Genomic DNA, 138752 nt, shown 5'->3' with positions numbered 1-138752 from the left:
GACAGACAGACAGACAGACAGACAGAGAGAGAGTCTATGAGCTTCAAAGAACGCCACAGATGGGACTGATTTCATGGTCTGAGCAATCTCATCAAGCACAGACCTCTCATGTTTTACACACACTGACACACACACATACACAAACACATTTAGTCTGTACCAGCTTTGAGTTGTGAATACAACCATTTTCGCAGCACTATTTTGGTTCAGAATGAAACTATCCAAATAGGAACACAGTGTGCGTGTCGCAACGGAGAAACCCCACGGCACATTCAAGCTCCATTAGAACGTTCCCATTGGTCCAATCAGATCCCTCTGCTACACAACAACAACACTCCCTCACTTTACTATAATCATGTGCCTTATACAACCAGTCAGTCTGCAGCAGCCACTTAACTAGTCCATTGCTCTACTCAGTTCATTTGTGATTATGTGTTTTGAAGATGGAGTCTTAAATGGGTTTTTGTTTAAAATAGAGCTGCACTTTAATGAGACAGACCACGCTCACACACACACACAGACACACCCCAGCGTTGACTGAACGTCTGAAACTTAATCAATGCAAGTCTTCCCTGCCAGACACACTAAGCTAAGCTAACACAATGCTAACATAGGAGTGACTGGGATATATAGAATATGCCCCCAACCATAGATGTAGCTAGTCCTGTCACTTGAAGACAGAGGTTAAGCTAAGCTCTGAAGCTGCTACAGCACTGGGACTGGGGACAGAGGCTAAGATAAGTCATGCTAATATCAATGAGGCTGAGGGTCAGAGGCTAAGGTAAGTCATGCTAATATCAATGAGGCTGAGGGTCAGAGGCTAAGTTTACTTATGATAATATATCAATGGGACTGGTTAAGCTCATTAGTTCTGACCTCTGCAGTTCTGTTTGAAAGAGTTCTGAGCTCTCTAATTCCATCGGTCTAGTGGAGGTCATGAGAAAAATGTGATCAGGACCTATAAGGGTTGATGTGGTTCTGAAAACTTGTGACAGAAAGGTTGTCTCCAGTTTACTAGAAAGAGTCAAATTGAGAACTCCTCCTCAGATAGCCTTTAATCTTTTGGGAATATACAATCCTGGCTATCCATCAAATAAAACAGACTAGGTTAAGTCTTGATGCTGATAGAGGGCTAGAGTGTCATACACAGGGGCACCCCGTTAGTGACATCTGTTTAAATGGTTAAACTATTAGAGTCAAATACTAAAACGTTCCCATAGATCTATTGAGTGTGTGTGTGTGTGTGTGTGTGTGTGTGTGTGTGTGTGTGTGTGTGTGTGTGTGTGTGTCTGTATATGCGTGTGTTCTTGTGTGTGTGTGTGTGTGTGTGTCTGTATATGCGTGTGTTCTTGTGTGTGTGTGTGTGTGTGTGTGTGTGTGTGTGTGTGTGTGTGTCTGTATATGCGTGTGTTCTTGTGTGTGTGTGTGTGTGTGTGCACGTGCGCGTGTTTAAGTGAACGTGTATCTAAATTGAATGTAGGAGTGGTTCATCTGTTTTTGCAGTCAGTGAGAGTGCCTTAACCTACTGGTCCTCTGAAACCACAACATTCAACATTACACCCTAGCCCCCAGTGTGTGTGTGTGTGTGTGTGCGTGCGTGCATGCGTGTGTGTGTGTTTTATAGGTGTAACAAGGGGCGGTAGAGAAAGGGGGACCTCTAGCTGTCTGTGGGGTATGGGGGGCAGTTGGAAAGGTAGAGGTGAGGAGGGAAGGAGGAACGGGGGAACGAGAGGGAATGAGGAAGAGGGGAAAGAGAGGGAAGAAGGAAGAGGGGAACGAGGCAGAGAGGAGGAAAGAGGACAGCAGTTAAAGCACTTGGCCTTTCAACCACAATCTGCAAGTCATCAAAGCTAAGGTGTGCTTTTAGCAGGCAGATCTAACCGCACACACACACACACACACACACAAACACACACACACACACACACACACACACACAAAAAAAGTACAGTCCAAACATCAGCTCAGCCTCAGGGACCCAAACTTCCAACAGAAGAATGCTGCTCTCATTCCAAAGTCCTGGATCTGTCCGTCTTACACTCCAGAGAAACCCAACCCCACTTCTACTGTAGGTGTATGTGTGCATACGTGCGTACCAGTGGAGGCTGCTGAGGGGAGGACGGCTCATAATAATGGCCGGAATGGAGCGAATGGAATGGCATCAAACACCTGGAAACCATGTGTTTGATACCATGCCGCTCCAGTCACTACCAAAAGCCTGTCCTCCCCAATGAAGGTGCCACCAACCTCCTATGGTGCGTGCCTATGTGTGTGTGTGAGTGAGTGAGTGAGTGAGTGAGTGAGTGAGTGAGTGAGTGAGTGAGTGAGTGAGTGTGTGTGTGTGTGTGTGTGAGTGTGTGAGTGCACGTTCCTCCCATAGGTACAGTTGTACATACACTTTAGCCAAATACATTTAAACTCAGTTTATCATAATTCCTGAATTTAATCCTAGTAAAATCCCTGTTTTAGGTCAGTTAGGATCACCACTTTGTTTCACCGGCTTTCTAGTCACCATCAATCCATGTTTCAGTTTAGTTTAGTTTTGTCTGTATTACATACACACCTTGTTTCAATTACATATCACGTTCCTTATTTAACCCTCTGGCATACATTTCTGTTCTGTCCGTGATTGTTGGTGTCATAAGTGCTTGTTGTATGTGCTAGTGTGTATGTATGTTCCTATTTGGAATTTTTGCTTGACTTTTTTGAGTAAACTCCGTTGTGTTGCTCAAACCTGTGTACTGCGCCTGACTCTACATCTCTGCACCCAATCGCTGACAGAATCACGGACCATTCAAATGGAGTCAGCAGGTGCAGCCAGCCCTTCTCTCACAGTAGAGGAGCGCGTTCAGCAGCACCCGACCATGTTACACAGTCTAGGGACAGCCATGGATCGCGTGCTGCAAACAATGGACAGATGGGAGAGAGGAGGCTTTCCTGTAAATACTACATCATCACCTCCGCCCGCACCTCAACCTACAACGATGTCCACTGCTCCGTCGTCAGGACCCAGTGGGATTCGGCTCCTGACAGAGCTGGTGTAATGGAGTCAGGTTTGTAGGCCTCCTTGCTCGCACATCCTTTTTCAGTTCTGTCCACAAATTCTCTATAGGTTTGATGTCAGAGCTTTGTGATGGCCACTCCAATACCTTGACTTTGTTGACCTTAAGCCCTTTTGCCACAACTTTGGAAGTATGCTTGGGGTCATTGTCCATTTGGAAGACCCATTTGCGACCAAGCTTTAACTTCCTGACTGATGTCTTGAGATGTTGCTTCACCTTATTTATATAATTTTCCTACCTCATGTGGCCATCTATTTTGTGAAGTGCACCAGTTCCTCCTGCAGAAAAGCACCCCCACAACATGACTCTGCCACCCCCGTGCTTCACGGTTGGGATGGTGTTCTTCGGCTTGCAAGCCTCCCCCTTTTTCCTCAAAACATAACGATGGTCATTATGGACAAACAGTTCTATTTTTGTTTCATCAGACCAGAGGACATCTCTCCAAAAAGTACGATCTTTGTCCCCATGTGCAGTTGTAAACCGTAGTCTGTCTTTTTTATGGCTGTATTGGAGCAGTGGCTTCTTCCTTGCTGAGTGGCCTTTCAGGTTATGTCGATATAGGATTTGTTTTACTGTGGATATAGATACTTTGTACCTGTTTCCTCCAGCATCTTCACAAGGTCCTTTGCTGTTGTTCTGGGATGGATTTGCACTTTTCGCACCAAAGTACGTTCATCTCTAGGAGACAGAACATGTCTCCTTCCTGAGCAGTATGACGGCTGCGTGTTCCCATGGTGTTTATACTTGCGTACTATTGTTGGTACAGATGAACGTGGTACCTTCAGGCGTTTGGAAATTGCTCCCAAGGATGAACCAGACTTGTGGAGGTCAACAATTTTTTCTGAGGTCTTTGCCGACTTCTTCTGATTTTTCAAGCAATGTCAAGCAAAGAGGCACTGAGTTTGAAGGCAGGCCTTGAAATACATCCACAGGTACACCTCCAATTGACTCAGTTGTCAATTAGCCTGTCAGAAGCTTCTAAAGCCATGACATTATTTTCTGGAATTTTCCAAGTTGTTTCAAGGCACAGTCAACTTAGTGTATGTAAACTCCTGACCCACTGGAATTGTGATACAGTGAATTATAAGTTAAATAATCTGTCTGTAAACAATTGTTGGAAAAATGACTTGTGTCATGCACACAGTAGATGTCCTAAACGACTTGCCAAAACTATAGTTCGTTAACAAGAAATATGTGGAGTGGTTGAAAAACAAGTTTTAATGATTCCAACCTAAGTGTGTGTATACTTCCGACTTCAACTGTACATGCATTGTGTTTGTACAGTGTGTGTGACTGAGTAACTCGATGTGGGGTGATTCTGTATAGGGACTGGCTTTGGTTCATAGCCTGGCACAGACTCAACACTTACACTCAGAGGCCAGAGAAATTGATCACAAGCCATGCAGTGCATGTGTGTGCATGTCTGTGTACGTGTGTGTGTGTTAGTGTGTGTGATGTTTTCATTGTAAAAGACCCAGATTTCCTGTTTGCAGAATGGAGAGATCAGAGCAGGTCTGTTGTTGTTACAGAAAGAAGAAAAGATGGAAAGAAAAAAGAAGTACAAAGACTGAACTATGCTGCCTTTAGAATGGCTACCTTTCAGCTTGGTCTATAGAGGTACAAAGACTGAACTATGCTGCCTTTAGAATGGCTACCTTTCAGCTTGGTCTATAGAGGTACAAAGACTGAACTATGCTGTCTTTAGAATGGCTACCTTTCAGCTTGGTCTATAGAAGTACAAAGACTGAACTATGCTGCCTTTAGAATGGCTACCTTTCAGCTTGGTCTATAGAGGTACAAAGACTGAACTATGCTGTCTTTAGAATGGCTACCTTTCAGCTTGGTCTATAGAAGTACAAAGACTGAACTATGCTGCCTTTAGAATGGCTACCTTTCAGCTTGGTCTATAGAGGTACAAAGACTGAACTATGCTGCCTTTAGAATGGCTACCTTTCAGCTTGGTCTATAGAGGTACAAAGACTGAACTATGCTGTCTTTAGAATGGCTACCTTTCAGCTTGGTCTATAGAAGTACAAAGACTGAACTATGCTGCCTTTAGAATGGCTACCTTTCAGCTTGGTCTATAGAGGTACAAAGACTGAACTATGCTGTCTTTAGAATGGCTACCTTTCAGCTTGGTCTATAGAAGTACAAAGACTGAACTATGCTGCCTTTAGAATGGCTACCTTTCAGCTTGGTCTATAGAGGTACAAAGACTGAACTATGCTGCCTTTAGAATGGCTACCTTTCAGCTTGGTCTATAGAGCTTGGTCTATAGAGGTACAAAGACTGAACTATGCTGTCTTTAGAATGGCTACCTTTCAGCTTGGTCTATAGAGGTACAAAGACTGAACAAAGAATGGAACTATGCTGCCTTTAGAATGGCTACCTTTCAGCTTGGTCTATAGAAGTACAAAGACTGAACTACACTGCTTTTAGAATGGCTCCAAATTGAGGGGAAAACAAGGGGGTTCAAAAGTTTAATTTCCAAACATGTGCAGTCTTAAATCACCTTTTAAGAACCCATGATTCCAAGTAGATGAATGTGTATACAAACACTCACACAGACATTCAGACTACCACTGACTGAACATGTAAATACAAACACTCTGAAGGATTTCCCTTCAGATTGCTGTAGTGTGGCATGTTCATCTGTACCATGACATCACAAAAGAGGAAGTCTCTCCAAAGTAATACTAGCCATATGAACATGTTCTTCTGAAGAATTGGAGGCTTGTGTCCGCTAGAGGCCTACAACGCTATGGTGAAATATCTGGCGAACAGACTAAACACTTTCAAATGGAAATTTAAAAACAATTATATTCATCATCTCCAGCACCATCCCAACATGAACATATGTAGAAATGGCACGTTTCTATGTTTTGTAGCAAAAAAATATAAGGAAAATAAGTGTTTCCAAAGACATCATCAAACAATAAGTAGACAATGCCTACTCATAATTGGTTAAAATCACATCATGCACACTGATGATGTTATTGGAAACACTTACAGTGGGGCAAAAAAGTATTTAGTCAGACACAAATTGTGCAAGTTCTCCCACTTAAAAAGATGAGAGAGGCCTGTAATTTTCATCATAGGTACACTTCAACTAAGACAGAAAACATGAGCATTGTTTTCTCCAGAAAATCACATTGTAGCATTTTTAATGAATTTATTTGCAAATTATGGTGGAAAATAAGTATTTGGTCAATAACAAAAGTATATCTCAATACTTTGTTATACACCCTTTGTTGGCAATGACAGAGGTCAAACGTTTTCTGTAAGTCTTCACAAGGTTTTCACACACTGTTGCTGGAAATTTGGCCCATTCCTCCATGCAGATCTCCTCTAGAGCAGTGATGTTTTGGGGCTGTTGCTGGGCAAAACAGACTTTCAACTCCCTCCAAAGATTTTCTATGGGGTTGAGATCTGGAGACTGGCTAGGCCACTCCAGGACCTTGAAATGCTTCTTACGAAGCCACTCCTTCGTTGCCCGGGCGGTGTGTTTGGGATCATTGTCATGCTGAAAGACCCAGCTACATTTAATCTTCAATGCCCTTGCTGATGGAAGGAGGTTTTCACTCAAAATCTCACGATACATGACCCCATTCATTCTTTCCTTTACACGGATCAGTCGTTCTGGTCCCTTTGCAGAAAAACAGCCCCAAAGCTTGATTTTTTTCCACCCCCATGCTTCACAGTAGGTATGATGTTATTTGGATGCAACTCAGCATTCTTTGTCCTCCAAACAGGACGAGTTGAGTTTTTACCAAAAAGTTATATTTTGGTTTCATATGACCATATGACATTCTCCCAATCTTCTTCTGGATCATCCAAATGCTCTTTAGCAAACTTCAGACGGGCCTGGACATGTATTGGCTTAAGCAGGGGGACACGTCTGGCACTGCAAGATTTGAGTCCCTGGCAGCGTAGTGTGTTACTGATGGTAGGCTTTGTTACTTTGGTCCCAGCTCTCTGCAGGTCATTCACTAGGTCCCCCCGTGTGGTTCTGGGATTTTTGCTCACCGTTCTTGTGATCATTTTGACTCCACGGGGTGAGATCTTGCGTGGAGCCCCAGATCGAGGGAGATTATCAGTGGTCTTGTATGTCTTCCATTTCCTAATAATTGCTCCCACAGTTGATTTCTTCAAACCAAGCTGCTTACCTATTGCATATTCAGTCTTCCCAGCCTGGTGCAGGTCTACAATTTTGTTTCTGGTGTCCTTTGACAGCTCTTTGGTCTTGGCCATAGTGGAGTTTGGAATGTGACTGTTTGAGGTTGTGGACAGGTGTCTTTTATACTGATAACAAGTTCAAACAGGTGCCATTAATACAGGTAACGAGTGGAGGACAGAGGAGCCTCAAAAAGAAGAAGTTACAGGTCTGTGAGAGCCAGAAATCTTGCTTGTTTGTAGGTGACCAAATACTTATTTTCCACCATAATTTGCAAATAAATTCATTAAAAATCCTACAATGTGATTTTCTGGAGAAAAAAAATATTCTCATTTTGTCTGTCATAGTTGAAGTGTACCTATGATGAAAATTACAGGCCTCTCTCATCTTTTTAAGTGGGAGAACTTGCACAATTGGTGGCTGACTAAATACTTTTTTGCCCCACTGTATCTCCCTCATATCTATTTTTCCACAAAACATGAAAACACCATTTTCACATACGTTGATGTTGGGGTGGTGCTGGAGATGATAAATATGAAGTTGAAACATTTTGACATTTCCTTAAGATGTTTTAGCGCACAGAGAACAGACTAATTGCGTGCCCCCCCCCCTCTCTTCCTGGGACAGGACAAGAAGTCATCAGAGAATCGTCGTGGCAACAGCTCTGTAACCCGACTACCCCTCCTGAGTAACGACTTCACCAGAAGAAGGGAGGAGAGAAGTGAAACGGAAAAAAGAGGAGAAAATAAGTAAGGTGCATGGGAGTGTACCAGGGTAATGGTTGTTGTCCAGGTCTCTGTCCCCCCTCAGTGTGAAGCCGTAGCCGGAGAGGCCACTACTGGAGTCCCAGGCTCCATAGAGCTCCTGGCTGAGGGTTAGGCCGCGGGCCGTCAGGTCTCTCTGGCCATTGTAGATCAACACCAGGCCACTCCGGTCCTCCCCTCCAAACGGACAACCCACTGCCACGTCTATGAGACAGAGAGAGAGAGAGAGGGGGGTGGGGGTATGACGGTAGGAAACACAGATAGAAACACAAAACCAACTCCAGTATGAGTTATAAGGCTGGTACAGTGATAAGTGATACAGCAGACCAGCAGGAGAGAGGGATGAGAGAAAAAGAACAAGAGAGAGGGATGGGAGGGATGGTTTAGACATCAAGTGAAAGCCCCTGAGGGAGAGGTAAAGAGACTACCTAGGACTACCCCTCTCGCTTTCCATTTCCTTCTCTCTCTCTCCAAATGTATATGTCAAACATGTAGAACTGTCTAAAAGGCAAAGGCAGGAGATTCCTGTGACAATAAGCAGCCAATGGCTACCCTTCACCAGCGATTACCAGGTGTTAACCCCACCCTACTGTCCCACCCCACACACACACTCACACAGCGCAACTCCCCACCTGCATCCTGCCTGCTGAAAAATGGAGCTGAAAACTACAAACAGTGTTGTCATGGTTACACTGCTCTGTGATGATGAGGGAGGTAATCAGAGACATATATACACACACACACACACATACACACACACACTGTAACGAGTGCGCTGAGAGTCGGGAAGCAAGTTCAGGGAGTGAGTGTTTTAATAAATAAAACAATGAAAACGAAACACAAACAACGCACCGACATGAAAACAGAGTCAATAACACCCGAGGAAAGAACCAAGGGGAGTGACAGATATAGGGAAAATAATCAAGCAGGTGATGGAGTCCAGGTGAGTGTCGAGAGGTGCAGGGGCGTGAGACGATGGTGACAAGTGTGCGGGATAATCAGCAGCCTGATGACCTAGAGGCCAGAGAGGGAGTATACGTGACACACACACACACACACACACACACACACACACAGAGCCGCCACCACTGTATGATAATGAGGGAGAACATCACAGCGTCTCAGACTCTAGTCTCCATTGTGGCTCAGACAGCTGGAGTATCTGGCTCCATTCAAGCTCCATTCTGGCTCCACTAGCACTGCAGTTTCCTGAGGCTAATATATTCTCTACTGATCTGTCTTGTGTGTGATCACCTCCACATTCCCAGTCTAACCCAGCTGATGCATCAACCTAAGAACAAAAGCCTCTGAGTTCACTCAATGCATGTGTGTGTGTCTGTCTGTGTGCAGACTTATCAAATCCAACTTTATTTGTCACATGTGCCAGCCTCACAGTGAAATGCTTACTTTACAAGCCCTTAACCAACTGTGCGGTTCAAAAATACTTACCAAATAAACAAAAGTAAAAAATTATAAAAAGTAACGCAATAACATAACAATAACGAGGCTATATACAGGGGGTGCCGGTACCAAGTCTGTGTGCGGAGGTACAGGTTAGTTGAGGTAATTTGTACATGTAGGTAGTGGTGAACTGACAATGCATAGATGATAAACAGCGAGTAGCAGCAGTGTACAAAACAAATGGGGAGGTCAATGTAAATAGTCAGGATGGTCGTGTGATTAGTTGTTCAGCAGTCTTATGGCTTGGGGGTGGAAGCTGTTAAGGAACCCTTTGGTCCTAGACTTGGCACTTCGGTACCGCTTGCAGTGCTGTAGCGAAGAAAACAGGTTATGACTTGGGTGACTGGAATCTCTGACAATTTTATGGGCTTTCTTCTGACACCGCCTATTATATACAGTTGAAGTCGGAATTTCACATACGCTTAGGTTGGAGTCATTAAAACTCGTTTTTCAACCACTCCACAAATTTCTTGTTAACAAACTGTAGTTTTGGCAAGTCGTTTAGGACATTGTCATGTTATTTTATCTTTGTTTTAGTATGGTCAGGGAGTGAGTTGGGTGGGCAGTCTATGTTTGTTTTTCCATGTTGGTTTTTGAGTTCGGCCTAGTATGGTTCTCAATCAGAGGCAGCTGTCAATTGTTGCACCTTATTGGGAATCATACTTAGGTAGCTTGGGTTTCAGTTGTGGGTGTTTGTCTTCCGTGTCAGTGTTTGTCGCCACACGGGACTGTTTCGTTCATTTCAGGTTTATTGTTTTGTATTTCGTAGTGTTCAGTTTATGTTTTAAAATAAACATTATGGACACTTACCACGCTGCGTTTTGGTCCTCCGATCCTTCTCGCTTCTCCTCCTCAGAAGATGAGGACGAGATCCCTTACAGAACCACCCACCAAAAAAGGACCAAGCAGCGTGGTATCGGGCAGCAGCAATCTCAGGACTCCTGGACATGGGTGGTCGTTTTGGACGGCAAGGGTTGCTACACATGGGAGAAGATCCTGGCTGGATGGGATCGCCTCCCATGGGAACAGGTGGAGACAGCCAGGAGAGCGGAGACAGCAGGTAATGGGAGCCAGCGCTTCGAGGGAACATGGCTGGCAAGGAAGCCTGAGAGGCAGCCCCAAAAATGTATTGGGGGGGGGCACACGGGGAGTGTGGCTAAGTCAGGTAAGAGACCTGAGCCAACTCCCCGTGCTTACCGGAGAGCGAGAGGGACCGGGCAGGCACCGTGTTATGCCGTGAGGCGCACGGTGTCCCCGGTGCATGTGCATTTCAGCGCCTCATATCAGCCGGGTTAGAGTGGGCATCGAGCCAGGTACCATAAAGCCGGCTCAGCACATCTGGTCTCCAGTGCGTCTCCTCTGGCCGGTGTACATGGCACCAGCCTTACGCATGGTGTCCCCGGTTCGCCAGCACAGCCCAGTGAGGGCTATTCCACCTCGCCGCACTGGCCTGGCTACAGGGAGCATTCAACCAGGTAAAGTTGGGCAGGCTTGGTGCTCAAGAGCTCCAGTGCGCCTTCACAGTCCGGTCTATCCGGAGCCACCTCCACGCACCAGCCCTCCGGTGGCAGCCCCCCGCACCAGGCTGTCTCTCCGTCTTCTTCCTACAGGTGCTCCCGCCTGTCCAGTGCTGCCAGAGCCTTCATCCTGCCCAGCGCTGCCAGAGTCTCCCATCTGTCCTGAGCTGCCAGAGTCTCCCGTCTGTCCTGAGCTGCCAGAGTCTCCCGTCTGTCCTGAGCTGCCAGAGTCTCCTGTCTGTCCCGTGCTGCCAGAGCCGCCAGTCTGTCCTGAGCTGCCAGAGCCACCAGTCTGTCCTGAACTGCCAGAGCCACCAGTCTGTCCTGAGTCGTCAGTCGGCCAGGAGCTGCCAGATCCGTCAGTCAGCCAGGAGCTGCCAGAACTGTCAGTCAGCCAGGAGCTGCCAGAGCCGTCAGTCAGCCAGGACCTGCCAGAACCATCAGTCAGCCAGGAGCTGCCAGAGCCGTCAGTGAGCCAGGAGATGCCAGAGCCGTCAGTCAGCCAGGAGCTGCCAGAGCTGCCTGTCACGCCGGCGATGCCAGAATCGCCCTTCACTCAGGAGCTGCCGGAGTCTCCTGCCTGTCCAGCGCTGCCAGAGTCTCCCGTCCATTCGGGACCCGTGGCGAGGGTCCCCAGTCCGAGGTCGGCAGCGAGGGTCGCCGCTCTTAAGAGGCCACGGAGGCGAATAGAGAGGCGAAGAAGGACTATGGTGGAGTGGGGTCCACGTCCCGCGCAAGAGCGGCCACCGCGGACAGACACCCACCCAGACCATCACCTATATGTTTAGGTTTTGCAGCCGGAGTCCGCACCTTTGGGGGGTGTACTGTCACGTTCTGACCATAGTTCTGTTATTTTATCTTTGTTTTAGTATGGTCAGGGCGTGAGTTGGATGGGCAGTCTATGTTTGTTTTTCTATGTTGGTTTTTGAGTTCGGCCTAGTATGGTTCTCAATCAGAGGCAGCTGTCAATTGTTGTCCCTGATTGAGGATCATACTTAGGTAGCCTGGGTTTCAGTTTTGGGTTGTGGGTGTTTGTCTTCCGTGTCAGTGTTTGTCGCCACACGGGACTGTTTCGTTCATTTCACGTTTATTGTTTTGTATTTCGTAGTGTTCAGTTATTTTTAAATAAACATTATGGACACTTACCACGCTGCGTTTTGGTCCTCCGATCCTTCTCGCTTCTCCTCCTCAGAAGAGGAGGACGAGATCCCTTACAGACATCTACTGTGTGTATGACACAAGTAATTTTTCCAACAATTGTTTACAGACAGATTATTTAATTATAATTCACTGTATCACAATTCCAGTGCGTCAGAAGTTTACATACACTAAGTTGACTGTGCCTTTAAACAGCTTGGAAAATACCAGAAAATTATGTCATGTCTTTAGAAGCTTCTGATAGGCTAATTGACATAATTTCAGTCAATTGAAGGTGTACCTGTGGATGTATTTCAAGGCCTACCTTCAAACTCAGTGCCTTATTGCTTGACATCGTGGGAAAATCAAAAAAAATCAGACAAGACCTCAGAAAAAAAAATGTAGACCTCCAAAAGTCTGGTTCATCCTTGGGAGCAATTTCCAAACGCCTGTTCATCTGTTCATCTGCACAAACAATAGTACGCAAGTATAAATACCATGGGACTGCGCAGCCGTCATACCACTCAGGAAGGAGACGCGTTCTGTCTCCTAGAGATGAACGTACTTTGGTGTGAAAAGTGCAAATCAATCCCAGAACAACAGCAAAGGACCTTGTGAAGATGCTGGAGGAAACAGGTACAAAAGTACCTATATCCACTGTACTATATCGACATAACCTGAAAGGCTGCTCAGCAAGGAAGAAGTCACTGCTCCAAAACCGCCATAAAAAAGACAGACTTCGGTTTGCAACTGCACATGGGGACAAAGTTCGTACTTTTTGGATAAATGTCCTCTGGTCTGATGAAACAAAAATAGAACTGTTTGGCCATAATGACCATTGTTATGTTCGGAGGAAAACGGGGGAGGCTTGAAAGCCAAAGAACACCATCCCAACCGTGAAGCACGGGGGTGGAGCATCATGTTGTGGAGGTGCTTTGCTGCAGGAGGGCCTGTGCACTTCACAAAATAGATGGCATCATGAGGAAGGAACATTATGTGGATATATTGAAGCAACATCTCAAGACATCAGTCAGGAAGTTAAAGCTTGTTTGCAAATGGGTCTTCCAAATGGACAATGACCCCAAGCATACTTCCAAAGTTGTGGCAAAATGGCTTAAAGACAACAAAGTCAAGGTATTGGAGTGGCCATCACAAAGCCCTGACCTCAATCCTATAGACAATGTGTGGGCAGAACTGAAAAAGCATGTGCGAGCAAGGAGGACTACAATCCTGACTCAGTTACACCAGCTCTGTCAGGAGGAATGGGCCAAATAAATAATTCTCTCTACTATTATTCTGACATTTCACATTCTTAAAATAAAGTGGTGATCCTAACTGACCTAAGACAGGGCATTTTTACTTGGATTAAATGTCAGGAATTGTGATAAACTGAGTTTAAATGTATTTGGCTAAGGTGTATGTAAACTTCCGACTTCAACTGTAGGTCCTGGATGGCAGGAAGCTTGGCCCCAGTGATGTACTGGGCTGTACGCACTACCCTCTGTAGCGCCTTACGGTCAGATGCCAAGCAGTTGTCATACCAGCAGGTGATGCAACCGGTCAGGATGCTCTCGATGGTGCAGCTGTAGAACTTTTTGAGGATCTGGGGACCCATGCCAAATATTTTCAGTCTCCGGAGGGGGAAAAGGTTTTGTCATGCCCTCTGCATGACTGTCTTGGGGTGTTTGGACCATGATAGTTTGTTGGTGATGTGGACACCAAGGAACTTGAAACTCTTGACCCACTCCACTACAGTCCCGTCAATGTTAATGGGGGCCTCTTCTGCCCGCTTTTTCCTATAGTCCACAATCAGCTCCTTTGTCTTGCTCACATTGAGGGAGAAGTTGTTGTCTTATACGTGCATTTGAGTGACTGATTGTTATGCCTCAACACTGATTGTCACGTTCTGACTATTTCCTTTGTTTTGTCATTATTTAGTATGGTCAGGCGTGAGTTGGGGTGGGCAGTCTATGTTTGTTTTTCTATGATTTGGGTATTTCTATGTTTCGGCCTAGTATGGTTCTCAATCAGAGGCAGGTGTCATTAGTTGTCTCTGATTGGGAATCATACTTAGGTAGCCTGGGTTTCACTGTGTGTTTGTGGGTGATTGTTCCTGTCTCTGTGTTTGCACCAGATAGGGCTGTTTTGGTTTTTTGACTTTTCTTGTTTTGTTAGTTTATTCATGTATAGTGTCTATATTAAAAAAACATGAATAACCACCACACTGCGTTTTGGCCCGCCTCTCCTTCACCTCAAGAAAACCGTTACACTGATAGACATTGATTCAGATTTATTGATTTAGTTCTGATGATGATGATGATGTGGAGGGAGAGTGGCTCTAAAACATTCATAAAAACATAAACACATACATAAATAACTACGTAGGATTGTCATCATATGTTCCACAGAGAAATATTCATTGGTCCCAGTTCAAGACCACATGCCTGAGGCTCTGAAAAGCATTTGTTATGATCCGTTCTCCCCTCAGCTGCCTCCACTGATGTGTGTGTGTGTTAATAAAACAAACACAACGTGAGGCAGAAACTTCCAGATGACCCTATCTTAGCGGACATCTGGAGATTAAAAATAACTCTCTCTCTCTCTCTCTCTCTGACATACACACGCGCACACACCATAACCCTGCTCATAATTACGGGAAGAGGGGGAAGAACTTCACAAGGAAACACTCTAACACCGCACTTCATGATTGGCTGAAGACCCTTCAGTTTCCCCCATCGGAGCATCTGATAGGATATCCGCTCTCCAAGACCAAAGAGCCAGAGATGAAGAGGGATTTTTTTCGAATTATTTAATTAACTAGGCAAGTCAGTTAAGAACAAATTATTATTTACAATGACGGCCTAGGAACAGTACCTTGTTAAGGGGCAGAACGACAGATTTTTACCTTGTCAGCTCTAGGATTTGATCTAGCAACATTTCGGTTACTGGCCCAACGCTCAAACCACTAGGCTACCTGCCTCCCCATATAAAAATATCTGCCTACCAATACACTGGGAGTGGACATTGAACGGGAAGAAAGAGGGGAAATACACACACACACACACACACAGCTTACCATTGTATCCGTCCTGGTTGAGGTCTCCTAGCGGGGCGATGGCAGTGCCAAAGCGTCCAAAGGTGTGTGTTCCCGTCAGAAGAAGGGGCTCGGAGAAGGTGAGCGGGGAGTGCTGGAGGTACAGGTAGACACGGCCCACCTCCTTGGGCTTACTCTCCCTCTCTCTCTCCATGTAGAGAGGGGCTCCTACCAGTACATCATCATACCTGGGGGAAAGATACACAGCTTTAGAATAGACACACACACACACACGTAGATGAGTGTGTTATACAGACATGTCAGAAAGGATGTGGTCTGGCTCCAGAAATAGAGTTCAGTCATCATAATCAGAGAACAAGCTACAGCTGGAACACATACTAACAATCCTCTCTCAATTCAATCTAGGACCCGCTTGCTTAGGGGACTCTTCTCCAGGTTCATCTCTCTGTAGGTGATGGCTTTGTTATGGAAGGTTTGGGAATCTTGGTTGTAGAATTGAATAATTGAATAATGGATTTTGATGATTAGAGGGTATTGGCCTAATTCTTCTCTGCATGCATTATTTGGTGTTTTACATTGTACACGGATTATGTTTTTGCAGAATTCTGCATGCAGTCTCAATTTGGTGTTTGTCCCATTTTGTGAATTCTTGGTTGGTGAGCGGACCCAAGACCTCAGAACCATAAAGGGCAATGGGTTCTATAACCGATTCAAGTTTTTTTAGCCAGATCCTAATTGGTATGTCAAATTTTATGTTCATTTTGATGGCCCTTCTTGAAGTTACCTGTGGCGCTGATGTTTAGGCCAAGGTACAGTATGTATAGTTTGTGTGCTCTATGGCAACGGTGTCTAGATGGAATTTATTTTTGTGGTCCTGGTGACTGGACCTTTTTTGGAACACCATTATTTTGGTCTTACTGAGATTTATTGTCATTGCCCAGGTCTGGCAGAATCTGTGCAGAAGATCTAGGTGTTGCTGTAGGCCCTCCTTGGTTGGTGACAGAAGCACCAGATCATCAGCAAACAGTAGACATTTGACTTCAGATTCTAGTAGGGTGAGGCCGGGTGCTGCAGACGTTTCTAGTGCCTGCGCCAATTCGTTGATATATATATTGAAGAGGGTGGGGTTTAAGCTGCATCCCTGTCTCACCCCATGGCTATTTTAACCTCACACTTGTTGTTTGTGTACATGGATTTTATAATGTTATATGTTTTTCCCCCAACACCACTTTCCATAAATTTGTATAGCGGACCTGTCATCGATTGGATGCAGAGTTATAGCGGAGTCAGGCGCAGGACACAGGTATTGAGTAACATAACGGAGTTTACTGAAAATATCAAGCAAAATCCCAAATAGGAACATACAAAAACAATAGCACATGACACAACCACTAACGACATAAACAATCACGGACAGAACAGGAATGTATGCCAGAGGGTTAAATAAGGAACCTGATATGTAATTGAAACCAGGTGTGTATGTAATACAGACAAAACAAAACAAAACTGAAACATGGATCGATGGTGACTAGAAAGCCGGTGACGTCGACCACCGAACACCACCCGAACAAGGAGAAGGGCCGACTTCGGCGGAAGTCGTGACAGAAGCTGGAATTATGGGAGTGGGATCCGTGGACCGCTCCTCTGTATCATACAGCCGGGACAGTGCGTCTGCCTTAACGTTCTGGGAACCTGGTTTGTAGGAAAGGGTGAAAACAAAACGGGTAAAGAACATGGCCCACCTTGCCTGGCGAGGGTTCAGTCTCCTCGCTGCTCGAATGTACTCCAGATTGCGGTGGTCAGTCCAAATGAGAAAAGGGTGTCTAGCCCCCACAAGCCAATGTCTCCATGCTTTCAGAGCCTTGACCACAGCCAACAACTCCCGGTCCCCCACATCATAGTTTCGCTCCGCCGGGCTGAGCTTCTTCGAAAAGAATGCACATGGGCGTAGCTTTAGTGTCGTACCCGAGCGCTGAGACAGCACAGCCCCTATCCCTGCCTCGGACGCGTCCACCTCCACTATGAACACTAAGGAGGGATCGGGATGAGCCAACACGGGAGCCGAGGTAAACAGAGCCTTCAGGTGACCAAAAGCCCTGTCCGCCCCAGCTGCCCACTGCAGTCGCACCGGTCCCCCCTTCAGCAGTGAGGTAATGGGAGCCGCTACCTGACCAAAACCCCGGATAAATCTCCGGTAGTAGTTGGCAAACCCTAAAAACCGCTGCACCTCCTTTACCGTGGTTGGAGACGGCCAATTATGCATGGCTGAAATGCGGTCATTCTCCATCTCTACCCCTGACGCTGAAAAGCTGTACCATAGGAAGGAGACGGACTGTTGGAAGAACAGACATTTCTCAGCCTTGACGTACAGGTCATGTTCCAACAGTCTAGCGTGTAGCGGAGTATATTAGAATGTCATCTATATACACCACTACACCCTGCCCGTGCAGGTCCCTGAAAATCTCATCTACAAAGGATTGGAAGGCTGATGGAGCATTCATTAACCCGTACGGCATGACGAGGTACTCATAATGCCCAGAAGTGGTGCTAAATGCTGTCCTCCACTCATCTCCCGCCCGGATACGCACCAGGTTGTAAGCGCTCCTGAGGTCCAATTTTGTGAAGAAGCGCGCCCCGTGTAGTGACTCGGTCATACTGGCTATGAGCGGTAGCGGGTAACTGTATTTTACCGTGATCTTATTTAAACCTCGATAATCAATACACGGGTGCAAACTTCTATCCTTCTTCTTCACAAAGAATAAACTGGAGGAGACAGGGGAGATGGAAGGCTGAATGTATCCCTGTCACAGAGATTCGGTGACATATGTCTCCATAGCTACCGTCTCCTCCTTTGATAGAGGATACACAAGACTCCTGGGAAGTGCAGCTTCTACCAAGAGGTCTATGGCACAATCCCCCTGTCGATGGGGTGGTAATTGAGTTGCCTTCTTTTTACAGAAGGTGAGTGCCAAATCGGCATATTCGGGGGGGAATGTGCATGGTGGAAACCTGTTTTGGACTTTCCACCATTGCGGCACCCAAGGAAACACCTACACACCTCCCTGAACACTGACAGGACCATCCCTTGAGAGCCCTCTGTTGCCACAAAATAATAAGATCATGAGAGGCCAACCAAGGAAGACCAAATACAACAGGAAACGCAGGAGAGTCGATCAGGAAGAGACTAATTCTCTCCTCGTGCTGCACCTGAAGAGGAGAGTCGATCAGGAAGAGACTAATTCTCTCCTCGTCCAGCTGCACCTGAATCTACTAGCGCCTTATGCTGGGAATGTGGGGAGAAATTCTATAGCTAACCACATGTGTGCAACAGGGGGCTCTGGGTGAGTTGTGTGCCTACTCACCTGGGATGACCCACCAGTGCTCCGCCTGCTACCTCGACCTCCTGGAGAACCACCCCAGCCCCGACCAGCAGTGTGCCCTCTGCGGCCACAGTTGGTGCAGGGAATGCTCCCCCCTCCGGTCCCCCTCATAGCAGCCCCTCCTAACTCCATCGGTGTGGGATCCAAGGTGCTGGGAAATGGAACGGGCGGACCCCGATCCAGACGTCCGCGGGAGGCCAACAGGTTATTCAGCCGGATAGACAAGTCCACCAGCTGGTCCAGGTTGAGAGTAGTGTCCCTGCAGGCTAGCTCCTTGCGAACGTCCTCTCGTAAACTACACCTGTAGTGGTCGATCAGGGCCTGCTCACTCCATCCCGCACCAGCTGCCAGAGTTCGGAAGTCCAGTGCGAACTCTTGAGCGCTCCTCATCTCCTGTCTCAGATGAAACAGTATCTCTCCAACGCCATCTGGGGAAGGGAAGGTCCGACTCTGGATGACTACGAGGACTTCTCCCGCCGCTTCCGGGTAGTTTTTGATCATCCACCTGAAGGGAGAGCGGCGGGAGAAGTCCTCGTAGTCATCCAGAGTCGGACCTTCCCTTCCCCAGATGGCGTTGGCCCACTCCAGGGCCAACGGAGGTGAAGAAGTAGGATTGACAGGAAAGCCTCCTCTCTCCCATCTGTCCATTGTTTGCAGCACGCGATCCATGGCTGTAAACTGAAACATGGATTGATGGTGACTAGAAAGCCGGTGACGTCAACCGCCGGACGGTCGACTTCGGCGGAAGTCGTGACAGGACCCTCATGCCAAATTGAGTCAAAGGCTTTTTTGAACTCAACAAAGCATGAGAAGACGTTGCCGTTGTTTTGGTTTGTTTGTTTGTCATTTAGGATGTGCAGTGTGAATACGTGATCTGTCGTATGATAATTTGGTAAAAAGCCAATTGACATTTGCTCAGTACATTGAGGAAATGTACCAGTCTGCTGTTAATGAAAATGCAGAGGATTTTCCCAAGGTTGCTGTTGACTTATGTCCCACGGTAGTTATTGGGGTCAAATTAGTCTCCACTTTTGTGGATTGAGGTGATCAGTCCTTGGTTCCAAATATTGGGGAAGATGCCAGAGCTAAGGATGATGTTAAAGAGTTTTAGTATAGCCAATTGGAATTTGTTGTCTGTATATTTGATCATTTCATTGAGGATATCATCAACACCACAGGCCTTTTTGGGTTGGAGGGTTTTTATTTTGTCCTGTAGTTCATTCAAGGTAATTGGAGAATCCAGCGGGTTCTGGTAGTCTTTAATAGTTTATTCTAAGATTTGTATTTGATCATGTATATGTTTTTGCTCTTTATTCTTTGTTATACAGCCAAAACGATTGGAGAAGTGGTTTACCCATACATCTCCATTTTGGATAGATAATTCTTCGTGTTGTTGTTTGTTTAGTGTTTTCCAATTTTCCCAGAAGTGGTTAGAGTCTATGGATTCTTCAATTACATTGCGCTGATTTCTGACGTGCTGTTCCTTCTTTTTCTGTAGTGTATTTCTGTATCGTTTTAGTGATTCACCATAGTGAAGGCGTAGACTCAGGTTTTCCGGGTCTCTATGTTTTTGCTTGGATAAGTTTCTCAATTTCTTTCTTAGAGTTTTGCATTCTTCATCAAACCATTTGTCATTGTTGTTCATTTTCTTCTGTATTCTATTTGAGATTTTTAGATTTGATAGGAAAGCTGAGAGGTCAAATATACTGTTAAGATTTTCTACTGCCAAGTTTACAGCTACACTATTACAGTGGAACGTTTCGTCCAGGAAGTTGTCTAAAAAGGATTGAATTTGTTGTTGCCTAATTGTTTTTTGGTAGGTTTCCAAACTACATTCCTTCCATCTATAGCATTTCTTAATATTACTCAGTTCCTTTGGCTTTGATGCCTCATAATTGAGTATTGCTCTGTTCAAGTAGAATGTGATTTTGCTGTGGTCTGATAGGGGTGTCAGTGGGCTGACTGTGAACACTTTGGGTTGAGGTCAGTGGTAAAATAGTCTACAGTACTACTGCCAAGAGATGAGCTATAGGTGTACCTACCATAGGAGTCCCCTCGAAGCCTACCATTGCCTATGTACATACCCAGCGTGCGACAGAGCTGCAGGAGTTGTGACCCGTTTTTGTTGGTTATGTTGTCATAGTTGTGCCTAGGGGGGCATATGGGGGAGGGAATGCTGTCACATCCAGGCAGGTGTTTGTCCCCCTGTGTGCTGAGGGTTTCAGGTTCTTGTCTGGTTCTGGCATTTAGGTCGCCACAGACTAGTATATGTCCCTGGGCCTGGAAATGATTGATTTCCCCCTCCAGGATGGAGAAGCTGTCTTCATTAAAGTATGGGGATATAGGTAGCACACAGGAGGACATTTTTATCTGTTAAGATCATTTCCTTTTGAATTTATAGCCAAATGTAAAATGTTCCTGTTTTGATTAATTTAATGGAGTGAGTTAGGTCTGCTCTATATCAAATTAGCATACCCCCTGAGTCCCTTCCCTGTTTCACACCTGGTAGTTTGATGGATGGGACTACCAGCTCTCTGTAACCTAGAGGGCAACCAGTGGGTTCGTCTCCTCTATACCAGGTTTCTTGTAGGATGACAATGTCTGTATTTCTGATTTCTTTGATGAAGTCCAGGTTCCTGCTCTTTAGGCCAAGTCAGATGACCTCAGGCCTTGGATATTAGAGGATGAGATAGTGAAGGCTTTGTGTTCCATAGTGTCCAATGTTGTTGGTCGTGTGGTTTGGCCTCAGGCCAGTAAGTGTGAGCAGATCCTGCTGAGAATCTGGTACAGTGAAGTGTTGGGGCTGCGTTTGAGAGCAATGTCCTTTTAGGGTCCTGGCGGAAATGGGCATTGCTGCCTTGTATAGGTGGTCCTGGTCATAGAGGCTGTTCAAGTCCAGGATGGAGTGGTGGGCAAGGAAAACCTTTGGTTTTGAGGCACAGTCACGGGAAATACTTGCGTTTACCCGCTGTATGGGGGGATGCTCAGAAGGGGTGAGATCCATTGGGCTTGGGGTTCTTAATTTGTATGTTCTGCTGTGATGTTGACGCTATGGTCAGGGTCTGGTGTGGACTGTTCTGCTGTGGTGTCGAGACTTTTGTCGGAAGCTGAGGTGGGCTGTTCTGCTGGCTTCTCTGCAGGGGTGGCCACCTCTCTAGTGGGTTGTTCTCTGTCACACGCCATCCCCCTCATCCTCTCCTCCAGCAGTCTGATCCTCTCCTCCAGCAGTCTGATCCTCTCCTCCAGCAGTCTGATCCTCTCCTCTAGTGTTCTGTTCTTCTCCTGCTCTTGCTTTATATATCGTTGAAGTTGTCTCACCACAGTCCAGAGTGAAGATATGTCTCTCTCCACCTTCAGGGTCTGGTTACGTTAAGGGGGTGTTGTTGTGCTGGACTGTTGTCTGGGTCTGTGCTGACTGGAGTGTAATCACCTGCTGACCCAGCTCCACCTGCCTTACCTCCAGCTGGGTAAATTGATCCTTCTTTTCAATGAGGGGGTAGTACTCGGTGCTGGGAGGTTGACTTTCCACTTGGGGTTGCTCGTCTGTAGGGTTATATAAAGAAGAGGTCTGGTCTGACCCGCTCGGGGTGGGGGTATTATTCTCAAGGGAGAGCTTGTCCAGCTGGGCAAATTCTTTGATTAGGTGAAAGTCCAGCTGAAACTCTTTGGGGTTGCCCTGTACCAATACTGTTCCAGACTTATAGAGATTTATATTACCTGACTCAGACTCCTCGTTGTCTAGTATCCTGAGTTTCCACCCCTCGTTAACTCCCCCCCCTCTTAACAGAGGGGTAGTGTGCTAATATAGCAATGTGCCATGCCAGGGGATGGTTTGTGTGGAAGATGAGGTTGCTGATGTTCCCATTATTATAATAGTCAGCAAAAAGTGTCTCTTGATTTTCCATATGAAGCTTCATTTTGTGATATTTTCTTGCCTCATCATTCTTTACATACACAGGGTACTGTATTTTAATTACCTCTGAACAGCAGGAGGCAGCTTCTAAGGCCTCTCCATTTGGTTGGAGTAGACTGCGACTATCCTGCCATTTTTGGGCTAAAGGTCTTTGACACCTCTCACTTGACACGTCAGTGCTAATTAGTGTTGTATCAAGCTTGGCAGCCTTAATTTAGCATTCAGCCCTTATAAAGTAATGTAACGTATTTTTCTTCTTGGATTTTGGAAATAAAATATAGCTTCAGACTAAACATTACTCACTCAGTTCCAGGTTGGATGGTGTTTTCAGGTTTCTGTTGTTTTCCAGAGCATTTGCTGTATAGCCAAAATCAGGTTGTAGGTTTTGAGTTTTGATTTGGAGTGAAGGTTATGTTGTAGAGGGTAGAATCCTGTATATGTTCCTGACAAGAAAATCCAAGTTTATCTAACTCTAAATCTATCTTTCTTCTTCAAAGAACATGCTGAAAAATGTTCTCCCTCCCTCCCTCTCTCCATTCTTGGCTCAGACTAAACAATTCTTTCACTACAAGAACCATGAAGATGTGTAGGGACAGGAAGAGAGGGAAAGAGTGACAAAGGTGCCGATAGACAAAGAGAGACAAAAGAGTCAAGAGAGACAGAAAAAAGTAAAACCCCTTAAATTGAAAATGTGAGAGAGAGATGAAAGATAGAGCGATAGAAAGATAGATAACTCACCCGTCTCCATTGAGGTCAGTAACAGCCACAGAATAGCCAAAGTAGGAAGCCATCTGACAAAACATTTCACAACATGACTCTACAGTCAGTGATGTACAGTGGTGCTATAAAGTAGTTGGGTAAAAGATTAATAGTCGTGTGTGTACGTGTGTGAGGTTACTGTGTGTTGCTGACCTGCTCTCCTGTGAAGTTCATGATGAATGTCAGATTAGTGGAGTTAATCACAGCTACCTGAAACAGAACACAAGAGTCACACACCTGATACAGGTACACACATGCATCATGCAAACGCATACACAGGATGTAATGAGCTGAAATAGAAACTCTTTCTTTCCCTCTGCCTGGTCCCCCTTCCCCCTATCTCCCTCCTTCACCCCCCATTGTCCCCACTGCCTCACCCCTCCCCCTCCTCTGTTCCATACCCTCCATTTCCATAACCCCAGTTGTGGGGGAGACAGGGGGGCTAAGAATTCCTTCAAAAGACCTACAATAACAACCACATGGAGACAGCCAGGGGCTACACATTCACACACTCAACCACACACATGTGCATGCACTCACAAAGTTAGAGAGACAAACACATACACAAAACACCAACAAATATAGAGAAACAGACAGGCAGACAGGCAGAGAAACGAACAGATGGACAGACATACACACAGACAGTTAGACTGTCGATCGGAATGACAGACAGAGGGGCAGACAGAAGGAAAGACATGTGCAGACACTTAACTCCCTGGCCCCTCCCTCCTCCTCTCTCTCAGGGGTGTCAGGCTGGTTGTCTCGCCAGGTCTGAGAGGCCTAACGTGGGCTGACAGCTACTCTAGTCTCATCAGGCCAAACAGGCCTAACCCTGACGCCGACTGACCACAAATGTGAGGGCTACCGGCCCCAGAGCCTGTTGACACAACCACACAGGCTTGTCTGCTCTGAATACATCTCTATCTAGATTTCAGTGTGTGTTAGAGGTGAGGGGGTCGTGTGTGTGTCAGGGAAAGGGGTCAGGCTGGGTCAGCTCTTATGGAGCGGAAGTCGTGTGTCATTAAGGAGACAAATGTCTTGGTGTGAGTTAGGACTGTGTTGTGGTCAGAGTGGGGGGATTTGTTGTTGCTAAGCGATATAAACTAGGAATGGAATTCTATTTTGGAAACATTTCCTCTCTGGACACGCAGGAATTGTATAATTCCATACTTACATATACTGTGTGTGTGTGTGCTGCTATGCATGTTTACATGCGTGTGTATGTGTGTGTGTGATTCTGTACTCACATATCCAAAGTTCTGTGCCCCTCTCGGAACCCCAGCTATCAGCTCTGGAAAGGAGAGAGGAACAAACATTATATAACACTGCCTGCCTGCTCTTCTGTCTGCCTGTCTGGATGCCTGCCTTTCAGTGTGTCTCTGTCTCTAGGCCACCCTGACTGAAGACACTAAAAGCTGACAACAGATTGACTGATGATGGAAGGGAAAGAGAAAGATAGAGAGAGACAGAGAGTGGTTTTGATCTGAGTACCTCCCCCAAACCCTGTTCCCGGTATAGACCAGACCACAAACCCAGCCCAGCAAGATCCAGCTTTAAGGAATTCAAAGATGAGAACACAACCAGCCTACAACCACAATACAACCCTTGTATAAAATCATTATACAACCATGTGTCAACCCTTGGTGCCATGTTTTAATTAAGAAGATGATGTAGGAGGCAGAAAATATGGTTTTGTAGCAAGTTACTTTTCTTGTTTAGTTTGCAGTGTAGTTACTAGTTACTTACTGTCCATCGGACTAGCCTCTGAAACACTGCAAGCACCAAACACACAGGGATGAAAGTGTTGTCTTTTACCTTGCTCTGAGTCTCCTGTGAATTCCCCCACTGCCACAGAGTAACCTGTAGACAAGAGAGATATTAGTTAGTGAGTGCTCGTGTGTGTGTGTGTGTGTGTGTGTGTGTGTGTGTGTGTGTGTGTGTGTGTGTGTGTGTGTGTGTGTGTGTGTGTGTGTGTGTGTGTGTGTGTGTGTGTGTGTGTGTGTGTGTGTGTGTGTGTGTGTGTGTTTGTGTGTGTAGATGAAACTGTGTGTGTGTGTTACCTAGGTAGCTGTCGTCATGGGTATCAGCTGCAGCGTGGGTCTGTTTCTCTCCATGGACTCTCCTGAGCACGGCTTTCAGAGAGTAACCATTCAATATCTCTGCTACGCCTGCAGTCATCACCTGACCTGGAGAGAGAGAGGTCAGAAACACACAATGGTCAGCAACGGACAGGCCAACCCCAGACCCAATGGGGAGCAATAACTTCTGCACTGTCATTCTGTCACACAAACATGCACGCCCCTACACACACTTTCCTGCCCTTTGTTTTGAAACTCACAGGTATGAGGAGCTCTTCCCTGAGGAACACTGAAACACCCCGTTACCAGGAGTTAGAATGAAACACACACACTGTGTTGCATATTAGTCACTGTCTAAAAGAGAGCTTATGCTCTCTATTTCTCTGCTATTGTAGCAAATGCCATGCTGTGGAGGGGGAGGTCAGACAAACATAGGCCTACTGCTTTATCTTCAGCTGCCCTCAACCTCACATCAATCCTCCTTAATGTGGTGGGTACTGACAGAGAGAAATTGCCCCTGTCTCAGACTCCCACTTTCCCTAACTCCCTTCACAGACATGGACGCTAACCCTAATTATAGATGCATACCTACAAAGACACTAACCCAAATCACAGACACACAAACACAGACCTTCTACTCAGACAAGACAGACCATCTTCACAGACCATAACCATAACCACAGACACAGAAACAGAGCCTCTCCAGACACACACACACCATAATAACAGACCCACTCCACAGACAGCTCCTAATCACAGAGACAGACCCCTAACCCTCTGCAGACTTCCTCATTACTGATAGTATAAGAGGTTCCTTCAGATCCTCTGATAATAAGCTGTATAAAAGGCTTCCCATAATAACTCAGCATAAACACCTGTGATAATAGCTGTATATTAGAGACCATAAACTCTCTGCTCTGAGAGCTTTTATAAACATCTAGAGGAAGTGTTTAAACACCAGGAAGCTGAGCCAAGCTGAGGGCAATTTCATGCCCACACACACACACACACACACACACACACACACACACACACACACACACACACACACACACACACACACACACACACACACACACACACACACACACACACACACACACACACACACAAACCAGGGGCATAGAGAGATCATAAACCACCTTCAACAAAGGATTAATACAACATAATATTAATTCATAAAAAGACTCACTGACTATCCATCTCTCTCTTACCCACTTCTGTCTATCTCTCAATTTTAAAGGCATATGGCAGACAGAGTAGGCAGTTCTTGTTGTAAAAGCACGTTCATATCCTCTTTCATTTTTAAATGAATTAAGTGACTGGAGCGATAGGGCACAGAGGTTAACATGATGGGAATGACCATGATCAAAGGAGGAGAGTTTACTACTCTGTATTAGTAACTGTCTCTCATTCACACACATAAATGCAGACTTGCATGCACACTCATTGTCACACACACACAGCTGTGTGCTAATTTCCATTCAATGAAGATAAGCGAGGAGACATCACACACATCCACCCACACACCTTCAAATGTCAAGGTCCACTGTCAGACTGAAGCAGGTGTCTGCCCTCCAACTCACACACCCATTACCATGGAGAGTGGGAGTTCCTCCACACCCCATTACCCTCTGATCAGCTCATTACAACTGAGCCTAGACTCACTCAAACACTTCCTGTCAGAGAGAGAGGAGGGAGGGTCTCTCACTCTACCTTGTCCTACTCTGGCTTCTCCTGGGATCAAACTGCACATCAGGAATGAGAGAAATTAACTGGAGCAGTGCTTCATCAAATACTATGTGAATCCAGGTCTGGTGCTGGAATGTTCCTTGATCGTGCTGCTAAACTCACCTCTTTCTCCCCCTCTCTTTGTCTCTCTGCCTTTTTGTTTGCAATTCTAGTGTTTCACATAGAGGGGGCTAATGTTACCTTGCCAGTAGAAGCTTCCAGGTCCGCCCACCACCAGTGTCCCCTCCTGAGGAAGAGAAAGTCAGGGTCAGTCTAGGGTTAGGACTAACTTCTTCAAGACTGGACAAAAGCTGAATTTACAGTGTATTCGGAAAATATTCAGACCCCTGGACTTTTTTCACATTTTGTTATGTTACAGCCTTATTCTAAAATGTATTAAATTGTTTTATTCCACCTCATCAATCTACACACAATACCCCATAATGACAAAGCAAAAACAGGTTTTTACATATTTTTGAAAACGTATAAAAAATTAATAAACAGAAATATTGCATTTACATAGGTATTCAGACCCTTTACTCAGTACTTTGTTGAAGCACCTTTGGAAGCAATTACAGACGTGAATCTTCTTGGGTATGACGCTACAAGCTTGGCACACCTGTATTTGTGCAGTTTCTCCCATTCTTCTCTGCAGATCCTTTCAAGCTCTGTCAGGTTGGATGGGGAACGTCGCTGCACAACTGTTTTCAGGTCTCTCTAGAGATGTCCGATCGGGTTCAAGTCTGGGCTCTGGCTGGGCCACTCAAGGACATTCAGAGACTTGTCCCGATGCCACTCCTGCATTGTCTTGGCTGTGTGCTTGGGGTTGTTGTCCTGTTGGAAGGTGAACCTTCGCCCCAGTCTGAGGTCCTGAGCGCTCTGGAGCAGGTTTTCATCAAGGGTCTCTCTGTACTTTACTTTGCATCTTTCCCTCAATCCTGACAGATCTCCCAGTCCCTGCCGCTGAAAAACATCCCCACCACCCTGCTTTATCGTAGGGATGGTGCCAGGTTTCCTCCAGATGTGACGCTTAGCATTTAGGCCAAGATGTTAAATCCTGGTTTCATCAGTCCAGACAATCTAGATCCGCATGGTCTGAGAGTCCTTTAGGTGCCTTTTGGCAAACTCCAAGCTGACTGTCAGGTTCCTTTTACTGAGGATTGGCTTCTGTCTGGCCACTCTACCATAAAGGCCTGATTGGTGGAGTGCTGCAGAGATGTTTGTTCTTCTGGAAGGTTCTCCCATCTCCACAGGGAAACTCTGGAGCTCTGTCAGAGTGACCATCGGGTTCTTGGTCACCTCCCTGACCAAGGCCCTTCTCCCCAGATTGCTCAGTTTGGCCGGTTGGCCAAGTCTAGGAGGAGTCTTGGTGGTTCCAAACTTCTCCCATTTAAGAATGAGGCCACTGTGTCGATGGAGATCTTCAATGCTGCAGAAATATTTTGGTACCCTGCCCCAGTTCTGTGCCTCCTGTCTTGGAGCTCTACGGACAATTCCTTCAACTTCATGGCTTGGTTTTTGCTCTGACATGCACTGTCAACAGGTGTTTGCCTTTCCAAATCATGTCCAATATATTGAATTTACCACAGGTGGCCTCCAATCAAGTTGTAGAAACATATTAAGGATGATCAGGATGGAATGGAGCTCAATTTCGAGCCTCACACATTTCTGTATTTTTTTAATTCTGAAAACCTGTTTTCACTATGTCATTATGGGGTACTGTGTGTAGATTGATGAGGATTTAAAAAACATATTTTTTTTAGAATAAGGCTGTAACGTAATAAAATGTGGAAAAGGGTCTGAATACTTTCCGAATGCACTGTATATACATCTGGGTCGGGACGAGAGCCCCTGATCGTGACCCCACAGGATCATATAAGCGACGATACTTCATCCGCCTGTGTTAAACAAAATTCAATGCACTTTAAAGGCCCAGTGCAGTCAGAAACATGATTTTCCTGTGTTTTATATATATTTCCACATTATTCTAATGCCCTTTTAGTGTAAGAGCTGTTTGAAAAGACCACCTGAAATGCCAGCCTATTTTGTTGGGTTGTAGTTTTGGCCTGACTGGTGTCATCACCAGGTAATAAATTAGTTAATAGACCAATAAGAAAGTCAGTTCCAAACCTCTCTGCAAATAACAGCTAATTTTCAGTTATCCCCTCCCCACTCACGGACAAAGTTTCATGCCTCCTAGCTCTCTCCCCTCTAACCCTTATTGTGTGTCTCTCTATTGTCTTGAGAGAGGACGGGTCAGATAAAGAGAAAGGGAGGATGAGGAGGAGGGAGGGTGTTATGACAAACATGTATTTTGTCATGACATGGACGGTGATGAGGATGTCATGACATGGACGGTGATGAGGATGTCATGTCATGGACGGTGATGAGGATGTCATGACATGGACGGTGATGAGGATGTCATGTCATGGACGGTGATGAGGATGTCATGACATGGACGGTGATGAGGATGTCATGACATGGACGGTGATGAGGATGTCATGACATGGACGGTGATGAGGACGTCACGTGGGTAGTGATGGTTGTTACCTTGGTGAAGTCCACACTGAACCCGGCCTGGCAGAAACCCTGTCCCTCCGGGTCTGGATCATCTGACAAACACAATCACACACCATATCAGAACAACGTTTCAATCCTCCTATGATGAATTGTTATTAGTTGAAGTGTTCCACAAAGTCTGACCCTGGCCCTCCATGTAGCTCGAACTTTACCTCTCCACTATTCCATATGTCCAAACTCTATGTGGAAGAAATCGGAGTGCATGGTGTGTGTGTATATAAACCTGGCTGATAATGAATCATTCCCCGTGTTCCAGAGGCACCCCGAGGAGAGGTGAAATGAGTCGTAACCACGCACACACGCACGCACACACGCACGCACGCACGCACACACACTCACACACACACACACACACACACACACACACACACACACATACTGACTGCTATGTGTGTAAGCTGGAGTGTGTAAGCTCAGAGGTCATAAATCCACATTAAAATCTAAACAAGGAGCTCCCAGAGAGAAAGGTTGAAACACACACACTGGGTTGGAAACATTACAGAGACTGAGTGTGTGTGTGTGCATACGTGTGTGTGTATATGTGTATGTGTGCGTGCGTGCGCGAATGCTAGTGTGCTAGGTTTGTACAGTAGCATTGTGCGTCCAACCCCCTTGGGACCATCACGTTGATCTCAATAAAAACTGTCCAGTAGAGTAGAATGTTTTATGTTTTTCTTTGTTTGATGTCGATGTTGTCAAATCTCACTGACAACATAAAACAAACCCTTAAATAACCTCCAGAATCACTAAAACACCAGATCTGTTTGTGTGTGTGTGTGTGTGTGTGTGTGTGTGTGTGTGTGTGTGTGTGTGTGTGTGTGTGTGTGTGTGTGTGTGTGTGTGTGTGTGTGTGCGTGCGTGCGTGTGTGTGTGTGTGAATGTGTAAATGTTTGTGTGTCAGGATGTTTTTGTTGAGAGTCAATGATTAGGTTGTACGGTATTCAGATTTTCATAATATCATACCTTCCTTCTCTCATACCGGGATTTACGGTATTACCGGCATAGCACACAAGGGGGGTCTACAAACACAAGAAAAGCCCACTGGGCCTCTATTACCAGAATGCTAATAAAGTTTGCACAAACTAATAGTGAAATTTACATAGCTAAATGCTAACGAGCGAAAACGACCAAAAACTAATTGCAGACAGGCAAATACAGCTCATGAAGGTAAACAAGCATAGCTAGTACCTACCACATGTCATTTTCGGTGAGTGTGGACGTTTCCAAGCAAAAGTGAACAAGAGATGTTGTGCAAATGAACAAAGTTGTGATGCGTGGTTTTCTAAAAGAAGAGCAGCATGTGTAGATGGGAGATGAACGGGGGAGAAAAAAAATATTGGTAGATGCACAGGGAAAAAATGGCAGCAATACAGATAACTCATCCAGAGCTCTTTGACTTCTGGCAGAAAGCCCTTATTTAGCATGTGCGCTGCACAACAGAGACTCGCAGAGAGATATAGAAAGCTATGGTCTCACCAGCTCGCTTTCTCCCATTGTGCTATTTACAAACAAACACGTGACTAGCTCAACTGTTCTGGGGAACTACTGTGAGCTTCATCTAAAATATTGTGGCAGGTTAAAATGAAGAACGCAATCTGCTTTATCTCCTAAGGTATTGCACAAGTTGACTGCAGGTAATAACTTCAAAAGTAGCTAGAAATATTCAAATGAATTGAAAAACTTTTGTTTTGACAGTATTGAAAAACCATCCAGTGGCTTTTTTCATATACCCCGCTATACGGTATATACGGTATACCGCCCAAGACTAGTTGTGTGTTCCAGTGGGTGTTTACAAATGGCCACCTGATAGTGACCTTAGCTTCTTATCCTGTTAATGGTTTTGACTGTAGCCTGTTAGTCTCCATCCCATAGACAGTATATCGGAGTACTGAGTATCTAGCCTCTGTTACTACAAGATGCTGTTGTCTTGCAATTTGTTGTGTGTGTATTAGGGCTGGAAATTGCCAGGGTTTCTCATGATTCTCACATATTCTATATGTTCTATACATATTGCAATTCGCTACTGCGATTTTATTGCAATTTTATGTTCGCTTTTATTGCAACTTGATTGCTCACTACTCTGCATGTCTGCTGCAGAGAGACAAGAGAGAGCATGAGAAAATGAGTTTTAATCAGCCATGGAAATAAAAATGCTGAAAACATGTTGGCTCACTATTTAAAAAGAAGATAAAAAATACCTGAGTTTTGGCGCAGGTTCAGCCGATTAGCTAATGCTACCTAGCATAAAAACATGTATAAATACATTTTACAAATCGATACTTGGAGTCAAAGTATCGATATAATATCATCGATTTTTTCCCCACCATCACAAGTGCGTATGCGTGTTCGTGTGTATGTGTTTGTACGTTGTGTGTGTGTGTGTGTGTGTGTGTGTGTGTGTGTGTGTGTGTGAACTCACTGGTCCTACAGGGTGAGTATTCTGCGTAGGCGCTGAAGTTCTGCACGGCAACATAGCAGGTTCCTACCGGGTCCTTCTCACTGTTCACCTTCACAGTACGCCAGTGGTAGAGAGGAGCACAGGCCTAGACACACAAACACACACACACACATGGCTGGTTCAAAGTGTATTAGTTAGTCATAGCACTGATGGTTTACATCTATGACGGATTAGGGTTAGACAGAATATCATTCCTCACCACCACTTTTCCTTTGTGAGTTCTAACTGAGGCTCCAAACCACTGGTGAGACTTGAACTCCAGAGGCTCCCTGGTGCCATTAACCTTAATCATCCTGTTATCTATAGAGAGAGATGGGTGAGGGAAAGAGGAAGAGAGTTTTATTATGGCATTAATCGACCTGCCCCAGACCTAATAGGTCTAGTCTCTGTACAACATGGGTCATGCCTGCCTATACACCATGGAAGGCCCAGATTTGGAAGCTAACTAAAGTAACACTAACTTTTTAAAATGTTTCTATTGAAATTTCTAGAAACACACCTTGATCTTTAATGTCCATTGTCATGCTGTAAATGTGTATGACTGTGTGTGTGTGTGTGTGTGTGTGTGTGTGTGTGTGTGTGTGTGTGTGTGTGTGTGTGTGTGTGTGTGTGTGTGTGTGTGTGTGTGTGTGTGTGTGTGTGTGTGTGTGTGTGTGTGTGTGTGCATGTGTGCGTGTGTGTGTGTGTGTGTGCGTGTGTGTGTGCGTGTGTGTGTGTGTGTGTGTGTGTGTCAGTGGATGTTAGCCTGCTTCATTGTAAATCCTTTCCTGTGTTATTGAAGGCCAGCTGGGCCTGTTTAGAGAGACGGAGTCTCTACGCCTCATAAAACACCAGCAACCTACACACACACTGAAGACCGCAGTTTCTCCTGGCCCATTCTAGATGACAAGGTAAGAAAGAGTTTAACTAATTATGAAATTTGAGTGAACAGTCCCCATACATCTTATGCCACGTTTTGTCATTAGAATGACCTCATGCGCACCTGCACTGTTCCTAACCCCTAACCCAGTAAGTGGCTTGGTCTCTTCACTTTGACTGCACCAGGCCAGGCGCACCACAGCCATGCCACTGATCACCATATTGCACCCTCTCTAGTCTTATTGCTTAATTCCTTCAAACTCTCTCTCCTTCCCCCTCCTCTCCCTGTCTTTCTCGCTGACTGAGGCCCTACCCAGTATGGCTCTGTGTGTGTGTGTGTGTGTGCGTGTGTGTGTGTGTGTGTGTGTGTGTGTGTGCGTGCTTGTGCGTGCGTGCGTGTGATGATTATATGTGTGGATGTGTGTCTCTCATGTCGCTAGTTTGTACCTGTATTAATGAGGCTACAGTAACTCTAGCCATCTCCACCAGATCCATGCACATCAATCACACACACACACACACACACACACACACACACACACACACACACACACACACACACACACACACACACACACACACACACACACACACACACACACACACACACACACACACAAGGATGAATTTGAAGATCTAATAAAAAGCAGACCTCCCCTCCCTCTTATCCCCTCCAGTCTCAAAGGGAAACTAAATTCCCATGTGCTCACAGTTTACCCCAGACTAGCCCCCTGACCGCTTCATACACACTCACACTTTACCCCTCCCCCAGGATAATTGAGAGAGTGATGGAGAGAGAGAGAAAGAGAGAGAGAGAAAGAGAGAGAGAGCGAGAGAGAGAGAGAGAGAGAGAGAGAGAGAGAGAGAGAGAGAGAGAGAGAGAGAGAGAGGGAGAGAGGGAGAGAGAGAGGGAGAGAGAGGGAGAGAGAGAGAGCGAGAGAGAGGAAGCGAGGCAGAGATTTAGGGAGAACGGGAGTAGAGGAGTTATTCATCTCTATGAAATTGATTGCCCATCCTATCAGAATAGATCGATTGGTGCAACAGGAAGTCGTTTTCAGTAAAGAACCAGGGGTGAATTCCAGAACACCAGACAGACAGATGCATTCATTCACCACCCACTAACATATCTTTCTCATATAAATTAATAGTAGTTATTTTTCTATGGCCCTCTGTATGTGTGTGTGTGTCTCACACACACACACACACACACACACACACACACACACACACACACACACACACACACGGAACATGCACACACTTACACACATTAGTGGTGAGGGCGCTCTCTTGTGTTCTGTTATTTGTCCGGATGAAGTGCATCGGGTGAAATTACACTTCTAACAGGAACACACACACACACACACACACACACACACACACACACACACACACACACACACACACACACACACACACACACACACACACACACACGTACGGCTCTTCTGTGCTCCTGAAACCTGAAGCCAACCACATGGGCAGGAGTTAACCCCTTCATACTCACTCATGAACTTTGTACGAGCAGAACTAGCACATACACACACACACACGCACACACACGTCACACACACACACACACACACACACACACACACACACACACACACAGGTACACAGCATGGTGTAACTCACTGGCGTTGTCGAAGGGTATCTGTGTGCAGCTGTAGGGTTGCTTGGTGGAGTCGGGGTTTGGGGGATAGGGACAGTAGTAGACAGCTCCTCCCTCTATGATGCCTGGCTGGGATGTGTTGGCCTTGGGCGCTCCCACCAACACACTCAACCTGCAGGGACACAGTCATGACAGAGATATAATGCCACTAACCGAATGTTCACACAAAACTTAAGAGAAATAAATGGTCTTTAGCACATAGAGACACACACACTGCTAGAGAGACAGATAATTACACATATTCATTGGGCAAGACACATTAATATTTTAGTCATTTAGCGGAAGCTCTTATCCAGTGCATACAACTAAGGAGCTGAAACAAGAAACATGATAGGAGCATCTTGGTAATAAAACAGTCGTCAGTTCCTCTACAAATGACAGAGTCAGCACAGAAAGCATAGGTACAGTTGGCTACTAGCACTATGAAATATTGGTGTGCTTGGAAAACGGTCCCAACTTAGTCTACTATTCTGTGACATTTGTAACTGTATTTGTGTTCACTTGCAAGACGAATTTCCTGTTGAATTAATGATATTCTATTCTACTATTTTATTAGGAGAGTGAACCCATCTCTCTGTTCGGACATGTTGTTTTTCTGGGAATCCAGACCTAATTCATATTAGCCCAACATGAACCAGCAGACCTTTGTAGGCTGTTCCAAATTTAAATTAACAACATAAAAAATTCAATGTTTTAAACTGATAGTTGTGGTCTCGGACTGTTGTCACTCACGTGCTGCTTTCGGGGGTCGGTCGGTAGAAGTCCACGGAGTAACCAAAGTAGCTCCCCTCTGGTCCTCGGTACACGGCCGGGCGCTCCGCATGCAGGTTGAACCCCGAGACCACCGAAAGGACCAGCCACAGCACCGACACCACGCGACACAACATCCCACCGAACGTGCACATCCTATAAGCACACATTAACACCTTCCCCGCAGCCAGAGCAGTAGTCTATCACGCCGCTTGAATCCGTTAGCAAGGAGAGAGATAGATGATAGAAGAGATGGAGCGAGAGAGGTGTTTCTGTCCTGCCGGGTGAGTTATCCAAAGTTGTGCACGTGCATTCCGCTCTCCCTTCTGTCTCCCACACAAGCTACACACACACTCTCCTCCGGGTCAGATCTATAGATGCTCTCACTCACACACACTCTGCAGCCTGTAGCCAGACTCCTGTCGCTGCCGCGGCGCGCTTGTATTCTGTGCGCGCCCCGGTTTCGCAACACTTCGACCCCCGCGCCCCCTTCAAGACCGCATCCAGACCACATTAGAACGCGCTCCAAGGGGCTGCTACATCAAGCTATCGTTTTATGGGGAAAAAAGCGATTTTCTCATTTCGTAGGTTTTGATCGTGAAGTAATAAATATTATAAACTGGATGTATTAATTATCTCTCTCTCTTTCTCGCTCGCTCGCTCGCACAATGCGCACGCACAATGGCCATATAATATGACATGACTTCAGTCAGTGTGGTGATACTGATATGTCTGATATTACAGATCTCGGGTTTCGCTGTGTTTTATTATTAAACCGTTTATTCTGACCGCACCGGTTTAATGAGGTGCGTTTCCTTCCATTAAAGAATAATCACCGGTAATTACCTCGCGTAATTATTACTGAGATCTAAAGTTAAACACGCCAGCCTGAGCACTAAAACTAAAGACGGGTTAGGCCTATCACGTTGTATGTGTGTGTCGAAATGTGTTTGTGTGTGTAGGCCTATGTGTGTGTGTGTGTGATGGGTTTTCACGGCACGCGTTACCAATCCCCTGTCCTGCGCGAGTCCTCTCCCAAAAGTTAAGCTATAAATAAACTGTAGCCTATTCTGATCCAGACACAATGTGTGGGTGTGCGTTTTTTTTTTAGCCATCTTGGCTGCATAGCCAACATCCTGTAGATATACAGTGTAATCTTATCAAAGCAGAAAAATCCACTATGCTCACATCACTCCTCCAGTGTGTGTGTGTGTGTCCTGTGTGTGTGTTTCTGCATTAACTCAGTCTGCTCCTAATCAGCATCAGGAGAGTTTTAATTTAATCTGAACTTTAGAATGTTTGTTGTCAAAAGACGGAAAGTCTCATATAGTCATAGTGAGCTGTAAAACTGTGACTGTGTGCTGGGGAGTACTGGTCTTTCTCAGCTGTTATGAGGAACATGTTTAGGAGATGCTTTATGTCCATTTGTGCTGGAGTAACATGACTTATGTGGACCACATTGTCCAAACATCTGTAATGACCTTAGTAACAATTTATTTAGCTATGGACCAAAATGAAGTACTTAGGCTGAAACGTGTGCATTTCTATGTCACTGTGTGCATGTGTAGAGTTAGGATGTTACTGTAAACCACTTCTTCATATTTTCAGACAAGTGATATGAACCAGGTGGGGTTGTGTATGTTGTGTGTGTCTGAGTGTGTGTGTTATAGAATCTGAGGCTGCATGGTGATGAGAGGGAGTCACAGTGAACAACCTTGACCTACCAGATGGAGAATTCAGACAAGTTTCCCCAACTCTCCTTAACCCCTCCCCTTCCCATGCCCTCTTCCTCCTTTACCCCTCCTTCTCTTTCCTTACGTCTCTCGGCACTCCTCTTGCTGTCCGTACCTCTCTCTCCATCTCAATCTACCCCTTGCCTCCCTCCCTGCTAATGTAAACTCAGCAAAAAAATAAATGTCCTCTCACTGTTATCTGCATTTATTTTCAGCAAACTTAACATGTGTAAATATTTGTATGAACATAACAAGATTCAACAACTGAGACATAAACTGAACGAGTTCCACAGACATGTGACTAACAGAAATTGAATAATGTGTCCCTGAACAAAGGGGGTTCAAAATCAAAAGTAACAGTCAGTATCTGGTGTGGCCACCAGCTGCATTAAGTACTGCAGTGCATCTCCTCCTCATGGACTGCACCAGATTTGCCAGTTCTTGCTGTGAGATGTTACCCCACTCTACCACCAAGGCACCTGCAAGTTCCCGGACATTTCTGGGGGGAATGGCCCTAGCCCTCACCCTCAGAAATAACAGGTCCCGACGTGCTCAATGGGATTGAGATCCGGGCTTTTCGCTGGCCATGGCAGAACACTGACATTCCTGTCTTGCAGGAAATCACGCACAGAACGAGCAGTATGGCTGGTGACATTGTCATGCTGGAGGGTCATGTCAGGATGAGCCTGCAGGAAGGGAACCACATGAGGGAGGAGGATGTCTTCCCTGTAACGCACAGCGTTGAGATTGCCTGCAATTACAACAAGCTCAGTCCGATGATGCTGTGACACACCGCCCAAGACCATGATGGACCCTCCACCTCCAAATCGATCCCGCTTGGTGAGACAAAACCACAACTCGTCAGTGAAGAGCACTTTTTGCCAGTCCTGTCTGGTCCAGTGACGGTGGGTTTGTGCCCATAGGCGACGTTGTTGTCGGTGATGTCTGGTGAGGTCCTGCCTTACAACAAGCCTACAAGCCCTCAGTCCAGCCTCTCTCAGCCTATTGTGGACAGTCTGAGCACTGATGGAGGGATTGTGCGTTCCCTGGTGTAACTCGGGCAGTTGTTGTCATCCTGTACCTTTCCCGCAGGTGTGATGTTCGGATGTACCGATCCTGTGCAGGTGTTGTTACACGTGGTCTGCCACTGCGAGGACGATCAGCTGTCCGTCCTGTCTCCCTGTAGCTCTGTCTTAGGCATCTCACAGTACGGACATTGCAATTTATTGCCCTGGCCACATCTGCAGTCCTCATGCCTCCTTGCAGCATGCTTAAGTCACGTTTACGCAGATGAGCAGGGATCCTGGGCATCTTTCTTTTGGTGTTTTTCAGAGTCAGTAGAAAGCCCTCTTTAGTGTCCTAAGATTTCATAACTGTGACCTTAATTGCCTACCGTTCCACAGGTGCATGTTCATTAATTGTTTATGGTTCATTGAACAAGCATGGGAAACAGTGTTTAAAACTTATTAGGGATAGGGAGCAGTATTTTCACATCCGGATGAAAAGCGTGCCCAAACTAAACTGCCTGTTACTCAGGCCCAGAAGCTAAGATATGCATAAAATTGGTAGATTTGGATAGTCTAAAGTTTAAAGTTCATTATTGAACAAAATTATGTTTCTGGGACATTTTGGAGTGCCGAAAGAAGATCTTCAAAGGTAAGGCATTTATTATATCGTTATTTCTGACTTTTGTGTCACCACCTGCCTGGTTGAAAATTATTTTCATGTGTTTGTATTCGGGGCGCTGTCCTCAGATAATCAAATGGTCTGCGTTCGTCGTAAAGCCTTTTTGAAATCTGACACTACAGCTGGATTAACAAGAAGTTAAGCTTTATTTTGATGTATTAGACTTATATTTTCAGTTATCTTGAATATTGATATTTCTGTAGTTTGTATTTGACGCTCTGCAATTTCACTGGATGTTGTCAAATCGATCCCTCTAAAGGGATTGGCGCGCGAAGGGATCACTAACAGGTTAAACCCTTTACAATGAAGATCTGTGAAGGTATTTGATTTTTGCAAATTATCTTTGAAATACAGGCACCTGAAAAAGGGATGTTCCTTTTTTTTTCCTGAGTTAATGTCAATGTTGAACTCCAGAGACAGATGGAACCATTGTGGCTCATTACATTACAGACGAGCATATGGTCTCACACATGCATATGGTGACCAACAACAGACAGACACAAACATAGAATGTACAGTGCCTGTATACCTGCCATTCTCATAGAGCACATATGCTGTGTGAGCGTGTTTCTTCTTGCTGTGTGCAGGCATCCAGAGGTGGACAGTTTAACCCAGTGTACACACACGTGAACAGCACTCTTAAAATTGCCCTTTTGAACAATGTTGATAGAGAGGTGGACTGTTCTTTCTCAACTGTTTCGTGTAAATCCAAGATGAACAGAATGAAAAGAGAGACTTCAGATATTCAACAGGATATCAGTTCTTAGAAACTTTTTACCTGGCGAGGATACACATGCGTGTGCGTGTACACACACACACACCGAGAGGACTAGAACAAGAGTAGTGCTCCTCTCTTTGGTGTGCCACATGCCTGTGTTATGATGGTCATTCACCAGGTAAAAGCATTCTAATTTGTATGAGTTTCAGTGTGCGCTCAATAGTTCAACCATCCGTTATTGTTCTCTCTATCTCCCAGACTCATCCAAAAAACACAGAGATATCCCCTTTCCAATAACACACATACACCACAGACTGAGACATGCAAGCACATACATACAGGCCATGTTCGAGAGCATTCTGTTGAAATCAATGATGAATTGTGGGTAAATTGTGACTGACTGATCTACAAACAATAATGAGTAGTTACTTATGATGCAAGTAGACAGATGGTTAGGTGAGACTACGATCAAGGTGATGTGTAGATTAGTCAGTCGGCAGTCGCCTGCAACATCGAACATGCCCACACACAAGTGAAGAAAAATGGGTTTATTAGTTTTTTGGGAGGGGGGGCAATAAATACATGAATACCATATCACTTCCTGTGTTGGTATGAAGAGAGAAGTCACTCGAAGTGTAAAACCAGCCAAAGGTTCTACTCCCAGGTCAAACCACTAAACAGGAGGAATTTCCTTATATCGCTGCTGTGATTGGTCCCTTTATGCTGTAAACACCAGGGTGTGTGTATGTGTGTGCGTTACCCTTTTACTCTAATCTCCTGTGAAAACCCTTGAGGCTAGCTTCCCAGCCCCAGATTGAGACTGCTCCTGGACTATTTCAATGGAGATAATGCAGTAAACCTAATCTGGGTCAGGGATACCCTGCCTCAGTACTAAGAGGTCAAACTAACTTAGCTGTAGTTAGAATAGGAGTGTGTGTGTGTGTGTGTGTGCACGCGCGTCTTGGAAAAAGCTTTGGTTGTTTCTCTTTAACAGTCAGACAGCTGGGTGGTACAGAAGCATTGATCCAGTCAGTCAGTTACAGGTTTACATTCCAACGAGGTCAGCTATCTCCTTTATATGTAGTTCTTATTAGGTGAATATATCCCAGAGTATAAAACAGAGTCATCTATAGAGTGATAAGTCATTCAGCTTTTTACAACAAACCAAAAACATCCTGTGACTTAATTTACAGTCATGTAAAACACAACAGAGTTAACAGTAAACAAGTGTGTCTGTATGTCAAGTGTGTGTAGTGGCGTTCTGTGTGTGTTTTTCTCCTGCCCAGGACAGTGAGCAAATTCCTGTGTGTGCAACAGTGTACATGCACTGTGTCTCTCAGTCTTTGTGGCCTTCTTTCCTTTAGAGATCAGTCAGTCCTCTACGACCCTAGCAGCGAGTTAGTTAAGTGAAGGGGAGCGGTCAGTATTCCACAGCAGTTCTATGTAGGGCCACTTGGTCTGGAGGCAGCGCTTCACCGGAGTGTCATCTGTCCTCACCATGGGGTCCTCAAAGCCCAGGACCAGGGCTGAACCCTGCACATACTCCACCTGACAAAGAGAAACACACACACAGTCAGTATGCACACACACATTACATTCTCATTCTTACCCCCCCTTTTGACCTCCCTTTCTGTAGCAACCAGTGATCTGGGTCAACAGCATCAATGTAACAGTATAGCTTCCGTCCCTCTTCGCCCCAACCTGGGCTCGAACCAGGGACCTCTGCACACATCAACAACAGCCACCCTCAAAGCATCGTTACCCATCGTTCCACAAAAGCCGCGGCCCTTGCAGAGCAAGGGGAACAACTACTTCAGGTCTCAGAGCGAGTGACGTCACCCGATTGAACCGGTTACATATATCTTACCCTCTCGTTGTGGTTGGACTGTTTCAGGCCATTGTAGTGGTAGACAGGGAAGGAGTCTGGGATTCCAGTATCCTGTAAACACAATATATAAACCAGTTAACAATCATCCCTGGGGTGTGTGTGTCGATAACTCTGCTCTGGAAGATGTGGGTATATCGGAACCCACAGTTTGACTAGAGAACATTCTCTAACCCACAGACAATTCAGCATACTTTAGCCTGAAACCCATAACCCACGTATGTGTGTGTGAATGCGTGTGTGTGTGTTTACGCATGTGAAACCCTAACCCCAATCCCACAGAACAGCCTATATTAGAAACCAGTCAATAACGACACAGGCCCAAACACTTTGTTGGGACGTTCCAGAATGCTAATAGACTGTGTGAGTGTGTTTATGTGAAACCATAACCTCAGTCTGTGTGTGTGTGTGTGTCTCCAGTTGGCTAATGGCAGTATAATTTCTTTGTGGCCGAGGGCCATTCCTCTGGTGAGTCCCCGAAGCCCTGATCACTTTAACACACTTCCCGCTCCTCTCTCTTTGTCCCCACCTCCCTTTCCCACCTCTTTCTCTTTGCCTCTCGCTCTCTCTCTCTTCAGCCATGGTTCCCTGCCACTGAGACCCTGTCTGAGCAGGGGTTTGTGTAAACATATATTTAAACATTTCGGTCACCATTGCATTGCTGTAAAAGATTTGATTCAAAAAATTCATATCCATCGTCAGCCACAAACCACTAACAAAACGGAAGCGCTCATGTACGTACATGCATACGCCAAAGATATTTCTTGTTTATCGGTCTTCGCAGTTTGTTTTATGGATATTGCTGCAGCTTTGAAGTATCTCAGCTCCTCTTCAGTTACCTGATCAGGGAAGAACTCCAGGAGGAACGGAGCCAGCAGCACGATCCCCAAGCCCTCTGGATCCAACTTACTCTTCATCAGACTCACACTGGAGACGGAGCGAGGGAGAGAAAGAGAGGAAAGAGTTACGTTTGTCAAACATTTCAACATGATCTTATAGTCTAAGCACAGCAATGAGACATACCTCCAATTCTTCAGAAAATCTTAAAAATTGTCCCTGTTTTAAAGCAATGATAAAACTTATGTCAGTTGGAGGGAGAGAAGGGGGAATTGAGAAGGGACATTGGGTGAGAGCTAGAGAAAGGGTGGAGGTGAGGAGGGAAGGGGTGAGGGAGGGCGATGGGGTGCAGGTGAGGACAAGGGGTGCAAGTGAGGAGAGGCCAAAGGGGTGGAGAAGGGAGGGGTAGAGGTGAGGAGGAAGGGTGGAGCTGAGGAAGGAGGGGGTGCTGGTAGTGAGAAGGGCTGTCTGAGGTATAAATGTGTCATGTTCTGTGTAAAAGATTTGGTGTAAGAAAGCAAACACTGGAGAAATGTACGGTAACCCCGTCTGATGAGGAGTTCTGGTGTGTGTGTGTGTGTGTGATACTAAATATACCACTAGACATTCCTGTGTGTTAGAGCAGGAATATTATTCTTATTCCACAGTGATAAAACAGAGAAACATTTCCCTTTTAAGGCAGAAAGAGTGTTACATGCCCAGACAGAGGCTGATAACCCAGTTAAGACTGTGTGTGTGGGTTTGTGTGTCATCTGATGTTGCAGTCAGAGAAATAATCCTCTGCATTGTCATTAACAGCAGACTCCTACATTTCCTCAGTGAAATCAACGTCCTGAGCAAATATCTAAATTGGCTTTTTACGAAGTTACCATACGACAGACAAGATACTCACCCTACACATCCTAATTGACAAACAAACAAAACAAAAGCAAAGTATTATTATGCTTTGTTGATTTCAAAAAAGCTTGACTAAATTTACCATGAGGGTCTGCTATAAACTGATAGAAAGCGGTGTTGGGATAAAAAAAATAAAAAAAAAATACATGTACAGTCGTGGCCAAAAGTTTTGAGAACGACAAATATTAATTTCCACAGTTTTCTGCTTCAGTGTCTATAGATATTTTTGTCAGCTGTTACTATGGAATACTGAAGTATAATTACAAGCATTTCATAAGTGTCAAAGGCTTTTATTGACAATTACATGAAGTTGATGCAAAGAGTCAATATTTGCAGTGTTGGTCCTTCTTTTTCAAGACCTCTGCAATCCACCCTGGCATGCTGGCAATTAACGTTTGGGCCACATCCTGACTGATGGCAGCCCATTCTTGCATAATCAATGCTTGGAGTTTGTCAGAATTTGTAGGTTTTTGTTTGTCCACCTGCCTCTTGAGGATTGACCACAAGTTCTCAAATGGGATTAAGGTCTGGGGAGTTTCCTGGTCATGGACCCAAAATATCAATGTTTGGTCCCCCGAGCCACTTAGTTATCACTTTTGCCTTATGGCAAGGTGCTCCATCATGCTGGAAAAGGCATTGTTCATCACCAAACTGTTCCTGGATGGTTGGGAGAAGTTGCTCTCAGAGGATGTGTTGGTACCACTCTTTATTCATGGCTATGTTCTTACGCAGAATTGTGAGTGAGCCTACTCCCTTGCTGAGAAGCAACCCCACACATGGTCTCAGGATGCTTTACTGTTGGCATGACACAGGACTGATGGTAGTGCTCACCTTGTCTTCTCCAGACAAGCTTTTTTCCGGATGCCCCAAACAATCGGAAAGGGGATTCGTCAGAGAAAATGACTTTACCCCAGTCCTCAGCAGTCCAATCCCTGTACCTTTTGCAGAACATCAGTCTGTCCCTGATGTTTTCCTGGAGAGAAGTGGCTTTTTTGCTGCCCTTCTTGACACCAGGCCATCCTCCAAAAGTCTTTGCCTAACTGTGCGTGCAGATGCACTCACACCTACCTGCTGCCATTCCTGAGCAAGCTCTGTACTGGTGGTGCCCCGATCCCGCAGCTGAATCAACTTTAGGAGACGGTCCTGGCGCTTGCTGGACTTTCCTGGGCACCCTGAAGCCTTCTTCACAACAATTGATCCGCTCTCCTTGAAGTTCTTGATGATCCGATAAATGGTTGATGTAGGTGTAATCTTACTGGCAGCAATATCCTTGCCCGTGAAGCCCTTTTTGTGCAAAGCAATGATGACGCCATGTGTTTCCTTGCAGGTAACCATGGTTGACAGAGGAAGAACAATGATTTCAAGCACCACACTCCTTTTGAAGCTTCCAGTCTGTTAATCGAACTCAATCAGCATGACAGAGTGATCTCCAGCCTTGTCCTCATCAACACTCACACCTGTGTTAACGAGAGAATCACGGACATGTCAGCTGGTCCTTTTGTGGCAGGGCTGAAATTCAGTGGAAATATTTTTGGCGGATTCAGTTCATTTGAATTAATTGCAATTCATCTGATCACTCCTCATAACATTCTGGAGTACAGTGGGGCAAAAAAGTATTTAGTCAGCCACCAATTGTGCAAGTTCTCCCGCTTAAAAAGATGAGAGGCCTGTAATTGTCATCATAGGTACACTTCAACTATGACAGACAAAATGAGAAAAAAGATCCAGAAAATCACATTGTAGGATTTTTAATGAATTTGCAAATTATGGTGGAAAATAAGTATTTGGTCAATAACAAAAGTTTCTCAATACTTTGTTATATACCCTTTGTTGGCAATGACAGAGGTCAAACGTTTTCTGTAAGTCTTCACAAGGTTTTCACACACTGTTGCTGGTATTTTGGCCCATTCCTCCATGCAGATCTCCTCTAGAGCAGTGATGTTTTGGGGCTGTTGCTGGGCAACACGGACTTTCAACTCCCTCCAAAGATTTTCTATGGGGTTGAGATCTGGAGACTGGCTAGGCCACTCCAGGACCTTGAAATGCTTCTTACGAAGCCACTCCTTCGTTGCCCGGGCGGTGTGTTTGGGATCATTGTCATGCTGAAAGACCCAGCCACGTTTCATCTTCAATGCCCTTGCTGATGGAAGGAGGTTTTCACTCAAAATCTCACGATACATGGCCCCATTCATTCTTTCCTTTACATGGATCAGTCGTCCTGGTCCCTTTGCAGAAAAACAGCCCCAAAGCATGATGTTTCCACCCCCATGCTTCACAGTAGGTATGGTGTTCTTTGGATGCAACTCAGCATTCTTTGTCCTCCAAACAAGACGAGTTGAGATTTTACCAAAAAGTTATATTTTGGTTTCATTTGACCATATAACATTCTCCCAATCTTCTTCTGGATCATCCAAATGCTCTCTAGCAAACTTCAGACGGGCCTGGACATGTACTGGCTTAAGCAGGGGGACACGTCTGGCACTGCAGGATTTGAGTCCCTGGCGGCGTAGTGTGTTACTGATGGTAGGCTTTGTTACTTTGGTCCCAGCTCTCTGCAGGTCATTCACTAGGTCCCCCCGTGTGGTTCTGGGATTTTTGCTCACCGTTCTTGTGATCATTTTGACCCCACGGGGTGAGATCTTGCGTGGAGCCCCAGATCGAGGGAGATTATCAGTGGTCTTGTATGTCTTCCATTTCCTAATAATTGCTCCCACAGTTGATTTCTTCAAACCAAGCTGCTTACCTATTGCAGATTCAGTCTTCCCAGCCTGGTGCAGGTCTACAATTTTGTTTCTGGTGTCCTTTGACAGCTCTTTGGTCTTGGCCATAGTGGAGTTTGGAGTGTGACTGTTTGAGGTTGTGGACAAATCAAATTAAATTTTATTTGTCACATACACATGGTTAGCAGATGTTAATGCGAGTGTAGCGAAATGCTTGTGCTTCTAGTTCCGACAATGCAGTAATAACCAACGAGTAATCTAGCTAACAATTCAAAAACTACTACCTTATAGACACAAGTGTAAGGGGATAAAGAATATGTACATAAAGATATATGAATGAGTGATGGTACAGAGCGGCATAGGCAAGATACAGTAGATGGTATTGAGTGCAGTATATACATATGAGATAAGTATGTAAACAAAGTGGCATAGTTAAAGTGGCTAGTGATACATGTATTACATAAAGATGCAGTAGATGATATAGAGTACAGTATATACATATGAGATGAATAATGTAGGGTATGTAAACATTATATTAGGTAGCATTGTTTAAAGTGGCTAGTGATATATTTTACATCATTCCCCATCAATTCCCATTATTAAATTGGCTGGAGTTGAGTCAGTGTGTTGGCAGCAGCCACTCAATGTTAGTGGTGGCTGTTTAACAGTCTGATGGCCTTGAGATAGAAGCTGTTTTTCAGTCTCTCGGTCCCAGCTTTGATGCACCTGTACTGACCTCGCCTTCTGGATGATAGCGGGGTGAATAGGCAGTGGCTCGGGTGGTTGTTGTCCTTGATGATCTTTATGGCCTTCCTGTGACATCGGGTGGTGTAGGTGTCCTGGAGGGCAGGTAGTTTGCCCCCGGTGATGCGTTGTGCAGACCTCACTACCCTCTGGAGAGCCTTACGGTTGTGGGCGGAGCAGTTGCCGTACCAGGCGGTGATACAGCCCGACAGGATGCTCTCGATTGTGCATCTGTAGAAGTTTGTGAGTGCTTTTGGTGACAAGCCAAATTTCTTCAGCCTCCTGAGGTTGAAGAGGCGCTGCTGCGCCTTCTTCACGATGCTGTCTGTGTGGGTGGACCAATTCAGTTTGTCTGTGATGTGTACGCCGAGGAACTTAAAACGTACTACCCTCTCCACTACTGTTCCACCGATGTGGATAGGGGGGTGTTCCCTCTGCTGTTTCCTGAAGTCCACAATCATCTCCTTAGTTTTGTTGACGTTGAGTGTGAGGTTATTTTCCTGACACCACACTCCCGAGGGCCCTCACCTCCTCCCTGTAGGCCGTCTCGTCGTTGTTGGTAATCAAGCCTACCACTGTTGTGTCGTCCGCAAACTTGATGATTGAGTTGGAGGCGTGCATGGCCACGCAGTCGTGGGTGAACAGGGAGTACAGGAGAGGGCTCAGAACGCACCCTTGTGGGGCCCCAGTGTTGAGGATCAGCGGGGTGGAAATGTTGTTGCCTACCCTCACCACCTGGGGGCGGCCCGTCAGGAAGTCCAGTACCCAGTTGCACAGGGCGGGGTCGAGACCCAGGGTCTCGAGCTTGATGACGAGCTTGGAGGGCACTATGGTGTTAAATTCCGAGCTGTAGTCAATGAACAGCATTCTCACATAGGTATTCCTCTTGTCCAGATGGGTTAGGGCAGTGTGCAGTGTGGTTGAGATTGCATCGTCTGTGGACCTATTTGGGCGGTAAGCAAATTGGAGTGGGTCTAGGGTGTCAGGTAGGGTGGAGGTGATATGGTCCTTGACTAGTCTCTCAAAGCACTTCATGATGACAGAAGTGAGTGCTAGTGGGCGGTAGTCGTTTAGCTCAGTTACCTTAGCTTTCTTGGGAACAGGAACAATGGTGGCCCTCTTGAAGCATGTGGGAACAACAGACTGGGATAGGGATTGATTGAATATGTCCGTAAACACACCAGCCAGCTGGTCTGCGCAAGCTCTGAGGGCGCGGCTGGGGATGCCGTCTGGGCCTGCAGCCTTGCGAGGGTTGACACGTTTAAATGTTTTCCTCACGTCGGCTGCAGTGAAGGAGAGTCTGCATGTTTTAGTTGCGGGCCGTGTCAGTGGCACCGTATTGTCCTCAAAGCGGGCAAAAAAGTTATTTAGTCTGCCTGGGAGCAAGACATCCTGGACAGGTGTCTTTTATACGGATAACAAGTTCAAACAGGTGCCATTAATACAGGTAACGAGTGGAGGACAGAGGAGCCTCTTAAAGAAGAAGTTACAGGTCTGTGAGAGCCAGAAATCTTGCTTGTTTGTAGGTGACCAAATACTTATTTTTCACCATAATTTGCAAATAAATTCATTAAAAATTCTACAAATGTGATTTTCTGGATTTTTTTTCTCTCATTTTGTCGGTCATAGTTGAAGTGTACCTATGATGAAAATTACAGGCCTCTCATCTTTTTAAGTGGGAGAACTGGCACAATTGGTGGCTGAATACTTTTTTGCCCCACTGTATATGCAAATTGCCATCATACAAACTGAGGCAGCAGACTGAAAATGTATATTTGTGTAATTCTCAAAACCTTTGGCCACGACCATACACAAACAAGTGTGCGGTTAAAATGAGCAAAAAACACATTTCCTTCCTCAGGGCTGTGGGGTGCAACAGGGATGCAGCTTGAGGCCCACCCTCCAACATACACTGAGTGTACAAACCATTATGCTCTTTCCAGGTCAGACTGACCAGGTGAACCCAGGTGAAAGCTATGATCCCTTATTGATGTCACAAATTAAATCCACTTCAATTAGTATAGATGAACAGCAGGAGAAAAGGTTAAAAAAATTACTTAAGCCTCTAGACAATTCAGACATGGATTGTGTATGTGTGCCATTCAGAGGGTTAATGGGCAAGACAAAATATTTAAGTTCCTTTGAATGAGGTATGGCAATAGGTGCCAGGGGCACTGGTTTGCGTCAAGCGCGGCTGTATTTTTCATACACAACAGTTTCCTGTGTGTATCAATAATGGTCCACCATCCAAAGGACATCCAGCCAAGTTGACAACTGTGAGAAGCATTGGTGCCAACATGGGCCTGTGGAACGCTTCGACAACATGTAGAGTCCATAGCCCAACAAATTGCAACTCAATATTAGGCAGGTGTTCTAAATGTTTTGTACACTCAGTGTATACATCAACGAATTGCCAAGAGCACTATAACAGTCTGCATCACCCAGCCTCACTCCACTAGAATCTGAAGTCAAATGTCTATCATTTGTTGATGATCTGGTGCTTTTCTCCCCAACTAAGGAGAGCCTACAGCAGCACCAAGATCTTCTGCACAGATTCTGTCAGACCTGGACCCTGGCAGTATGCTTGGGAGGTATCCAGATTGTCATACCGACCTTGTGCCATCCTGGGATATTCAGTAATATCACTGAACACAAGGGGCGCCATTTTCAAACCCCACTGCAATCCGAAGGTTAGCAATGCTAACAAGTACATGTAAAATCCCATAGAGAATGCTAACTAAATGCTAACAAGTGCAGTGCAAACATTTGACCTAAACTATTCGCAGGACAGACATCCCAGCTCAAAGTTATACATCTAACTCAAATTCTACTCACAGGTTACCCAACGAAAAAAACAAATTAGACAGAAAGGCTCTTGATCCAGTTCCTTTTTTTATTTTTATTTTTTATTTTTTTTAACATTTCGCTAATTAAATTACTTCACCAATCAGTGCGGCTAGAGCAGGCAAGCTAGTTGCTTACGTGCGTGATGGACTGAAAAGTGCGAAGGGGTGGGATCACTACTGGCTGTAAGCAAACGAGTGATGCGCGTTTGGAGCAATACTGGCTGCTATATCCAAGGCTCAACCCATCGTTCACATAACAGAATGCTATGGGGGGTGATAAGGGACATAAGGCCTAGGCAACTGTACCACCTGACATGACACCAACACCTTACTAACATTTGAAAGTCATAATGTGCATAGTTTATAATTAAATCTCAACCATAAATGTTAGAAACATACAATTTTTCCTGTGCAAGCAGACATTCCAACGTAGCCACCTTGAACTATAGTGTTGTCTACGGCTTGTGTATTTCCTGATATCGCTAATGGCCTAGAAAAAATGCCCAATCTATAGATGATCTTTCTTTCCCTCAACAGCACATGGCATGTTATGTTATCTTATCTCGCTGTATACAGATCTAAATGTTGTTAGCCAATTCACAGACTGTTGTTACCAGTTCCACATCAAACAACCAATAAGAGTTGTGTCCACGGCTTTCAGGAGTTCATAGGTGCTATTCGGGATCCTTGGGATGTCCACACCTATCAAGTATAAATGTAAATTGGTTAAGTTTAGTGTTAGTAAAGGCTAAGTACGTCCCAAGGAATCTGGATTGCAGTGACTGTTCATAGAGTGAGAGACTGGCATGCTATTTGAGAGCTAGGCGGCAACTCAGACATAACTCAGACATTTTTTTTTTTTTTTTTACAAGTGACAGAAGTCATAGTTTCCAGATAGTTTCCTTATTAGAGACAATTAAAATAATTACCAAGATGTCCTTGATCCAACTGAGGAGTAAGTAGGCTATATTTATGTTGTGATATTGTTAGGAAATATTTACTGTGTTAAGGCAAATGTGGTTTATTTGAAAATTTTTAAATGTATTTTACCTTTAACTAGGCAAGTCAGTTAAGGAGAAATTCTTATTTTCAATGACGACCTAGGAACAGTTAACAGGGGCAGAACGACAGATTTGTACCTTGTCAGCTGGGGGGTTTGAACTTGCAACCTTCCGGTTACTAGTCCAACGTTCTAACCACTAGGCTACCCTGCTGCCCCGTATTGTCAAAAGCACGTAGGTAACATTATTTACTGTATCGATAGCGGAGTAGGCTAGTGTTCAATAACGTAATTTGATGTGCTAGTATTACTTATTTAATGGATCAATTCAATTATAAACATGGACGGGTACGCAATTTCATTCAATGATTCGATTATAATCACAGCCGTATATATCCCCCCCCCAAGCAGACACATCGTTGGCTCTGAATGAACTTTACTTGACTCATTGCAAACTGGAAACCATTTATCCGGAGGCTGCATTCATTGTAGCTGGGGATTTTAACAAGGCTAATCTGAAAACAAGACTCCCCAAATTTTATCAGCATATCGATTGCGCAACCAGGGGTGGAAAGACCTTGGATCATTGTTACTCTAACTTCCGCGACGCATATAAGGCCCTGCCCCGCCCCCCTTTCGGAAAAGCTGACCATGACTCCATTTTGTTGATCCCTGCCTACAGACAGAAACTAAAACAAGAGGCTCCCACGCTGAGGTCTGTCCAACGCTGGTCCAACCAAGCTGACTCCACACTCCAAGACTGCTTCCATCACGTGGACTGGGACATGTTTCGTATTGCGTCAGACAACAACATTGACGAATACGCTGATTCGGTGTGCGAGTTCATTAGAACGTGCGTTGAAGATGTCGTTCCCATAGCAACGATTAAAACATTCCCTAACCAGAAACCGTGGATTGATGGCAGCATTCGTGTGAAACTGAAAGCGCGAACCACTGCTTTTAATCAGGGCAAGGTGTCTGGTAACATGACCGAATACAAACAGTGCAGCTATTCCCTCCGCAAGGCTATCAAACAAGCTAAGCGTCAGTACAGAGACAAAGTAGAATCTCAATTCAACGGCTCAGACACAAGAGGCATGTGGCAGGGTCTACAGTCAATCACGGACTACAGGAAGAAATCCAGCCCAGTCACGGACCAGGATGTCCTGCTCCCAGGCAGACTAAATAACTTTTTTGCCCGCTTTGAGGACAATACAGTGCCACTAACACGGCCTGCAACGAAAACTTGCGGTCTCTCCTTCACTGCAGCCGAGGTGAGTAAGACATTTAAACGTGTTAACCCTCGCAAGGCTGCAGGCCCAGACGGCATCCCCAGCCGCGCCCTCAGAGCATGCGCAGACCAGCTGGCCGGTGTGTTTACGGACATATTCAATCAATCCCTATACCAGTCTGCTGTTCCCACATGCTTCAAGAGGGCCACCATTGTTCCTGTTCCCAAGAAAGCTAAGGTAACTGAGCTAAACGACTACCGCCCCGTAGCACTCACTTCCGTCATCATGAAGTGCTTTGAGAGACTAGTCAAGGACCATATCACCTCCACCCTACCTGACACCCTAGACCCACTCCAATTTGCTTACCGCCCAAATAGGTCCACAGACGATGCAATCTTAACCACACTGCACACTGCCCTAACCCATCTGGACAAGAGGAATACCTATGTGAGAATGCTGTTCATTGACTACAGTTCGGCATTCAACACCATAGTACCCTCCAAGCTCGTCATCAAGCTCGAGACCCTGGGTCTCGACCCCGCCCTGTGCAACTGGGTACTGGACTTCCTGACGGGCCGCCCCCAGGTGGTGAGGGTAGGCAACAACATCTCCTCCCCGCTGATCCTCAACACTGGGGCCCCACAAGGGTGCGTTCTGAGCCCTCTCCTGTACTCCCACGACTGCGTGGCCACGCACGCCTCCAACTCAATCATCAAGTTTGCGGACGACACAACAGTGGTAGGCTTGATTACCAACAACGACGAGACGGCCTACAGGGAGGAGGTGAGGGCCCTCGGGAGTGTGCTGTCAGGAAAATAACCTCACACTCAACGTCAACAAAACTAAGGAGATGATTGTGGACTTCAGGAAACAGCAGAGGGAACACCCCCCTATCCACATCGATGGAACAATAGTGGAGAGGGTAGCAAGTTTTAAGTTCCTCGGCATACACATCACAGACAAACTGAATTGGTCCACTCACACAGACAGCATTGTGAAGAAGGCGCAGCAGCGCCTCTTCAACCTCAGGAGGCTGAAGAAATTCGGCTTGTCACCAAAAGCACTCACAAACTTCTACAGATGCACAATCGAGAGCATCCTGGCGGGCTGTATCACCGCCTGGTACGGCAACTGCTCCGCCCTCAACCGTAAGGCTCTCCAGAGGGTAGTGAGGTCTGCACAACGCATCACCGGGGGCAAACTACCTGCCCTCCAGGACACATACACCACCCGATGTCACAGGAAGGCCATAAAGATCATCAAGGACATCAACCACCCGAGCCACTGCCTGTTCACCCCGCTATCATCCAGAAGGCGAGGTCAGTACAGGTGCATCAAAGCTGGGACCGAGAGACTGAAAAACAGCTTCTATCTCAAGGCTATCAGACTGTTAAACAGCCACCACTAACATTGAGTGGCTGCTGCCAACACACTGACACTGACTCAACTCCAGCCACTTTAATAATGGGAATTGATGGGAAATGTAAATATATCACTAGCCACTTTAACCAATGCTACCTTATATAATGTTACTCACCCTACATTATTCATCTCATAGGCATACGTATATACTGTACTCTATATCATCGACTGTATCCTTATGTAATACATGTATCACTAGCCACTTTAACTATGCCACTTTGTTTACATACTCATCTCATATGTATATACTGTACTCGATACAATCTACTGTATCTGCCTATGCTGCTCTGTACCATCACTCATTCATATATCCTTATGTACATATTCTTTATCCCCTCACACTGTGTACAAGACAGTAGTTTTGGAATTGTTAGTTAGATTACTTGTTGGTTATTACTGCATTGTCGGAACTAGAAGCACAAGCATTTCGCTACACTCGCATTAACATCTGCTAACCATGTGACAAATAAAATTTGATTTGATTTGTACAAGGTAGATACATGAGTAGTCTATAGCCTACAATAATGTAATTGAATGTGCTGTAGTATCATTTATTTAATTGATGAATACAAATTGTAAAATGGGGATGGTAGGCTACTTCACTCGGTGAATACTGAATATATTGCCATCTCCGGGAGTATGTTAATGACGGCTTTTCAGCTGTTAGTCAAGATGTAATGAGCCAGAGCAACCAATCAGCATCACTGCAGCTGTTCTACCCACCACCCACACTGATCTCCCTCCACAAGCAACCACATCCTCTTCTCCTGTTCAACTAATTTGCCACCACACTAAAAATGACTGTACATATACCCCTGTGCCCATCTCAGTGTAACTTGATCCATCCAAGGCCTTAGCTGGGTGCATAAAATGTGACAAGGCAAAGCAAAGCACAATTGCCCCAGCGTCATCCGGGTTAGGGTTTGGCTGGGGTAGGTCGTCATTGTAAATTATTATCAAATGACTTGCCCTGTTAAATAAATCCTTCAATAAAAAAAATGCTAATAAAACATGACGTGTCTAACTTGCACCGTTATGCAATTATTAGGAGCCTAGATACGCTGCTACTGCATTGACCCCCCCATTTGTTTTGTACACTGCTGCTACTCACTGTTAATCTATGCATCGTCACTTCACCACTACCTACATGTACAAATTACCTCAACTAATCTGTACCCTTGCACACTGACTTGGTACCGGTACCCCCTGTATACAGCCTCGTTATTGTTACTTTTTATTATCTGGTAAATATTTTCTTAAACTCTTCTTGAACTGCACTATTGGTTAAGGTCTTGTAAGTAAGCATTTCACGGTAAGGTCGACACTTGTATTCGGCGCACGTGACTAAGTTTGATTTGATATAGCTAATCCTGGCTACCAATGTCCTAGTATTAATTTATTGAGGCAAGCAGATCAGAGATGCCATGTGTATGCGACACACATATGTATGAGAATATCTTTGTTTTATTTGGCTTATTTTGCCTCCCAGGTATTCACATTTAATGCATGAATACAGTTGAAGTCGGAAGTTTACATACACTTTAACCAAAAACATTTGAACTTAGTTTTTCACAATTCCTGACATTTGAACCAAGTAAACATTCCCAGTCAAAATCAAATCAAATGTTATTTGTCACATACACATGGTTAGCAGATGTTAATGCGAGTGTAGCGAAATGCTTGTGCTTCTAGTTCCAACAATGCGGTAATAACCAACGAGTAATCTAGCTAACAATTCCAAAACTACTACCTTATACACACACAAGTGTAAAGGGATAAAGAATATGTACATAAAGATATATGAATGAGTGATGGTACAGAGCGGCATAGGCAAGATGCAGTAGATGGTATCGAGTACAGTATATACATATGAGATGAGTATGTAAACAAAGTGGCATAGTTTAAAGTGGCTAGTGATACATGTATTACATAAAGATGCAGTAGATGATATAGAGTACAGTTTTACGTATACATATGAGATAAATAATGTAGGGTATTATATTATTAAGTAGCATTTTTTAAAGTCTTTAGGTCAGTTAGGATCACCACTTCATTTTAAGAATGTGAAATGTCAGAATAGTAGAGAGAATGCTTGATTTCAGATTATACTCCTTTCATCACATTCCCAGTGGGTCAGAAGTTTACATACACTCAATTAGTATTTGGTAGCATTGCCTTTAAATTGTTTAACTTTGGTCAAAAGTTTCGGGTAGCCTTCCACAAGCTTCCCACAATAAGTTGGGTGAATTTTGGCCCATTCCTCCTGACAGAGCTGGTGTAACTGAGTCAGATTTGTAGGCCTCCTTGCTCACACATCCTTTTTCAGTTTTGCCCACAAATTCTCTATAGGTTTGAGGTCAAGGCTTTGTGATGGCCACTCCAATACCTCGACTTAGTTGTCCTTAAGCAATTTTGCCACAACTTTGGAAGTATGCTTGGGGTCATTGTCCATTTGGAACACCCATTTGCGACCAAGCTTTAACTTCCTGACTGACGTCTTGAGATGTTGCTTCAATATATCCACATAATTTCCTTTCCTCATGATGCCATCTATCTTGTGAAGTGCAACTGTCCCTCTTGCAGCAAAGCACCCCACAACATGATGCTCCACCCCCATGCTTCACGGTTGGGATGGTGTTCTTCGTCTTGCAAGCATCCCCTTTTTCCTCCAAACATAACGATGGTCATTATGGCCAAACAGTTCCATTTTTGTTTCATCAGACCAGAGGACATTTCTCCAAAAAGTACAATCTTTGTCCCCATGTGCAGTTGCAAACCATAGTCTGGCTTTTTTATGGCGGTTTTGGAGCAGTGGCTTCTTCCTTGCTGAGAGGCCTTTTAGTTTATGTCAATATAGGACTTGTTTTACTGTGGATATAGATACTTTTGTGCCGGTTTCCTCCAGCATCTTCACAGGGTTCTTTGCGGTTGTTCTGGGATTGATTTGCACTTTTCGCACCAAAGTACATTCATCTCTAGGAGACAGGATATTGACCTCATCCCGTCAGTAGAGGATGCCTGGTTATTCTTTAAAAGTGCTTTCCTCACCATCTTATATAAGCATGCCCCATTCAAAAATGTTTGAACCAGGAACAGATATAGCCCTTGGTTCTCTCCAGACCTGACTGCCCTTGACCAGCACAAAAACATCCTGTGGCGTACTGCATTAGCATTGAATAGTTCCCGCCATATGCAACTTTTCAGGAAACTTAGGAACCAATATACACAGGAAAGCAAAGGCTAAGGCTTCCACCTGGCTACCCCTACCCCGATCAACAGCTCTGCACCCCCCACATCCACTTGCCCAAGCCTCCCCCATGTCTCCTTCACTCAAATCCAGATAGCTGATGTTCTGAAAGAGCTGCAAAATCTGGACCCCTACAAATCAGCTGGGCTAGACAATCTGGACCCTCACTTTCTAAAATTACCTGCCGAAATTGTTGCAACCCCTATTACTAGCCTGTTCAACCTCTCATATCATCTGAGATCCCCAAAGATTAGAAAGCTGCCGTGGTCATCCCCCTCTTCAAAGGGGGAGACACTCTAGACCCAAACTGCTACAAATCTATATCTATCCTACCCTGCCTTTCTAAGGTCTTTGAAAGCTAAGTTAAACAGATCACTGACCATTTCGAATTCCACAGGTACCGTCTCCGCTATGTAATCTGGTTTCTGAGCTGGTCATGGGGGCACCTCAGAGACGCTCAAGGTCAAAAACTATATCATAACCACCATCGATAAGAAACAATACTGTGCGGCTGTACTCGTAGACTTGGCCAAGGCTTTTGACTCTGTCAATCACCACATTCTTATCGGCAAACTCAACAGCCTTGGTTTCTCAAATGACTGCTTCGCCTGGTTCACCAACTACATCTCAGATCGATTTGACACACTGAACTCTGAGGGCCTGTTGTCCGGACCTCTGGCAGTCTCTATGGGGGTGCCACAGGGGTCAATTTCTCTGTATACATCAATTATGATCGCTGCCAGCACCTGCCCACCATCACTACTCTGGACGGTCACAGTGCCATCCGTTTTGTCACCAAAGCCCCATATACTACCCACCACTGCGACCTGTACGCTCTCGTTGGCTGGCCCTCGCATCATATTCATCGCCAAACCCACCGGCTCTAGGTCATCATAAGTCTTTGCTAGGTAAAGACCCGCCTTATCTCCGCTCACTGGTCACCATAGCAGCACCCGCCCAATGGAAGGCGTTCCAGCAGGTATCTTTCACTGGTCACCCCCAAAGCCAGTTCCTCCTTTGGCTGCCTTTCCTTCCAGTTCTCTGCTGCCAATGACTGGAGCGAAATGCAAAAATCACTGAAGCCTCATAGCTCCCTCACTAACTTTAAGCACCAGCTGTCAGAGCAGCTCACAGCTCACAGATCAACTGCACATAGCCCACCTGTAAATAGCCCACCTCATCCCTATACTGTTATTTATTTTGCTCCTTTGCACCCCGGCATTGAAATTATATGTTTACTCTGATGCCTGTTTATTCATAAAAAGCAGAAGATGGTAAATGGCATTAATCGCAATGGTTAGCCTATGCAAATTAATAGGTATACATTTAGCCTAATTGGTAATAAATATGACGTGGGGGAAAGTCAGGATCCTAGTCAGGCTTTTGTTTGTCAATTCCAGATTAAATATAGGTCTACACGTGTATCAAATATGTAAGCAATTGTGTGCTAAATCAATGACAAACAGCTTAAATGTTCAGGATTCATCATGATCTGTGATCAAAACAGGCTGGGATTCTCCTGAATAACGTTTGTATCTATTAAGGTGTTTGGTCGATGAATAGACCCATACCGATTCTAACTTTTTGGTATGTTGCATAGCTCTACATTATGAAGCATTTAATAAACCAACCACATTTTCCTGTGATGTTTAGGCTGCGCAAGACCTTCAATAGGTTAGTAGACTGGAAATAATTGTGGAGTTTATCATTGTTACAGCCTAGATCACTTTATAAAATATGGACTGTTGCTTTTCCTATGACTAAGCAAACAAGTGGTAACATATGCTTTTTGCACTTCTCTATAACAAGGCCGAAATCCTCACATATCCCATCAATTCAAACCCTGCTTTTAACCATAAGACATCCCCACAGAAATGTATAGACGAAGGATTGCATGGTGACAGTGATTGTGTCTGTTAATACCTTAAACTGGGAAGTGGGGGAAAAATGAGGTCAAATCATGACATCATTGATTTTCAGGTCAGAGAAAGACGCCAGTGTCATGTCTTTACTATCATTAACTGAAGACTTATTTTTTATCAAAGATTCTCTGTAATTAGCATTTGGTGATTAACTAATCAGGCAAATGTAAATAACTAGGAAGTCGGGGCACCAAGGAAAATATTCAGATTCAAGTTATAATTTTCCTAATATAACTTTTCAGATATTTTATTTCTGATCAATTAGTCTTCTGATTAATGATTTATTCTTTATTTTACCTCACGTTAGTCTCATTCCAAACGTCGTAAATTGTTGGTTATCTGCACGAACCCAGTCTTCACTCTGAGTCATCCATACACTAATGGTCTTAAATCATTTATTTATTAACTAACTAAACAATCACAGAAGTGCACACACAAACAAACAAAGTAAATATGGTTACAAGAATTGATAGGGGAATGTGCCCTAGTGGGCTAAACCGGCATAGCGGCTTGTTGTACAAAAGGGAAGTGGGGGTTGACTGAGAAAAGACAACAGTTGATAATTATAACAATTGAAATGCTAATCCTTTGCACATGAACGCTCACTCATTCAGGAACAATTGCAATCAATATATATATATTTACGCTCAGTGTGTCGTCGGGGTCTCTGTTGAAAAGTTTGTTTCTGTTAGAGAGTATGTCCGCCCTCTCTGACGTGGTTAGATGGATAGTTCAGAGTGACATTCATTAATTTCGTTATGGATAGATGTTTTGGCAGTTGTCGGTCTTTGCGTTCAATGATACTGAATTCCTAGCTGCAGACTAGTAATTCATATCAAAGACTTGTTCTTATTGTTGGTATCGATAGTCTAAGAGTTTAACCACGTGGTATGGTTAAAAGATTCAGCCATCAACTCAAATCTTGGCCCTCTCGTTATCGAGGTAAGCTGGTCTGCAACCTTTGTCCTCTCGTAATTGAGGGAAACATGGCCTGTTGAGAAATTCTCAAAGTGGGTTTTCTATTTGGAATTGCGGAAAAGGGCCTGTCCCAGGATGCCCGACCCTAGCTGGGCTCATGGGCAGTCCTCTGATTTAGTTAAACTCAAAAAGGGAATTGGAGTTTCCTTCATTAAACAGTCCAAAATCACATTACACAATTTTACAAACAGTATCATCCTCACTCATTCATCTTATACAACAATTAGATGTAAACATATCTGAGGCTATTATATAAACAGCGTTATGGTAATGTGGCCGTATTGTCTCCCATGAGATTCACAAAATTGTACCAAACGGACCAGTTCGTAGCTGGATTCTTCACCGATCTTTTATACCCTCTCCAGAACATAAATGTTGTTCGGACCTCAAGTTCTGTGAGGTGGAAGAAATTCCTTTGTTCTCTATGAAAATTCACTCTCTCTATACTGTGGCCATGAGGAGATAATCTCCTCCAGGAATTTACAACCTCTCTCTGACCACAGCAGCCTGGGTGTACAAGACAGGGAGAGGGGGATGGGGCTTGCTGTACCCAAAGAGGGCAACGTCATGACACCAGAGATTCCGAGTTGGATGACAGTCTGAGCTCGCCCCCCCCACCGAGTTCCCAGTTGTCTTGAAAGCACTGAAGTCGGAAGTCAGAGATTGCCAACTTCTGAGTTGTTTTGAATGCGCCACTAGACACCTAGGCTACCTCCAATAAAGAAATGGAAAGGGGGATACCTAGTCAGTTGTACAACTGAATGCATTCAACTGAAATGTGTCTTCCGCATTTAACCCAACCCCTCTGAATCAGAGCGGTGCTGTCTAAATTGAAATCCACGTATTCGTCGCCCAGGGAACAGTGGGTTAACTGCCTTGCTCAGGCAAAAAAAAAAAAAAAAAAAAAAAAAAGTTTGTCAGCTTTGGGATTCGATTTTGCAACCTTTCAGTTACTGGCCAACGCTCTAACCACTAGGCTACCAAGATGCCCTCATGTTTGTATTGATGCGAGAAATAGGCATATCTACACAGTAACGGTGGCTGCGAAATCAACTAGCTTAAATATTTTTTTGCATTGAGGTAATTTTAGCTAAATCAACATATGAAATTGATGAACTAAAACAGACACTTAAACTAACACATGCAGATGTTCATGGTAACATCGTTCATAATAAACTTACACGCAAACTGACACGTTATGTGACATGAACACTACGTCTACGTGAGACGTGAAAGCGTCGGCAGTTTGACGCCTTAGAAACAAACTTGTCTTCATTGACATTCCATGTTAATTCATGCTGTTATTTTATGGCGCTAGGAAGACGTTAGGTGACTTGTTGAGCTTCACAAGGCATAATTCTGGAATGAATCACCCACCATAGAATGCAGCGCAGAACACAACTGAAGAAAGAAGAGACAACCAACTAGTTACAACATCAGCGCGCGCTCTGGAAAGGCAGCTTGCCAGTTACAGCAGCGCGTCCCCTGAACGATAACGAAGAGGTAATGTTAGGTGAGAAGCCTGACCACGGAGATGGGGGTGAGAATGTGATGAAGCGTACTTCATGAGCTGTAACCGAAAAACTGGCATTTGGAAAGTTTGTGGTGAGGGAGAAAGTGTGGTGGATCAAGTATTAGCATTAGCATTGTTATGTATCTTGCTAGCTGGATTGAATTCTCCTTAGCTAGCCAGAGAAATGTTGAGCAACATTAGCCAAATCTAATAAAATTGAGTTTATGGTGTGAAAATTAGCCTGCTAATAAAGTCAGACAGCTAACAATAGCTAGCTAATGTTACATCAGATAAGTAACTTAACCAATTTGCTATAGTATTAACTGGTATATGACTTCTTGCCGTTCAAGATGCAGGCAGTATATTTGAAAAGGTCAAAGGTACAATTGAGCCCCCTATGAATTTACCTGACACCTCTGTGCACTCCTCCACCAGGTTCTCCTTTTACATCCTTCACTGTTTCAGAAGTGTGTAAAGCCCTGAAAGAAATTGATGGGAAAAAAATCCCCTAGCCCTGATGAACTAGACCCCCGCCTCCTACACCTAGCTGCAGACATCATTGCTCCCCCTTAACATGTATTTTTAACCTCACGCTTGATGTTAAGGAAATCCCCAAGTTATGGAAATCTGCTTTTGTAATGCCTCTCCTGAAAGGTGGAGATCCTTCGGTGCTTGACAACTATCAACCCATATCAAAATTGTCTGTATTGTCAAAGGTACTGGAGTCCTTAGTAGGCAGCTAAAGGTCTACATCCAAGAAAACAACATCTTAAATGGAATGCAATCAGGTTTTAGGTCTGGCCACAGCACTGTTTCAGCAACATTGAAGGTTTTAAATGACAGCCACTGTGCTCTTGATAAGAAGTTACATTGTTTGTCTGTTTTTATTGATTTGTCGAAGGCTTTTGATACTGTGGACCATGCTGTGTTAGTGCAAATGTTAAAATGTTGTGGAATTACTGGTCATGCTCTAGATTGGTTTATAAATTACCTATCAAATCGTACACCATGTGTAATGGCAGATGGTTGTACATCTGAGTCCATAGAGGTGTGCTCAGGTGTTCCGCAAGGTTTTATTTTGGGCCCACTGTTGTTCATTTTGTATATCAAGAACATTGGGATCTTATTGAAACAGCGGATGTTCATTTTTATGCAGATTATACTGTTCTTTATTCAAGTGGTAGTAGTTAATCTTTAGCTTTTGAAAATGCCCAAAGAGAATAAAACATACCACAGAATCTGTATGATTTAATGCTGATTCTAAATTTGGGAGAAAAAAAAGAATGGTATTTTCAAATGCCAGGCATGTTACAAATCATGTCATTGCTCCATTGGCTGGAGATACTATAGAGCAAGTTAAAGTGTATAAATATTTGGGTGTGTGGGTTGATAAGCTGAGCTTCACTGTGCATGTAGAGAACTTGATAAGGAAGCTCAAGCTGAAAATAGGATTTTATTACCGGCATAAGGCTTGTTTTTCTTTTGAGGCCAGGAAGGAGCTGGTATGATGTACATTAAGGCCTCAGCCACTACCCTGAGAGCACTTGATTCAGTGTATCATGCAGCCATCAGGTACATTTCAAATCAGAAACGTCTCACACAATTTCTACAGCGCTGTTGGCTGGTCGTCATTGACCTTGCCTAGGCTTAAACACTGGTATACACTGACTTATAAGGCCATATTGGGTAAAATGCTCTTTTATTTCTGTTCTTTTTTAGTCAGGTCAGTAAATAAATATCAATTACGGTCCCATTCTGACTGCTTCTAACAGTATCAAAAATTAGAACAGGACATGGTAGACATAGTTTTAGTTACTAAGCTCCGTGGTCCTGGAATTCTGTCAAACATTTTAAAACGTGATGATCTAGTTTCGTTGGAGTTTAAACACTTGATCGATGTATTTACCATAGAAGAGTGTCATTGTTTTTAGGCCAGCTGTTTTTAGCCAAGACGTTTGTGTTTTTAATGTACAATGTTTTTGTTGTACTGTATGTGTGTTTATAGTTTTGTTTAATGTTGTGTTAGTGTATGTAAGTAAGTTGTTTTGTCTGAAACATTGTTCCCTCTGCTGCTATTGGCCAGGTCTCTCTTGGAAAAGAGATGTTATCTCAATGAGAAAAAAACCTGTATAAATAAAAAGGTTAAAAAAATAAAAAATAAAGTTTTGATTTTTCACCTTTATTTAACCAGGCAAGTCAGTTAAGAACAAATGCTTATTTTCAACGAGGGCCTAGGAACAGTGCATGAACTGCCTTGTTCAGGGGCAGAACAACAGATTTTTACCTTGTCAGCTCAGGGATTCGATCTTGCAACCTTCCGAATACTAGTCCAACGCTCTAACCACAAGGCTGCGCGTTAGGTGCTTACTGGACCCTGGCAATCTGTGTAAAATGTTAACTAGCTTACAAACTAACCACTATCTGTTAACAAATGTTTTCCCTGTACAGTATGTGGTTAATTTTCAGAATGAGAGAATTAGATGAAAATTAGGCGTTGCTTGTTCAACAAGTGGATTTAGGGATCAAATGTAGCTGGAGCTGGGCCTGGCTTAAGCTGGATGCCACTATAGAGGTGAAAGGAACACCACACACTTTCCCTCTTTTGCTGGCACATTGTAGAACAGATGTCCACAGACAGAAAGCGTACAACGTAATGATGTGCACTGTTGCCCAAAAATAAGATGTTTTTTTCCCAAGTGCAATATTTGTGTGTGGTCACAAGCGTTCTATTATAAAGGCTGTCATGGCTAACTGCAATATTAGTGTATTGTTTGTTTCTCAAAACTTGAGTGTCATTTGCAGTAAAGTCTAGGCAACAAATAACATTGAATTGCTTTATTTACATTTTTTAGCTGTGAGTTACGTTCATATTAACCACTTTTTATTTTACACACAGAGACTGATCATGTAGATCATATTCTTTGTTTATTTAATTAGTTAAAACCTGCATTTCCCCCTAGCAAGGATTGTTTTGCATGTTTCAGTAGTTTGCATCCCAGGGGTTGAGGATGAGGCGTGAAGTGCTGGGCATTTTGTTATGACCTGCATTATATGAATTAGGTTCACAGAATTATACCTAGGAGAGGAGCGGCTTCTACAGAGGAACTTCGAATGTCCTGTCAGCTAGCTAGCTAACAAGCTTGTGTGTGCAGAGCAGCACCAGAATTTAAAAACACGTCTTACAATTTTTTTGTTAATAAATCCAACGTGAAACGGGATAACTAGGTCTATAGTATCCGTAACCAACGTTGAACAAGTTAATTCATTATTCTCTAGCTAATTAAAAAAACTCCCCATCTTCTGAATCAAGCGACAATGTAACATCAGTAGGCTAGAGGGAGAGGGGCAGGTAACCTTAAACACAGGCAAATATTTTCAGCTTCTAGGCAGATACTGATGGGCTTTGCATGAACGTTTTCTTGTGGGACTAGATTAACTGGTTCTCATGCTTTTAAAATAACGGGTCTGTTCTCCTGCCAAATGTATGACCATATTAGAAAGGCATATTCACCTCAGAATACACAGGCCAACAAAGAAATCGAAAACAATTCAATTTTGGTAACTCCCATATGTGAAATACCAGTGCGCCGTCACAGCAGCAATATTTGTGACCGGTTGCCACACTAAAAGGGCAACCAGTGAAGCACAAAAATCCATTGTAAATACAAAAGTACATGACCAAAAGTATGTGGGCACCTGCTCGTCAAACATCTCATTTCAAAATCATGGGCATTAATATGGAGTTGGTCCCCCTCTTTGCTGCTATAACAGCCTCGACTCTTCTTTGGAAGGCTTTCCATGAAATGTTGGAACATTGCTACGGGGACTTGCTCCCATTCAGCCACAAGAACATTAGTGAGGTTGGGCACTGATGTTGGGCGATTAGGCCTGGCTCGCAGCCGGTTTTCCAATTCATCCCAAAGGTGTTCAATGTGGTTGAAGTCAGGGCTCTGTGCAGGCCAGTCAAGTTCGTCCACACCGATCTCGACAAACCATCTGTATCGACCTGTCTTTGTGCATGGGGGCACTTTCATGCTGAAACAGGAAAGGGCCTTCCCCAAACTTTTGCCACAAAGTTGGAAACACAGAATCATCTAGAATGTCATTGTATGCTGTAGTATTAAGATTTCCTTTCACTGGAACTAAGGGGCCAAGCCCGAACCATGAAAATCAACCCCAGACCATTATTCCTCCACCAAACTATAGTTGGTGCTATGCATTGGAGCAGGTAGCGTTCTCCTAGCATCCGCCAAACCCAGATTCGTTCTTTGGACTGCCAGATGGTGAAGTGTGATTAATCACTCCAGAAAACGCATTTCCACTGCTCCAGAGTCCAATGGCAGCGAGCTTTACACCCCTCTAGCCGATGCTTGGCATTGCGCATGGTGATCTTACGCTTGTATGCGGCTGCTTGGCCATGAAAACCCACAGTTCTTGTGCCGACGTTGCTTCCAGAGGCAGTTTGGAACTCTGTAGTGAGTGTTGCAACCGAGGACAGATGATTTTTACACGCTATGCGCTTCAGCACTCGGCGGGCCTGTTCTGTGAACTTGTGTGGCCTACCACTTCACAGCTGAGCCGTTGTTGTTCCTAGTCATTTCTACTTCACAATAACAGCCCTTACAGTTGACCGGGGCAGCTCCAGCAGGGTAGAAATTTGACAAACTGACTTGTTGGAAAGGTGGCATCCTATGATGGTGCCACATTAAATGTTAAATGCCCATGTTAATTTCACTTTTGTTTATTATCTATTCCACTTGCTTTGGCAATGTAATCATGTTTCCCATGCCAATAAAGCCCTTTGAATCAAACTATTCCCCACTGTAAACCCTCAATTACTCCTGATGTTTAGTGTTTGTTTATGTGGTGAACTTGTGACACACATATCCTGATCAGTCGTACATTTTAAACAAACACACACATTTACATACACACACTTATCCAGCTAGTTAGAAACATGGTTATAGATGAAACCCTGAAGGCAAAATAGCTGTCGAAACGTTTGTTAAATGTATTGCATCGGAGGCACAGAGTGTGCGGCTTGTCTTTTCTAAGAAATATGGTTATAGTCAGCTAACTTTTCTGCCATTGTAACTTGAACTGGTCTGTCTTGTCCCCACAGTGTGAAAGCTGTCCAGGTTGGTGTGGTCAGGTCAGCTGATGACTGATCTAGGCTGACCTTAAGGCGGGGCTAACCCGAACCTGGTTTGAAGCAGCACATTAAAGTATTTCCTCTCAGTGTTCCTGCTAGCAGTTTAATGCACCCACCCCCCACCATCATCCCCTGCCCTCTTTCTCGCTTCCTCTGGATGTTTAGTGTTCTCGCCCTCTGGTTCTGTCTGTGTTTTCTCTGCTCTTTACCCAACAGCAGTGAAACATTAGCTGAGGCGTCTGGACAAGAGCACACACGCTTACTAGTATTCAGGTTCTGAGACGAGGTCTAGTGCCTTCATCACCTCCTCCAACAGACAGTCTGGAATAAAGCCGTTATCTAGAGGGAGAGAAAGAGACAATATTGTTCAGAGAATTTTAGTCCAGACACAATAAGGAGACAGGCCATAGACTCATCTGCAATTCTGTGTCTGTTTTCTGTCATTATCAAAGAGGGTGCCCCATTATCAGCAAGTCCCAGCGGCACTGAAACAGGACAGGCCTTCACGCAGACTGAACACACAGTTTACATTGTGCTAACAGAGGTACCTCATCACACACAAACACATACACATGCAAAAGCACGAATGCCGGCCTTGTCCTCTCCTCTGTCTAACCTACATTCCTCAGCTATGACTTCTCTACCTGAGAGAACCAGCTTTAAAACACTACCACGTGTGTACACGCATGTCCTACCCGTCTACTTAAAATACTAACATATGATTGTGTGCGCGCCACGAGTACAGTATTGTGTTGTACACACATACTGGGTAGGACTACAGCTGAATCATAGCTTTACCCTAAGTTTCAAATTCTGTGTGAAACACTAACGAAGTGGTGTGTTATTGCCTGCATGGGAGACCTGTGTGTGTGTTATTGCATGCATGGGAGACCTGTGCGTGTGTGTGTTATTACGTGCATGGGAGACCAGTGTGTGTGTGCGTGTTATTGCGTGCATGGGAGACCTGTGAGTGTGTGTGTTATTGCGTGCATGGGAGACCTGTGTGTGTGTGTGTGTGTTATTGCGTGCATGGGAGACCTGTGTGTGTGTGTGTGTGTGTGTGTGTGTGTGGGGGAGACCTGTGTGTAAATTATTGCGTGCATATGGGATGTGTGTACACTCTGGCGCCTCTCTTCTATAACACAGTGAACTGGGCCGACTCTAGATGCGACACTGGCAGATTTATAGGGCTTTGACACTGCTCTCAGCTCTGCTGGTTCTAGTGTGTGTATAAACATCCATATGGCGTAAATGAAAAATCTCACGAAACAGCAGAAACACATCTCAGTGTAGACAGACCTATCAATTTCTATGTTTCTCCCTCTCTGGTCTGAACGGGTCAGTGTTTTTACTACATATTTGGTGTGGAGGCAACCAGAACAGACAAGACTACTCTCAGCTGGTGGCGCTCACTTTGTTAGAAACTTCAACACAAACAGGCGCACACAACCCCTCAGCCACGTCAAGAGGCATATTGTTCTTATAAACACGAAACGGAGGAATGTTGTTTACGCTGTCAGAAATTATTCCTGCTGGAACACACACACACATAACAAAGACAGCGACAAACACACAAATGTGTCTGTGCAGGTTTGGTCCATGGGGTGGGTGGGTGGGTGTGTGTGTGTTATGACTACGGTGACCTTCAGCTGAACACACTCACACTCCAGCAACATGCATCACGCTCTCATTGTGTAGTGTGACAATCACACATGCCATGGGTAACTCAATCTCTCCATATATACTTTTGTGTGTGTATATATAATGTATGTGGACACCCCTTTAAATTGTGGATTCGGCTACTTCAGCCACACCCGTCGCTAATAGGTGTATAAAATTGAGCACATAGCCATGCAATCACCATAAACAAACATTGGCAATAGAATGGCCTTACTGGAGAGCTCAGTGACTTTCAACGTGGCACTGTCATAGGATGCTACCAAGTCAGTTCGTCAAATTTCTGCCCTGCTAGAGCTGCCCGGGTCAACTGTAAGTGCAGTTATTGTGAAAAGGAAAAGTCTAGGAGCAACAACGGCTCAGCTGCAAAGTGGCAGGCCGCACAAGCTCCAGAACGGGACCACAGAGTGCTGTAAGCGCATAAAAATCATCTGTCCTCGGCTGCAACACTCACTACCGAGTTCCAAACTTCCTCTGGAAGCAAAGTCGGCAAAATAACTGTTCGTCGGGAGCTTCATGAAATGGGTTTCTATGGCCGAGCAGAAGCACACAAGCCTAAGATCACCATGCGCGATGCCAAGCATTGGCTGGAGTGGTGGCGGCGAGCTTTGCACTCTGGAGCAGTGGAAATGGGTTTTCTGGAGTGATGAATCACGCGTCACCATCTGTCAGTTCGACAGATTAATCTGGATTTGGCGATGAGATCGCTACCTGCCCCAATGCATAGTGCCAACTGTACAGCTTGGTGGAGGAGGAATAATGGTCTGGGGCTGTTTTTTATGCTTCGGGCTTGGCCCTTAGTTTCAGTGTACAGAAATCTTAATGCTACAGCATACAATTATATTCCAACAGTTTGGGGACGGCCCTTTCCTCTTTCAACGTACCCGTGCACAAAGCAATGTCCATACAGAAATGGTTTGTCGAGAACTTGACTGGAGATATCCCTCTAGCACTGTGGGGACTGTGCTTTGGGAAAGTGGGTGGGGTCATATCCTGCCTGGATGGCCCTGTCTGGGGGTATCGTCGGAAGGGGTCAGAGTCTCTGACCCATCCCATCTCAGCCTCCAGTATTTATGCTGCAATAGTGTGTGTCTGGGGGCTATGGACAGTTTGTTATATCTGGAGTATTTCTCCTGTCCTGTATGAATTTACGTATGCTCCCTCTAACAAAACACGCTCTCTCTCTCTCCACCTCCAACAAACTCTCTCCCAGAGGACTTGAGCCCTGGGACCTTGCCTCAGGACTACCTAGCCTGATGACTCCTGGCTGTCCCCAGTCCATATGGTCTTGCTGCTGCTCCAGTTTCAACTGTTCTGCTTGCGGCTATGGAACCCTGACCTGTTCACCAGATGTGCTTCCCTGTACCGGAACTGCTTCCTTGTACCGGAACTGCTATTTTCAACTCTCTACCACACCTGCTGCCTCGACCTCAATGATCAGCTATGAAAAGCCAACTTACATTTACTCCTGAGGTGCGGATCTGTTGCACCCTCTACAACCACTGTGACGATGATGATGATGGATGATGATTATTATAATTATCACGATTCCCTGCTGGTCATCTATGAGCGTTTGAATATCTTGGTCATGTTCTGTTATAATCTCTACCCGGCACAGCCAGAAGAGGAGTGGCCACCCCTCAGAGCCTGGTTCTTCTATAGGTTTCTTCCTAGGTTCCTGGCTTTCTAGGGAGTTTTTCCCTAGCCACTGTGCTTCTACGTTGCTTCCCGTTTGGGGTTTTAGGCTGGGTTTCTGTATAGCACTTTGTGACATCGGCTGAACTAAATTTGATTGATTGCAAGAGCCCTGACCTCAACCCCATCAAACACCTCTGGGATATATTGTAATGCCGACTGCAAGCCAGGCCTAATCACACATCAATGCCCTTCCTCACTAATGCTTGTGGCTAAATGTAAGCAAGATCCCACAGAAATGTTCCAACATCTAGTGGAACGCCTTCCCAGAAGAGTGGAGGCTGTTATAGCAGCAAAGAGGGGACCAACTTCATTAATGCCCATGATTTTGAAATGAGACGTTCGACGAGCAGGTGTCCACATACACTATATTATCAAAAGTATCCCCCCCCAATCGTTCATTCAGCTCACCTTCTTTCCACGACCAAAAGCAGAGAGTAGTTATTATAAAGCAGTGGGGCCTCAGAATCTGACATCCTCAGTGACTCAGTATAGGCTCAGTGACTCAGTAGAGGCTCAGAGTGTGAAGTAGTACTCTCCTATGTCCCTCCTTTCTCCAGCCAGGTCACCTGTGATACAAGTCAGCCTTCGACATCCATCCATGTCTATCTATTACCTTCAAGTAGGTTTCGGTTTTGCTAGGGTGTTGTGGAAGGGGATGGCAGATAGTTGTAAGCATCTGCCTCGGATTCCAAAGGTTGCATGTACGAATCCAGCAAGTTTGAATCTGCTTCGGAGTTAATGCCTGAACTTTAAACACCTCGGAATTGGACTCTCTCTGACATACTAAAGCAACCAATATGAGCGGAAGAGGCAAAACCGGAGGCAAGGCCAGGGCGAAGGCAAAGACATGTTCATCCCGTGCCAGGCTCCAGTTCCCCGTGGGCCGTGTGCACAGGCTGCTGCGCAAAGGCAGCGTGTGGGCACTGGCGCACCAGTCTACCTGGCCACCGTGCTCAAGTACCTAACTGCTGAGATCATGGAGTAGGCCGGCAACACCGGCTGTGACAAGAAGACTCGCATCATTCCTCGTAGCTGACCGTCCGAAATGATGAGGAGCTGAACAAACTGCTCGGCAGTGTGACCATCACTCAGGGTGGTGTGCTGCCCAACATCCAGGAAGTGCTGCTCCCCAAGAAGACAGAGTAAATACCAAAGCCAAGTAAATACTACTACTGGAAGTTTGAATCCAGCGATAGAAAGTTGCTTTGGAGTTAATGCCTGAAGTTTAAAACGCTTCAAAATTTGACTTAGAATAACTTCTACATTTGATGCTTTAGAAACATGGATGAATGTCTAATTCTGACACGAGAGAACTGGTTGCCCTTCTCTCTCCCATCACATAAAATATTATTCCTCTTTTTATCACTATCCTTGCCCTTTTCTTTGCCTTCCCGCCCCCGATCACCCCAAAAGGAGGAAGAAGAGGATGGGAGCAGGTTGACTCAGCTGTGGGGGGATTGGGGCAGGCGGGCGGGCTGACACACACACTAACCCCAAAACAACAACAGCAGAGATGAGACGAGAGAGGACCCCTGCTCAGAGGATGAGGAGAAGAGAGGATGAGAAAATAGGAGTCGGAGGTTATACAGGCACATGCTCTACCAGGAAGGAGAGAGGAGAAAAGATAACATGTCCAGGATATTGGTGTGTGTGTGAGAGAGACACACTATTAGGCGATATACCGTTTATACAGTATGTTGGGGCATTTCAAAATACAGATGGTATGATATTCAAAACCGATAAACCAGGGTCTGTGGGGGTGCGTGCTACACCACTGCTTAGAACTATAAGAAACCTAAGATGTGTCAAATTATATCCAGCTCAGGGCTCCAGCTATGCATTTGGTTTGCTAACTTGCTTGCTAAGTGTCAAGATCAAGCGTCTTGGTTACAGCAGAGACATTCAATCACCTCCTGGATCAAGATCCCCGTTGCCTAAATTGTTGTGCGTTTCAATTTTAATTTCGCACTTCCGGTAATACCGTATACCACATTATGGTTCCTGAAACAGTATGAACATCTGGATACCGCCCAACCTTAGAGACTATCAGACTATCGTTGAACAGTATTACCTTCTGGGTCGAAGGTTTGGAAGACTCTCCTGGCCTGTTCAGACGGAGACTCAGGAGCCACCAGACACATCTCCTACAAAGACAAGAGAGGGACATCTGTCAGATATCTCAACATTATATTATAGTCTAAACACAGAAATTTGGCAGGCTTCCAAATCTCCAGAAAATCTAAAGAGAAAGAGAGCGAGAGAGATGTGTAGACCGAAGCACACAGAGATCACATAATAGGTCAAGAATTAAGATTAACACAATGGCTCTAAGGAATGCGCGCGTGTGTAAGCTAGCTTGTGAATGTAAGAGCTTACGTGCGTGCGGACTATCATAATCATCAGGCTATGTTGGGTTATTAGCTGATCTGCAGATAAAACCAGACATTATGTTTTCACTCAAAACACACATCAGCCAATCAGGCACTCAGACAGAGAGTTATAGTTGTTTGTTTGCTGACTCAGAGGGTCGTTGCCGGGGGGACTCGGAGGAGAAATAAGGAGAGACAGATTTCAGAGATAGGACAGTGTGTGTGTGTGTGTGTGTGTGTGTGCTGGGGGGGGGGGGGGGGGGGGGGGGGTTGGGGGGGGTTTAGTTCCAATCTTTGGATTTATCAACCCCCTCACACTCCAAATTTGTACTCCCTTACCCAAGTTTCATAGTGAAATATGACAGTTGACAGGCTGGGAACCAAACTGCAAAACTCAAACACGCACAGTGGGTAGCATAGTATTAATGACACTTGCCGCATCCACTGAACTGGAGTATGTTTACTACAGTGGCGTTTTACACAAACACACTCAGCCCAAACACAAACACACTCAGCCAAGAGCAAATAAACTGAGCTCATCTCCCTGAGCCAGCCTTTATTAAAGTAGGAGTTCAGATGAGACGGTAGGTTATAGAGCATCACTGACATATTACCGTCCTCAGGGGTCACAGAGGAAGAGAGAGGGACAGAGGAAGAGAGAGGGACAGAGGGAGATCAGGGGAAGAGTTGGGGAGAAAGATCTCAAGAGGAGAAGACTCCCAGCTGGTAGGGAGGAGTGCACACACACTTCTCCCTGTCAGAGCAGCTGGTGTACAGAATGGTTAGATTTGTTAGTTTAAGTATCTCTATAAATCAAGCCGTACATTCTTCATCTCGATAGACAGACATGGAGTCAGACGTGTGTTAAGGGTTAATGAATGGTCAGAGGGTTAACGTCCCTTACAGTTTACATGAGCATAATTTACTGGAGGAGGCTACTAAAGGGAGTGCATGTGTGTGACATACAGTATAACCCAGTTATAGAGATGGGGTTAACTCATATACTCTCCTCTAGCAGTAAGGGTTAAGATTCAGGAAGAGTTATAACTGTAGGTAATAACAGCGCTGGAACCTTGTAGAAACAGGAGATAGTCCCAGTCAACATTCAAGTAATCTTGAATTCCCTCGACCATGCCCACAAATTGCAGAAAACAAACAGTCTCTATTTCACCCCCATTGTAAAGAGGCAACTTCTTCATCGATTTTGTTCTACAGAAATAACAGAACATGCTGAAAACTGCTGTGTTGTTGAATGTACATGTAGCCAGGTCCAAAAAAATCACAACCTACAATGCTGTCATGTAGGAAAATAAAGCCTGCGAGAAGCGCCCTGTGTCTTCAGGGTATCCGGTGTGGGAGAGTGGGAAATATGGGGACGCAGTGGTCAAGTAGGCTACACGTAGTTATGTGTGGAAAACATTATCACAGGTAAGACATTTAACTTGTTTAGTATAGTCCGTTTGTAACTCCACTCACTACTAGTAGCTGTATAGTCTGTGTTGTTGGTCTTAGCTAGCTTAATGTTCCAGTCGGTAGTTAGCATTCACTCACTCAAGTGGCTGCAAGCATCGTCATGAAAAGGGGCGAAAGAAGCACTACAATATTACCTTTTCTAAGTTGTGAGAATGCTAGGGAGCAGGCAATGTTGAAAAGTAAACTTTAGACATGTTGTACTTTTCTTAAATGTAGTTTTGTAAATCGACTAAAACAAACAAGAAAATTGTTTTTTAAAAATGTAAAGTTTTTGCTGTGAGGCAATGGGGTAATCACCACAGGTTGTTTTCCCCACAAGCGGGCAGGGTCGCAACATTTTTCATAATAATCAGATCTTAAGTCTCCTTAGAGACAGTAAACATACTGTCATCTACAGACAAGGCAACGTCTCATTACCTGAAGCCTGCACACACACACACACGATGAGCTCAGATACAATCACGCAATACACTTTAACAAAACATGTCTATGTACAGGTAACTGCCAAAATAAAGGAAACACCAACATAGAGTCTTAATAGGGTGTGGGTCATACACAAGTTAATGCACATTGGCATAGACTCTACAAGTGTCTAACTTCATTGGAGGGATCCGACACCATTCTTCCATGAGACATTCCATCATTTGATGATTTGGTGATGGTGGTGGAAAAAGCTGTCTCAGGCACCGCTCTAGAATATTCCAGAAGTGTTCAATTGGGTTGAGATCTGGTGACACACACAGGGTTGCAAAGGGTCTGAAACTTTGAAGTACATTTGGGAAGTTAAGCCCTGGAATTAGTGGAATTTTGCGTAAATTCATTAAAAAAAAGATAGCTTATAACAGTGAACCTAATTGAGGAGTGTTAATTCACTTATTTCCATACATGTTTCATTTTAAAACATTTATTTTACAAAGGAGTTGTTTAATCTAACTTCTTAACTATTTATCTGTACATGGAATTGCATTTGTTTTTTTTCTTTACAGGAAATGCCACAAGCACTATCTGATGTGTGGAGACATTTCACAGCAGCTAATGTATAAGGAAAAGCTGTGTACATTTGCAAATACTGTGCCAAATCATATGTGAAGAATGCAACAAAGATGCAGAATCATCTGGCCAAGTGCACAAGGTTCCATCAGCGCTCACAACAAGCAACCTCTGACAAAAGTCCCTCTACCTCTATTCGAGGTGAAAATTATGAATCAGACACCTTATTGATAGCAACAGCTCATGGTCATCCTGGAATCAGAAGTTTTTGACTCAACGGAGGAACGCAGTCAGAGAAATGCTGATGAATGTCTTGCTCAAGCTGTGTGTGCAACTGGTTCATCTCTGATGCTCACAGGCAATGTGTATTGGAAGAGATTTCTGAATGTTCTTTGCCCAACATACACCATTCCAACCAGACATGCTTTCTCTACTCATTTGCTGGATGCAGAGTTCAAGTGAAGGTCAAGCAAATCATAGAGAAAGCAGACTATTGCAATCATCTCTGATGGGTGGTCGAATGTTCACAGGCAAGGAATAATTAACTACATCTCCACCCCCAGTATTCTACAAGAGCACAGACACATTGGTCTCTACATTGCAGATGAGCTGAAGGCAGTCAGATGACCTTGGACCTCATGTATTGAATCTGCTCATCAAGGATATCATGGCACTGAAAACAATGGCTATACTCTACAAGAGAGCCAAGGAAATGATTAGGCATGTGAAGGGGCATCAAGTTATAGCAGCAATCTACCTCACCAAGCAAAGTGAGAAGACCGACTGACCGACCAACCAGTGCTCCCGCACATTGGCTAACCGGGCTATCTGCATTGTGTCTCACCCACCAACCCCTCTTTTAAGCTACTGCTACTCTCTGTTAATCATATGTGCATAGTCACTTTAACCATATCTACATGTACATACTACCTCAATCAGCCTGACTAACCGGTGTCTGTATGTAGCCTCGCTACTTTTATAGCCTGTTTTTTACTGTTGTTTTTATTTCTCTACCTACCTATTGTTCACCTAATACCTTTTTTGCACTATTGGTTAGAGCCTGTAAGTAAGCATTTCACTGTAAGGTGCTGTATTCGGCGCACGTGACAAATAAACTTTGATTTGATTTGAATAAGAACACCACATTGAAGGTGCCCAACAACACCCGTTGGGGGTGGTGTTGTCATCACATTTGACTGTCCCCTGGAGGGGAAGGAGTCAATCCAAGAAATGGCCATATCACAGTCTGTTGATATGGACAACCTCATCAAGAGGATCCTCCTGGATGAAGTATTTTGGGAGAGAGTGGTAAGCAGCCTGACAATGCCATCTTGTCTTATGTTCAGACTCTGCTTGCAGATGTAAGATAAGAAATCTGTACTTCACTGTTGCTCCAAGCAGAGGAAACTGCAGTTCAGAAAAGCATTAAAAAGCGTGAAGACTTCTACCTGAAGCCCATACACACCGCAGCATACATGTTGGACCCCAAGTGTGCTTGCAAGAGCATCCTATCTGATGCTGAGATCAACAAGACCTATGGTGTCATCACTACCGTGTCTCGCCACCTTGGCCTGGATGAAGGTAAGGTTGTTGGCAGTCTGGCGAAGTACACTTCCAAGCAAGATCATTGGATGGAGATGCAATACTGCAGTCGTGCAAACATATCTCATCAGCCACCTGGTGGAAGGGACTGTGGATCCGAGGCTCTTTCTCCTGTTGCCTACATTATCCTCAAAATCCCACCAACAATTAGCCATCTCAGAGCGCAACTGGTCCTTGTTTGGGAACACACATACCAAGGCACACAACAGGCTGACCAACACAAGGCAATTTGCCATCCAGGCAAATTTGAGGCTTTTTGAGCCTGACAACAAGGTTGGAAAGTGACAGTGAAGATGACGCCTCAGAGTCTGATGTTCAAGAGGTGGACACTGAGGAGGTCGTTTTGGGTAGCCTTCCACAAGCTTCCCACAATAAGTTGGGTGAATTTTGGCCCATTCCTCCTGACAAAGCTGGTGTAACTGAGTCAGGTTTGTAGGCCTCCTTGCTCACACAGACCTTTTCAGTTCTGCCCACAAATTCTCCATAGTAATAAGGTCAGGGCTTTGTGAAGGCCACTCCAATACCTTACTTTGTTGTCCTTAAGCACCTTTGCCACAACTTGTGGAAGTACGCTTGGGGTCATTGTCCATTTGGAAGACCCATTTGCGACCAAGCTTTAACTTCCTGACTGATGTCTTGAGATGTTGCTTCAATATATCCAGGTAATTTTCCTTCGTCACGATGCCATCTATTTTGTGAAGTGCACCAGTCCCTCCTGCAGCAAAGCACCCCCACAACATGATGCTGCCACCCCCGTGCTTCACGGTTGGGATGGTGTTCTTCGGCTTGCAAGCCTCCCCCTTTTTCCTCCAAACATAACGATGATCATTATGGCCAAACAGTTCTATTTTTGTTTCATCAGACCAGAGGACATTTCTCCAAAAAGTACGATCTTTGTCCCCATGTGCAGTTGCAAACCGAGAGCATCCTGTCGGGCTGTATTACCGCCTGGTACGGCAACTGCTCCGCCCACAACCGTAAGGCTCTCCAGAGGGTAGTGAGGTCTGCACAACGCATCACTGGGGGCAAACTACCTGCCCTCCAGGACACCTACACCACCCAATGTCACAGGAAGGCCATAAAGATCATCAAGGATAACAACCACCCGAGCCACTGCCTGTTCACCCCGCTATCATCCATAAGTACAGGTGCATCACAGCAGGGAACGAGAGACTGAAAAACAGCTTCTATCTCAAGGCCATCAGACGGTTAAACAGCCAACACTAACATTGAGTGGCTGCTGCCAACACACTGACTCAACTCCAGCCACTTTAATAATGTGCCAGATGCCCCTGGATGAACAATCCAAGGCCTACACTGCATTCCGGACGCCAATGGGCCTGTTCCAGTTCAAGGTCATGCCGTTTGGCCTTCATGGGGCCCCTGCAATTTTCCAGAGGCTGATGAACAAGGTCCTCCAGGACAGTGACGATTACTGTGCTGCTTACTTGGACGACGTGGTGATCTACAACCACTCCTGGGAGGAGCACATACAGCATCTTAGCAGAGTCCTATGGAAGATCCATGATGCAGGCCTCACACTTAACCTCCTGCAGTGTGAGTGGGCGAAACAGGAGACAAAGTACCTGGGTTACCAGCTGGGTAAGGGTAAAGTTCGGCCTCACGTGGACAAAGTGGAGTCCATCAGGAACAGCCCTCAACCCAGAACCAAGACACAGGTGAAGTCCTTCCTAGGTCTGGCAGGGTGGTACCGGAGATTCATTCCACAGTTTTCGACCATCAACTCCCTCTGACCAACCTCACTTCAAAAGGTGGCCAGCAACCCTGTGAAGTGGACTGAGGAATGCGAGGAAGCCTTCAGGAAACTGAAAAAACAACTGTGCTCATTCCCTGTTCTCCAGACCCCTGATTTTCAGAAGAGATTTCTCGTGCAGGTGGACGCTTCGGCTGTGGGAATTGGAGCTGTACTGGCCCAAGGAGAGCCAGGAGAAGAGCTTCCCGTGCTGTACCTGAGTCGGAAGCTGTTGCCCAGGGAAACCAGGTATTCTACAATTGAGAAGGAGTGCTTGGCTATAAAGTGGGCCCTAGATAGTCTCCGTTACTACCTTCTTGGGAGGGTATTTGACCAGCACACGGACCACAGAGCACTGACCTGGATCCAGACCATGAAGGACCGGAGTTCTCGTGTGACCAGGTGGTATCTGGAGCTCCAGCCTTTCAGGTTCTGTGTCCGTCACGGCGGACTACCTATCAAGGCTCCCGAACCTGGTCGCTTCAGGAGAGGAGGAAGGTAATGTGACGTAGAAGTCCGTCACTGGCCGCGGGCAGCATTTGGTTCTTTAACGCACGCACACATTCATCACTCCTCCCTGCTCAGTTATAAGACAAGGTAACAATGTGGGTCGACACACAAGTTAACTTCTCTGTCTTAGTACATACATTTCACACTTGTCAATGTTCATATTTAATATAAGCAATATGTATTATACTTATCTGTGTTGTGGATGAGCGCTTTGTATGTTTGTTTTGTTCCTCTCTCTCTCTCTCTCTGTAGCTTCCGGGTATGCTGGATAAGGACCCGAGCAAAGGGAATTGGGCTGACTTTGTAGTGCCTGTCCCAAATGGCTCATTAATGTAAATGTGCATATTGAAAGACACTGTCAGTAGTGATGTAATTTTGTAAATGTTGTGGTGATATTGTTTAAAAACGTTTTGCAATGTATATCCTTTAGTATGTTTAGTTAATGGAAAATGTAGGTTTGACTAGATAATTGCTTAATTAATTAGTGTTAATTGTTCCGAGGGGAGGGGCTAGCCCTACAAAAGAAGCCTCTCTTTCAGTTCATGGAGGCCATTTTGGATTGAGCTGTGAATGGGGCAGCATTGTGTTTAGCTGTCCCATAAGGTATACGTTTGATGGCAGTACTGTGGTTTTTGTTCCGGAATCACTTTGTAAATAAACACCCTGAAGCACAGAATAACTTTTGTGGCTCCTCCATCTTTTTATTTTGATAGAGGATAGGTTTTCCAGTATAGCCTTCTGGCCTACTCTACGTGACAGAAATGTATGTAAAATATATCACTAGCCACTTTAAACAATGCTACTTAATATAATGTTTACATACCCTACATTACTCATCTCATATGTATATACTGTACTCGATACCATCTACTGCATCTTGCCTATGCCGTTCTGTACCATCACTCATTCATATCTGTATGTACATATTCTTTATCCCTTTACACTTGTGTGTATAAGGTAGTAGTTTTGGAATTGTTAGGTTAGATTACTCGTTGGTTATTAATGCATTGTCGGAACTAGAAGCACAAGCATTTCGCTACACTCGCATTAACATCTGCTAACCATGTGTATGTGACAAATAAATTAGATTTTGAACCGTAGTCTTGGCTTTTTTTAATGGCAGTTGTGGAGCATTGGCTTCTTCCTTCCTTTTCAGGTCGATTTAGGACTCGTTTTTACTGTGGATACAGATACTTTTGTACCTGTTTCCTCGAGCATCTTCACAAGGTTCTGGGAGTTATTTGCACTTTTCGCACCAAAGTACGTTCATCTCTAGGAGACAGAACGCGTTCCTGAGCGTTATGACAGCTGCGTGGTCCCATGGTGTTTCTACAGATGAACGTGGTACCTTCAGGCATTTGGAAATTGCTCCCAAGTATGAACCAGACTTGTGGAGGTCTACAATTTTTTTCTGAGGTCTTGGCTGATTTCTTTTGATCAGAGGCACTGAGTTTTAAGGTAGGTCTTGAAATACATCCACAGGCACACCTCCAATTGACTCAAATTATGTCAATTAGCCTATCAGAAGCTTCTAAAGCCATGACATCATTTTCTGGAATTTTCCAAGCTGTTTAAAAAGGCACAGTCAACTTATTGCATGTAAACTTCTGACCCGCTGGAATACAGTGAATTCTAAGTGAAATAATTTGTCTGTAAACAATTGTTGGAAAAATTACTTGTGTCATGTCCTAAACGACTTGCCAAAACTATGGTTTGTTAACAAGAAATTTGTGGAGTGGTTGAAAAACTAGTTTTAAATGACTCCAACCTAAATGTATGTACACTTCCGACTTCAACTGTATGTTGAAAACGTTTTTGGGAGATGCGATGGATCATTGGAGATCATTCAAAATTCATTTTTTTGTTCAGTGAAATCATCCCATGTGAAGAGGTCAACTCATTTAATTAAAGTTATGATTAACTAAATTGTTTTTAAAATTTATATTGGAATGATTTAATAATTTGCAATTATGTTTACTCATATATCCAATGAAAAAAAAATCTAAATTTAAACGGTATTAACATTAATTTACATATATTTCCGATAAGTACCATATATTCCCATGGAAAGTTTACACCTCTGAATATTCCCCAAAATGTGCAACCCCACACACAGACATTTTAAACCCCCTATGCTCCTTTGAGACCCCTCTTTCAAAAAGTCAGATCTCTTAACCATGATAGCCAAAATAACAGGCAACTGTGCATTTTTATTAATTAATTTAACACCTGCTTTCAACATACATTGTATCCCTCATTTACTCAACTGTTTCCATTATTTTGGCAGTTACCGGTAACGTGTGTAGCGTGTGTTAAATGCCAGGCCTGCTAGTATGTCTTTGATGTGTGTTTTATTAGAGGCCTGGAGATGCTGCTGCGTTTAGATTACATGTCATGTCACACACTCCACAGGGAAGGGGTGTGTGTGTGTATTAGCCCCATCTCCTTCAGCCATTTGTTTGCTTGCACTGGACCAGAGGACTGCATTCTCTAAATGTGCATGCACGTGCACACACCCCAATGGTACCAAGACAGTGTGTGTGCGCGTGTCTGTGTGTTATGAAAATCAAGAGGAATGCATTCCGAACGAGCTCAGAACCTAATTCTGTTCCCCAAACCCTCAAGTCTGTATTGAGTCTTACGAATCAGATCTAGCTCCTGAACAGCAACCCTCCTAAAATAGAAACACACTAGTCCAGCTCATCTCTATACATCTGGTTCTCTCCCCTTCCACTTTAAATTTGGGTGTTTCCAACCCTCTTTCTATCCCTCTCACCTTCCCTCCCCCTCTCCTGAGATGTAAGGAGCTGTAGATGGGTGTAGCCTTACCCCTCTCGTCGATCCCCCTCTTCAGCTTCCCCTTCCTCCTTTATCTACCCCTCCCTCTTGATCCCTCTGTTCTGTCCTGACACATACTTTCATCTGTCTCTCCATCTATCCATCCCTGACCATTCTTTCCCTCTCTGTCACGCTAACAGGAACTCCTAGTCTACAGTGTCTGTGTGGTGTTGGTTTAGTGTTTCTCTTTGTTAGGTGGAGAGCCTCTTGAAGCAGAAGACTCAATTACACTCAGACCTTTGTCCTGGCTAAGAGGGGCTGAGAGGTGTGTGTGTTAGGGTAAAGGTGTGTGTGTGTGTGTGCCAGAGACAGACAGGTGATTAATGGGCTGTCATCAACAACAAGCTGTCTGGGGTCTCTGAACAACAGCACAAGACTATAGAGAACAGGGATATACAGGACAGCTATAGACTGAGACCAGTCACAGACAAGGGGCCAGGCCCTATCACACACAGCCTTTGTCCCTGCTAGAATAGAACAGGTCAGATGTGTCAGAGAATATTAATGACTGTTACTGTACACTTCTTTCACTCAGATCTAGCTGTGTGTGCACACACACACACACTCACAGGTAAGGTACCATAGCTCTTTTCTCTTTATAAGATTCTCTGAAAGTGAGACCTGCCTCAGACTTAATGACCCATCCTCTCACTTTGAGACATTTAGGGACATGCATAGTACAGACACAAGTAACATCAGACACATGCTCTTTGGGGAAAGACACTGTGTGTGTGTGTGTGTCAGTCTCTTTAGGGACACTGAGGGCCAAAAGAGCTGCTCTATTTCCCATTAAATCACTGACCCATAACTGTGCTACTGCACACACAAGCCGGTTAAACCATCAGAGCGTGTAAACACACACAGACACACAGCTCCCGAGAGGGGCTTAAGGATAAGAGGATGGAGGCCTGTGAATGTCATCACTCTCAGATGGAAGGAAAGAAACACTACAGAGAGAAAGAGGACATGGTCCCTAGGGAAGCCAGAAGCCCTTTTAAAGTACATCCTTCCTTCCGCACTCCCTTCTATCCTTTCAGGATTAAAATATGTCATTATGACTGATGACATGACAGGATAGGGTTAATGACGGGGCTGTAGTGGAGCAGGTTGAGAGCTTCAAGATCCTTGGTGTCCACATCACCAACAAACTATCATGGTCCAAACAAAACAGTCGTGAAGAGGGCACGACAACGCTTATTCCCCCTCAGGAGACTGAAAAGATTTGGCATGGGTCCTCAGATCAACAAAAAGTTCTACACATGCACCATCAAGAGTATCCTGACCAGTTGCATCACCACCTGGTATGGCAACTGCTTGGCCTCCGACCGCAAGACACTACAGAGGGTAATGCGTACGGCCCAGTACATCACTGGGGCAAAGCTTCCTGCCATCCAGGACCTCTATACCAGGCCGTGTCAGGAAGGCACCAAAAAATTGCCAAAGACTCCAGCCACCCTAATCATACACTGTTCTCTTTGCTACCGCACGGCAAGAGGTACCGGAGCGCCAAGTCTAGGTCCAAAAGACTTAACAGCTTCTACCCTCAAGCCATAAGACTCCTGAACAGCTAATCAAAATGGCTACCCGGACTATTTGCATTGTCCCTCCAATTTTTAGGCTGCTGCTACTACTATGTTTATTATCCATGCATAGTCACCATCTCTACCTACATATTACCTCAATTACCTGGACTAACCTGTGCCCCCGCACATTGACCCTGTACCGGTACCCCCTGTATATAGCCTCGCTACTGTTCTTTTTTTGTTGCTCATTAATCACTCATTTTCCATTTTTAACTGCAGTTTGAGTAAATACTTTAACACCTTTTTTTCTTAACTGCATTGTTGGTTAAGGGCTCGTAAGTAAGCATTTATTTCACTGTAAGGTCTACACTTGTTGTATTCGGCACATGTGACAAATAACATTTGACTGGATTAACTGTATAGTAGAATTAAGTAAAGTAACATGCTATACATGACATCAGAGCTTAGAGTCTGGGCAACTTTTGCAACATTTTTGTAGGACAGAAAATTTGGCCACCACATCAAGAGAACATCCCTGGTCATCCCTACTGTCTCTGATCTGGCGGACTCACTAAAAACAAATGCTTCATTTGTTAATTATTTCTAAGTGTTGGAGTGTTCCCCTGGCTATCTGTAAATTAAAAAAACAAGAACATGGTGCCTTCTGGGGTGCTTAATAAAGAATTTGAACAGATTAAAACTTTTATATTTCATACTTAAGTATATTAACTGCCCAAATATACTTAACTATCAAAAGTAAAATGTTAAAACCAAATACTTCCAGACTTTTACTCAAGTAGTATTTTACTGGGTGACTCACTTTTACTTGAATCATATTCCATTGGAGGCATCTTTACTTTTACTCAAGTACGACAACTGGGTACTTTTTCCAACACTGCATAAAACGCATGTCATGGTGTCAAGGTTTATGATCACTATGTTTGTACAAGATGACTTGGTGTGATACCCTGGGTTGTCTTGAACAGAATGAGCCTGTTTGTTGTGAAGGAAAATTGTTGCGCACCATGCATCTGAACGCACACGACTCATTTCTGAGAACCAAAATGATGATCTGCCTTGTGAAAGCCTAACACAAAGATCTTATTTGATACTTTAGCTAGTCATGTTGGCAATAGAAGCTTTCAGATTATGCTCACCTGACCCAGATTGAGATTTATAATGGACCAACAGTAATTGGGTAAAGGTGGGGATACTGGGCTGTGATCAAAACAAACTACTAGTGTGATTGCTCTAGTTCCTCAACGGCACAGCTAAGAGAGATTAAAATAAATAAATATGTATATATAGTTGAAGACTCTTCTTTGAGACAAAGTGCATTGAATTACTTAGGAACTATGCACACTTTGGAGAGGTATGGATGTTGTCTCAGTTTTCAAATACACAAAATCTTCTCTCCCCAATCTCTCCTCTTGCCTTTCTTCCTTCTCTTCCCTCTGTAGTCTCATCCCCCTCTCCTCTCCCACCTCTGTGGTGACAGAAGGCCTCAGATCCCATTACAGGCCATTATAGATGGCCTGTAATGGGATGAAGAGAGGTGGATGGGGGGTGAGAAAGGTAAAAAGAGGGAGGGTGGTGGAGAGGGGGAGCTTTTGTCCCGTTAGATCAGATAAAAACACTAATGCTATGAGGCAGTCACACACTAATGGTCTAAAAGCCACACTGTAACAATGACGGGACATCACACACACTACATTAGGGACACAGGGGAATCCTAGCACAGGCATCACAAGATGCATGGTTTGAGGTCAGCTCCAGAGCTCTCTCAACACTAACACACTGAACGCTGTTGTCGTCACACACACTGACATGAACTAGTTACAACTGTTCTAGATGTGACATTTACTCTTCTCCCAACCCACAGTAATGACACGGTGTGCAGTACGCACGTGTGTGTATGTGAAAAAGAGTGTGCACGTCTGACGGGGCAGACAGCTCCTCTCCCTAATCAGCGTAGCGTCAGCTGCATGAGCATGGAGGAGAACCCAAATCGGATGCCATATCCTACAGATCTTTGATTACCATACAAATAAGCGTAACCTGCTTAATTGCTTACACAAACGTTAATGGTTTGAAGCACAAGGGGTAAAATATATATATATATTTCTGGTTTTAAATTTGACACTTTTTCATGATATCCTATTGTTAGTTACAATCTTGTCTCATCGCTGCAACTCCCCAACAGGCTCGAGAGAGGCGAAGATCGAGTCATGCGTCCATCCGAAACAAGCTGCGATGCTTCTTAACACCTGCTTGTTTAACCCAGAAGCCAGCCGCACGAATGTGTCGGAAGAAACACAGTTCATCTGACAACTGTAGTCAGCTTACAGGCGCCTGGCCCGCCACAAGGAGTCGCTAGAACTCGATGAGCCAAGAAAAGCCCCACGGCCAAACCCTCCCGTAATCCGGACGACGCTGGGCCAATTGTGCGCCGCCGTGCAGGACTCCCAGTCACGGTACAAGTGCTTTTCTATAACCCTGATTACAGAATTCTCAGAGGCCTCAACTTGTGACAATCCAACCTTGAACTAGCTCTAGCTCCTGAATATCACTCTCTGTACCAAAATCAGCAGATGCCTAACTGTTCAATTGAAAAGTTGAATGAGATTCCTATCACCCCACGTCTGCAATGATGCATGTATACGTAATTCAGAAAGACTATATAGCTTTGAGTAGAGGTCGACCGATTAATCGGAATTGCCAATTAATTAGGGCCGATTTCAAGTTTTCATAACAATCGTTAATCAGCATTTTTGGACGCCGATTATGACCGATTACATTGCAATCCACGAGGAGACTGCGTGGCAGGCTGACCACCTGTTATGAGTGCAGCAAGGAGCCAAGGTAAATTGCTAGCTAGCAAAAATTATTTTTTAAATTAACAGGTACTGCATTGATTATATAAGATAAGTTTTTATCTTATAAAAAACAATCAATCTTAACATAACTACATATGGTTGATGATATTACTAGTTTAACTAGCTTGTCCTGCGTTGTATATAATCAATGCAGTACCTGTTAATTTAAAAAATATTTTTTTAAACCTGACAATTTAGTTAAAAGAAATTCATGTTAGCAGGCAATATTAACTAGGGAAATTGTGTTGCTTCTCTTGCGTTCAGTCAAAGCAGAGTCAGGATATATGCAGCAGTTTGGGCTGCCTGGCTCATTGCAAACTGTGTGAAGACCATTTCTTCCTAACAAAAAACATAATTAATTTGCCAGAATTCTACATAATTATGACATAACATTGAAGGTTGTGCAATGTAACAGCAATATTTAGACTTAGGGTTGCCACCAGTTTGATAAAATACAGAATGGTTACATATTTCACTGAAAGCATTTTGTTTTCGAAATGATAGGTCATTAATATGGTCAAATCCGGAAACTAAGGCTCGTATTTCTTTGTGTTTATTATATTATAATTAAGTCTGATTTGACAGAGCAGTCTGACGGTGGTAGGCAGCAGCAGGCTCGTAAGCATTCATTCAAACAGTACTTTCCTGCGTTTGCCAGCAGCTCTTCACAATGCTTGAAGCACAGCACTGTTTGACTTCAAGCCTATCAACTCCCGAGATTAAGCTAGCAATACTAAAGTGCCTATAAGCACATTCAATAGTCAAAGGTATATGAAATACAAATAGTATAGAGAGAAATAGTCCTATAATTCCTATAATCTAAAACGTCTTAACTGGGAATATTGAAGACTCATGTTAAAAGGAACCACCAGCTTTCTTTCATGTTCTGAGCAAGGAACTTAAACATTGGCTTTCTTACATGGCACATATTGCACTTTTACTTTCTTCTCCAACACTGTTTTTGCATTATTTAAACCAAATTGAACATGTTTCATTATTTATTTGAGACTAAATTGATTTTACTTATGTATTATATTAAGTTAAAATAAAAGTGTTAATTCAGTATTGTTGTAAATATATATAAAAAAAAATAAAAAGGTCCTCCAATAATCGGTATCGGCATTGAAAAATCCTAGTCGGTCGACTAGGCAGGTTAGCCTAGTGGTTAGAGCGTTGGACTAGTAACCGGAAGGTTGCAAGTTCAAACCCCCGAGCTGACAAGGTACAAATCTGTCGTTCTGCCCCTGAATAGGCAGTTAACCCACTGTTCCTAGGCCGTCATTGAAAATAAGAATTTGTTCTTAACCGACTTGCCTAGTTAAATAAAAAAATACCCTTGAGATTCAAGAATAATTGGCCTTTTGGGCGATTTGTTTCTTTGCCATTAGGGATTTTTAGCCACTGCTTTTGACATAGTGGAGATGTAAATGCCATGCTATTAATTTTGTACTATGCTCTTGCATCTAAGCTGTAACTTGCCCTCATATCTGCATATTGAATTTAAATTAATATACACAAACGTGTTACTTCGACCACACCATGGCCTTGAGTCTCCTTTCTCTCCATCCAAGTGAACAAATCAGAAATGAGGGGTCCATCGTCTCCAGCAGGACAAACGGATCCAGATGGGAACTCTGGGATCACATTCCCAACATGAAAACATCCACCTGAGGGCACACACACATCTCCTACGTCCATTAATGCTAATCAGGATCAGGTTCCCCGCTCACAGGAATGTGTGTGTGTGTGTGTACTATGTCACCAGTGCCTTGACTACCAATAACCTCCATGGCTCCCATCACAGTGAAATCATGAGGACCATGACTCATGGTCCTCATCTGGTTCATCTAGTTTGCCTCTACATGTGTTCCAGCCCCCTAGCAGGCAGACACTACCCAGTACCCTGCTTTATCCCATGGGACATGGAGCAACTGCTCTAATCTAATATGATAGTTTACTCCAACATCAAGATGTTTCCAACCCTCAAGACATGAGCGGAGTCGTACAGTACAATACACAACATCTACACAGATGATATGGGACTTGGATTCATCTTAATATAAGACCCCTTTAAAAGGCCTGGAAACTGCTGACAAACTTCTGCTTTTGGAGTTATTGATCACTTTATACAATAATTGTATTATCCATTTCTTCGAAAATCCATTGGGTGTAGTGTTATGAGGTAGGTAAACGCTAGCTGTAACATTCGGTTTTCCTCTGATGCCATATCCAGTACCAGAGAGAATCAATTAGCTCCGCCTTAAGTTGATTGCTGGCTTTGATACGCAGGTATAGCAGTATACAGTTCCACACACGATCCACAGCCAACAGAATCCAGTGCCTGTATACATATGCAGAAGGATCTTTGAATGAGTGTAAGAAATTCTTTCAAGAATAATCTAAAATAGTGCTCCAAATTGTTAGTCATTTTACTTCAAGATAGAATGTGCAGTAGGGGAGAAACAGTGCCACCCCACCACCATTGTTATAGGTCGTCATCAATAAAACGTCACAATACGGTGCAGAGCATTCGATTTGCCTGCTAGAGGGCAAGGAGACCCCAGCTTTACTTAAACCATTGACAACTACATGCCATTTTCAAGGGATTGTTAAATAAAAAGTGAATTATTTGGTTGTAATATAAATCACCTCTTAAATGTTAGATTTTTCCATACAAAACAATTGCACATATTTAGCTCAGCCCTTTCAGAGTTATACAGCATGCTCATGCTCAGTAAACATCAATTGATTATGTCATACATAAGGGTAGCATTGGTCTCTCAATATTGGCCACCATTAATTGGATATTTGAGTGATAAAATAATAGTGAACTATACCTGACAAGTATGAGTGGTTTAGGTTCATTTCCCCATCCTTTGTGGGCTCTGCCTGTCAAACAGCAGAAGGGCACATTTGCTGATGCACTGTTAGCTGATCATTTTTACTTTGCAAGCTACCAGTAGAAACGTACAGTAGGCTAAACATAGTTGTAAGTAGACCTAATGTACTTTTTTATCCAACCAATGTAGACCTACTTAGTGAAGTTAGCTAACATCCCCTTTTCAACTTTGTTTAAGTGTTTGAAAGTTAGAGGCATAAATATCGTACCTGTCAAAAAAAAATGCTAACCTCCCCTTTTATTATTATGGTGAGAGGTTATGTCTTGGGCGGGATGATATTTGTGCGTCTAACTTTTTCACTCATTATTCACGATTCATTCCGGACTATCTGTAAACATGGTAGCATGTTTAGAAACATACATTATTTACCATTCATTTCTATGGGGCACAAAATGATGTGAAACCACCAAAACAAACAGCAAAAGCATCCAACAAGTTTGTAGTCACAAACTTGATGTAAACATTGTGTGCTAGGAATATGGAACCAGATACTCAACGTTTGACAACTTAAATACACATACAGTACCAGTCAAAAGCTTGAACAGCTACTCATTCCAGGGTTTTACCTTATTTTACTGTTTTCTACATTGTAGAATAATATTGAAGACATGCATTTGTTTAGTGTGTTGTGTAGTGGCTTTGATGGCATGCACCCCACTTGTTTCTGCCCCACCAAGATTTACATGCTAAAATCGCCACTGCATATTGTGCACTGATGACTGAGGGGGGAAAAAGTGTGTTGTTTTTAGTAACTTCTTTGTTGTTGTAATATCGCAAACAAATGGGGCAGTTTCACCATTAAGGAGCCCAGCTTTAAGAGTCCCTTTGTAACAATTAATAAACATTATGAACATGCTGTCATTTCTCAACCCCCATATCAGCTGTGTTACACGCACACTGCTTCACCCAAAACACTGGTGTGTGTGCAATTTACAAGCTGGTTGGCCCAGTTACAGCTGACCACAAGGTTTCAAGACAACGCCAAAAAACAGCAGCAACTAGCCATATAAGAACATACTACTGCCGTCTCTCTCATGTGAACTGTGCAGTACTAAATCTGTTAAAGCACACATTCCTGGTTCTTCTTTTTCTGACCTGCCCGCTGGAAGAGAGACTGGCTTATATTACACACAGACACACATGGCCCAGGTTGAGTGTGTGTTCTTGTGTGATTCTTACCTTGGCGAAGAACACTGAGAGATGAGTCTCACTGCCAAGGATCCATATAGGGAATTTAGGAGACTTCAGGAACGCACCCACCTGAAACACACATACAAACCAAAACTGGAGCAAAGCAGTTCTGATTCAGATTCCAGACCAACTTAACTGCCTGAACCCAGACCAGGTTAGTTTTACAGACTAAAGGCTTTCTGATGCCATTTCAACTGACAAAAGGAATGATCAGGGAATACAATCTGATGACGTAATAGAATATGTACAGTAAGAGAGAAGAAAATACTCATATTGTTACTAATACAATGGTTGTTCAATGAGAAGGTTTATAGCATGAACATACCAATGTACCCAGGTCTAACTCATCTACCCAGACTTACTCAGCTATTCTACTACTCTACTGTAGTCCCTGCTCCTTACACATTTCCTGTAGCCACTTATTTTTTTTTATGTAAAATTTTATTTTCTCCCTCGAAACTCACAGTATGTGTGAATGTGTGTAGGGTTGGGGTTAGGTGGTGAGGACTATTGCCTCCAAACACATTTTCACATGGGATCTTGCAGAGTGGTTTGTTTTCCACCACTATCCAGATCATAAAATGTCCTACTGCACAGAGTCAGTCACACAAAAGAAGTGGCAGTATGTGTGAGAGAGGGAGTGTGTATGACAATGTATTTATTTGTGGTGCTGATTCTCTCACAGAATGTTTGAATCTCTCTCCGCAATCATTCGTGACTAGTGAACAAGAACAAACTCACCACTATGGTTTGGACATAACAAGCCTGAAGGAATGTCAGTCTGTGTTTGTTCGTACCTTGCAGTAGCGTAGTGACTCCATGAGAGTGAGGAAGCCAACTGCTGCCTGGTTGTGGATACCATGGAGCTCTGAGGGAGGGAGGGAGGGAGGAAGGAAGGGAGGGAGGGAGGGAGGGAGGGAGGGAGGGAGGGAGGGAGGGAGGGAGGGAGGGAGGGAGGGAGGGAGGGAGGGAGGGAGGGAGGGAGGGAGGGAGGGAGGGAGGGAGGGAAAGAAGACCAGCTTAGACAAAAAAAAAAAAAGTGAAACAGCTTCTTTGGTCTCTGTGTGTATGAAAGTTTGACTGACCACTACCATCTAGTGTTCAGATGTGGTATCACAGTCACCAGGAAACTGGACAACGTCTTCGCAACACCTTCCGTAAACAGCAATAAAGTCGCCAAATGCTCATTGTAGAAAAGATTCCAATTAAATCACGCTGCCAGATAATGAGGTTTATTCGATTCCCACAGGGGACCCGTAGAGGGGGGGGGGGGGGGGCGTAAGAGCGTCTCCTAAATGACAAAAAAAATTACAAATAAATAAGTCAGCCTGTGTGTGGAGTACTTACTCATGCCAGAGCACTCCCTGTCTCCGTCCCACACATTAGAGACAGCATGGCCCGTCACTAACAGGTTAACCAGACTCTGACTGCAAAGAGAAAGAAAAGTAATTGAGAGAGAAAGAAAGAGAAAGAAAAGTAATGGCTTAAGCTTTTTGGAACATCACTTATCTCAAGTTGTCAAAATAAATATAGCTGATAAAGATTCAATAAAGTGAGGGATCAGGGATTGTACCTGCCGTGGCCATAGACTGGATCTATGAGAGGCTCTGTAGTATCTTCAATCTCATTCCTGATGTTCTCTATCCTCTGTAGAGACAGAAAGAGAAAAGTGGTTACACATACAAACACACACACACACAAAGAGTGCAGAGTAATATGCACACATACAAACACACGCAGAGCCTTACCTTGGTGAGGATGACAGAGTAGAGGAAGAGCAGGACTCCACAGCGCCCTTTCCAGGATTCGTAGAGAGACACCACCTCCTCTCTAAGCTCTGATAATGACTTCACAATACGCTTCCTGTAGAGATGAGCGGTCAAAGGTCAGGGGCTAGAAGTCAGCGAGACCACCTCTAATGACATTGACCTCTAAATGAGTGCAGAGACAGGAGGGTTCATGCTGACAGTGTTGTATAATGTCATTATGCAATGTGCCATATGGCAATCGGATGCTCCTCTGGCAGAAAATCAAAGATTGTGTGTGTCTCATTAAGGAATCAGTGAGGAGTGTGCGTGCTGAGTCAGGAGTGTGTGCTGAGTCAGCAGGATGTAAATCATTATTGAGAAACTCCAGTCACACACACAAGCTTAGCCAACCCCAGACAGATGGAGATACACACACTAGCATTCCTGACTTTCCTGCAATGTAGTGGTCCTTTCATCTCCATGAAGTCATGGCCAATAGAGAGATGAGCCACAGTCAGTAGAGTTACTTACTGGAGGATGCTGTGAAACCGCTCAAAGCCAAGATCCTCAGCAGCCAAAGCAGCTACACACAGGAGACACACACAAATGCAAACATACACATTTTAGTGAAACAATTTAGGTAACGTTGACAGAACACATGTCATTATTCTAGATTTACAGTGACAGCAATACTACTCACTATGCGGTCTACCCACTATCATATGCGATGATTAATACCATCTCACTATAGCAATGCAGTTATTCATATTACATGGGTATTAGTGGATAGATGAGTAGTGGGACTCACTGGGTTGCTGGTCTTGCTGGGTCTGACTGGTCTCCGGACCCCCTGTCAGGGATGTGTGAGTGGTAGTGTGGGGGCACTGTCCTTTGGCCCAGGTCACCAGGCAGTAGGAGGTGGTGGAGGAAGTAGAGCAGGCCTGTTCCAGGATCTCAGCCAGAGTAGAACATAGGGCCGCTTTCTGCTCCTCCTCTACAAGGAACAGAAGATATAGGCTTGGTTTCTAATTAATTAATTAATTAATATATATATATATATGAGATGCATCTCCATTTGGAGCTCTCTCTGTTTAACAGGGTCAGTTTGGGATCAGAAGTTAGGATTACCTGTGACGTGTCTCTAGTTACAACTTTTTCTGTTAAACAGGGTCAGGGCAAGGTTTCCCAAACTCAGTCCTTGGGACCCCAAGGTGTGTATGTTTAGTTTTTCCCTTAACACCACAGAGCGGTTTCAAATAATCAACTAATCATCAAGCGTTAATAAGTTGAATCAGCTGTGTAGTGTTAGGGCAAAACCCAAAATGGGCTCTCCTTGGGGTCCCGAAGACTGAGCTTGGGAAATGCTGGGTTAGGTTTAGAGGTCAGGGTTACCTGTGATGCGTCTCCAGTTAGAACTCTCTCTGTTAAACAAGATGTTCTTCAGAAGGAAGGCCTGCAGGAAACACACAATCAGGAAATATTCTACAAGCTGTAACCCATCTCTATAGGATCAAAAACACAACCTGCCGTCCTCATCCACTCTGTCTAAGAACAGATGTTTGCGAAGACACTCCAGCACCATAGAGTACTATAATAAATAAACAGTAGTAGAGAAGGCTTCTCAGCTGAGTGCCTGTCGGGTGACTTCTGTAAAGTGCTATCTAAGAAGATGTGTGCCTGTCTTGATATCATCATTCTGGTAACAGACACCAACACCATCTACCTGGTCATAGGCTGGGTCATGTTCGTGTGTAAGGTTATGCACTGTCTGGTCTGGGGACTGGTCAATACCTGTACAGGAGCAATGACAGCGCAGGGTCCTCCTTCAAACTGCTCCAGTGCTGTGTGTTCTGTCTCACTGAAGACCATCCCTAAAATACAGGAATCACAGAGTCACTTATTTTGCCCCACCACTGACAATGTCTAGGATTGTGTTCAGGTTAGAGGGGGGTGCGCCAGAATGGAGCGAAGTAGGCGAGAGGTAGCTTACCCTGGGTCCATCTCCTGAAGAGTGAAGCGGACACCCCGTTGCTGCCTGGTCTTTTCCAAACTAGATCCACAACCTCTTTATTTAACTCCCCCATCGCTCTATAACACTGGTCCAACAGCCCTGGCAAACGGTTAGCTGTCTAGCCAACTACAATCAAATACAGAGCTGTCACTGCGCACACAGCCACGGTCCGGTGGATAGCTAACCTTAGCTAGCGTTGTGGTTTACTCTTCAACTTTCCAGGAACTGGTGCTTCGCTTCCCTCGTCAAACGGGGCCGGTGGCATCGGCCACAACGAAGCTCCGTGGCAGGGCAGTCTCCCCGGTCTGACCAGCGGACAGATGGGAGATAGGAGCATCAACGTTAGTTAGCTACCTAGCTAGTAAAGTTAATGTTATGTGGGCGCGTCTGACCGGCTATCTTAGAGTGGGCCAATATCTCCAGCAAAGCAGCGGGCGTAAACTAGTTAGCTGCCTGGTCAGCTGTCCAGATAGATAACAATAAGTTAGGGAGCCAGACTGTTAGTTGACTGCTCAATTCTCCTTGGTCCAAGTCGTAACGTTACCTTGCTACTAGTAGCCTGCTAACGTTAACTCGTTAGTACCAATTTGCTATGTTTTAGCTAGCTAAATGCATAACGTTTTGACGTTCCAAAGAGCGCTGAGGCGGTGGCAGTTTAAATTCAGGTCTGAATGCCGATAACTTTCGTTTAGTCAGTTGTTAGAAGGCAAACGCCTGTAATAGATATCCGAAAAAGTACAATTTTGAAAATAATATATGATTGTCGTCGGTATCAAAGACTAGCTAGCAGTATGTCATTCGTCTATTTACAACAGCTGTTTGGAAATGTGTATTGAGTGACGAAAACGCTCGTAGCTGTGGATTGGTCCAAATCCAGAATGTTCTTGAGGTATGGGCTCCAGCTTGGCAGCCCATTGGTGAGTTCAGACTGTCAATTATTCACATCATATCTTTCCCGCCTATTTTCCGTTAACAATACTCCAATGGCGTTTGTTTCAACACTTTATCAATGGAATTTGATCAAATACTCAACTAATTAAGGTTGTATATAGTACATGAGACAAGAAAACGCAACATCAAATCGATTGCCTTTGGCATTTTCAAACAGCGACTGTTCTTACTGCCGTTCACATTTAACTGGAACTGTTTGTCCACTATCTTTCTCCGTAGCTGCTGGGTTAGCAGTACTGAGCATGTGCACTCACACCCTACGCGTGGACTAATTTGTCCCCAATATTTTTACAGTGATTCGGACATAAATTATAAACTTGATTACAAATCGTCATTGTTGTAATGGGAGGCCAAACCAAGGGCAAAAAGAAGAGCAAAGCCAGGAGGAAAGATCCGCGCTCTAACGGAGGTATGTTACATACAGTAACTAACGTGTTAGCTAGATCGCTATAAAGGACAACTAGTGTTGTCCATGTGTGATATCTGTTATATTATGTGTGATAGCTACAGTGTCTTCAGAAAGTATTCATACCGATTGACATATTTCATATTTTGTTGTCTTACAGCCGGAATTCAAAATGTATTAAATATATTTTTTAAATCCTCACCCTTCTACACACAATACCAAATCAAATGTGTTTATAAACCCCTTTTTACATCAGCAGAAGTCACAAAGTGCTTATACTAAAACCCCAAACAATGCAGATGTAGAAGCACGGTGGCTAGGAAAAACTCTCTAGAAGGCAGGAACATAGGAAGAAACCTAGAAAGGAACCAGGCTCTGAGGGGTGGCCAGGCCTCATCTGGCTGTGCCAGTAAAGATGATGATGTTCAAACTTTCATAGATTACCAGCAGGTTCAACTAGTAATCCCTGTGGTTGTAGACCACCGGTCAGTACCTCAGGAATAAATGTCAGTTGGCTTTTCATAGCCGAACATTCAGAGGTCGAGACAGCAGGTGTGGTAGAGGGAGTCGAAAACAGCAGGTCCGGAACAAGGTACAGTAGCACGTCTGGTGAACAGGTCAGGATTCCATAGCCACAGGCAGAACAGTTGAAACTGGAGCAGCAGCAAGCCCATGTGGACTGGGGACAGCCAGGAGTCATCAGGCCAAGTAGTCCTGACGCATGGTCCTAGGGCTCAGGTAGTCCAGGAGGGAAGGGAGAGAGAGGGAGTTAGAGGGAGCATACATCAATTCACACAGGACACCAGATAACACAGGATAATTACACCAGATATAACAGACTGACCCTAGCCCCAGGCACATAGACTATTGCAGCATAGATACTGGAGGCTGAGACAGCGGGTGGGTCAGGGGACTTTGTGGCCCCTTCCGATGATACCCCCGGACAGGGCCAACCAGGCAGGATATAACCCCACTACTTTGCCAAAGCACAGCCCCGACACCACTAGAGGGATATCAACAGACCACCAACTTACTACCCAGAAATACCTCATATTGACAAAGTGAAAACATTTGTCAGTGATTACAGCTGTGAGTCTTTTTGGGTAAGTCTCTAAGTGCTTCCGACACCTGGATTGTGCAACATTTGCCCATTATTCCCCCAAAATTATTAATGTTATGTCAAAATGGTTATTCTTCTTTGCTAGACAACCATTTGCAGGTCTTTCCATAGATGTTCAAGTAGATTTAAGTCAAAACTGTAACTCGGCCACTGTCTTTTTGGTAAGCAACCCCAGTGTAGATTTGGCCTTGTGTTTTCGGTTACGGTCCTGCTGAAAGGAGAATTAATCTCCCGGTGTCTGATGGAAAGCATTCTGAACCAGGTTTTCCTCTAGGACTTTACCTGTGCTTAGCTCCATTTGGTTTATTTTTTTATCCTCAAAGTGAAATCCCTGATCGGTTTCCTTCCTCTACAGCAACTGAGTTAGGAAGGACGCCTGTATCTTTGTAGTGGCTGGGTGTATCGATACACCATCCAAAGTGTAATTAATAACTTCACCATGCTCAAAGGGATATTCAATGTCTGTTTTTTGTTTTACCCTTCTACCAATCGGTGCCCTTCTTTGCGAGGCATTGGAAAACCTCCCTAGTCTTTGTGGTTGAATTGGTTTGATTTTCACAGCTCAACTAAATGACCTTACAGATAATTGTATGTGTGGGGCACAGGGATGAGATAGTCAAAAATCATGTTAAGCACAATTTGTGGTCCATGCAACTTACAGTTGAAGTCAGAAGTTTACATACACCTTAGCCAAGTACATTTAAACTCAGTTTTTCACAATTCCTGACATTTAATCCAAGTAAAAATTCCCTGTCTTATGTCAGTTAGGATCACAACTTTATTTCAAGAATGTGAAATGTTAGAATAATAGTAGAATCATTTATTTCAGCTTTTATTTCTTTCATCACATTCCCAGTGGGTCAGAAGTTTACATACACTTAATTAGTATTTGGTAGCATTGCCTTCAATTGTTTAACTTGGGTCAAACATTTCAGGTAGCCTTCCACAAGCTTCCCACAATTAAGTTGGGTGAATTTAGGCCCATTCCTCCTGACAGAGCTCCTTGCTCAAACAACCCCCTTTTCCCCCCAAACATAACAATGGTCATTATGGCCAAACAGTTCTATTTTTGTTTCATCAGACCAGAGGACATTTCTCCAAAAAGTACATTTTTTGTCCCCATGTGCAGTTGCAAACCGTAGTGTGGCTTTTTTCATGGCGGTTTTGGAGCGGCCTTTCAGGTTATGTCGATATAGGACTCGTTTTACTGTGGATATAGATACTTTTCTACCAGCATCTTCACAAGGTCCTTTGCCGTTGTTATGGGATTGATTGGCACTTTTTGCACCAAAGTATGTTCAGCTCTAGGAGAAAGAACACTTTTCCTTCCTGAGCTGTATTTTTTTTTTTTTTTTTTAACTTTATTTAACTAGGCAAGTCAGTTAAGAACAAATTCTTATTTTCAATGACGGCCTAGTGGGTTAACTGTCTGTTCAGGGGCAGCTCGGGGATTTGAACTCGCAACCTTCCGGTTACTAGTCCAACGCTCTAACCACCAGGCTACCCTGCCGCCCCAAGTGACAGCTGCGTGGTCCCATGGTGTTTATTCTTGCGTACTATTGTTTGTACAGATGAACGTGGTACCTTCAGGCGTTTGGAAATTGCTCCCAATGATGAACCAGACTTGGGGAGGTCTACATTTTTTTTCCCGAGGTCTTGGCTGATTTCTTTTTCTTTTGATGTCAAACAAAGAGGCACTGAGTTTGAAGGTAGGTAGGCCTTGAAATATATCCACAGGTACACCTCCAATTGACTCAAATGATGTCAATTAGCCTATCAGAAGCTTCTAAAGCCATGACATAATTTTCTGGAATTTTCCAAGCTGTTTAAAGGCACAGTCATCTTAGTGTATGTAAACTTCTGACCCACTGGAATTGTGATATAGTGAATTATAACTGAAATAATCTATCTGTAAACAATTGTTGGAAAAATGACTTGTGTTATGCACAAAGTAGATGTCCTAACCGACTTGCCAAAACTATATTTTGTCAACAAGAAAGTTGTGGAGTGGTTGAAAAACGAGTTTTAATGACTCCAACCTAAGTGTATGTAAACTTCCGACTTCACCTGTATGTGACTTTAAGGACATTTTTACTCCTGAACTTTAGGCTTGTCATAACAAGAATAGTGGTTGAATAGTTACTGACTCAAGACATTTCAGCTTTACATTTTACTTTTTCAAAAACATCATTCCACTTTGACATTATGGGAGTATTGTGTGTAGGACAATGACAACAAAAAAAATCACAATTGAATACATTTACCATTCAGGCTGCAACACAACAAAATGTGGAAAAAGACGAGGGGTATGAATGCTTTCTGAAGGCACATAGCTCGCTAGTCCAATCTGGAAAGAACAACCTAGCGAGCTAACTTGCTAGTTAGCTACTGTAACTGTAGCCAGACTTATGTAGAATATTGTTGACAATAGGGACTGTGTTGCAACAGGCTCTGGATTGGCAGGTCTGTCACCTCAAGATAGAATGAAGTTGAAGATGCAGGAGAAAGCCAAGAAAAAAACTGCTGAAAAATATACTGTAGAACAACTATTGGAGAAGGTAGGACACACACACACACACACTCACACACACTCCAGACATACTCTCTCTTTCTCCTATTTCAGATGGAGTCAGGAGTGTATGGACAGTTTGGAGTTTGCCACACGCTGTACACTAACATCTGTCTTGTGTTGTGTTTCAGACGGAGGAGTGTATGGACAGTTTGGAGTTTGAGATGGCAGGGAGGTTCTGTCAGCGAGCACTAGAGGTGGAGCCTGACAACCTCCTTACCCTGGACCTGCTAGGACACATCCACTCTGAACTGGGAGACACACAGAGGGCCAAGGAAATATCCTTCAGTGTGTGTGTGTATGGTGTTTGCATGCATCTCTGTGTGTGTGTTGTGCAAATGCACATGCGTGTGTGTGTGTGTGTGTGTTCCTTAACCCCAGCTCTAAGTGTTTCTGCATGCAGTGCAGTTGAGTCCTGAAGAAGGTCATAGTAAATACATGTCTCTAGGGCAGATACACACAGGCCAGGAGGCTGTGCAGTACTACACCAAAGGAGTACAGATACTACTGTGTATGCTGGAGAAACACGCACAAGCCACAGTGAGTACATGCACACACACTCATGGATCTTGTTGAATGCATGTCTAACACAGAACACTAGGAGGAGCTGTTTCTTCAGTCTGAACACTTCTACAAACTGACTGTATCATAAACTGACTGTCACAAACTGGCAGCCAGAGATGCTGAATATTTCTACCTCAACCATCTCCCTGTCACCCCAGGCAGGAGCAGGAGCAGGAGCTGAGGCAGCAGCCTCTCCACTCCAGGACTCGGGGTCAGAGATTCCGATAGCCAGACACGTGTGTGTGGCCTACTGTTCTGTGGCAGAGATCTACTTCACTGACCTCTGGTAACACAAAAATCATATATACATTTTTGTTACCTGAAAGGCCTGTTGTATATTGAATTCACAGATTTGTGTGTGTTTGTGTGTAGTATGGAGGAGAGGGCAGGAGATCAGTGTCGAGAGGCCATAGAACGAGCGCTGACCTATCAGCCTGACAACCCAGAGGCTCTACAGCTGATGGCCAGCTACCTGTTCAGTACAGAGAAGAACCAGGTCAGTACACACACACACTGTAAATCAGAGGCAGGTATGTCTCACGCTAAGTTATCATCTTGTTAAAGCAGCGATCAGAGTTAATTCATGTGAGAAAATTGAATAATATGCCATTAATCTGATGAGCTAGGAACACACACACACACACACACACACACATTAATAAGTTTATGACAGAACAAAAGAAAGTGATGAGGGGAGACAGAAAAATGGTCTTTAACTGAACAATCAGAGCATTTGCAATTGTCATACAATTTTATGATAATCTGCTAGTCCTAGCACTGCAATGAGACAGGCCTCCAATTCTTCAGAGAGCCTTAATCTTTAGGGAGGAACAATAACAGCAAGCTAAGGATTTACTCCTAAATGACTCTTATAATTCAAAGAGGGGACAAGTTTTGGAATACTGCAGCTCTTCTCAAGGTTACTTTTGTAAATATCTCCTCCAGCCACCAGATGGCACTGTGGATCTAACCAGATGGAGTTGATTTGACAGTTGTGTGTAACCTTGACTTAACTCGGCAAATCAGTCAAGAACAAATTCTTATTTACAATGACGGCCGTCAATTGTGCGCAGCCCTATGGGACTCCCAATCACGGCCGGATGTGATGCAGCCTGGATCAGGGGAGCAGATGTCAGATTTTGTGTGTGTGTGTAGGAGGGGAAGGAGTACCTGATGAGGAGTGTGGATGCGTGGCTACCTGCCCTGAAACAGAGTGAAGCTCCACCCAGCAGAGAGGACATAGAGGAGGAACACACACAGGTGAGAGACTTATTACCCCCCCCCTCAGACAACCCAGAGCATAAATGCCAAGTCAGAGGGCCAACTTATCGCTCTGTTTGTGTGACTTTGTGTGAGAGCAATTGTGTGTGCCTGTGTCTAACTCTTTTTGTTCCCTTTCCAGAGTGACATCCCACCATATGAATCCCGCATCACCACGGCCAAACTCCTCATAGAGGCAGAAGAGTACGAGGTAAGAGTATGCGTGTGTAGGATGAGTTTTTTTTCTGTGAAAAGAACAGTGCTCTGTATTCTTTATCTTTGCCAGAGATCATCTTCAATAGTAGAGGAGTGGTCTTTACCCAGAGAGAGAGGTAAACGGAGGGAGGAACAGCTTTAGAAAAGATCTGGAGGGAGAGGGGTAGAAAGGTGTGTGTGTCTGGTACATTGTTTGTCTTCATCCTCGTGCATGTGTCAGCAAGCCACACTGACTACATACTCTGCATCTATTGAGGAATCAGAAACAATTGAGCTGGAGATGAGGATGAAGATTGTTTCCAGGCTCACAGCATTCACCACGATAACGACAAGATGGAAGCAGCAGATAACTGGAGAACAGGAGATGCAGGACAAGATTACTCAGATCTAGAGTAACTGAGACTATTTTAGTCCTCTATTGTTAAAAAAAATATGATTCTGTGTTGTTTCCACACAGCAGTGGTAAACCCAGAGGCAAGTCATTAACATCGCAGTTTTCAACTCTTAAACAACAACAACATTCTAACTCATAAATTACACACACACACATCGGAATCGAATAGGCAATCCGTTGTTAAACAGCAGACAAGAAGCATTTGACCCTAGTAGAGCAGAGGGAACAAGGGAAGGAAATGGCGGAGAGGAAGACGGTGGTTATAACCAGGGTCAAATATAGTTAGCAGACGCTACGAATACGTATTTCTCCCCCACCTCCCGCCCCTCTGGAAACTCTCTTTTCTCATAACTATGGATGTGAATGTTCTGCACATGTTATTTTACACATTCAAGTTTTTCTCTTTCTTTACTCACCCTCTTCTGAACCCTTAACCAATTTGATATTTCTGAGCAGCTGAAATAAAAACTGGTGATACTTTTGTATATATAGTGTATGTGGACACCTTCAAATCAGTGGATTCGGCTATTTCAGCCACACACGTTGCTGACAGGTGTATAAAATTGAGCACACAGTCAAATTTATTTATATAGCCCTTCTTACGTCAGCTGATATGTCAAAGTGCTGTACAGAAACCCAGCCTAAAACTCCAAACAGCAAGCAATGCAGGTGTCGAAGCACGGTGGCTAGGAAAAACTCCCAAGAAAGGCCAAAACCTAGGAGGAAACCTAGAGAGGAACCAGGCTATGAGGGGTGGCCAGTCCTCTTCTGGCTGTGCCGGGTGGAGATTTGAACATCTTGGCCATGTTCTGTTATAATGTTCATAAATGACCAGCATGGTCAAATAATAATAATTCCAGTAGTTGTCGAGGGTGCAGCAAGTCAGCACCTCAGGAGTAAATGTCAGTTGGCTTTTCATAGCCGATCATTAAGAGTATCTCTACCGCTCCTGCTGTCTCTAGAGAGTTGAAAACAGCAGGTCTGGGACAGGTAGCACGTCCGGTGAAAAGGTCAGGATTCCATAGCCGCAGGCAGAACAGTTGAAGCTGGAGCAGCAGCATGGCTCAGGTCCTCCGAGAGAGAAAGAGAATTACAGCGAGCATACTTAAATTCACACAGGACACCGGATAAGACAGGAGAAGTACTCCAGATATAACAAACTGATTCTAGCCCCCCGACACACAAACTACTGCAGCATAAATACTGGAGGCTGAGACGGGAGGGGTCAGGAGACACTGTGGCCCCATCTGATGATACCCCCGGACAGGGCCAAACAGGAAGGATATAACCCTACCCACTTTGCCAAAGCACAGCCCCCACACCACTAGAGGGATATTTTCAACCACCAACTTACCATCCTGAGACAAGGCCGAGTATAGCCCACAAAGATCTCCGTCACGGCACAACCCAAGGGGGTCTACATTGGCCGTAGAATGTCCTAACTGAAGAGCTCAGTGACTTTCAACATGGCACCTTCAACATGTCACCGTCATAGGATGCCACGTTTCCAACAAGTTCATCAAATTTCTGCCCTGCTAGAGCTGCCTTGGTCAACTGTAAGTGCTGTTATTGTGAAGTAGAAGGAACAAGAACTGCTCAGCTGCAAAGTGGTAGGCCACACAAGCTCACAGAATGGGACCGCTAAAGCACAAAGTGCGTAAAAATCGTCTGTCCTCGGTTGCAACACTCACAACTGAGTTCCAAACTGCCATGGAAGCAACGTCAGCACTATAACTGCTCGTTGGGAGCTTTGTGAAATGGGTTTCCATGGCTGAGCAGCCGCACACAAGCATAAGATCACCATGTGCAATGCCAAGCGTCGGCTGGAGTGGTGTAAAGCTCGCCGCCATTTGGCTCTGGAGCGTGTTCTCTGGAGTGCAGAATCTTGCTTCACCATCTGGCAGTCAGATGGACAAATCTAGGTTTGGCTGATGCCAGGAGAACGCTACCTGCCCAAATTCATAGTGCCAACTGTACATTTGGTGGAGGAGGAATAATGGTCTGGGGCTGTTTATCATGGTTTGAACCCTTAGTTCCATTGAAGGGAAATCTTAACGCTACAGCATACAATGACATTCTAGACAATTCTGTGCATCCAAATTTGTGTTCAGCATGACAATGCCCCTGTGCACAAAGCAAGGTCCATACAGAAATGGTTTGTCGAAGAACTTGACTGGCCTGCAAAGAGCCCTGACCTCAACTTGGGATGAATTGAAACGCCGACTGCGAGCCAGGCCTAATTGACCAAAATCAGACGAGCAGGTGTCCACATACTTTTGGTCACGTAGTGTGTATGTATATATACAGTTCAAGACGGAAGTTTACACTTAGATTGGAGTCATTAAAACTAATTTTTCAACCACTTCCCAAATGTCTTGTTGACAAACTATAGTTTTGGCAAGTCGGTTCTACCTTGTGCATGACACAAGTAATTTTTCCAACAATTGTTTACAGACAGATTATTTAACTTATAATTCACTGTATCACAATTCCAGTGGGTCAGAAGTTTACATACACTGAGTTGACTGTGCCTTTAAACAGCTTGGAAAATTCCAGAAAATGATGTCATGGCTTTAGAAGCTTCTGATAGGCTAATTGACATCATTTGAGTCAATTGGAGGTGTACCTGTGGATATATTTCAAGGCCTACCTACCTTAACTCAGTGCCTCTTTGTTTGACATCATGAGAAAATCAAAAGAAATCAGCCAAGACCTCGGGAAAAAAATTGTAGACCTCCACAAGTCTGGTTCATCCTTAGGAGCAATTTCTAAATGCCTAAAGGTACCACGTTCATCTGTACAAACAATAGTATGCAAGTATAAACACCATGGGACCACACAGCCGTCATAGCGCTCAGGAAGGAGACGCGTTCTGTCTTCTAGAGATGAACATACTTTGGTGTGAAAAGTGTCAATCAATCCCAGAACAACAGCAAAGGACCTTGTGAAGATGAGGATGAGGAGATGAGGAAACCGGTACAAAAGTATATATATATATATATATATATATATATATATATATATATATATATATATATATATATCCACAGTAAAACGAGTCCTATATCGGCATAACCTGAAACGCGACTCAGCAAGGAAGAAGCCACTGCTCCAAAACCGCCATAAAGACAGACTACGGTTCGCAACTGCACATGAGGACAAAGATCATACTTTTTTAAGAAATGTCCTCTGGTCTGATGAAACAAAAATAGAACTGTTTGGCCATAATGACCATTGCTATGTTTTGGAGGAAAAAGGGGGAGGCTTGCAAGCCAAAGAGCACCATCCCAACCGTGAAGCACAGGGGTGGCAGCATCATATTGTGGGGGTGCTTTGTTGCAGGAGGGACTGGTGTACTTCACAAAATAGATGGCATCATGAGGAAAGGAAATTATGTGGATATATTGAAGCAACATCTCAAGACATCAGTCAGGAAGTTAAAGCTTGGTCACAAATGGGTCTTCTAAATGGACATTGACCCCAAGCATACTTCCAAAGTTGTGGCAAAATGGCTTAAGGACAACAAAGTCAAGGTATTGGAGTGGCCATCACAAAGTCCTGACCTCAATCCTATAGAAATGTTGTGGGCAGAACTGAAAAAGCATGTGCGAGCAAGGAGGCCTACAAACTGACTCCGTTACACCAGCTCTGTCAGGAGGAATGGGCCAAAATTCACCCAACTTATTGTGGGAAGCTTGTGGAAGGCTACCTGAAACATTTGAACCAAGTTAAACAATTTAAAGGCAATGCTACCAAATACAGTGCCTTGTGAAAGTATTCGGCCCCCTTGAACTTTGCGACCTTTTGCCACATTTCAGGCTTCAAATATAAAGATATAAATCTGTATTTTTTTGTGAAGAATCAACAACAAGTGGGACACAATCATGAAGTGGAACGACATTTATTGGATATTTCAAACTTTTTTAACAAATCAAAAACTGGGCGTGCAAAATTATTCAGCCCCTTTACTTTCAGTGCAGCAAACTCTCTCCAGAAGTTCAGTGAGGATCTCTGAATGATCCAATGTTGACCTAAATGACTAATGATGATAAATACAATCCACCTGTGTGTAATCAAGTCTCCGTATAAATGCACCTGCACTGTGATAGTCTCAGAGGTCCGTTAAAAGCGCAGAGAGCATCATGAAGAACAAGGAACACACCAGGCAGGCCCGAGATACTGTTGTGAAGAAGTTTAAAGCCGGATTTGGATACAAAAAGATTTCCCAAGCTTTAAACATCCCAAGGAGCACTGTGCAAGCGATAATATTGAAATGGAAGGAGTATCAGACCACTGCAAATCTACCAAGACCTGGCCGTCCCTCTAAACTTTCAGCTCATACAAGGAGAAGACTGATCAGAGATGCAGCCAAGAGGCCCATGATCACTCTGGATGAACTGCAGAGATCTACAGCTGAGGTGGGAGACTCTGTCCATAGGACAACAATCAGTTGTATATTGCACAAATCTGGCCTTTATGGAAGAGTGGCAAGAAGAAAGCCATTTCTTAAAGATATCCATAAAAAGTGTTGTTTAAAGTTTGCCACAAGCCACCTGGGAGACACACCAAACATATGGAAAAAGGTGCTCTGGTCAGATGAAACCAAAATTGAACTTTTTGGCAACAATGCAAAACGTTATGTTTGGCGTAAAAGCAACACAGCTGAACACACCATCCCCACTGTCAAACATGGTGGTGGCAGCATCATGGTTTGGGCCTGCTTTTCTTCAGCAGGGACAGGGAAGATGGTTAAAATTGATGGGAAGATGGATGGAGCCAAATACAGGACCATTCTGGAAGAAAACCTGATGGAGTCTGCAAAAGACCTGAGACTGGGACGGAGATTTGTCTTCCAACAAGACAATGATCCAAAACATAAAGCAAAATCTACAATGGAATGGTTCAAAAATAAACATATCCAGGTGTTAGAATGGCCAAGTCAAAGTCCAGACCTGAATCCAATCGAGAATCTGTGGAAAGAACTGAAAACTGCTGTTCACAAATGCTCTCCATCCAACCTCACTGAGCTCGAGCTGTTTTGCAAGGAGGAATGGGAAAAAATGTCAGTCTCTCGATGTGCAAAACTGATAGAGACATACCCCAAGCGACTTACAGCTGTAATCGCAGCAAAAGGTGGCGCTACAAAGTATTAACTTAAGGGGGCTGAATAATTTTGCACGCCCAATTTTTCAGTTTTTGATTTGTTTAAAAGTTTGAAATATCCAATAAATGTCGTTCCACTTCATGATTGTGTCCCACTTGTTGTTGATTCTTCACAAAAAAATACAGTTTTATATCTTTATGTTTGAAGCCTGAAATGTGGCAAAAGGTCGCAAAGTTCAAGGGGGCCGAATACTTTCGCAAGGCACTGTAACTAACTCTCTATCTCTGTGCGTGTGTGGACGTTTAACTATACTTGTTGGGACCAGAACTCCCCACAAGAATATTAAACAAACAAACATTTGACCAACTGGGGACATTTTGTTAGTCCCCACAGGGTCAAATGCTATTTCTATGCGGTTTAGGGTTAACGTTAGAATTAGGGTTAGAATTAGGTTTTAGGTTAGGGTTAGGAGCTAGGGTTAGGTTTAGGGTTAGAATTAGGTTTTAGGTTAGGGTTAGGAGCTAGGGTTAGGTTTAGGGTTAAGGTTAGGGAATATAGGATGTTGAATGGAACTGAATTTTTTCTCTCCACAAGGTTAGTTGTAGAAGAATGTGTGTGTGTGTGACAGGAGTTATGTCAATCATAGAAGGAACGGATCTGTCAGTGACTGGACCACCTGAGAGTAGAGGAGTGAAGAGGAGGGAATAGAAGGAACATTTTTATTTGTCACATGCGCCGAATACAACTTTACAGTGAAATGCTTAAGAGCCCTTTCCCAACAATGCATAGTTAAAAAGTAAGACAAAATAGCAAAAAAGAAAAACAAATTAAATGTATTACGTAAAGCTGATATGTCTTCAGTTAATAAATATTCAACCCCTTTATTATGGCAAGCCTAAATAAGTTCAGGAGTAAAAATGTGCTTAACAAGACACATAACAACTTGCATGGACTATAGTGTTGAACATGATTTTTGAATGACTCACGCATACAATTATCTGTAAGGTCCCTCAGTCGAGCAGTGAATTTCAAACACAGATTCAACCACAAAGACCAGGTAGGTTTTCCAACGCCTCGCAAAGAAGGGCATCTATTGGTAGATGGGTAAAAAAGAAAATCCAACATTGAATATCCCTTTGAGCATGGTGAAGTTAATAATTACACTTTGGATGGTGTATCAATACACCCAGTCACTACAAAGATGCAGGTGTCCTTCCTAACTCAGTTGCTGGAGAGGAAGGAAACCACTCAGGGATTTCACCATGAGGCCAATTGTGACTTTAAAACAGTTACAGAGTTTAATGGCTGTGAAAGCAGAAAACTGAGGATGGATCAACAACATTGTAGTTACTCCACTATACTAATCTAAATGACAGAGTGAGAAGAATGAAGCCTGTACAAAATAAAAATATTCCAAAACGTGCATCCTGTTTGTAATAAGGCACTAATATCCTTTAACATGAATCTACATTTGAGTTGCTTACCAGGAAGACAGTGAATGTGACCGAGTTTTGAATTAAATCTGCTTAAAATCTATAACAAGGCTTGAAAATTAATTTGACAGAGTTTGAAGAATTTTGAAAAGAATAATGGGCAAATATTGTACAATCCAGGTGTGTTATGCTCTTAGAGAGTTACCCAGAAAGACTCACAGCTGTAATAGCTGCTAAAGGTGATTCTAACATGCATTGACTCAGGGGTGTGAATACTTATGTAAATTAGATATTTGCTAACACTTCTAAAAACATGTTTTCACTTTGTCATATGGGGTATTGTGTGTAGACGGGTGAGACAAAAACATTTATTTAATACTTTTTTTTGTTTTTTGTTGTGAATTTTACCCATTTTTCTCCCCAATTTCGTGGTATCCAATTGTTTTAGTAGCAACTATCTTGTCTCATCGCTACAACTCCCGTACGGGCTCGGGAGAGACGAAGGTTGAAAGTCATGCGTCCTCCGATACACAACCCAACCAAGCCGCACTGCTTCTTAAAACAGCGTGCATCCAACCCGGAAGCCAGCCGCACCAATGTGTCGGAGGAAACACAGTGCACCTGGCAACCTTGGTTAGCGCGCACTGCGCCCGGCCCGCCACAGGAGTCGCTGGTGGGCGATGAGACAAGGACATCCCTACCGGCCAAGCCCTCCCTAACCCGGACGACGCTAGGCCAAGACAATGATCCAAAACATAAAGCAAAATCTACAATGGAATGGTTAAAAAATAAACATATCCAGGTGTTAGAATGGCCAAGTCAAAGTCCAGACCTGAATCCAATCGAGAATTTGTGGAAAGAACTGAAAACTGCTGTTCACAAATGCTCTCCATCCAACCTCACTGAGCTCGAGCTGTTTTGCAAGGAGGAATGGGAAAAAATGTCAGTCTCTCGATGTGCAAAACTGATAGAGACATACCCCAAGCGACTTACAGCTGTAATCGCAGCAAAAGGTGGCGCTACAAAGTACTAACTTAAGGGGGCTGAATAATTTTGCACGCCCAATTTTTCAGTTTTTGGTTTGTTAAAAAAGTTTGAAATATCCAATAAATGTCATTCCACTTCATGATTGTGTCCCACTTGTTGTTGATTCTTCACAAAAAAATACAGTTTTATATCTTTATGTTTTTTTTATTTTATTTTATTTATTTCACCTTTATTTAACCAGGTAGGCAAGTTGAGAACGAGTTCTCATTTACAATTGCGACCTGGCCAAGATAAAGCAAAGCAGTTCGACACATACAACGACACAGAGTTACACATGGAGTAAAACAAACATACAGTCAATAGTACAGTATAAACAAGTCTATATACGATGTGAGCAAATGAGGTGAGATAAGGGAGGTAAAGGCAAAAAGGCCATGGTGGCAAAGTAGATACAATATAGCAAGTAAAACACTGGAATGGTAGATTTGCAATGGGAGAATGTGCAAAGTAGAAATAAAAATAATGGGGGTGCAAAGGAGCAAAATAAATGAATAAATAAAATACAGTAGGGAAAGAGGTAGTTGTTTGGGCTAAATTATAGGTGGGCTATGTACAGGTGCAGTAATCTGTGAGCTGCTCTGACAGTTGGTGCTTAAAGCTAGTGAGGGAGATAAGTGTTTCCAGTTTCAGAGATTTTTGTAGTTCGTTCCAGTCATTGGCAGCAGAGAACTGGAAGGAGAGGCGGCCAAAGAAAGAATTGGTTTTGGGGGTGACTAGAGAGCTTTACCTGCTGGAGCGTGTGCTACAGGTGGGAGATGCAATGGTGACCAGCGAGCTGAGATAAGGGGGGACTTTACCTAGCAGGGTCTTGTAGATGACATGGAGCCAGTGGGTTTGGCGACGAGTATGAAGCGAGGGCCAGCCAACGAGAGCGTACAGGTCGCAATGGTGGGTAATATATGGGGCTTTGGTGACAAAACGGATTGCACTGTGATAGACTGCATCCAATTTGTTGAGTAGGGTATTGGAGGCTATTTTGTAAATGACATCGCCAAAGTCGAGGATTGGTAGGATGGTCAGTTTTACAAGGGTATGTTTGGCAGCATGAGTGAAGGATGCTTTGTTGCGAAATAGGAAGCCAATTCTAGATTTAACTTTGGATTGGAGATGTTTGATATGGGTCTGGAAGGAGAGTTTACAGTCTAACCAGACACCTAAGTATTTGTAGTTGTCCACGTATTCTAAGTCGGAGCCGTCCAGAGTAGTAATGTTGGACAGGCGGGTAGGTACAGGTAGCAATCGGTTGAAGAGCATGCATTTAGTTTTACTTGTATTTAAGAGCAATTGGAGGCCACGGAAGGAGAGTTGTATGGCATTGAAGCTTGCCTGGAGGGTTGTTAACATAGTATCCAAAGAAGGGCCAAAAGTATACAGAATGGTGTCGTCTGCATAGAGGTGGATCAGAGACTCACCAGCAGCAAGAGCGACCTCATTGATGTATACAGAGAAGAGAGTCGGTCCAAGAATTGAACCCTGTGGCACCCCCATAGAGACTGCCAGAGGTCCGAACAGCAGACCCTCCGATTTGACACACTGAACTCTATCAGAGAAGTAGTTGGTGAACCAGGTGAGGCAATCATTTGAGAAACCAAGGCTGTCGAGTCTGCCGATGAGGATGTGGTGATTGACAGAGTCGAAGGCCTTGGCCAGATCAATGACTACGGCTGCACAGTAATGTTTCTTATCGATGGCGGTTAAGATATCATTTAGGACCTTGAGCGTGGCTGAGGTGCACCCATGACCAGCTCTGAAACCAGATTGCATAGCAGAGAAGGTATGGTGAGATTCGAAATGGTCGGTAATCTGTTTGTTGACTTGGCTTTCGAAGACCTTAGAAAGGCATGGTAGGATAGATATAGGTCTGTAGCAGTTTGGGTCAAGAGTGTCCCCCCCCTTTGAAGAGGGGGATGACCGCAGCTGCTTTCCAATCTTTGGGAATCTCAGACGACACGAAAGAGAGGTTGAACAGGCTAGTAATAGGGGTGGCAACAATTTTGGCAGATAATTTTAGAAAGAAAGGGTCCAGATTGTCTAGCCCGGCTGATTTGTAGGGGTCCAGATTTTGCAGCTCATTCAGAACATCAGCTGAGCAGATTTGGGAGAAGGAGAAATGGGGAAGGCTTGGGCGAGTTGTTGTGGGGGGTGCAGTGCTGTTGACCGGGGTAGGAGTAGCCAGGTGGAATGCATGGCCAGCCGTAGAAAAATGCTTGTTGAAATTCTCAATTATGGTGGATTTATCAGTGGTGACAGTGTTTCCTATCTTCAGTGCAGTGGGCAGCTGGGAGGAGGGGTTCTTATTCTCCATGGACTTTACAGTGTCCCAGAACTTTTTTGAGTTAGTGTTGCAGGAAGCAAATTTCTGCTTGAAAAAGCTAGCCTTGACTTTTCTAACTGCCTGTGTATAATGGTTTCTAGCTTCCCTGAACAGCTGCATATCACGGGGGCTGTTCGATGCTAATGCAGAACGCCATAGGATGTTTTTTTGTTGGTTAAGGGCAGTCAGGTCTGGGGAGAACCAAGGGCTATATCTATTCCTGGTTCTACATTTCTTGAATGGGGCATGTTTATTTAAGATGGTTAGGAAGGCATTTAAAAAAAATATCCAGGCATCCTCTACTGACGGGATGAGATCAATATCCTTCCAGGATACCCCGGCCAGGTCGATTAGAAAGGCCTGCTCGCTGAAGTGTTTCAGGGAGCGTTTTACAGTGATGAGTGGAGGTTGTTTGACCGCTGACCCATTACGGATGCAGGCAATGAGGCAGTGATCGCTGAGGTCTTGGTTGAAAACAGCAGAGGTGTATTTAGAGGGCAAGTTGGTTAGGATGATATCTATGAGGGTGCCCGTGTTTAAGGCTTTGGGGAGGTACCTGGTAGGTTCATTGATAATTTGTGTGAGGTTGAGGGCGTCAAGTTTAGATTGTAGAATGGCTGGGGTGTTAAGCATGTTCCAATTTAGGTCGCCTAGCAGCACAAGCTCTGAAGATAGATGGGGGGCAATCAGTTCACATATGGTGTCCAGAGCACAGCTGGGGGCAGAGGGTGGTCTATAGCAGGCGGCAACGGTGAGAGACTTGTTTTTAGAGAGGTGGATTTTTAAAAGTAGAAGTTCAAATTGTTTGGGTACAGACCTGGATAGTAGGACAGAACTCTGCAGGCTATCTTTGCAGTAGATTGCAACACCGCCCCCTTTGGCAGTTCTATCTTGTCTGAAAATGTTGTAGTTTGGAATTAAAATGTCTGAATTTTTGGTGGTCTTCCTAAGCCAGGATTCAGACACAGCTAGAACATCCGGGTTGGCAGAGTGTGCTAAAGCAGTGAATAGAACAAACTTAGGGAGGAGGCTTCTAATGTTAACATGCATGAAACCAAGGCTATTACGGTTACAGAAGTTGTCAAAAGAGAGCGCCTGGGGAATAGGAGTGGAGCTAGGCACTGCAGGGCCTGGATTCACCTCTACATCGCCAGAGGAACATAGGAGGAGTAGAATAAGGGTGCGGCTAAAAGCAATAAGAATTGGTCGTTTAGAACGTCTGGAACAGAGAGTAAAAGGAGGTTTCTGGGGGCGATAAAATAGCATCATGGTATAATGTACAGACAAAGGTAAGGTAGGATGTGAATACAGTGGAGGTAAACCTAGGTATTGAGTGATGAAGAGAGAGATATTGTCTCTAGAAACATCATTGAAACCAGGAGATGTCATTGCATGTGTGGGTGGTGGAACTAATAGGTTGGATAAGGTATAATGAGCAGGACTAGAGGCTCTACAGTGAAATAAGCCAATAAACACTAACCAGAACAGCAATGGACAAGGCATATTGACATGAAGGAGAGGCATGCTCAGTCGAGTGATCAAAAGGGTCCAGTGAGTGGAGAGGTTGGTTGGGGGTCACGGCGATTTAGACAGCTAAATCGGTAGCAAGCTAGCATAGGAGCAAGCTAGCATAAGATGGAGGTCTGTTATTAGCCAACTCTTGCGTTCCGTCAGTAGATTAGTGGGTTTCCGTGTGGTAGAGGGGATGAATCCAAATCACACAACAACAACAAAAATAAAAACAATAGATATAGTTATAGAGGCCCAATAAGAAAAATACATCAATAAATAAAATACAAATTGTCCGATTTGTCTATTCAGATAGCAGCCGATAAGATAGCCAACGGCTAGCAGGCCGCAGAAGAGCGCACAGGCAACGTTGCGCCGGAGGAGCCAGCCGGACTGTTCCCTCGGGTAGACAACGTCGGCAGTCTAGCCGTGAAGGCCCGGTGGGGCTCCGTGTAGGCAGCAAAACGGGTCCGGATAGGTGATTGATGGAAGAAGCTTTGAAGCCTGAAATGTGGCAAAAGGTCGCAAAGTTCAAGGGGGCCGAATACTTTCGCAAGGCACTGTACTAATTGAGTGTATGTAAACTTCTGACCCTCTGGGAATGTGATGAAAGAAATAAAAGCTGAAATAAATAATTCTTTCTACTATTATTCTGACATGTCACATTCTTAAAATAAAGTGGTGATCCTAACTGACCTAAAACAGGGAATCTTTACTTCGATTAAATGTCAGGAATTGTGAAAAACTAAAAGTATTTGGCTACGGTGTATGTAAACTTCTGACAACTGTATTTGTTAACAAAAAATCAAGACCTAGAATTGCCTTTGGTGTATCCCACAAAAAAGATTCACTGTTATAAGCTAACTATTTTTGAATTTTAGCCAGGGAATTTGGGGAATTTTGCTTAACTTCGGAAACCAGAAAGTTTCAGACCCTTTGCAACCCTAGTCCCCAGCACAAGGTGTACCTGTGTAATAATCATGCTGTTTAATCAGATTATTGATATGCCACACCTGTCAGGTTGATGGATTATCTTGACAAAAGATAAAAGGCTCACTAACAGGGATGTAAACAAATTTGTGCACAAAGTTTGAGAGAAATAAGCATTTTGTGCAAATGGAACATTAATGGGATCTTTTATTTCTATCACATTACAATATTTTGTTCAGTGTATATGAAGGCTTGTCTGTTTTATCGTATATTACCATAGCAGAAGAAAAACAGTCTACACGTTGCATTGGAGTGATGTTAAAGGCCCAGTGCAGTCGAAATGTGATTTCACTGTTTTTTTTAAATAAACATTCGACCAGTTTATTAGGCACGCCAGTCTAGTACTGGGTTGGATCCCTCTTTGCCTCCAGAACAGCCTGAATTCTTTGGGGCATGAACATGTTGCTCACTTGGTATCAAGGGACCTAAGTTGTGCCAGGAAAACATTCCCCACGCCATTACAACACCCCCACCACCAGCCTATACTGTTGACGTTAGGCACAATTGGGCCATGGATTCGTGCTGCTTCCACCAATTTCTGAATTTGTCGGCCCAGGCAATGGTTTTCCACTCCTCAATTGTCCAGTGTTGGTGATCGCGTGCCCACTGGAGCCGCTTCTTCTTGTTTTTAGCTGATAGGAGTAGAACCCAGTGTGGTCGTCTGCTGCATTAGCCCATCCGTGACAAGGACCGACGAGTTGTACATTCTGAGATGCCATTCTACACACCACTGTTGTACTGCGCCGTTATTTGCCTGTTTGTGGCCCGCCTGTTAGCTTGCACGATTCTTGCCGTTCTCCTTCGACCTCTCATCAATAAGCTGTTTTCGCCCACAGGATTGCCGCTGAAAATTTTTTTTTTGGTTTGTCGCACCATTCTCTGTAAATCGTAGACATTAGCGTGCATGTAAAGCCCAGGAGACCGGGCGTTTCCAAGATCCTGGAACCGGCGCTCAGTCACTTACGTCACTCATTTTTCCCATTCTAACGTTCAATCGCACAGTAACTGAATGCCTCAATGCCTGTCTGCGTGCTTTATATAGCAAACCACAGCCACATGACTCACTGTCTGTAGGAGTGAACCATTTCACAATTTTTGTGAATGGGTGGTGTACCTAAATATATGGCCACTAAGTGTATATTTCCACACTATAATAATGCTGTGAAATTGTGAAAATTATCATAATGCCCTTTTAGTGTAAGAGCTGTTTGAAAAGACCACCTAAAGTATCAGCCTGTTTTGGTGGGATGCAGTTTTAGCCTACTTGGTGACATCACCAGGATGTAAATTAGTTAGACCAATAAGAGTTCCAAACCTTGCTGCCAATAACAGCTAGTTTTCAGTTTTCCCCTCCCCCACTCAGGCCAGTCCTAGCTAAATTCTTGCTTGAAAACTTCCTCTTTTCTAAGAAGCTAATTTAGTTTGTTTTCAATTAAAATTGTCAAAAATAATCACAGTAAGGTACTTAATTGTTACCCAGAAATGATTTGATATTGATATGAAAAATAAATAAAAATGCTGCATTGGACATTTAGGTCAATACCAAGTGTCAAATGAATCACTTTGTAACCTCCTGTCGTATGAGTGAAAAACAAAGGTACAGGAGTCTGACTGAACAGACTCTTCAGACACACAAGCATGCTCACGGGTACACACACACACACAGAGTTATAAATTAGCTACTCCCAGGAGGGAGGTTTCTAACTGGTCCTGAAGCAAAGGGGACGACACGTTTCGTGTGTGTATTTGTTGTTGCTGTTGAGTAATCTGCAGGCAACGTTACTAAACAGAATCATTTTACCAGAGTGCTGTGCACGGATAGGGACAAGACAAATGACTATAACAGTCTGGGGGGCTGTCTCTCACACACACAAACACACACACACACACACACACCGTTTCAGAGACAGAGATGCAGGAAAACCAAAGCAACTGTGAATGACAATCAGTGTATTTCAACTAAGTGAATAATGCAGGAGGTACATGGATATAAAGAACATATAAACAGGTGAACGTTCACACAGGAAGGATATTTTGTCCTTGCAAGAGGTAGTGTCATGACAGCCAGTCTTAGAGTTGAGTTGTTGTTGTTGTCATCATGGGTTGTCGTCAGTGGAATGTCTGTATCTGTTGTGAGTCTGTTTTCTTGTACGCCGTTACTCAGTGGTTGGCTCCTTAGAGGTCTGGAACTAACACCGATAGTTGGGTGTTTAACTACATTGGCTAAATAGTTTATTGATCAACCTCAGCGCTAATACAAAACATGTACTCTGTAGACCATCAGGAATGAGATGTTGATTTCCCTCTAATCAGAATGTGTTAATTAATAAAACGTAATACCTCTCAGCAGGTAATCAGCCTCACAATGAATCAACACACACACCCTCCGTCTCTCGCATGCACAAGTGATGATAAAAAGTGGAAGAGGGATGAAGAAAATGGGACAGGTGAACTCTTTGAAGAGAAAGAGATGCGTGAGATTGTGTACACTGGGGAGGGGTAAGGTGAACTAGTCTGGAATCATCAGGACAGGAGGGCGTGGACTGGTGATCAGGTCCATTGATGAGGACTAGCTATTGACCATGACCAGTTCTGTATTGGTTGTTGAGTTCAAGGAGTATTGAACAGGAGGGATATTGACAGATTATTGATAGTAATCATGAGATTAGCTTCATTGTGTATTGATGACTGTGTAAGCTGTCTTGTTGCTATTGACGACCGTGTCTACGGAACACTGGGTTTTGAGTCTGATCAGACTCTCTAATCACATCCATTGATTAGGGTGGCAGAGAGAGCGAGATGTGTGTGTGTGTGTGTGTGTGTGACAGGAAACACCTCGCTCTCTGCCTCCACACACAGTGACTCAGGCTAGGAGCAGGATGTGTTTAATGTATAATGAACAATGGAAATGATGGTTTGTGTGTTTTTATGATTTCTCTCTCAGACAGCAGTAGATGTGTTGGAGGGTCTACTAGAGGAAGATGACGAGGTGGTGCAGGTGAGTCATGATGTCAGTTTTTTTTTTTTTTTTTTTTTTTTTTTACAATACAAAACATCCACATACAAATGATAGCATACAGACCCACACAAACATCAACAGCATCACCCCTGCCCAGGCCCACCTGTTCACACCCCCGTCTCCAGCACTCACATCACTCTCTCCGCCACATGGCATCAGAGTGCACCATTTTGTTTCTGTCGCCCACGCACTTTCAACATTTAGACAATAAAGCATTTTATATGAAACTTGGGGCGGCAGGTAACCTGGCAGGTAGGGGCGTTAGGCCAGTAACAGAGAGGTTCCTAGATCGAATCCCAGAGCTGACAAGGTAAAAATCTGTTGTTCTACCCCTGAGCAAGGCAGTTAACCCACTGTTCCCTGGGCGCCGATGATGTTGATTAAGGCAGCCCCCGCCCGCACCTTTCTGATTCAGAGGGGTTGGGTTAAATGCGGAAGACACATTTCAGTTGAATACATTCAGTTGTACAACTAACTAGGTATTCTGGTGTCCGTTGACAGCTCTTTGGTCTTGGCCATAGTGGAGTTTGGAGTGTGACTGTTTGAGGTTGTGGACAGGTGTCTTTTATACTGATAACAAGTTCAAACAGGTGCCATTAATACAGGTAACGAGTGGAGGACAGAGGAGCCTCTTAAAGAAGAAGTTACAGGTCTGTGAGAGCCAGAAATCTTGCTAGTTTGTAGGTGGCCAAATACTTATTTTCCACTATAATTTGCAAATAAATTAATTAAAAATCCTACAATGTGATTTTCTGGATTTTTTTTGTCTGTCATAGTTGAAGTGTACCTATGATGAAAATTACAGGCCTCTCATCTTTTTAAGTGGAAGAACTTGCACAATTGGTGGCTGACCTAAATACTTTTTTGCCCCACTGTATTTGAAAATATCTACATTGGTCAGTTCAAAATTACTTTTTAAGTCTGTCATGGAAATACATGTATTTCCTATTACCAAGTAATTTATTGTATTATGAAAAGCTATCCAAGGATTGTTCCATAAGGTTGTGTTTTTAGGAAGTGATTGGTTCTTGAAAGAATATGTTACATTTTCTTCCATATTGTTAGTGTTCTTAACTATGAAGTTAATGTTTTTAGCTTTATCCTTTTGAAAATAGACATGTGAAAAGATTCTGGGCTAGTTTTCTTTTCTGTGTGTGAAGTGAGCAGGAGACACACCTGCAGCCTCCGTTCAGTTCTCTCTGCTCCTGAGCCATATTAGTATTCTTTGCAAGAGGTGTGTGTGTGTGTGTGTGAGACGATCTAACCTCAGTGTGCTCATTCTTTCTCACCCTTCCTCCTACACACCTCGGCTGACAGATTGAGAGCAGTCACTTGCTCAACCTTTGAACTCATTCAGGAGACACCTGCTCTAAGCAGAAACACACACACACACACACAGAGTTTGAACTCCTATGAATATACAGTAAAGTGTTTGTTTTGTCAGTAGTGTTCCCGAGCACCATCAGAATAACACAACTGGAAATAACGATGACACAACCTAGTCTAAACCCTCTACCCACAGCAGCTCAAACTGTTTTGTGCCAACCATTCTTTTTGTAAGTCACCCACCTCGGTAACTCATGCATTGTTAATGGACCCAAACAGCTGCCAGTAGTCAAGGTGGTGGTACCTAACTAACTCCCTGTACAATGTAGTACTTTGTTAACAGGTTTGGGAAACTTGGAATTCTGACTCTTTCTAAGTCGACCTTTACGTAGACCTTGTTAAAACTATTAAAACTCTCAAGAACCAGATGGTATCTGTGACTGTTGTCTCGTCCAAGAGGACTGATTGACACCTCCTTACTGTAGACTTATCATTAAGAGAGTAACGTGTGGGTGTTGTGTGGATTCTCTTGAAGTTCTTAATTAGCTGTCTCGTTAATTTTCTGAGACGAGTGGTGGGTGTGCTCATGAAGAGTGTGTGTGTGCTTAGTTTAATACAGCCATAAATACGAGCAAAACAGACCATATTTCATAAACACTTTCAAAGAGACTTATTCTAATGGAGTTTCTTTTGAGGAAGCAAAGACATTCTGATTGAAGTAACAACCCAGATCTAGACACGCACACATAGGTCAGTGCGTGTATTCAAACCGCTATGCTCAACTTAAGTTACAGAGTTGTAGATCCGGTCATGAAGAGGATGCTTCTAATAATTGTATAATCATTCAAAAGGCAAAGTTATGTTCAACCTTCAAGCCTCTCGTCTTCATGGGTGTGTGCGTGCATGCATGGGTCTGCTGATAGAGGTGGAGGTCGCCGTTGTTTTCTGCTGTAAAAAGAATAGTAAATGAGGGGAATGTTAATGTCCTGCTTCTGCAAGAAGTGTGGGTGGCTGATCCTTGTCCTCAGATGAGACACACACCCACACACACGTTTCTAAAGTACAAGTGTGCTGTAGGTGGAAGGATGAGGGTAAACTATGTAGGGTGTGTTTCATGTGGATGTGTACAGTATTGGTATGAGGGAGAGAGAATACAACAGGTAGTTGAGAGGAGAGAAGGAATGGAATGTGTGTAGCTGTGTTTCGTCCTTTAGTCTGTAAGTGGTGTGTGTGTGTGTGACAGCGCTTTCAGATTGGCGTGTGGAGACGAAAGTTTGTGAAGACAAACTACAGCAGCACAGGCCCAGCTCGTTACCATAGTGGCAGCTCATGAGGATGCTGTGAGCATTTCAATAAGTGCCTCCGGTGTGTGTGCGTGCGTGTGTGTGTTAAGCCTGTTTGTCACAGTTCCAAGTACAGATTTCACGTGGACTAGACCGTTAAATGTGCTTCCCCTGTCATAGCTGAGCTCACTTAATAAAACAGATTTCTTTCTCTCTCTCACAGGTGTGGTATCTCTCAGGCTGGGTGTGTTACCTACAGATGGAGGAGAGAAGAAGGGAGGAGAGAGAAGAGAGCGATGAGGAGAGGGAGGAGCGTGAAGCGTTGAAGGAGGCAGCCAGATCTTACCTGACCAAAGCCAAGAAGGTAAACACACACACACACACACACACACTGATGAGGCTTATTGATGTAAGTCTGTTTGGTTGATATTGTACTGTCAGCTTGTACAGTCAGTAATACATGTGTATGTTACAGAGCTTCACTGCTGGAAGTGAATCTGACATTTTAGCCCTATCTTCATTGTTTTCTTACCTCGGGGAGCTATGTGTCGGTCTTAGAATTTTGTGTGTTTTTGTGTGTGTGGTGTGGATGTGTTTAACTATACTTGTGGAGACCAAAAGTCCCCACGAATAGTAAACAAACAATGGTGGTTTAGGGTTAAGGTTAGAATTAGTTTTAGGGTTAGGAGCTAGGGTTAATTTTTAAGGTTAGGGTTATTAGGTATGGTTTTGGGGTTATGGTTAAGGGTTAGGGAAATAGGATTTTGAATGGGACTGAATTGTGTCCCCACAAGGTTATCTATACAAGACCTGTGTGTTTTAGTTATGCGCGGGTCAGCTGTTTGTTCAACCGCCCACAATTGCTAATAACCCATCCGCAACCCCCAACCTATGTGCAACCCCCAACCTATGTGCAACCCCCAACCTATGTGCAACCCCCAACCTATGTGCAACCGCCAACCATCCGACCCGCTAATATAGAAAATGAGCTGTACAGTCAGAGATGCTGGAACAATTTTCTGACTGGGGGTGCAGGATTTATTTTTTACGCCTAATTTCGATGGGCCTATTTTTCTGCTTTCCAAAATTTTGTTATGCGATTTGTTACTCAACTACATTGTTACTCTATAATTAGATACATGCAGCTTCTGTCATTTTACTTGTTGCCAAACTTTTTATAGTCCCGTACCCCTTCAAACATTCAACCTCCAGCTGGGTACCCCCTCTAGCACCAGGGTCAACACACTCTCAAATGTTGTTTTTTGTCATCATTGTAGTCTGCCATACACACTATACAATACATTTATTAAACATAAGAATGAGTGTGAGTTGTCGTCACAACCCGGCTCGTGGGAAGTGACAAAGAGCTCTTATAGGACCAGAACACAAATAATAATATTATAATAATCAATCATGTTTTATCTATATTTAACCATCTTACATATAAAACCTTGTCCATTGAAAATTGTGAATAACTCACCACAGGTCAATGAGAAGGGTGTGCTTGAAAGGATGCACATAACTCTGCAATGTTGGTTTGTATTGGAGAGAGTCTGTCTTAAATCATTTTCCACACACAGTCTGTGCCTGTATTTAGTTTTCATGCTAGTGAGAGCTGAGAATCCACTCTCACATAGGTATGTCGTTGCAAAGAGTATCAGTGTCTTAACAGAGCGATTTGCCAAGGCAGGATCTGGCAGTGGCTTCTGATTTAAATAACATTTTCACAGAACCGCATGTTGCAATTTTGATTAAGCTCTCTTGTTCAGATATCAGTAAGTGGACTGGAGGCAGGGCATGAAAGGGATAACGAATCCAGTTGTTTGTGTCATCCGTTTAGGCAAGGAACCTGCGTAATTGTGCACCCAACTCACTCGGGTGCTTCGCTATATCACATTTGACATTGTCCGCGAGCTTGAGTTCATTTGCGCACACAAAATCATAAAATGATGGAAAGAGCTGTGTGTTGTCCTTGTTAATGCAGACAGAGAAGAGCTCCAGCTTCTTAATCAAAGCCTCAATTTTGTCCCGCACATAGTTTGTATATAGTTGCTGAGAGTCCCTGTAATCCTAGATTCAGATCATTCAGACGAGAAAAAACATCACCCAGATAGGCCAGTCGTTTGAGTAACTCGTCATCATGCAAGCGGTCGGATAAGTGAAAATTATGGCCAGTGAAGAACTTTAAGCTCGTCTCTCAATTAAAAAAAAAACAACATGTCATTACTTTGCCCCTTGATAACCAGTGCACTTCTGTATGTTTTAAAAGCATTACATGGTCGCTGCCCATATTGCATAGTGTAGAAAAAACACACTTGTTCAGGGTCCTTGCTTTAACAAAGTTAACCATTTTCACTGTAGTGTCCAAAACGTCTTTCAAGTGGTCAGGCATTCCCTTGGCAGCAAGATCCTCTCGGTGGATGCTGGCGTTACCACTGCACTATGTCTCCCTGTCATGGCTTTTGCGCCATCAGTACAGATACCAACATGAGCAGCAGCTACTTTTGGCTACATACGGAACGTTAGTGGAATTCCCGCAAGAGAGTAACAGTTAATGTGATTGGATGTTAATTATTTGACTAGGCTACATGTTTTTGACACTGTGTGTGTGTGTGTGTGTGTGTGTATACAGTGTGCCAAAAAAAGTATTTAGTCAAGTTCTCCCACTTAAAAAGATGAGAGAGGCCTGTCATTTTCATCATAGGTACACTTCAACTATGACAGACAAAATGAGAAAAAAAATCCAGAATATCACATTGTAGGATTTTTTTAAATGAATTTATTTGCAAATTACGGTGGAAAATAAGTATTTGGTCACCTACGAACAAGCAAGATTTCTGGCTCTCACAGACCTGTAACTTCTTCTTTAAGAGGCTCCTCTGTCCTCCACCTGTTACCTGCATTAATGGCACCTGTTTAAACTTGTTATCAGTATAAAAGACACCTGGCCACAACCTCAAACAGTCGCACTCCAAACTCCACTTTGGCCAAGACCAAAGAGCTATCAAAGGACACCAGAAACAAAATTGTAGACCTGCACCAGTCTGGGAAGACTGAATCTGCAATAGGTAAGCAGCTTGGTTTGAAGAAATCAACTGTGGGAGCAATTATTAGGAAATGGAAGACATACAAGACCACTGATAATCTCCCTCGATCTGGGGCTCCACGCAAGATCTCACCCCGTGGGGTCAAAATGATCACAAGAACGGTGAGCAAAAATCCCAGAACCGCAGGGGGGACCTAGTGAATGACCTGCAGAGAGCTGGGACCAAAGTAACAAAGCCTACCATCAGTAACACACTACGCTGCCAGGGACTCAAATCCTGCAGTGCCAGACGTGTCCCCCTGCTTAAGCCAGTACATGTCCAGGACCGTCTGAAGTTTGCTAGAGAGCATTTGGATGATCCAGAAGAAGATTGGGAGAATGTCATATGGTCAGATGAAACCAAAATATAACTTTGGTAAAAACTCAACTCGTCGTGTTTGGAGGACAAAGAATGCTGAGTTGCATCCAAAGAACACCATAGCTACTGTGAAGCATGGGGGTGGAAACATCATGCTTTGGGGCTGTTTTTCTGCGAAGGGCCAGGACGACTGATCCGTGTAAAGGAAAGAATGAATGGGGCCATGTATCGTGAGATTTTGAGTGAAAACCTCCTTCCATCAGCAAGGGCATTGAAGATGAAACGTGGTTGGGTCTTTCAGCATGACAATGATCCCAAACACACCGCCCGGGCAACGAAGGAGTGGCTTCGTAAGAAGCATTTCAAGGTCCTGGAGTGGCCTGCCAGTCTCCAGATCTCAACCCCATAGAACATCTTTGGAGGGAGTTGAAAGTCCGTGTTGCCCAGCAACAGCCCCAAAACATCACTGCTCTAGAGGAGATCTGCATGGAGGAATGGGCCAAAATACCAGCAACAGTGTGTGAAAACCTTGTGAAGACTTACAGAAAACATTTGACCTCTGTCATTGCCAACAAAGGGTATATAACAAAGTATTGAGAAACTTTTGTTATTGACCAAATACTTATTTTCCACCATAATTTGCAAATTCATTAAAAATCCTACAATGTGATTTTCTGGATCTTTTTTCTCATTTTGTCTGTCATAGTTGAAGTGTACCTATGATAAAAATTACATGCCTCATCTTTTTAAGTGGGAGAACTTGCACAATTGGTGGCTGACTAAATACTTCGTTGCCCACTGTATGTGTGTGTATGTATGTGTGTGTGTGTATGTATGTATACATACATACATACATACATACATACATACATACATACATACATACATACATACATACATACAGTTGAAGTCGGAAGTTTACATACACTTAGGTTGGACTCATTAAAACTAGTTTTTCAACCACTCCCCAAATTTCTTGTTGACAAACTAGTTTTGGCTAGTCGGTTAGGACATCTACTTCGTGCATGACACAAGTCATTTTCCCAACAATTGTTTACAGACAGATAATTTCACTTATAACTAACTGTATCACAATTCCAGTGGGTCAGAAGTTTACATACACTAAGTTGACTGTGCCTTTAAACAGCTTGGAAAATTCCAGAAAATGATGTCATGGCGTTAGAAGCTTCTGATAGGCCGATTGACATAATTTGAGTCAATTGGAGGTGTACCTGTGGATGTATTTCAAGGCCTTCCTTCAAACTCAGTGCCTCCTTGCTTGACATCATGGGAAACATTTTTAAAAAATCAGCCAAGACCTCAGAAAACAAATTGTAGACCTCCACAAGTCTGGTTCATCCTTGGCAGCAATTTCCAAATGCCTGAAGGTACCACGCTCATCTGTACAAACAATAGTACGCAAGTATAAACACCATGGGACCACGCAGCCGTCATACCGCTCAGGAATGAGATGCGTTGTCTCCTAGAAATGAACGTACTTTGGTGCGAAAAGTGCAAATCACTGCCAGAACAACAGCAAAGGACCTTGTGAAGATGCTGGAGGAAATGGGTACAAAAGTATCTTTATCCACAGTAAAACGAGTCCTATATTGACAAATCCTGAAAGGCCCTCCCCTCCGCAAGGAAGAAGCCACTGCTCCAAAACCGCCATTTAAAAAAGCCAAGACTACGGTTTGCAACGGTACATGGGGACAAAGATTGTACTTTTTGGAGAAATGTCTTCTGGTCTGATGAAACAAAAATGGAACTGTTTGGACATACTGACCATTGTTATGGTTGGAGGGAAAAGGCTGGAGGCTTGCAAGCCGAAGAACACCATCCCAACCGTGAATCACGGGGGTGTCAGCCCCATGTTATGGGGGTGCTTTGCTGCAGGACGAACTGGTGCACTTCACAAAATAGATGGCATCATGAGGAAAGGAAATTGTGGATCTATTGAAGCAACATCTCAAGACATCAGTCAGGAAGTTAAAGCTTGGTCGCAAATGGGTCTTCCAAATGGACAATGACCCCAAGCATTCTTCAAAAGTTGTGGCAAAATGGCTTAAGGACAACAAAGTCAAGGTATTGGAGTGGCCATCACAAAGCCCTGACCTCAATCCTATAGAAAATGTGTGGGCAGAACTGAAAAAGCATGTGCGAGCAAGGAGGCCTACAAACCTGACTCAGGAGCTTTTCGCAGCTCTTCTCTTATTGAATTATATGCCGACATTGTCCTTTTTGCCTCAGTAGACCAACGTGAACTTTTTCTGCCTGTGTTCCCAAAAGCATTTGGCAATTGCTGTGTATTTGGCGCCTATACAGTTAGGCCCTGAAGCTTAGACTTACGCACTGACTTCAGATACAAATAATTAAACAAAAACCCCAATGTAACCTATAGTTATGAATTGCACAAGAATTATACATTTTATATGATTTTTCTCTTTATTCATCCCGCCCGCCTGCCACCCACCAGCCCTTAATCCACAAAATATTTAATGACCATAAACCTGCCCACCACGCGGATATAACTATGGGGACTGTGGGTTAGCGGCAACCCACGCGTTACTAGTGTGTGTGTGTGAGACTCTTCCCTCATAACAGACCAGTGTTTGTGAGCGTGCTAATTATTAAAGTGTTCAGTCTCAGAGTTAGTCAGAAAACCTGAAAATGTTAATGAGGCCTAGTTCACACTGGCTTGTTTAGACACAAGTCCACTTCTAGCATACTTAATTATGTTGATAGCACTCTTTGTGTGAGTGTGCATATTTAATTAAATTGTTGCATGTCTGTGTATGTGTCTGTGCACATTTGATTATGTTTGTTAGAAATGTCTCCATTATTCATTTCCCCTCTGATGAATGTGCTTCGCCACATTACTTCTAAAGAGACAGACCCTGTTTCTCTTCGGCTCTCATGGAAGTTTACAAGGGGGTTGGATGATGGTTGACCTTGACACCCCTTCAACCTTCCCTCAACCCCTCTTAGAGGAGAGAGGAGGAGCTGTAAACTCCTAGCCCCTTATAAAGCCACAAATGGCTGTATGCAATTTGTATGTTTGTCACAGGACACGGGCATGAACGCCATGCATACTGTACACATATACACACACAGACACACAGGTAGTGGTGTGAACAGTACATGTCTTTGGCAATTTATCTCTCTCTAGGGGAGTCGTACACACATACGTGCACACACAAGGGTTTCTGTTAGCTGACAATAGCTGGCTTTTGGAGTAAAATATATATATTTTTCAGCCTTTAAATAAATCTGTCCAGCGAAGAAAAGAATCCCATGGCAAAATATAACTTTTTGGAAATACCAGTTGTTGTAAACATTTGACCACTCACGCTTAATGGTCTATACGTTCATTTGCATAATTTAGTGGAATTAAATTGGTGCGTGTGTACGTTCGTTAGTCGCTATGTTTATCACATGCTCACAGCATACAGACACAGAACCTATTAGAGGAAAATCTGTCAGACAGCATGAGAGCTGCTGCTACAGCTTCTCAAACAGCTCATTAGTTGCTGCTGGAGTTGAACATGCTTTTATAAGCCCAATCATTCTAAATCAATTCTAAATCTAAGATTTAAAAAGAGCTAGGCCTACTATTTTTATTTCTCAACTGGTAGGCCTAATTGAAGCACGCTTCCCATTCGCCATTCAAGTGCATGTAGGCAACTTTAGGCAGGGTTCAGGGCGTCGCCCATCACTTTGCAATGAGCTGGAAGCCAGTATGCATTTTGAAACCTGAGCATTTTACTTCATATGATGAGACATGTCTTGCCTTGCTTCAAAGTAAAATCCGACCGTAGAACTGGGGAGGCAATTATTTATTTCTTTGTCCAGTAGCCAAAGGCACAATCATAGTCATATTAGCAACCCATGCTAGTTGTTGCATCTTTAAATCTCCCCTCTTTCTAAATTTCGACAGATTCTTACCTTGTCAGCTCAGGGATTCAATCTTGCAACTTTACGGTTAACTAGTCCAACTCTCTAACCACCTGCTTCAGGAGCCAGCCTGTTACGCGAATGCAGTAAGAAGCCAAGGTAAGTAGCTAGCTAGCATTAAACTTATAAAAAAACAATCAATCATAATCACTAGTTATAAACTACACATGGTTGATGATATTACTAGTTTATCTAGCGTGTCCTGCGTTGCATATAGTCGATGCGGTGCACATTCGCGAAAAAGGATTGTCGTTGCTCCAACGTGTACCTAACCATCAATACACAGAAGTATATATTTTTAAACCTGCATATTTAGCTAAAAGAAAGGTTAGCAGGCAATATTAACCAGGTGAAATTGTGTCACTTCTCTTGCGTTCATTGCACGCAGAGTCAGGGTATATGCAACAGTTTGGGCCGCATGGCTCATTGCGAACTAATTTGCCAGAATTGTACATAATTATGACCTAACATTGAAGGTTGTGGAATGTAACAGCAATATTTAGACTTAGGGTTGCCACCCGTTAGATAACATACGGAACGGTTCCATATTTCACTGAAAGAATGAACATTTTTATTTTCGAAATGATAGTTTCCGGATTCGACCATATTAATATTATTTCTGTGTGTTATAATTAAGTCTATGATTTGATAGAGCAGTCTGACTGAGCGACGGTAGGCACCAGCAGGCTCGTAAGCATTCATTCAAACAGCACTTTCGTGCGTTTTGCCAGCAGCTCTTCGCAATGCTTCAAGCATTGCGCTGTTTATGCCTATCAACTGTTTAAGCCTATCAACTCCCGAGATTAAGCTGGTGTAACCGATGTGAAATGGCTAGCTAGTTAGCGGGGTGCGCGCTAATAGCGTTTCAAACGTCACTCGCTCTGAGACTTGGAGTAGTTGTTCCCCTTGCTCTGCAAGGGCCCTGGATTTTGTGGAGCGATGGGTAACGCTGCTTCGAGGGTGGCTGTTGTCGATGTGTTCCTGGTTCGAGCCCAAGTAGGAGCGAGGAGAGGGATGGAAGCTATACTGTTACACTGGCAATACTAAAGTGCCTATAAGAACATCCAATAGTCAAAGGTATATGAAATACAAATCGTATAGAGAGAAATGGTCCTATAATTCCTATAATAACTACAACCTAAAACTTCTGGGAATATGGTAATATTGAAGACTCATGTTAAAAGAAACCACCTGCTTTCATATGTTCTCATGTTCTGAGCAAGGAACTTAAACGTTAGCTTTCTTACATGGCACATATTGCACTTTTACTTTCTTCTCCAACACTTTGTTTTTGCATTATTTAAACCAAATTGAACATGTTTCATTATTTATTTGAGGCTAAATTGATTTTATTGATGCATTATATTAAGTTAAAATAAGTGTTCATTCAGTATTGTTGTAATTGTCATTATTACAAATAAATAAATAAAAATCGACCGATTTAATCGGTATCTGGTCCTCCAATAATCGGTATCTGCATCAGCATTGAAAAATCAGTCGATCGACCTCTAACGTGGATAGTAGATTGACATAGGCTAGTGATTGTTCTGTTCGTTACTCATCTTGTTGGCTGAGAAAAAGTATATGTGGCGGTTATTCTAACATCTTCAAATTGCTCATCGGAATTCGGTAAGCACACCGTTGCATTGTCGACTTGCGTGTTCTGAGTAACCATTATCTAAATGCGAGTTCTGTCATTCTGAGCACCGTGGGTGGACGCCCTAATCCGGTTACGCACCCAATGCATATAAGTCCGGTAAATCTCTCAAATGTCCGTGAAGTTAATTCCTAACAAAAACCCTGACGCGCACACACACACACACTATTAACACTTCACCACTCCTGGAGTTCACTCACTCTTTTCAACCACAGCATTAAAATGACATCACACACACACCCTCCAAGCCATTCATACCCTAAGGGATCGCCTCTAGCTCATCAAAGAGTAAAACGCTTGACCTCCACTTGCTCCTTCCCACACACTCATTTATACACACACACATTCACTCTTTTACTCCACGCACATAATGCTGCTGCTTTTTGTGATGTTTTTACTGTTGATTTCACTTCCTCTGCTGTTAACCATCCCTCAGCCTCTACTCCACCTCTCACATCATTCCCTACCCTGCTCTCCTCGTCTCCTGAGAGTGTGTGTGGGTGTGTTTCTAGGTTGGAGTTTGAGCAGTGATCTGTCATACAGACAGGAAGGTCACTTGTGGAGCAGAGAGAGAAGGGGGGGATGGAGAAGGTGAAGAAAGAGGGATGAAGAAAGTTGTGTGGGTCAGGAGGAAAAGGTGAAGCATGAGGGAGTGGAGACACAGCAGGAGAGATTTGTGGGAAGTTTGAGAGGAGCTGAGATATGAGAGGGCGATTGTGATTTAGAGGGAGGTGAGGAGAAAGTCCTTGATCTCTATTAGAGTCACCCAAAGAAAGAAAGTAAGTATATCATTCATTTTGCCTCAAGGGCACATTCGACTCTCGCTTTCACAATGAGTTTCACTCTCGCTTTTTATGAGATATGTGCCATTTATTGTATGTACACTTAATCAACCTGAACCTCAGGATAATAGATAGGGATCTGAGGAGGAGAGAGAAAGAGGAAGGAGAGATCGAGAGAGGGTGAGATAGTTAGTGTTAATTTCCCTCTCTCTTCACAGGTCAACACCCTCACCCCCTGTCACAACGGCTTAGGAAAGATGTGTGTGTGTGTGGGGTGGGGGGGGGGGGGGGGGGGGAGTGGCCAGATGTGCCTCAGACTCCAGACTTTGAGGGAAAGCTTCTTCTTCTCACACACAGAGAAAGACACAAACACTCTCACACATACACACCACACAGAGCAGCCAACCTGTGAAAGAAGGGAGGAAAACTTGCATTACTCTAAATGAGAAATGTGTTTAATTGATTGTGTGGCTTTGCTGAGCTCAGCACTCTTCTCTAATGTATAACACTGTTTATTTAACTAACTGCTATCGCAATGAAAAATGATACACTCCTGGCAGATGCGTTCCGCTTTCTGTATGAATATTCCATAAACGTCACAACTTAAGTTGAATAAGTACATTTTATCGATATGCCATGATACTCAAGTGATCAACTTGAAAATGAAGGACATCAACTGTCTCCAAATGAGCTCCTAAGGGGCCAAGCGTCTTCGGTCAGGGCCTACTGCTTGGTGACTGTTCCTGGGGCAACACCAACGCATGCACGTACGCTCACACAAACTTTTTTGGCCGGGTTACACTGGCAGTGTGAAGGTGATCTGTTCCTTCGGCCGTTTGTACTTTGTGTGCGTGTGCACCTGCGTGCATGCCTGGATGAGACAGAATAATGCAGTTCAGCCCAGATTCTCAGACCTGCTTATCTCCCTCACTAGAGGAGAAGTTGTTTCGAGCAAAAGGAATGTGTGTGTGCTCGTGCGTGTGCTGATTGCTGTGGTGGTGGGTTCCGTTCTGTTATCAGTCAAGTGCTTCCACTCAGGCAGAGAGTTTTATGCACCGGGAAATCTACTGGTCCCGTCTACAGCTTTTGTAATGGTCCCGCTTCACAGCACATTTCACTGAGATAACAACAGCAATACTGTGTATGTGAAAGAGCACAGAGAAAAATCCTATACGCTTTCCTTGTTCTGCTGAGCCCAATACCCAAGGAAGCAGGCATTTTTCACCTTAAGTCCTGGTGGAAGTGTGCATGTATGTAACAAATTGTGTGTCTCTCTCTCTCTCTCTCTCTCTCTCTCCAGCTGTATGTGAAGTTGCACTGTGACGACGGACCCATACTGGAGCACATGGAGCAGCTGCTGGTGGAACTGGGGGGTGAGACAGAGGAGGAGGAGGAGGAGACAGACCCTGCCCTGGATGAAGACTTTGAGCCCAGCAGTGACGATGAGGAGGAGGAAGAGGACGCCATGGAACATTGACCACACCCCTCTCTCTCTACCAGTGATCTAGTGGTAAAACTGTGGGTTAGTACACGCTGAGACGTTCGCTGTGAATAAAGTAACACTCTCTATGTTTCCAATGTCTTTTTCTGCGATAGGTGGGGAAATAAAAAAGTATGTAAACAGCGTTTAGACTGCATACCACTCTCTACTTTTATAGTGCACTATTAACTCGGACATTAAATAAAGGTAAAGTTTATAAAAATGTAGTTTTATAAAGACCTCTTACCCATCTCTGTACACCTCACAAACTAGACCCAGATGCAACACTTTGTTGGAAAGCTGCAGAGTTGCGAGTGCGACAGTCGATGGGCCCTTGAGAGAGGATGACTGGGCCCTTGAGTTTTCTCTGAATCTTTCTCGCTCGCTAGATATTGTCTGTATCGTGTTCTCAGAAGTGCCTTTCTGCTGTTCAACCCTGAGTTTCCCAGAATCATATGACTTCTCTCTCTGTCATATTAGTGCTGAATTGTTTTCAATATTAGAAAGGAGTGATTGACATGTCGACTCGAGATTTGTTTCCATTGCCCTGGAAATAACCAGATAAAAAAACAACTTATACTGTTTTGAGAGAAAAAGACAAAGAACAATCTGCTTCTTTTTTTTTTATTTGTGTTGTAATAATGAGGTGAATTTTTGCTTCCCTTCATGACCCAGGCTCACTTTAGAAAGAGATTCCAATATGAATGTGACCTGCTAAAATAAAGAATTAACACAGAACAGATTCTGCAGTGTTGTAGAGTTCATGAGAGGAGTGAGCATTAAGAGATGGATGAAGTTTCAATGTCACATGCACAAGTACAGTGAAATGCCTTTCTCGCAAGCTCTAACCCCATCAATGCAGTAATCAATAACAATGTAATACTCACAATAACAAGGTAGAACAAACACACACAATATATAACAATAAAGAAAATGATCAAGTCAGCACACTATATACAGTTCCAGTACCATATTTGCATGTTAAGGGATACTGGATCGATAGAGGTAGATACTGTATGGATTAGGGGTAAGCTGACTTGGCATCAGGATATATTATAAACAGTAGCAGCAGCGTATATGATGATTGAATGTGAGTGGGTGTGTGTAGTCAGTATAAATGTGTGTGTGTGTGTGTGCGCAAATTATGGAGTGAGTGTTTGTACTGAATGTGTTGGAGTGTAAGTGTGTAGGGCCATTGTGTGTGTGTGTGCATAGATAAGAATAAAATACAAGGGTCAAATAGTCCATGTAGCCATTTTGTTAGCTAACCAAAGAGAGAGGTGAGAGGAGTGACAGATGAAGAGAGTGAGGGTTGAGAGATGGGTGTTGTACACACACACAACTCTCAAACACAATGTTTCTCTCTCAAGGACCTTTAAGGCTTTATAGAAGCAGAATGTAGGAAGAACGGGTTGAGACAGGTGAGTGTTATTCAGTTGGCCCTATAGGAGAACACTTTTTGGTTCCAGGTAATTCATCTTCACAGAACATGCAACTTCTGTAAATCAGCCAATAAAAAGTAATTTTCAAACGTTTGCCAAAATTAAATTAATGGGGAAACACCATTCTAAACAGTGCAAATGAGGCGTGTGGTTCCATATCAAATGAAAGTTTATTTGTCACCATATGCAGATGAGCAGATGTTAAAACATGTAGAGTGAAATTCATATGTTTTTAGCACCATAAGTGCAGTAAATGTCTAACAGTACAATATTAAAGCACATAAACAAGAAACAAAAAATTAAGAAAGCTGACCTGGCTGGAAATATCAGAATGAGAAATGTCAGAGTCCACAATATAAATACTTGGTGTGTGTATAGACAGCATGGACAATATGTAAGTAGGAAAAGGTATGTACAACAGTAGCTATACAGGATGAACTATGTCAAGAATACAGTATGTGTACTGTAAATGTAAAGTGAGTATTCAATTAACTTAGTCTCTCACGTGACAGAAATGAAAATCTCCGTTAGAAACAGAATGTGTGAATCTAAAGATATGACAACTAGACAGGCTTGCTAACATGACTAGGATTGTGCCTTTGGCTTCTGGACAACACAAGAAAGTTGATATGAAAACCAATAGAACAGGAAAGAAATGCTGGTTTCAATGGCATATGAAGAAGTCTTTATAACATTGTGTCTGTGTTTCTACGGTCAGATTTTTCCTAGGCTACCTTGAAGCAAGGTAAGACATACCTCATAATATAAAGTAAAACATTCAGGTTTCAAACCTCTTGAGGATAGGGGAGACGCTAGCGTCTCAACTGGCCAATTGCTGGGGGAAATGCGGAGCGCCAGATTAAAATAAAATGCTATAAAATTCTAACTTTAATTAAATCACACATGTAAGATACTCAATTAAAGCTACACATTGTGAATCCAGCCAACGTCAGATTTTAAAAATGCTTTTTGGCGAAAGCATAAGAAGCTATTATCTGATAGCCTGCACCATCTGCACCAGCAGTAAACAAAGGAGCTAGCATAGCAGGCGCTACACAAAACACTGAAATAAAATATAAAACATGCATTACCTTTGACGAGCTTCTTTTGTTGGCACTCCAATATGTCCCATAAACATCACAATTGGTCCTTTTGTTCGATTAATTCCGTCCATACATATCGAAAATGTCCATTTATAAAGCGCGGGGGTAGCGAAGAAAATGTCCGAAGGGCCTCTTAAGCCAGTAGTCCAATGTGCTTTAGATAGCGAGCAGGCCGCAGATTAGCGGCTGTGCGTTCAGGGGTCGTTAGCTGCTATAATTCCAGGTGGGATTTTTTTTTAATAATCATAATAAAAATGTGAAAATTAAATTTAAAAAATAGGTTCGGAGCTTGTGGTAGGAATCCGGAGATATCGAGAAGAATAAGTCCGACTAGCTCTGGTTTGAGTTGCGCTGTACAGACTGGCGAGAGTTGTCCGGGTTAAAGGTAGCTGATGACCGCTAGCAAAGGATAGCTGACTGCTAGCTAGTGGCTTCGGAATGTATTCGATGGGCCTCGTAAGCCAACAGTCCGTTGTGCTCTAGACAGCTAGCATTCAGGGGACGTTAGCTGCGAAGATCGGAAGGTGAGAAGGTTCAGAGCTTGCGATAGGAATCCGGGGATATGGAGAGAAAAATAGGTCCGGCATGTTCTGGTTGAATCGCGTTGTACAAACTGGCGAGAGCTTTCCGAGCTAGAGGTTAGCTGATGACCGTTAGCTGGCTAGTTTATGTTGGAGAGATTCCAGTAATAGAGGCAAAGAAAAATGCGTTAGAGAAAAAGCAGGACCACACCACATTGGGTGAGGCGGGTTGCAGGGGAATATTTTGAAGTAAGGGTTTAGAAAAATATATAAAAATATATATATATGGGACATGACAAGACGAAGGACAAATACGTCTGACTGCTACGCCATCTTGGATCAAATGAGGACTAATAAAAATTCACACGGCTCAATTTAATTCCACAAAATGTAGCAAATTAACATATAGACCAATAAGCATGACGGTCAAATGTATTTCCATCTACTAATATTTCAATGACTGTATAAAAAGCATTATTTTGCAATGGGATTGTATTTTCTCCTGATCAATTTGGCCGGCAAAGTTGTATTTATTGGCTAAAAGCCGGAAATTACGGATAATAGAAACCCTGGTGTGTGTGTGCTTGCACATGTGTGCATAGATGAAGCAGACAAATGTAGTTCAGCCAAGATTCTCAGATCTCCTTATCTCCATCACTGCAGACTAGAGAAGTTTCATTTTGGAGCGAAATGAATTCATCCGTGTGTGTGTGTGTGTGTGTCTGTGTTGTGATTGCTGTAGCATATGCATGTGATAGTAGGTTGTTCTGTTATTGGTCCAGTGCTTCCACTCCGGCAGAGAGAGTATTACACACAGGGAAATCTACTGGTCCCCCCCGACAATAGGTTTTTATAATGGTCTCGCTTCACAGGGTATTTCACTGAGCCCAATACACCAGGAAAGAGGCATTTGGTAGCAGTCACATTAAGTCCTAGTGGAAACGTGCATGTATGTAACAAACTGTGTCTGTCTCTCTCTCCAGCTGTATGTGAAGTTGCGCTGTGATGATGGACCCATACTGAAGCACATGGAGCAGCTGCTGGTGGAACTGGGGGGTGAGACAGAGGGGGAGGAGGAGGAGACAGACCCTGCCCTGGATGAAGACTTTGAGCCCAGCAGTGACGATGAGGAAGAGGACGCCATGGAACATTGACCACACCCCTCTCTCTCTAGCAGTGATCTAGTGGTAAAACAGTGGGTTAGTACACGCTGAGACGTTGGCGGTAAATAAAGTAACACTATGTTTCCAATGTATTTTTCTGCGATAGGTGGGGAAACGCTTGGGCAAAATAAAAAAGTGTGTAAATGGCGTTTAGACTGCATAACCCTCTACTTTTATAGAGCACTATGAACTAAATAAAAAAAATCTACTTGAATACTGTTTGTTCTTTGTATTCTCCTCTCAATCTGATTCTTTTTTGGATTCGTGTTGTAATAATGAGGTGAATGTTTGCTTCCCTTCATGACCCAGGCTCACTTTAGAAAGAGATTCCAATATGAATGTGACCTGCTAAAATAAAGAACTAATACAGAACAGATTCTGTAGTGTTGTGAGTTCATGAGTGGAGTGAGCATTAAGAGATAGAGGGGAGAGGAGGTGGAGAGGTGAGTGTTGTAGACACACAGGCATGGTCACTAACTATAATTGTTTTGTTTCTATCTGTTGTGGTCTAGTACTGACATTTTGCTAGCTAGGGCCATCTACTTTAAGTGCTGCCTGTCTTCCCAGTGGTCTACTTGGTGTGTGAACTGCTGACTGCTCATAATTTGCAGATAGTTGTTGACACATCAACCAGGATCAAGGGGCAGGGCAATTTGTGACTTGTTTTGGTAATCAATGGCTGTATTAGAGGGGAAGTGGTTTCACCTCTCCTAGGCAATCAGCAATTAGTATAGGGAGGTGTGCGCTCCACCTCTGCTAGGCAATTAGAAATTAGTGTTAGTTCTTCAGTTTCCCCTGGTTTCTCAGCGGCAGCTGTAAGTGACGATCGTGTCAGTTTTGTCATAAACTAAGAAGGTTGATGAAACTAAGACTGTTATTCGAGGAAGGAAAGAGAGGAATGGTCCACACCACACTCTCACTTGAGGATCTTACCTAGTTATTTACACACACATGCTTTGTCAGCTATGTGTGTGTTTTCTATACCCGTTTGCACCTCTCCCTGTAGGCTTCAGAGACGCTCCCCACCCCTTGGCTTCAACCCTTCTAATTTAGTGTACCCTGCACGCGCAACCCTTGTGGAATTCTGGGTCTCTGGCAGCATTTGGAATTGCTGATTTGCGGTCAAGAACACCGAGTTCATCTCTGCCTATGCTGTCCTTCAGTCCCTTGGCTTTTTGGTCCTGACTGAGACATGGATCACCCCTGCTGCACTTTCTTCATCTGACTGTTTTCTCTCATAGTCAGAGAGCATCTGGTCGTCGCGGTGGTGGCACAGGTCTACTCATTTCTCCTAAGTGGAGATTCTCTTTTCTCCCTCTCACCTGTCCATCTCATTATTTGAATTCCATGCTGTCACTGTCACTTGTCCACTCAAGCTTAACATTATTGTCATCTATCACCCACCAGGTGCACTTGGAGAGTTCCTCAATGAGCTTGACATATTGATAAGGTCATTTCCTGATGGCTCACCGCTCTTCGTACTAAACCTCCTGACGTCTGCCTTCGCTTAATTTCTTTCTAACTCTTTCCCCTCCTTGCCTCTTGACCTCACCCTTTCCCAATCCCCTCCAACTCATAAGGCAGGCAATACCCTTGTCGTCATCTTTACTAGAGGCTGCTCGCCTACTAGTCTCACTGCAACCCCTCCAGGTCTCCGATCACTACTTTGTTTCCTTTTCTGTCTCCCTTTCCTCCAATCCTAACCAATCAGCCCCTACCCAGATGGTCATGCGCCATCAGTCGTCACTCGCTTTCCCTCTCTCTCCTCTTCTATCCTATCATCTCTTCCTTCTGCTAAATCCTTCTCCCTCCTGTCTCCTGATTCTGCCTCTTCGACCCTACTCTCCTCCCTTTCCGCATCCTATGAATCGCACTGTCCCCTTTCCTCCTGGCCGGGTCGGCCCTCCCCTCCTGCTCCGTGGCTGTGACTCACTCTTTCCTCTATCCACTGCTAAAGCCACATCACTCTAAATGTCAAGCTTCTGCCTCTAATCCTAGGAAACTCTTCCACCTTTCCCCCTCCTTAATCCTCCTCCTCCTCCCTCTTTGCGAACCACTTTGTCAACCACTTTGGAAAAAAAAAGTTGACAGCCGCTACTCATACACTAATAAGTCCACTGGTCTCACTCTCACAAAACTATCGTATGTCTCTTTCTCCCCAGATGACATCCTGCGACTAGTGAGGTCTGGCCGCCCGACAACCTCCTGGCTCAACCCCATTTCTGGAGACCTTCTCCCATTCCTCACTTCCCTCATCCTTGACCCTAACCAGTCAGGCTTCAAGACGGGTCATTCAACCAAGACTTCTCTTTTGTGTCATGGAGGCTCTCCGCACTGCCAAAGCTGACCATCTCTCCTGGTCTCATCCTCCTAGATCTATCCGCTGCCTTCGACACCATGAACCATCAGATCCTCCTCTCCACCCTCTCACGGCTGGGTGTCTCAGGCACTGCACACTCTTGGATTGCATCCTACCTGGCAGGCCTCTCCTACCAGGTGATGTGGAGAGGATCTGTTTGCACCACACTCACTACTGAACTACTGATGTCCCCCAGAGCTTGGTTCTAGGCCCACTTCTCTCTATACACCAAGTCACTCAGCACCGTCACATCTCCCCTATCATTTCTATGCAGATGACACCCCCCCCCCCCCCCCCCCCCCCCATCTCAAGCTCAACCGTGACGATACGGAACTGCTCTTCCTCTTGGGGAAGGCCTGCCTGCTCAAAGACATCTCATTGCAGTTGACAACTATAGTGTCGCCCTCCCAGTGCAAAGAACATTGGTGTGACACTGGACAACACACTGTCCGTTCTCTGCAAACATCAAAGCAGTGACATGATCCTACAGACCTCACACAGGAGTTGCAGGTCCTAATCCAGGCAATTGTACTCTCCCATCTGGACTCCTGCAACTTATCCAGAACGCTGCAGCCCGCCTAGTTTTCAACCTTAAGTTCTCTCATGTCACCCCGCCCCTCCGCATACTCCACTGGCTTCCAGTTGAAGCTCGCATCCACTGCAAGACCATGGTGCTTACCTACAGAACAGCAAGGAACTGCCCCTCCCTGCCTTCAGGCTATGCTCAAACCCTACTCCCTGACCCGAGCACTCCATCATGCCACCTCAGGTATCTTGGCCCTCCCACCCCTACGGCAGGGCAGTTCCTGCTCAGCCCAGTCCAAGCTCTTCTGTCCCGTCACCCCAGTGGTGCTGTCCTAGCTTCAGGGGGAAGCTAGTTCCAGAGTCCCTGCCCATCTTCCAAAAACATCTGAAACTCTACCTTTAAACAGTATCTTAAATAATCCTCCTCACCTCAACAATCCCCCCCTCTAGCTCTGACTCTACTGATGGCTACGTTATTTATTATTATATAAATATTTTTTAAAATTGTACCCCTTTTTCTCCCCAATTTCGTGGTATCCAATTGTTTTAGTAGCTACTATCTTGTCTCATCGCTGCAACTCCCGTACGGGCTCGGGAGAGACGAAAGTTGAAAGTCATGCGTCCTCCAATACACAACCCAACCAAGCCGCACTGCTTCTTAACACAGCGCGCATCCAACCCGGAAGCCAGCCGCACCAATGTGTCTGAGGAAACACAGTGCACCTGGCAACCTTGGTTAGCGCGCACTGCGCCCGGCCCGCCACAGGAGTTGCTGGTGAGCGATGAGCTAAGGATTTCCCTACCGGCCAAACACTCCCTAACCCGGATGACGCTTTAAGTTAAGCTTTAAATTAAGTTTGTACATGTAGGTGTAATCGAAAACCAACCTGGAAATCATTGAATCAGACCTACCATCTCGTCCCGCCCATGAACAGGTAGATGAGCAAGAAGGCTGTCTAAAATATCCAGTGTCTCTGAAGTTTTCAATCTACCCTGCAGTATGCAATTGTCGGGACCAAGAACATCTTCCTCCTCATTGCATGTACCTAGCATGACAAGAACCCAGCGAAATATCGGCCAAAATAACACGTTTTACCGTCCTCTGTAGACTCCCACTGTTCAGCCTCAGAGGAACGTGCATAATAGGGTTTTATCAAATTTACATGGCACAGTTGGTGTGCTTTTCTCCGTTCTGGAATGGCAACTAGATAGTTTTGCTCAGTGCACTGGCTCACAACCGTATATGGACCTTGAAACTTGGCTTGGAAAAGAGAACCAATATTTGGCAGCAGAGCAAGAACCTGGTCACATGGACTAAAGTGACGAGGCTCAGTTCACCGATCAAATATGCCTTCATCCTCTCCTGTGAAGATGATAGCTTCTCTTTAGCCATTTCACCAGCGGCGTGCAGGCATCGCTGGAAATCACACACATAAGATAACAGGGACTGAGGAGGCTCGGGAGACTTCCAGTCATCCTGGAAAACAGATACAAGTCCACACACGCTTTGTCCAAACACAAGGTCATTTGGACTGAAACCCGTGCTCTCCTGTGTAACCTCCCTAGCGGCTAACAGTAACCAAGGTAACCCCTCCTCCCAATCCTTATCCATCTCTGTTTGATGGAAACGTTCCAGCGCTCCTTGACTTTGTGCGTGATAGGCGCTAGACAAATTGTGTTTAATATGGAGCTGTTGGAGAACCTGACCAAACAGATTAGAGGTGAAATTAGATCGTGGATCACTCTGAATGAACTTAGGGATCACAAACAGTGAGAAACTGAGGCAAAGCTTTTAGCACAGACTTAGTCGTGATAGA

At 44.0% G+C, this 138752-nt stretch overlaps 3 protein-coding genes across 7 annotated transcripts in view; 1 reads left to right on the top strand and 2 right to left on the bottom strand.

Moving 5' to 3' along the window:
* The window catches only part of itga8 (integrin, alpha 8), a 65156-nt gene extending 28916 nt beyond the window's left edge, over positions 1–36240 (bottom strand). The window contains exons 1-13 of the mRNA XM_036971671.1: positions 35332–36240; positions 34563–34711; positions 32269–32369; positions 32031–32154; positions 29582–29643; positions 27233–27278; positions 25283–25408; positions 25038–25082; positions 24470–24513; positions 23376–23432; positions 23202–23254; positions 15192–15397; positions 8007–8204 (exon numbers count right to left, since the gene is read on the bottom strand). Of these exons, the coding sequence (XP_036827566.1) occupies positions 8007–8204; positions 15192–15397; positions 23202–23254; positions 23376–23432; positions 24470–24513; positions 25038–25082; positions 25283–25408; positions 27233–27278; positions 29582–29643; positions 32031–32154; positions 32269–32369; positions 34563–34711; positions 35332–35519 (1399 nt within the window). The 5' untranslated portion in view covers positions 35520–36240. The remainder of the gene's footprint in view (positions 1–8006; positions 8205–15191; positions 15398–23201; positions 23255–23375; positions 23433–24469; positions 24514–25037; positions 25083–25282; positions 25409–27232; positions 27279–29581; positions 29644–32030; positions 32155–32268; positions 32370–34562; positions 34712–35331) is intronic.
* A 3779-nt stretch (positions 36241–40019) lies between these two features.
* On the bottom strand, positions 40020–93933 carry mindy3 (MINDY lysine 48 deubiquitinase 3). Of its 2 annotated transcripts, XM_021593061.2 has the most exons (15): positions 93020–93933; positions 92821–92900; positions 92422–92482; positions 91838–92023; positions 91561–91612; positions 91030–91144; positions 90855–90928; positions 90629–90708; positions 90079–90149; positions 89270–89350; positions 71328–71400; positions 66145–66220; positions 42211–42298; positions 41354–41425; positions 40020–41034 (listed from the first exon to the last, which is right to left on the bottom strand). In XM_021593061.2, the coding sequence occupies exons 1-15, from the start codon at positions 93111–93113 to the stop codon at positions 40885–40887; spliced, it is 1353 nt and encodes a 450-aa protein (XP_021448736.1). In that variant the 5' UTR covers positions 93114–93933; the 3' UTR covers positions 40020–40884. The 2 variants fall into 2 exon arrangements, with proteins under 2 accessions (XP_021448736.1, XP_021448739.1); XM_021593064.2 differs by lacking the exons at positions 91838–92023; positions 92422–92482; positions 92821–92900; positions 93020–93933 and having other exon boundaries at positions 91030–91140; positions 91479–91612.
* A 75-nt stretch (positions 93934–94008) lies between these two features.
* On the top strand, positions 94009–134423 carry si:dkey-12j5.1 (probable assembly chaperone of rpl4). 4 transcript variants are annotated; one of them, XM_021593073.2, is made up of 12 exons: positions 94009–94400; positions 97966–98075; positions 98218–98364; positions 98474–98626; positions 98809–98936; positions 99023–99146; positions 99806–99910; positions 100053–100121; positions 115862–115915; positions 118769–118909; positions 129643–129864; positions 133872–134423. In XM_021593073.2, exons 1-11 carry the CDS (start codon positions 94334–94336, stop codon positions 129817–129819), a joined length of 1275 nt encoding a protein of 424 aa, XP_021448748.2. In that variant the 5' UTR covers positions 94009–94333; the 3' UTR covers positions 129820–129864; positions 133872–134423. The 4 variants fall into 4 exon arrangements, with proteins under 4 accessions (XP_021448748.2, XP_036827558.1, XP_036827555.1 ...); XM_036971663.1 differs by lacking the exon at positions 133872–134423 and having other exon boundaries at positions 98474–98625; positions 98820–98936; positions 129643–130564; XM_036971660.1 differs by lacking the exon at positions 133872–134423 and having other exon boundaries at positions 98474–98625; positions 98814–98936; positions 129643–130564.
* Positions 134424–138752: the final 4329 nt, after the last annotated feature.

Source organism: Oncorhynchus mykiss, chromosome 3 (genome assembly GCF_013265735.2).
Source record: "Oncorhynchus mykiss isolate Arlee chromosome 3, USDA_OmykA_1.1, whole genome shotgun sequence".
NCBI classification, from domain to species: domain Eukaryota; kingdom Metazoa; phylum Chordata; class Actinopteri; order Salmoniformes; family Salmonidae; genus Oncorhynchus; species Oncorhynchus mykiss.
Note: the sequence above shows the minus strand (reverse complement) of the source record. Positions and strands in the feature narration are given on the sequence as shown.

Excerpts from the sequence above, each read along its gene's own strand:
- mindy3 (XM_021593061.2), bottom strand. The coding sequence starts at position 93,113 with ATGGGGGAGTTAAATAAAGAGGTTGTGGATCTAGTTTGGAAAAGACCA. Across the intron at positions 92,024-92,421 it reads TAACTGGAGACGCATCACAG|AGGAGGAGCAGAAAGCGGCC; the intron begins GTAACCCTGACC and ends TGTTCCTTGTAG. Across the intron at positions 66,221-71,327 it reads CCAAACCTTCGACCCAGAAG|ATAACGGCTTTATTCCAGAC; the intron begins GTAATACTGTTC and ends CTCTCCCTCTAG.
- si:dkey-12j5.1 (XM_021593073.2), top strand. The coding sequence starts at position 94,334 with ATGGGAGGCCAAACCAAGGGCAAAAAGAAGAGCAAAGCCAGGAGGAAA. Across the intron at positions 98,365-98,473 it reads ACACACAGAGGGCCAAGGAA|GTGTTTCTGCATGCAGTGCA; the intron begins ATATCCTTCAGT and ends CCCCAGCTCTAA. Across the intron at positions 99,911-100,052 it reads TAGAGGAGGAACACACACAG|AGTGACATCCCACCATATGA; the intron begins GTGAGAGACTTA and ends TTCCCTTTCCAG.